At 38.2% G+C, this 144,179-nt stretch overlaps 1 protein-coding gene across 1 annotated transcript; it reads right to left on the bottom strand.

Annotated features, from left to right (window-relative positions):
* Positions 1 to 39,598: 39,598 nt before the first annotated feature.
* Positions 39,599 to 140,304, bottom strand: LOC307051271 (uncharacterized protein; the record flags this gene model as incomplete). The annotated part of the gene is made up of 12 exons (XM_079701592.1): positions 39,599 to 39,698; positions 41,643 to 41,778; positions 49,792 to 49,978; positions 51,735 to 51,777; positions 53,555 to 53,712; positions 92,312 to 92,490; positions 101,358 to 101,468; positions 111,017 to 111,118; positions 119,003 to 119,170; positions 130,304 to 130,495; positions 136,327 to 138,660; positions 140,247 to 140,304. 12 exons carry the CDS (start codon positions 140,302 to 140,304, stop codon positions 39,599 to 39,601), a joined length of 3,768 nt encoding a protein of 1,255 aa, XP_079557718.1.
* Between the last annotated feature and the right edge of the window lie 3,875 nt (positions 140,305 to 144,179).

Here is a 144,179-nt window from a genome sequence, read left to right as displayed (position 1 = left end):
CCACCATAACATGCTCACAGCCACAAAACAAATATATTAACTTACAGTTGGAGATGATCCTCCACTTCTCATGTTTTTCCTGCCCAGATCCCTAACCACCGAATTTAGTATCAGTATGTGAACATATTAAGTATACTTCCCAATCCATCATTATTCATTTCTGACATTTTCTACTCATTCCCCAAATTCTTTTAGATGTTAAAAATGGTTAGTGCTCTCTGTTTGGGTTTGATGAGACCTAATAAACAACACTGCTTCTTCCATCTAAGTCCAAACCGAGAGAGAGAGAGAGGCACAGAGAGGCACAGAGACAGAGACAGACAGAGAGAAATCATACAGACAGACAGACAGACAGAGAGATGAAGATCAAAGAATCAGATTTGTTTGCCGATACCAGATGGACAGCAGCCACATGTGCTTGCTGATGTTGAATTAGAGAGATAAAGAAACAGTCAGTGGTAGAGTGGGACAAATCCATTTTCTTTTAGATAGGGCTTACTCTAGATTATCTGGCTGAAGGAAAGAGGGGCAAAGAAGATCTGAACTGGGCATGCTAGTTCCTTCTCAAAGACTCACCAGTCAAGTGAGTTACTCTAGGAGGACGATCTAGCAGGAGATAGAGAGTTACCGAGGATGCTACTCTAGGAAGTTCTCCACACTTTTACTGGAATGAGGACATGGTTTCTAGTAATGAAATTTTATCAGTTAGCAATTTGTATTTATAAGAAAATGAAAACTGACTCAGTAGCTTAAGCCAATAGAAGGGAGAAATTTAAAGAATGAATTCTGGATAGATGACTCATGGAACTGGAGAGGACAAGCACTCAGGCATTGGGATGTGCAGAAACCAGAGCAACTCAGAGAATGTTGGTAGAGGGAGTACATGTGCCGTCTCTTTAGGTCTGGCATGGCCATCCAAATGATTCAGCTATGACTTCCTTTACCTCTGCATTTCTGTTCAAAGTTCAAATTCTTGAGGGTTTGAGTCTCAATGGCTTAGATAGGTTTATTATAGTTTCTGTGAAGGTGGTCGCATATAGCCATTTTATATCAACCTTCACAAAGGCTTAGAGCCTGGAGTTTAATTATTACTCCACAAAGGCATTCTGAAGTGAAGCTGCTGATAATTTAAAGAAAAATTCTGTTGTTTTTAAGTGGCAATATGTATCATCCCATATAGGTTTATTAATAACAGGGAACTGAAGAGGCATATGGAAAGCCAGAGGCCGACAGAGGCTAATGTCTGGCTGATGGTGGTGGGAGTACCTTAGATGTTGATGTCTTTGGTGGGGTTCCCACATAGCCTGCAGAAGAAGCAATGCACAAAGGATGGGAAGTAACCAGGAAAGAAGAAGGAACAATTTACCACACTTTTGCTATTTTTAGGGACTGTGTAATTGCTTTGTCTTTCATTATTTTGTTAATGGTGGGCCATATGTGATATGATATTTTCTTACATATGTTTTCTGACTGTCCTGTCTTAGATTATTTAGGTTGTCCTGTCTTAAATTATTTAGGCTGTCCTGTCTTAGATTATTTAGGCCCGTGGACATTTTTCTCAGGTTGAGTGTCTCACATTAAATTCATTATGACACATTTCTTTGGGTTTTCATGAAAGTAAAGCCTGAGACAGGGACTTGGGTGCAGGCATTTTATCTGGGGAATGATCCCAGGAAGCAGACGTGAAGGAGTGAACAGAGTGAAAACCAGGATAAGGATGTAGTATTTAGGGCATTGCTGTAGGCAATAGGGGCTTGATTCTGCTGAGACTTGATGAGACATGTACAGAATGCCTCTGAGACTTGTCTGCTTGAAGGGTTAGAGACTGGGACATCCATCCACTGGCCCTTGCACCTCACTGGTAAGGATTTCCCTGAGAGTGTTAACTCCCCTGTGCTTGTGGACCAGACTGTGCCTGTGCGTGGGCTGAATAGGTACCTGCAGTGTCAGAAAAGACCCTGAGCAGAAAGCAGAAAGACATGCAGATTACATTTGAAATGGAGAGCAGTGAGATGGTTTAGTCTGAGCTTTCATGTACTGTCCACTGCAGCTGTCCTAGAATCAGAGGGGACTGTGATACAGGGTACTTAAATAGTCTGCTAAAATGCTCACTCTGGTTCATTCATCAGTCCATTTGTCCATCCATCTATTCATCCATCTGCTCAACCAAATGCACTTAATTGGCACCCATTGTATCCCAGGTCATGTGCTAAACCCTAGAGACACAATGGGAAAGCAAGATATGATCCTCATCTTTAAGGAGCTTATATTTTATTGAGGAAACAAGAGTTCATGAAAGCTAGCAGGAGTCAATAAAAGATTCCATAAGAACAAATAGCATGGACACTTAGTCTTGGAAGGGTCAGAGAAGATTCTTCTTAATGGAAGAAGCAAAATTTAAGGTGGTTTGGAAAGCCTGGAGTGTAGCCAATTATACCTTACTATGATTGGTGTTGTGGTACTCAATAAAAATTAGCTGAATTGGTTGCAATTCTGACATTTTTACCTGTTAAAATTTAGTCTTTAGCAATTTCTACCAAATCTACTTGTTAGAATTAGTTCTCTGCCAAAGTATGAATATTTGGCAGGGAAATTGTTGGTTGATTAAGATAACATTCCCATTCTATGGCCATTTTCTCCCAATTGACATTTTATTTTTGGCTCTACACACACCTTTGCTGAAAAAAAAAATAATGTGAATATGACCTGAGTGTTGCTAATTGTTGAACTTTTAGGCAACTTTGCAGTAAGCAAATGCCAAAGAGAAAACCCTTTATGGAGGCAGGGATTAATTATGGGTTGCAAACTGTTCGCCATTAACAAGGTTCAATATGTTTCTTGCTTTGTGAGTGGATTTCCTAGGGTTGCCAGGGTTGGAGTTTAAACATGAAGCAGTTTTGGCTGCTGATATCATGTTCCAGAATGCCCAGGTGTGCTCTCCCACAGCGTAGTCTCAAATGAAGCCTGTTTAGCATCACTTGCTGCTGAGAGCAGTTTAAGCTTGCAACTGAGGTGTCACTTTCTGCCTACTGTGGGAAATTCTTCCCAAATGGTCCTTGGCTGGCATCTTGCCCCAGCTAAAATCGATGTAGTATAGTCCTTTGAATCTGGGCATGGGGCCACCATAGCAGGAGCATAACTCATGCGGCAGAGAAAGATGGACATGAAGGGGCTGTAAAACATTATCTCTAGAGTTGCTTGCAAATTCTAAAATGGCAGCATTATACGAAAGAATGGATGTTCGTGCTAATGTTCTTCCCTCTTGCCTTCATATGGAGAGAAGATTCCCTGGATATATGTGGAGACATTCATTCATTACTTACTTCATCTTTTCAAAAATATTTATTAAGTTCCCACAATGTGCTAGGCACTGACTGGAGCTAGTTTGTGGTAGTGAAGGTCCCTGTTTCATGCAGATTACATTCTTATGGTGGTTGGGGCAGGGGAGACATAAAAGAAACAAATAAATAAGCAAGAACATGATCAGATGATACGTGCTCTCTAGAGGAGTAAAGTAGGGTGATATGATAGGGAGTTCTTTGGTGGATTTTCTGAAGGCTGGCAGGTGTGGAAAGTTGGATCCAACTAGTGGAGTTACAGAAGAGTGGGGGATGAAAGCCTCAGTGATGATAGATGACCTGCATTGGTGACAGCAATGTGACTATGATGAGGGAATCATCTCCTGGGAGAACATGAGTAATCAACTTAATCTGGATGGGGTGATCAACAGGGTATGAAGGGAAATGAGGATAAGTGAAAGGTATTTTAGGATTGGGAGCACAAGCCTCTGAGTGACGCCGCAGTCCTGTGGTGTTACAAGCTGAGTCTCAATTACTGGTAAGAGGCCAGGGTGAACCTCTTCCCATAAGAGGTGCAGTGTTGTGTGGCTGGGACACAAGGTTAAAATGCTGACTTTCGCTGGGGCAACTGGTTGACAGAACTGAGAGACTTTCCAATTTTCAGGTGTATGAATTCCCTTCACATATTCTGTCATCATCCTGACCCTAAGGGATCTATTCTCATAGCACTTGCTGCATCTATGGCTTTATCCCTGAGGAAGATTCATGAGCCAAGAGATGCATGATTTTTCCACTCTATATATACACCTGCTACAAACTGCAGACTGGGACAGCCAATTTTCTGTCTTTATTCATGGCCGAGGAGAAAGCAAAATGTACATATTGTTATTTTCAAAAAATATGTTATTAATATTTTAAATCTTCCTTTTGCATATTTCTGCCCAAATTTATCACTTTAGAGAGACCATTTCTTACCATCTTGTCTAAAATAAATACCTAATTCCATTGTACCCATTTAATATTTTTTCTCAATTATTTACTTTTGGTTTATTCAAGATTACTCTTTATATTTTACACTGACTTTTTGAGTTGGATGCTTAACTCATTATTTTTTCAGTTTTCCTCTGATACATGAATTTAAGGTTGTGACTTACTCTCAAGTATGATAACAGCTATATCCCACTAGCTCTGATACATAGTTTTTACGTTTTTTGAATTACTGTTCAATTCTAATTTTTTTTCAAATTTTCATGATGATTTAATTTTTGAACTACAGATTATTTAACATTTTTTATTCTTTTCCATTACAGTTTATTACAAGATATTGAATATAGTTCCCTATGCTATACAGTAGGACCTTGTTGTTTATCTATTTATATATAGTAGTTTATATCTGCTAATCTCAAACTCCTAATTTATCCCTCCCATCCCCCTTTCCCCTTTGGTAACCATAAGTTTGTTTTCTATGTCTAAGTCTCTGTTTTGTAAATAAGTTCATTTGTGTCATATTTTAGATTCCACTTGTAAGTAATATCATATGATATTTGTCTTTCTCTGTCTGACTTACTCTACTTATAATCTCTAGGTCCATCCATGTTGCTACAAATGGCATTATTTCATTCTTTTTTATGGCTAATAGTCCATTGTATATATGTACCACATCTTCTTTATCCATTCATCTGTTAATGGATATTTGAGTTGCTTCCATGACTTGGCTATTGTAAATAGTGCTGCTATGAACATTGTGGTGCATTTATCTTTTCAAATTAGAATTTTTTCCAGATATATGCCCAGGAGTGGGGTTGCAGGATCATATGGTAACTCTATTTTTAGTTTTTTAAGGAACCTCCATATTATTCTCCACAGTAGCTGTACCAATTTACATTCCCACCAACAGTGTAGGAGGGTTCTCTTTTCTCCATACTCTCTCCAGCATTTATTATTTGTAGACTTTTTTATCATGGTCATTCTGACCAGTGTGAGGTGATACCTCATTATAGTTTTAACTTGCATTTCTCTAATAATTAGCGACAGAGCATCCTTTCATGTTCCTGTTGGCCATTTGGATGTCTTCTTCAGAGAAAAGCTTACTTACGTCTTCTGTCCATTTTTCGATTGGGTTTTTTTTTTTTTTTTTGCTATTGAGTCATATGAGCTATTTGTATATTTTGGAAATTAAGCCCTTGTTGGCCACATTGTTTGTATAATATTTTTTAAAAAGATTTTCAGATATATGGAATTTTGGGTTTACTTTGTTGCTGATTTCTAGTTTTATTGCCTTATGGTATAGGTAAAAAGAATATATATTCTCAAATAACGTTGGATTTCATGTATATATTTATTAGGTTTCTCTTGTTAATTGTGATATTCAAATCTTCTATATTCTTAATCATTTTTATTCACTTGACTTCTAAGTGCCTGAGAGAAGTGTATCAAATTCTCTCATTATGATTATGTATCCTTTCATATCTCTTGAAAATTTTTCCCTCATATTTTTGTTTATGTATTTTCAAGCTATGTTATTAAGTGCTTACAGTTTTAAGATGATTATATTTCCCGTGAATTTATCATTATAAAATGTTCCCTCTTTTCCCTATAATTTTTTTTAACCTTAAAATCACCTTTTTCTGATGTTAAAAATGAAATCCCACTTTTAGAAATTCTTTTCTTAGAACATCTTTCTTCATAATTTTAGTTTCTGTTTTGGGGGATCATTGAGGTTAGGTGTTTTTCTTGTTACTATATGCATCTTGATTTTTAATAAGCTCATATAATATTTTCAGTTTAAATGAAAAATTTATTGTGGTTACTTGGATTTTTCTGCCATCATGAATTATACTTTTTATTTATCTCACCTTTTTCTTGCTTTGATTTTTGTTCTTTTATACTTTTATTAGATTAATAAAGTTTTCTTAACTCCTCTCTTCTGCATTTGCAATAATGCACTCTATTTGCAATTTTTTAAAGTTTGTCCCCACATTTAAATGTTCATTCTTAAAAAATATAAATCTAATCAAACTCTCTGGCAAACTCTTTGCCTTCATACAATAAATGGACTGTTTAATGTCATAATGTTGATTACACACTCCTATAGTCAATGCTATTGTTGCTTGACTATTTTAGTTCTATTTTTGTTTAAGTTTGGATACTCTAAGAAACAGAAGCCAATGCAGGATTACATATGCAAGAAATTTCTTGAAAGACATTAAAGATAGAGAGGGAAGGAGCAGGAATAGACAGGGAGAGCCTGCAGACCATCATGCATGGCTGACAACTGTGAAAGGAGAGATGGAAAGGAGGATTTGGTAAGTAGAACTTTAGACTGCAGTGTAGTTCTGGAGAGGTTTATGTCAGGGTGATGGGAAGTTTCTGGAAAAAACACCAAAAAAATACCCATCAGAAGAATTTCATGTTGAGCAGGAATGCTTGGCTCTAGGACTCCTGAGACTAGACCTCAAAGTGAACAAAGTGGTGAATCCAAAGTTTCAGTAGCTGGGGCTATTGGTCAACTATGCTCTCTTCAACAGAATATGTTAAAGAGAGATCTAAATGGCATACCTCTATGGCCTCCACAGCCTTGGACAAATGTTCTCAGATTCATTTTCTACTTCGCTAATTCTCTCTTCAGTTCTATTTGACCTGCTGTTTAGCCTAACCACTGAATTTTTACTTTCAACTGATAAAAATTTTCACTTTTAAGGGTTCTATTTGTTTTTTCTCAATCTGTCTAGTTTTCTTTTTTCTTTTTAGTGTCTTACTCTTTCCCTATAGTTTCTATACCTTTTTATCTCTTATATTATTTTACTTATGCTTATTTTGTAATCTATTCTGCCTGCCTCTCACTCATCCTGGTTAGTTCCCTGATATGTGTCCTAACTTATGATTTCATCTTCTGCTGGCTTTGTTCTTTTCTGAGAGAATATAGGGCAGACTGATTTACTGCTGCCTGGTTTTAGAGATATTTTGGGCCCATGTTATACTTACCTTAATTATCAGCTTGGGAATTCTTATTCCACCCAAGTAGAACTCCAAACACATGTGTGGTACAATCTTGGCCATTTGGTTTTTATGGGATACTTCTTTTTCCTACTCATGGCAGAGCCATGGCAGAACAAGCTTCCTTATAATTTTCATTGGCAGATGGGTTGAGTTTTTCCACTCTTTCTTCTACTGAGGATGCAGCTCTTCTCATGTCCCATGTTTATGCAGAGTCTCAGCTCCAATTTGTGTTTCACGTGGGCCTAAATTCTATTTTCCTGCCCCTGTGTGAATTACAACCAAAGATTCTGTATAGTAGTTTGTATCTGTTAATCACATACCCCTAATTTGTCCCTCCCGTCCCTCTCTTTGGTAACCATAAGTTTGTTTTCTATGTCTGTGAGTCTGTTTTTGCTTTGTATATAGATTCATTTGTATTATTTTTTGTATTCCATGTAAAATAGATAAGCAACAAGGATTTACTGTATAGCACAGGGAATTATACCCAGTATCTTATAATAACCTATAATGGAATATAATCAGAAAAAAACCCCACTATTCTGTACACCTGAAACTAACACAATATTGTAAATCAACCGTACTTAAATTAAAAAAAAAAAGCTTCTGGCCATCAAGTCCTATTTCCAGGTCCAGTTACTTCCTGTACCACATTCCATGTCAGCTTGCACTTTTACTATTTTGATTTTCAGTTTAGCCTTTGTTTTTTGCATTTTGGGATATCTCTTACTTTCATATAAACTCATACATAAATTTTTTAAGTTTTTTTTTTTTTGGTATGACTTTTCTGAGTCTTTGTAGCATGATGACTTTTATGCTCATTCCTCTGGGTTGTTATCTCAGATACCATCTTTTTAACCTGCCTTATTTTCTTATTAGTACTTATTATTCTGTCACAGAAGCAGGTGCTGCGATGAGGTTTGGGGTTCAAGTTGTTTATTAGGAATTAACCTGTGAAGAAAGTGAGGAGCAGGACTGGGCACAGGAAGAAGTCAAACTGCAACGTGGGCCTGATAGAGCCTCTGCCAGCCTCATGTAGAGCCTGTCAGAGTGGCCCATGTTGAGCCCAAACGGCTGAACCTCTCTATCCCCACTTCCCCACTTAGTCGCAGATGCAAACTTCCTTGGGAAGAGTATGGCTTTGAGAAAGGTGGCTTTCTACAGCTCAAGTGGATCCTCAAAGAGCTGACAGCTGGGGCTGCCTGCTGACTATACTGCTGCAGCTGGACAGAAAGTCCTTCCTTGAGGGAGATTGGGACAGCACAGCTTTGCATCTACCACACACTCTCTGAATTCATACTGTTCAGTTATTTCTCTACTGACTTTTTTTCTGCTCCAAAAAATAAAAGCTCTGTGGACAAAGCTGAGACTGGCCTGTGGAAATCAAAAGCCAGTGTTTGTGAGCAGGGGGAAATTAGTTGGGCTTAGTCAAGTAGGCCTAGACTTTGATGGGTCTTGGAGTAGAAGGAGAGTTTACATTGATTATCTGACGCAACAGTTTTCTCTTGCTGTCATAATAAATGAACACACACTTTGTGGCTTAAAACAGCACAAATTTACTATCTCATCGTTCTGTAGATCAGAAATCTGGTTCCTCTGTTCTGGGTCTCCCAGAGCTGAAATTAAGGTGTTGGATGGGCTGGGCTGTTAGCCAGAGACCCTGGGGGAGAATCTGTTTCCATCGTCATTCAGGTTGATGGCAGAATTCAGTTTCTTGTGGTCATAGTGCTGAGGACACATCCTTGCTGGCTGTCAGCTGGAATCCTCTCTTAGCTCCTTCAGGCCACTTACATTCCTTGTTATCCTGCCCTTCATCTTTCAACCAGCAATGATGAGTTGAGTCCTCATGTTTTGAATCTCTCTGACTTTCCCTTCTGCTACATATCTTCTGCTTCCAGCCTAAGAAATTTCTGTTTCTAAGGGCTCATGTAATTAAATTGGGCCTACCAGGATAATCTCCTTATTTTAAGACCAGTAGCCTTTATTATGTATGCAAAGTCTCTTTTCTCATATAACATGACATGTCAGGGATATCTGATATGGACGGCTTTGGGAGACACTGTACTGCCTACCACTGCTGGGGAGCAGAGGTTTCAGGAAAGGGTCCTGACATGATAAAGGTGGCATTTTAGGAAAATTTCTCAGCAGTCAGGTAGGGAATGGATAGGGCCAGGGAGACAGTGAAGGAGGATGCTAATCTAACAGAAAATAAAACTACAAGGTTCTAGATGAGGGCAATGATAATAAGAACAGGAAAGATGTGGATGTCAATTAAAGAGTTTAGGGGTATCTGATCAGATTTGCTGGCAGATTTATGGGGTACAGGAGAGGGTAGTGGGTTACATGAGATATTGTGTTTGAAAGGTGATGAGTTCATTGTGAGCAGGTTGGGTTTAGTGTTCTCACTCTAGTGTGAAGCTGCATAATTGGGGCCATCAAAGACTTACCACAGCTTACTGTCTCTGACACAGAGGCAGGATTACATGGAGCAGGACTCTAGAGTATACATCTGTTTTCATTTCTGGTACTAAAAACACTCATTCTAGAAACTCTGTGGGACAAGCAATAAGAAAGGGTTATTACCTACCCAGATATGTTGTAATGTAAGTGCAGATCATCCAAAATAAATTTTTAAGTTCTGAGTTATGTACCTTTGACAAAAGCATACATCTAGAATTCTAGGTGGTATATGTATCTTCTACAGTGTGTTTTACTGAGGCTGATATTAAAATAGGTTTGTATTATCTCAGTATGAGTCAATTGGAGACTGGGGAATTTCCTTCAGAAACATGTTGAAGGGAAATCAGCCTAAATATCAGTTTTGCAGAAGAATAGCATACATGGAGATGATTAAGAAATCACTATATTTTTATTCCTATTGTACAGATGGTAGAAACAAAGATGAGTCATTGATGGGCTTAAGGTGAGTCTGTCTGGGTATTACCTCAGTCGTCACCTGCTTTCACCAATGAATTCCTGGCAAAACTGGAAAAAACACACAGGAGAAGAGATATCCCCAAACCAAAAGCTCATGTTTCTTTGTTTTCAGTATTGAATTCTCCAGAGTATCTGGAGTGGGCTGGTCCAGCAATTCATCTTTTCACACCTGCAGACCTTAACCTTTAGGTCACTCAAGTTCATAGTGGAGAATAGACAGAAAGAAGTATTTTGGAGTAGAGAATGAATACTTGGGGGGTATTTGGGGGGAAATATTTGGGGGGAAATGGGTCAACCAGCGTGTCTAACTGTATAGAAATGGTGTACTTTTCAATATTTGGTGCATTTGCTCTGTTTTCATTCACTGTGCTTCTTTTTCTCATCAACAAATGCTAATTTTAATCCTATGGATAGCTAAAGGCAGCATTAATTTCCATTCGGGCACACAAGACAGGTTTTATGGTTCCTAAAATGGCACCACCAAGCAACCTTGTGTGTATAGACTGAGACTGCAAGAGCTTGGGAAAGTGGGAGGAAAAGGAGAAGGGGCAGTGACACCTGTACCAGTGGAAGTCTCAGAAATGGCAGCGGATAGGGAAGCGTTGATTGGCAAAGGCTGGGGTCTAGGTGGCTATCTAGAGAGCCCCCATCCTTCTGATACACATATGCATAATGTTGGAGTCGTGCATACGTGTGCCTTTCTTGGGAACTTTCATCAAAATTCTAAAGGGTAAGGACCCGTGGGGTCCAGAAAGAGAGTTTAGAGAAGCAAAATAAATGGAAAGCCAGGTAGATACTATCTGAAAACAGTTCCTAAAGCAGTCACTAGTAGGATGAGGCCAAGGGATGAAAAGGAAGAACTTCTTAAAAGCATCTTCCCTTTTCTGAGAGCATCAAAATAAAGAGACAGTAAGGCTTCAGGGCAGTGAAGGGAAGGAATGTTACATATTGAACATCAGGAGAGCAAAAGGCTTTAGAAGATTATGAGCCTTATTTGCATATTTTCTGGAAATGTGTCAAGAAGAGTGAGTGCATCTCTATATGCAAAACTTCAACCAAAATAGATCATCTGAGTGAAGGAAATAATAAGGGAGCTGGCTTGCCTATTGACATTTATTTAACTCTTTTAGAGGAAAGAATATGTTGGCAAGAGCTTTTGGGAAAAAAATGTATCTGCTTTCCAACCACAAGAAAAGGCAACTGATTCAAAGCCAAGGAGTATTCTTGGATTGAACTTTAGTAGTGCCTTAATTTAGACAGCTGGAGAAATGCTTTTTTCAAGTATAAAATTAAACTTTCCAAAGGAAAGTTTTCATTTTGGTTTTAAATCTGGACTTTACTGTAAATTTGTCCTTCTATGAATTTGCCAAAATAACTGCCACTTTTCAGTGATGGTGAATATATCGCATTTATGAGAAGACTTAATGTGAGTAAGGGCTGAGCTTGTCCCTATATACTTAGCAAATAATGCTACTTCCTTAGCAAGTAGTGAGGGGACTTTTGACAAAGCTATAAATGACAGTGCCCTAGATCTATATAAATCATCAGGGATAGAGCTCAAAAGCTTAATGTTGAGTGAAAAAGCAAGTGACAGAAGATATGTACAGTGTGTTATTTCTGGATACATATATAAGCATGAAAAAATTTTTTAAAATTATGTATATTGTGCTACTGGTTGCCTGGTGTGGGAGAGTTGCCTCTGGGGCAGAGAATGAAGAGGAGAAGTGAGAAAGGAGTTCGATGGTTGTCAAAGAGAACTTTAGTCCCTCCTTCCCCTCCCTCCTTTCCTCCATCCTTTCTTTCCATAAAAGAATGCAAGTGTGAATTGCTTGTGCAGTTTTAAAAAAAATTATCTACACAGAAAAAATATTGGAGCAATTCAGTATTGAAAGTTAATAATTTTGTAAATGGATGGTAGGAATATGTGGGTTTTTTTTCTGTGTTGTAGGGGAAAAAAGAGCACTTACTGAAGATATCTATATCATTTCAGTGTATTAAAATGCCAGTATTAACACTGATCTTCTTTTTCCCTATCAGGTATTCCTTAGCAGCAACCAGGAGAAGAAAAGAATGAGAAAAAGAATCCAATTCCTATTTCATATTCCATAATCAGGACAAGAATAAGAAGATGGAAACACTTAAGGCAGAGGATTGAAGGTGAGTGAAAACATATGAGGGACAAATTGTGGAGGAGATGGAGTGGACAAGAATATAAACAGTATTGTGGTACAGCCCAAAAAATATATATATATTACAAAGCAAGTCAATAACATTATAGAGTCAGTCATGCCAGTTGGTCAATATCTTGTGAAACAAATAATGTGAAACATGTGAATTTAAAAATTTTTAATTTGAGCCATAAGTGACATGAAAATCCATTAGGCTAAAGTGTGAAGAAAATGAGTCTGTGACATTGAGTGGACCTGAAGCGTTCTTCTGTATGTCTGTGTTTTCTGTTAAATGAGGGGCCTGAGAAGACACTTGTCCTAAGAGAGTGTGAGTACATGACCCGCCCACAGAGGCTTTGATCTGTGAACATAGACGTCAGCATTGCAGGGACAGATACTCCCTTCTAGTTAAAAGGCAGCTTTTGTCTGGAAAGTTCCCCTCTAGCAATACATAGACCAAAGCAAAAATACTAATAGGATGGTGTGGGCATGAGGACATGGCCTCTGTCTGATTATTGATCTACAGTCTCACAGTGTCCTAGGTCTTATAAGTGAAGATGTGTAAGTGAAGCCACATAAGTGGAAAGTCAGGGTGGCAGGGAATGCATACATGTTGTGTCACATTTTATTCTTTGGATTTGCATTTCCACGCTCTTCCTCTCTGCCAGAATTGTTCCCACCTAATTTCCATGCTTCAAATGAAATAAATGGGTTCGCATTGGTAAATTATCTTGGAGGCCCCTCTTACCCATTTTCCTCTTTCCTTAACTGGCCATTTACTTTCAGTAATTTATGTTGGCTGTAGAAATGGGGGAGTTTGGGATGAGTAAAGACATACTCCAAAGAAAGGGGAAGAACTAACAGGTTCTAGTGAGAAAATTATCTTTGGTGCTTCAGTGCTTCTCGCTGAGTACATCAGCCTCAGGTGGGTTTTGCTCTGGTGACCTTGAGTCCCTCCTTTGCTGTAAAAGCTGAACAGATATTCTGCTGAATAGAGCAGAAATAGAGCTCCTCATGTGGAGTAGTACACCAAGCTGAATAAATCATGCCTTCAGAACCTGACCTGATTTTTTTTTTCAGTGGAATTTTGTGATCCCCTAATGGAAAGGTTTTATAAAATAAGGGTATATATGACTTCCTGAAAACAATTAGAGGCTCTGTAATACAGGCATATCTAATAAAAATTATGAATCCTTTGGCAAAAACAAATATGAGGTTTTATTGATAAGCTGACGGTTACACAGAAACACTAGGCCATATTGACTTTAATAATACATTAAGTGGTTTAATTAAATCATTAATTCCACCCTCAGTTCCATTTTTCAAAAGACAGTCAATGTAAAAATAAAATGGTTTCTTTTTTTAGCTGCTTCTCTTTCCTGTGTAATTCATTAGGATGAGTCTATAGATTGACTTATTGCTACTCTGCCATAAAGCACTTGCCGCCATTTCAAGAATATAGTACTTTAAGCAGGATACAAGGAAGTATTGATCTTAAGGTGACATCTTCCTTCACTTTTCATAAAAGGGTTTTTTTTTAGAAAAATCTATAATATGTGTATGACTACAGAGATTTAAGTCACAATATTATTATACTACTACTAAAATAATTGTTAGCTTGTTTCTCTGGTCTATGGAGAAAACTTATAAAAGGTATGTGAGCAATTTTAAATTCATGAAATGGTAATCATCATACATTTTCTTTCTAAATTAATTTTTATTTATGAAAGTAATATATGGAAATAGTTTTTAAAATCAGTAATATCAGAAAATATATAAAAGAAATTAATAATCTTTCATCTCACCCTCCCGATACTGTGATCATACTCCTCAGAGACAGTATATATCTCTGTATTTAAAAATAATATTACTAAGCCATAAAAAGAAATGAAATTGAGTCATTTGTAGTGAGGTAGATGGACCTAGAGTCTGTCATACAGAGTCAAGTAAGTCAGAAAGAGAAAAAAAAAATACCCTATGCTAACACATACATATGGAATCTAAAAAAAAAAAAAAAAAAAAAGGTTCAGAAGAATCTAGGGGCAGGACAAGAATAAAGATGCAGACGTAGAGAATGGACTTGAGGACACGGGGAGGGGGAAGGGTATGCTGAGACGAAGTGAGAGAGCGGCATGGACATATACACTACCAAATGTAAAATAGATAGCTAGTGGGAAGCAGCCACATAGCACATAGCACAGGGAGATCAGCTCGGTGCTTTGTGACCACCTAGAGGGGTGGGATAGAGAGGGTGGGAGGGAGACGCAAGAGGGAGGAGATATGGGGATATATGTATATGTATAGCTGATTCACTTTGTTATAAAGCAGAAACTAACACACAATTGTAAAGCAATTATACTCCAATAAAGATGTTTAAATAAATAAATAAATAAATAAAAATAATATGCTGTCTTAGCCTAGATTCTCTAAAAACAGATTAACTAAGGGGTTAATGTTTTGATACTTTGGATGGTATAAGCCCAGGTAGATGAAGGTAAGAATAAAGGGAAGTGAGGCAAGGAAAGCTACAAAGCAGTGCCATGTAATACATTACATGATGGGTACTTAGCAGGCATGTCAACTCAGCATATGGATTTGTCCCCATGGATTGTGATGAGTAACCCCATCCCCAAATACTGCGTGGATGGAAATTCATCTGCTTGGCTTGCTCTGATCTCCCTTTTCCCCTTGGTCAGAGTTCACTCCATGGGGAGCTAACTCTTCTGTAGTTCAGGATCATGCCATCTGGCCCTTTGTGGCCTCCTAGAAGCTTCTCCCACGCCCTGTGGTGTTGCATTCCATTGAAGTCCAGGAGTGGAAGGGTGACTTGGCATGGACAGTCTCAGCATGCGGGGTGTATGGGCCATCCAGGTGCTGGACTTCACCTTAACTCCAGCCAGCTGGGAAGCTTGGCAAAGGTGATGGAGAGGGGGTGGTGGCTCAGCCTGGAATACAGACCAGGCTGAGCACCTGGAATGCAGCACTTTCAGAAAGGAGACAGTAGGAGCAATGTGAGTGGTTGTATAATACATATACTATGTTTATTCCTTGATATACCAATTTTAGACATTAAATATTGACTTCTTAATATGGGCTGATGAGTATTTAACTCTGTCTTACACCCCCTTTCTTTCATTCCCACTCTAATATAGTTATATAGTAGTTTTTGTTTCAAGGTAATAGTCAATGTTTGCATTATTGTGTTAAATTATATTATTGCTAAGCCAAGTAGTGAATATAATTATATTTTCTTTCTTATACAACTTTCATTTTCCCTAATTACCACAAGTTTTTATTTCCATTGTTTTCTAAGAACTTTTCTAATATTTTCCATTATAGCTAACTATAATCATTTTTTCTAAATCCACATGTAAGACAGTCCGTCAATTCCATTTTTTTCCCCCTCCTTTCATGACCCCTTTCCCAGAGCCCTGGATTCTCCTGCTTTAATCTGGACTGATTGCTTTCCAAGCCTGATGATGTGGAATCCTTATTTTCTGGATCTCATATTTTCCCTTTTCTTGGATAATTCCTTTGCTTGGGTCTAACACATCCAACAGTGGCCTCTTAAAATAAATTTGGTAGACACTTATAATACTTCTCTATGATAAGTTTTCTCTCTTCCTGGACAAATGGGAGGGTGACACTTCATTGCCTCCTTGCAGCTACATAGGTCATTATCTAGTTCTGGCCAGTGGTCTGTGAGTAGAAGTGACACATACCAGTTCGTGAAAAAGCATACTCTTTACCCATGGGAGAAGATACCATGCCTTGTATAGAGATGGTCATAAGACCAAAACTAAGCCTGGATTGTTAAATTGCCATGGAAGATGGTTGACCTGGAGAATCTCCTGTACTCACATAAGTTCCAAGTATACCAGTAAAGAAACCTTTGCTGTATTAAGCAACTGAGATTTTGGCATTGCTTGTAATCTGGCCTCTCCTGACTGATACAAAAGGGTTCATGGGAAATACATTTTTGAGCCATTCTGATCTGAAAACATTGTTATTCCACCCTCCCATTTGATTGAGTAGCTGGATATAGAATTCTAGATTATAGAAAAATTGTATTATATTCTAATCCTATCTGTTTGTTTGCAACCTAGCTTTTCCCTGGAAGCTTTTAGGGTCTTCTACTTATCCCTGGTGTTTAGAGATTTCATTATGATGTGTCTTGATGTGAGTCTTTTTTAACTTTTATTTCTTGAGGGTCAATCTTGAGGTTTATGCCATTCGTCTCTGATAAATTTTGCATTATATCTTTGATAGTTTTCCCTGTGTTTCTTTCTATAATTCCTATTAGTTGGATGTTATATAGCCTGGAATGATATTCTTTTTCCTCACTTAAAAAAATTTAATTAATTTATTTTTTTTGAACAGCAGGTTCTTATTAGCTATCTATTTTATACATATTAGTGTATATAGGTCAATCCCAATCTCCCAATTCATCCCACCCCCTGCTTTCCCCCCTGGGTGTCCATACGTTTGTTCTCTACATCTGTCTCTATTTCTGCCTTGCAAACCAGTTCATCTGCACCATGTTTCTAGATTCCATATATATGCATTAATATACGATATTTGTTTTTCTCTTTCTGGCTTACTTCACTCTGTATGACAGTCTCTAGGTCCATCCACGTCTCTACAAATGACCCAATTTCATTCCTTTTTATGGCTGAGTAATATTCCATTGTATATATGTACCACGTCTTCTTTATCCATTCGTCTGTCAATGGGCATTTAGGTTGCTTCCATGACCTGGCTATTGTAAATAGCTGCAATGTAAAGTGCTGCAATGAACATTGGGGTGTATGTGTCTTTTTGAATTATGGTTTTCTGTGGGTATATGCCCAGTAGTGGGATTGCTGGGTCATACAGTAATTCTATTTTTAGTTTTTTAAGGAACCTCCATACTGTCCTCCATAGTGGCTGTATCAATTTACATTCCCACCAACAGCGCAAGAGGGTTCCCTTTTCTCCACACCCTCTCCAGCATTTGTTGTTTGTAGCTTTTCTGATGATGCCCATTCTAACTGGTGTGAGGTGATACCTCATGGTAGTTTTGACTTGCGTTTCTCTAATAATTAATGATGTTGAGTAGCTTTTCATGTGCTTCTTGGCCATCTGTATATCTTCTTTGGAGAGATATCTATTTAGGTCTTCTGCCCATTTTCTGATTGGTTTGTTTTTTTAATATTCAGCTGCATGAGCTGTTTATATATTTTGGAGATTAATCCTTTGTCCTTGGATTTGTTTGTAAATATTTTCTCCCATTCTGAGGGTTGTCTTTTCGTCTTGTTTATAGTTTCCTTTGCTGTGCAAAAGGTTTTAAGTTTCATTAGGTCCCATCTGTTTATTTTTGTTTTTATTTCCATTACTCTAGGAGGTGGGTCTTTCCTCACTTTTTCTTTCTAATTTTATATTTCCTTTGTCTTTCTGTTCTACTTTGTGGAAGAAAGCCTCAATTTTAAAGTTCAACTCTTCTACTGAATTTTTATTTATTTAAAATGTTTTCTCCAGCTTTATTGAGGTATAATTGACAAAATTATATATATTTAAAATGTACATGTTGATTTGATATATCTTTACTTTGTGAAATGATTACCACAATCAGGTCAATTAACACATCCATAATTTTGCATAGTTAGCATTTTTTCCTGAGTTAAAAAATTTAATCAATTTTATTTTAATTTCTAAGAGCTCTTTCTTGCTGTCTATTTGTCTTTTATATAATTCTATTTTTCTTTTATCTTTCTAAGGATATGTCTTTTAAAATTTGTTCTGCTATTCCCTGCACTATTTTTTTCTGAGTTCTTTTGTCTTCTTGATTTTTTAAAAGACCTTTCATTTTGGGTTTCCCTGAATAATCAGGTGATACTTTGCTGTCCAATAAATCAAGTGTTATATATGAAGACCCTTATCAGAAACTGTGTACCTAAGTGGAACTTGTTGACTTATAAACAGTGGAATAGCCTGTTTGTTGGGAGAGTGCCTCTAAATACCAGTATCTATATGTCCCCTCTTTAAGGCTACTCACTTTCTCCAGAGAAGATTCCCTTAATCTCCTCTCCGGTTGAGTGCAGGGTTGATTGACAACCTTCTTGGAGAAAGGCAGAAGAAACTACTTTAATCCCCCAGGTGCCTGGTATTCTCCGGTCTGGAGACCCTCTGGTTTAATTTCTCAGAGAACAAATGTCTGGCCTCCTGTGATGGGAAGAGAGAAGATGTTTACTTCGTTGAAAACAATGGGAAAAAGATGTACCCATGGAGGGGCAGATTGGAATGCTTATAAGGGTGTAAGAAAGGGAAGAGGACATATGCACAGAAAGGCAGCCTGGTGTGGGGCCTGCAGAGTTGGAACCTCGAGAGGATGTGGAGAGCATCTGTACAGAGTGTGGCCCAGCATGAATGAGGTCTCCGAGTTTGAGCAGGGTGGGAAGGTCATTCTCTCAGTAGGCCTTTTGCCACAGGATGGAGCCCAGCATGGTGAGGAGGGTGGTGGCCTAATATGGGGTATCAGGGTCTGAGCTGGGTGAGGAAGGCTTCCATGTGGTGATAGATTTTGGATTAATTTCCTATGGCTACTATAACAAATTGCCAAAAACTTGGTTACTTACAACAGAAATTTATTTTCTCACAGTTCTGGAGGCTAGAAATGCAGAATCAGTTTTACTGGGCCGAAAGCAAGGTTTTGGCAGGGCTATATTCCTTCTGGAAGCTATAGGGGAGAACCCATTTTCTTGCTTTTTCTAGCTTCTACAAGCTGCCAGCATTCCTTGGCTTGTGACCTTGTGGCCCTGTGTCACCCTAGCCTTTGCTTCCATCATCGTATCTCTTTGTCTGATTCTGATGCTCCTGCTGTCCTCTTATAAGGACCCATTCGATTACATCGAGCCCAGTTATCCAGGATAACTTCCTCATCTCAAGATTTTTAATATAATTATATCTACAAAGGCTCTCCTTCTTTTATTCCCCCCCAACTGTATAAGGAAACATTCACAGCTTCCAGGATTAGGATGTAGATATCTTTTGGGGGGCCATATTTAAGCCTACCACAGATATATGAATAAATAAATACTCTCGTAAATGTGTTCATGTTCACACACACACAGTACCTCTGCCCACTGAGAGGGCCTGGGGAAAGCAACATCCCAATGTCAATGAATACAACTAGTGACTAGATCTGGGTTGCAGTTGCAGTTGGGTTTTCCAGACTTTCATACCTGCCTCACTTGGCTTCCCAGGGTAGAGTGTGATTTTGGGCATGGTGGCTATCTGTAGCTAAGGCACTCTCTGAAGTGGGTGACAGTTGACAGTACTCTTACTTTCAACCAAAAGGAATCAGGGTCTCCTGTAGAAATGGCTAATTCCAGGCTGAGGCAGGGAAAGTACAGTATAAATCTGTAACATCTTTTTGTGCTAGAAAGTAAGAAAGTGATCTAAGAATGATGTGGACAATATCAACCTGACACAGAGCCAGTTTGAAGGAACTCCCACTGACCAAATCTGAGGCAATTCAAACATCAAAAAAAGTAATGAGAATAATGGATTATAACCTATTGAATAAAATCAGACACCGTGAATCCATACTGATATAAATAGATAAGTGAATACATTAAAAATTTGGTGAGGGAAGGGATATTTACATAGTTTAAAAATGCATCTCCACAACTACTTATTAAGTACAGGGTGTTAAAGAATAAGGTTTCAGTGGAGAAACCTGGCAGAACCACCTTAATCAAGTGATCAAAGTGAAATTAGTAGTGATGGTGGGAATAGATTGCTTGCCACTTGATAGGATGAAATGAGAAGAATATAGCTTCTCATCTGTGTTATTTTTAATCTGATCATGAGAAAATATCGGAGTAACCAAAATTGAGGATAATGCTACAAAATAAATGATCTTTTTTTCATGATTGTGTTGTGGTTGCATAGCAAAATGTCCTGTTTGTAGGAAATGCACATCAGCTACATGAGTGTGATGGTAAATCATGTCAGCAACTTATTCTCAGATGATTCAAGAATAAATCTCTTTGCATAATACTCATAACTTCTTTGTATATTTGAGATTGTTTAAAAACATGAAAGTTGCTCCCCTATTTTTGGCCAAGCAGCTCATAGCATTGCTTCTATATTCATTATTGATCTTATCTTGGGCAAAGGGGATATGGAAGAAGGCTGATGTAGAGTGCAAAGTGAAGGAAAAAAAATTTATGGGGAATATTATGCCACTGACTCCTACCCAGCCTGAGAACTATCTCCCAAGATTGATTACTTTCCATTCAAACTCCATTCCTTTCTCATTTTGGCTGCTATCAACCCTCACCATTTCAACTACTGGCCATGGACTTGCTTTCTGACATTTTATTCCCAGTGTCAGGCACCTGGGAGGCCCAATAAACATTTAAAGAATTAATTAATGATGCCCTCTGGAAATGAAGTCAGCAATAGAGTCTTAGAAATTAAGTCCAACCTTCATTTAGTGTTCTCCATTAGCATGAGAGTTAAGCATTAATAATTTTTTGTTATAATTTTGAATGAGAGGTTTCTATTTATGGCCCCTGTGTCTGTACACATTTTCCTGAACAGTCCCAGGTAATTAACTTCCTGGAATATTGCTGTGTGGCAAGTTCTTGTCGTTCAGATCTCTTATTCTTACCTACTTAAGAGAGTTACTTCTCCAACTTCTCTTCATCTCCAGATTAAGGAACTTATCTTGGTTCTTCATGGGAAGAAAGCTTAATCAGTTTTACCTCTGGCCAAAATCTCACTTGCTATGCAAACCTCCTCCATGATCAGCCCTGAATTCAAATCCTAATAGCAGTGTGTACATGTCAATCCCAAACCCCCTAACTATCCTTTCCCCTCGTCATGGATAACCAACAGGACCTGTGTGTAGCACAGGGAGCTCTGCTCAATATTATGTAACAACCTAAATGGGAAAATAATTTGAAAAGAATAGATGCATGTATATATATAACTGAATCACTTTGCTGTACACCTGAAACAAACACATTGTTAATCAACTATATTCCAATATAAAATAAAAAGTTTAAAAAAAATAAAAATAAGCAAGAAAATGTCAGTGAATTTGTGGCTCCATGCTTCTTATCTAAGGGAGAAAAAAATCAAACTAAAACCTTGAAATTGTATATTATGCTGTTATTGTTTCAGTGGTAATATTTATAGATGATCAACAGCCATAGGTAAACTACAACAGTAATAGTGAAAACTAATGGGTCTCCGAATTAAAAAATTAATTATCCCTATTGCAGTTTTAATAGATACTGACGTTTCTGATTCCCTACTGAACAGAAAAAAAATCCTAATAGCTAATGTTAAAATTCTAATAATAGCTAATAGTTATTAATTGCTTTCTAGGTGCCAATCATTGTGCTAATCCTTTTTATGCATTTGTTCATTACTCCCCACAAAAAGCCTATAAGATAGGTACAATTTTTGTGTACATTTTATAGCTGAAGAGACAGATATTAGACTGTGCTTCTAGGGGTAACTCCCAAATCTTCATGGAAAAACTGGGCTGCCAAGGAGCTGCTCCTGGCCACCATCAGAGAGCTGCCTATCCAACTGAAGCTTCACCCTTCCAGCTATCAGTTTGAGAATCAAGCTTGCAACATCAATGCTCCTGCTCTGCACTTTACCATGTACTCAGTTCCAAACTCTCAAGTCTTGTATTTTGAATTTGATTGATATAACCAAACTGACATCTAGAAGCCAAGCTGTTACGGAGTCTAGGATATGTACTCTTCAGCTTTCTAGCTCTGTAGTATAGGAGGGAATACAAGAAGGGCATCAGGTTAGATGTAGAACAAGCAAATTCTCAGTATGTCACAACAAAAGCCTCACTGTTGGGATTGGTTTATTTGGAAGTATGCCTACAGCAAGATTACATATACATTCTGGAGTATGTCCCACTTTAATTTCTACATCTGAATTCATACAATTCTCACATTGATTATCTTTAGTACATCTGTCTGAGTGAGGTCTATTCCCATGATTCTTTGAGCCCCTTTTCTCTTGTTCTTTTAAATGCCCTTACAGTTTCCAACAGTTTATTTCATAGCTCTCTGGCTTAATTTTTGTAGAATCACAGATTTCCTAGATTCTTAGTCACCTTGGAAAAGTACAGCCTTTCATATCAGCTTCTTAGTGATACAGAGAGTGTGGGGTAGGGCTCAGTTTCCAGTCAAGACTTCCTGGAAGAGGAAACTCCTGTCTCCATTGCTGTTTTTTGTTTTGTTTTGTTTTTTTAATCAGGACCAGATGGCAACTGAAACTCAGCACCGTCTAATAGAAATATATTGTGAGACACATAGGCAATTTAAAATTTTCTAGTAGTTACATTAAAAATTTAAAAGAAACAGATAAAATTATTTTAATAATTTATTTTATTTAACCTAATATCTCTAATAGACTATAATTTTGACATGTAGTAAATGTAAAGATTATTAATATACTATTTTACATTTTTTGGTACTAGGTCTTCTAAATCTAGTTCGTATTTTGTACTAACAACACATCACCAGCCACATTTCAAGTATTCAATAGCCACTTGTAGCTGAGGCTACCTACTGGACAATGCTATTACTAGAGAGAGAACTGCTTACTTTGGTTCAGAATGTGATGGTCTTATGTCTTTTTTTTTGACTGGAGTAAAATTGCTTTAAAATGTTGTGTTAGTTTCTGCTGTACAATGAAGTGAATCAGCTTTATGTATTCCTATATCCCCTCCCTCTTGGACCTTCCTCCAACTCCCCCCATCCCACCCATCTAGGTTGTCACACGGCACTAAGCTGAGCTCCCTGTGCGATACAGCAGGTTCCCACTAGCTATCTATTTTACACATGGTAGTGTATTTATCTCAAACCTAATCTCCCAATTCGTCCCACCCTCCTCTTCCCCCGCTGTGTCCACATGTCCGTTCTCTACATCTACATCTCTATTGCTGCCCTACAATTAGGTTCATCTGTACCATTTTTCTGGATTCCACATATATACGTTAATATATATTTGTTTTTCTCTTTCTGGCTTACTTCACTCTGTATGATAGACTCTAAGTCCATCCACATGTCTACAAATGGCCCAATTTCATTCCTTTTTATGGCTGAGTAATATTCCATTGTATATATGTACCATATCTTCTTTATCCATTCATTTATCGTTGGACATTTAGGTTGTTTCCATGTCCTGGAGATTGTAAATAGTGCTGCAGTGAACACTGGGGTACATGTGTTCTTTTTTTTTTTTTTTTTTTTTTTTTTTTTTGCGGTACGCAGGCCTCTCACTGTTGTGGCCTCTCCCGTCGCGGAGCACGGGCTCCGGACGCGCAGGCCCGGCGGCCACGGCTCACGGGCCCAGCCGCTCCGCGGCATGCGGGATCCTCCCGCACCGGGGCACGAACCCGTGTCCCCTGCATCAGCAGGCGGACTCCCAACCACTGCGCCACCAGGGAAGCCCTACATGTGTTCTTTTGAATTATGGTTTTCTCAGGGTATATGCCCAGTAGTGGGATTGCTGGGTCATATGGTAGTTCTATTTTTAGTTTTTTAAGGAACCTCCATACTGTTCTCCATAGTGGCTGTATCAATTTACATTCCCACCAACAGTGCAAAAGGGTTCCCTTTTCTCCACACACCCTCTCCAGCATCTATCATTTGTAGATTTTTTAATGATGGCCATTCTGACTGGTGTGAGGTGATACCTCATTGTAGTTTTGATTTGCACTTCTCTAATAGTGCTGTTGAGCATCTTTTCATGTGTCTCTTGGCCATCTGTATGTCTTCTTTGGTGAAATGTCTATTTAGGTCTTCTGCCCATTTTTTAGTTGGGTTTTTTTTTTTTTTATATTGAGTTCCATGAGCTGTTTGTATGTTTTAGAGATTAATCCTTTGTCCATTGCTTCAATTACAAATATTTTCTCCCATTCTGAGGGTTGTCTTTTCATCTTGTTTATGGTTTCCATTGCTGTGCAAAAGCTTTTAAGTTTAATTAGGTCCCATTTGTTTATTTTTATTTTTATTTCCATTACTCTAGGAGGTGTGTCAAAAAAGATCTTGCTGTGGTTTATGTCAAAGAGTGTTTTTCCTATGTTTTCCTCTAAGAGTTTGATAGTATCCGGTCTTACATTTAGGTCTTTAATCTATTTAGAGTTTATTTTTGTGTATGGTGTTATGTAGTGTTCTAATTTCATTCTTTTCCATGTAGCGGTCTAGTTTTCCCAGCAACAGTTATTGAAGATGCTGTCTTGTTGCCATTGTATATTCCTGCCTCCTTTGTCATAGATTAGTTGACCATAGGTGCATGGATTTATCTCTGGGCTTTCTGTCCTGTACCATTGATCTATATTTCTGTTTTTGTGTCAGTACCATAGTGTCTTGATTACTGTAGCTTTGTAGTATAGTTTGAAGTCAGGGAGCCTGATTCCCCCAGCTCCGTTTTTCTTTCTCAAGATTGCTTTGGCTATTCAGAGTATTTTGTATTTCCATACAAATTGGAAAATTTTTTGTTATAATTCTGTGAAGAATGCCATTGGTAGTTTGATAGGGATTGCATTGAATCTGTAGATTGTAGTCATTTTCACAATATTGATTCTTCCAATCCAAGAACATGGTATATTTCTCCATCTGTTTACATCATCTTTGATTTCTTTCATCAGTGTTTTATAGTTTTCTGAATACAAGTCTTTCACCTCCGTAGGTAGGTTTATTCCTAGGTATTTTATTCCTTTTGTTACGATGATAAAAGGGATTGTTTCCTTAATTTCTGTTTATGATATTTTGTTGTTAGTGTATAGGAAAGCCAGAGATTTCTGTGCAGTAATTTTGTATCCTGCAACCTTAGCAAATTCATTGATTAGTTCTAGTAGTTTTCTCATGGCATCCTTAGGATTTTCTATGTGTAGTATCATGTCATCTGTAAAGAGTGACAGTTTTCTTCTTCTTTTCCAATTTGTATTCCTTTTATTTCTTTTTCTTCTCTGATTGCCATGGCTAGGACTTCCAAAACTATGTTGAATAAGAGTGGCCAGAGTGGACATCCTTGTCTTTTTCCTGATCTTAGTGGAAATGCTTTCAGTTTTTCACCATTGAGTATGATGTTTGCTTTGGGTTTGTCATATATGGCCTTTATTATGTTGAGGTAGGTTCCCTCTATGCCCATATTCTGGAGAGTTTTTATCATAAATGGGTGTTGGATTTTGTCAAAAGCTTTTTCTGCCTCTATTGAGATGATCATATGGTTTTTATTCTGTAATTTGTTAATACGGTGTATCATATTGATTGTTTTGCATATATTGAAGAATCCTTGCATTCCTGGGATAAATTCCACTAGATCATGGTGTATGAGCCTTTTAATATGTTGTTGGATTCTGTTTGCTAGTATTTTGTTCAGGATTTTTACATCTACGTTCTTCAGTGATATTGGCCTGTAATTTCTTTTTTTGTGATATCTTTGTCTGGTTTTGGTGTCAGGGTGGTGGTGGCTTCATAGAATGAAGTTGGGAGTGTTTCTTGCTCTGCAATTTTTTGGAAGAGTTTGAGAAGGATAGGTTTTAGCTCTTGTCTAAATGTTTGATAGAATTCGCCTGTGAAGCCATCTGGTCCTGGACTTCTGTTTGTTGGAAGATTTTTATACAGTTTCAATTTCATTACTTGTCATAAGTCTGTTTATATTTTCTAATTCTTCCTGGTTCAGGAAAGTTGTACCTTTCTCAGAATTTGCCCATTTCTTTGTGGTTGTCCATTTTTTTGGCATATAGTCGTTTGTAGCAGTCTCTTATAATCCTTTGTATTTCTGTGGTGTCAGTGTGGTTTCTTCTTTTTCATTCCTAATTTTATTGCTTTGAATCCTCTTCCTTTTTCTTCTTGATGAGTCCGGCTAAAAGTTTATCAATTTCGTTTATCTTCTCAAAGAACCAGCTGTTAGTTTTATTGATCTTTGCTATTGTTTTCTTCATTTCTATTTCATTTATTTCTGCTCTGATCTTTATGATTTCTTTCCTTCTACTGACTTTGGGTTTTCTTTGTTCTTATTTCTCTAGTTGCTTTAGGTGTAAGGTTATATTGTTTATTCGAGATTTTTCTTGTTTCTTGAGGGGAGATTGAATTGCTATAAACTTCCATCTTAGAACTGCTTTTACTGCATCCCATGGGTTTTGGGTCATCGTGTTTTCATTGTCATTTGTTTCTATGTATTTTTAAATTTCTTCTTTCATTTCTTCAGTGATCTCTTGGTTATTTAGTAGCACAGTGTTTAGCCTCCATGTATGTGTGTTTTTTACAGTTTTTTCCCTGTAATTGATTTCCAATCGCATAGTGTTGTGGTCAGAAAATGTGCTTGATATGATTTCAGTTTTCTTAAATTTTCTGAGGCTTTATTTGTGACCCAAGATGTGATCTATACTGGAGCATATTCCATGTGCACTTGAAAAGAAAGTGTATTCTGCCACTTTCGGGTAGAACGTCCTATAAATATCAATTAAATCTATCTGGTCTATTGTGTGATTTAATGCTTGTGTTTCCTTATTTATTTTCTGTTTAGATGATCTGTCCATTGGTGTAAGTGGGGTGTTAAAGTCACCTACTATTATCGTGTTACTGTCAATTTCCCCTTTTATGGTTGTTAGCATTTGCTTTATGTATTGAGGTGCTCCTATATTGGGTGCGTAAATATTTATAATTGTTATATCTTCTTCTTGGATTGAGCCCTTGTTCATTATGTAGTATCCTTCCTTATCTCTTGTAACAGTCTTTATTTTAAGGTCTATTTTATCTGATACAAGTATTGCTACTCCAGCTTTATTTTGATTTCCATGTACATGGAATATCTTTTTCCATTCCCTCACTTTCAGTCTGTATGTGTCCCTAGGTCTGAAGTGGGTCTCTTGTAGACAGCATATATATGGGTCTTGGTTTTGTATCCATTCTGGCAGTCTGTGTTTTTTGGGTGGAGCATTTAATCCATTTACATTCAAGGTGATTATCGATATGTATGTTCCTATTACCATTTTCTGAATTGATTTGGGTTTGTTTTTGTAGGTCCTTTTCTTCTCTTGTGTTTCCTGCCTAGAGATGTTTCTTTAGCATTTGTTGTAAAACTGGTTTGGTGGTGCTGAATTCTCTTAGCTTTGGCTTGTCTGAAAAGCTTTTGACTTCTCCACTGAATCTGAATGAGATTCTTGCTGGTAGAGTAATCTTGGTTGTAGGTTTTTCTCTTTCATCACTTTAAGTATATCCTGCCACTCCCTTCAGAGAGTTTCTGCTGAAAAATCAGGCCTGCAGAGTTTCTGCTGAAAAATCAGCTGATAACCTTATGGGTATTTCTTTGTATGTTATTTTTTGCTTTTCCCTTGCTGCTTTTAATATTTTTTCTTTGAGTTTAATTTTTGTTAGTTTGATTAATATGTGTCTTGGTGTGTTTCTCCTAGGGTTTATCCTATATAGGACTCTCTGCATTTCCTGGACTTGATTGACTATTTCCTTTCCCATGTTAGGGAAGTTTTCCAGTATAATCTCTTTGAATATTTTCTCAAACACTTTCTTTTTCTCTTCTTCTTCTGGGACACCTATAATTTGAATGTCGGTACATTCAGTGTTGTCCCAGAGGTCTCTGAGATTGTCTTCAATTCTTTTCATTCTTTTATCTTTATTCTGCCCCTCGTCAGTTATTCCTACCATTCTGTCTTCCAGCTCACTTATTCGTTCTTCTGCCTCAGTTATTTTGTTATTCATTCCTTCTATTGTATTTTTCACTTCAGTTATTGTGTTGTTCATCTCTGTTTGTTTGTTCTTTAGTTCTTCTAGATATTTGTTAAACATTTCTTGTATTTTCTCAATCTGTGCCTCCATTCTATTTCCAAGATTCTGAATCATCTTTACTGTCATTACTCTGAATTCTTTTTCAGGTAGGTTGCCTATTTCCTCTTCATTTATTTGGTCTTGTAGATTTTTACCTTGCTCCTTCATCTGTGACATATTTTTTGTCATCTCATTTTGTTGTTGTTGTTGGGTGGGATTGTGTTCCTGTCACACTGGTTGTTTGGCCTGAGGCTTCCAGCACTGGAGTTTGTAGGCTGTTGGGTAGAGCTGGGTCTTGGTGCCAAGATGAGGACCTCTGGGAGACCTCACTCCAAAGCATATTCCTTGGGGACTGACGTTCTCTGTTAGTCCAGTGTTTCGGACTCAGAGCTCCCACCACAGGAGCTCTGGCTCAACCCCTGGCTCATGAATCAAGATCCTGCAACCTGCACAGGGCGGCAAGAAAAAAAAAAAAAAAAAAAAAGGAAGAAAGAAAAAAGGAGCAGAACAATAACAAAGCGTAAAAAATAAAATAAGATTAGAAAACTAACATGTTAGAATATATATTGATGAAACAACAACCGGAAGGTAAAACAGACCACAGTAGTAAAAAAAAGAGGTGGAAAAAAAAAAAAAAGAGAGAGAAAAGGCCTTGGCTGTGGGGAACAGGGCTTAGGCTCAAGGGAGGAGGGCATCAGGAGTGCCTCTGGCCTTGGAGGTTGGAGGACCAGGTCCAGAGCCCCAACAGGCTCACTGGGCCCAAGTGAGCGGGAGGAATGCTAGGCATGTTCCCCTCATCCTCTGATCCTGGAGGGCCCCTCTCCGTTGGCCTCTCTTCTTCTGCCACCTCTCTCCCTCCTATGCCCCTAGAAGCCACGTGGTGGGAGGGGGCCCCAGAAGGCAGGGGACCAGACCCAGAAGCCCAACAGGCTCCCAGGGCTGAGTGGTTGGGAGAAACGCCCTCCATGCCTCCCCTGATCCTCTGATCCCAGAGTGCCCCTCCCGCCTGCCTCTCCTCTTCCCCCCATCCCCCTCTCTCTTACACCCCTAGGACCAATGCAGCTCGGAGGAGGCCTCAGAGGGCAGAGGACCCAGCCTGGGAGCCCCTCAGGCTTCCTGGGCCTGACTGGGCAGGGGAAACACTAGGCCCACGGCCCCCTGTTCCTCTGAGCCCCCAAGGGTCCCTCCAGTTATGGGAACCCCTCCCCCCTCCCAGCTAGCCCTCAGGGGCACTGTTCCTGTCTGGCCTCCACTTCTCCTCCCCCCTCATTCCCCCACATCCTACCCGGTCGCTAGGGGGTCCCTCCCGTCTCCTTGGGCATTGGTCCCCCACCAGCGTCCAGCAGGCGCCCTGGTTGTGGGGAGATGCAAACTCTGTGACTTCTCACGCTGCCATCTTGACTCCGCCCCCCTTATGTCTTTTGGTACTCATTGTTTTGTATCACTGTAACTCAGAGACACATGAAGGGGAATTAATCTGTTAACATCGCTTCTTTCAGTGATGTGAACATGTAGCAGGAAGCTGGTGGCACCATTATGCCTTCTGACCTAAGTATCTTTAGCCTCTTTAACCATGTATGGCTGAAAAGTTCTAGTTAAAGATAACTTTGTGACGGATAGGGTTTAGTCTAGACTTCTTAGTACCAACCACCCTGGGGACCTTATTTCTTTTGAAGACATCCTTAGTTGGATTGGATTTTGACACGGAAACTGTAACATGGAAAGTACTTCTTTCCTATTACTCTTGTAGTAAAATGGTGAGACTGCATCCTTGATGCAGTCAGCCTGGATTTGCTCTTTCTTCGTAACCAAAATAGTAATTCACAATCTTTTGCTTTTCCTTCATGGACCAGAAGGTCAGTGTTCTCTAGAACTACACATTTACTACTTATCACATTTTTCAGCTCTGCTGCCTGAACGTGTAACATTTCCTGTCAGTCATGTCTTATGCAAGCAAAATGAGCTTGTCATTTGGGGCCAGCAGAGTCTATTCTATACCAAATTCAGAGTGTTTTCTTGCTCTCACTTCTTGGTGTCATTATGGAAAGCTCTCAAAGGTCAGTGGCCTTTGGATTTGGGGGAAGACATTTGGATACCTTGTCATATGAAGTAATATAGCCATTGCTTCTGGTGGCCAAGTCATAATGCCCTTTGGGATATGTGTCATTTAGACACATCAAGAACTCACCATGTTATGACTGTGCTCTCAGTTTGCCAGGGTTCAACCTATGGTTCTATGTCAATGAACTGACTTCAATTCTTTAGGAGAGAAGAAAAGATAACCTAATGTATTTCTCTGGAGGTCACCATTTTAAATATCTTTTCTACATTTTACTGGAGTTCCTTGCTATGTCATTGGGTTCTCTAAGTCAGGGGTCCCCAACCCCCAGGCCGCACAGCAGGAGGTAAGCCAGCAAAGCTTCATCTGCCACTCCCCATCGATCCCCATCGCTCACATTACCTCCTGAACCTTCCCCCACCACCCCAGTCCATGGAAAAATTGTCTTCCACGAAACCTGTCCCTGGTGCCAAAAAGGTTGGAGACCACTGCTCTAAGTAAATCTCTGCCTCTCAGACTATGACTTCTACGTTTATAGGAGCTGGTGTTTCTAATTCCGTTATTCTTAGGTAACCTCCAGACAACCAGATTTTTCAGCTTCTAACAGACTTCTGTTTCTCTGTCTTGACAATGAGGATTAAAAAACCCATTCTTTTCACTCTTACTTTTTAAGGGAGATGGAAACTTCAAATGATTGGTTAACCTGAAACTTTCTCCTCCTGTTCTACCACATTTGCCTGTAAATGGCTAGGCAGTTCTTTCTGGGTCATGTTAGTGATCATATGATAGGGGTTACTTTTAAGGTAATTGGAGTCTCATTATTCTTTCTGTCAAGCCTGGGTATTCACTTCTCTTTTTCACCATAGTTTTTCTTTATGATTTCAGCAAGTCACATACATTTTTTATATCTCTACTTCAGTATGAAGCAAGAATTTTACCATATGACAAAAGAATGTACCGAACATCCTTTAAATATGACAGATTTACCTGTGATTTTAGAAATTGTGCTTTGAGTTATTTTTGTAATGGCAGTTAATTTAACAACGACAACAACAAATACGATCTTCTGTGAAAACTGGTTGTTTTAGTGGTGCAACATGAGGACTTGGAAGAGAGCAAAGCTAACTCAGTTATTAACCATAAGCACTGGCAATAATCAACTGAGCCAACTTTGCAATAACCAGCTTTACATAGTAAAGAAAAAATGATTTAGCACACAATACTTTGTTATCCTAAAACCATCATATGACAGTGTGTTCATCGAGGTAAAAGTTCCAGGAGTGGTAGGGAGTCAAAATCCATTAGTACCTAGTTCTACTCTCACTGAATGTCTGCCTACTAAGAAGTATAGGGATTAGGTAGTGTCAAAAATACGTCATGCAAATTTATCATGTTTTATTTTTAAACTATTATAATTAGGTGAAAATAATGATGAAAAATTTATGTCATCACAAATTTGAGCAGTGGTGCTTTAGCAGCTAGTCAGTTGGTTTAGGATGTCACACCACCTAGCAAAATATTGATATTTGAGACCTCAATGCTGGAATAATGCTTACTTTTTTTTTTTTTTTTTGCGGTACGCGGGCCTCTCACTGTTGTGGCCTCTCCCGTTGCGGAGCACAGGCTCCGGACGCGCAGGCTCAGCGGCCATGGCTCACGGGCCCAGCCGCTTCGCGGCATGTGGGGTCTTCTCGGACCGGGGCACGAACCCGTGTCCCCTGCATTGGCAGGCGGACTCTCAACCACTGCGCCACCAGGGAAGCCCAATGCTTACTTTTAACTAAGAATTTATTACAATTAATTCAATTATGCCTCTCTTCCTGGTTCACCTCAGTGATGATATGAAGTCCAAGCCCCCAGCTATCTATTATTACCTCATCTCCGTACTGGGCTCTGTATATTTGTCTACCTGACTCACTCTTCCTTGGCCACTTTTGTTCCAGATCTTCTGCTCCATGATCAGCAAACTCTCTTAATCAACAACCTCTTTTCTGATTGCTCACTTGTTTTCCTTACTCTAGCAGAATTACAAGAACTACAACTATTTCTCATCTTCTGGGTCTCAGTTTAATAGAGAGACATTTCCTGCCCATCCTATCTGTCTAACATCATCATTTTTATTCTCTCTCAGAATAAGCTGGTTATTTTCCTTCTTGTACTCATCACCTTTTATACTTATTTAATTCCTTGATTTATTTTATTGCTAGTTTACTGCTAGACTCCTGCACTAGAAGGTCAGCTCTTCAATTAGGGCAGAGACTTTGTCCACCAGGCAAATGTTCTTCAGGGTCTGGAAAATATTGAGAATGAATGAATGAATGAATGAATATTATCATTCATTCACAATAAATGAATCATCACAGAGGCTAAAAATTTGAATACACTTAAAAAATTAATTTTATCTTTTGACTAAATATATTGATGCATGATCATAATTTTTTACCTGGTAAATTGAGTATTTATCAATTGGATCATGGCTTATTGCTGCTTTTACAAATGTGCCTGAGAAAATAAACAGATTCCATACAGGTTTGTTAGGTGGCCACATTTAATTTACTTGGTTTCTGAAGCATTTAGATTTTGTAGCAGGACATGATGGAGCAAAGATTTGACATGGTTTGTTTGTACATTCTTAGTAAAAATCTGGAAATTTTACCTCTCTAGTAATGCACGGATGAGCACCTAATATTTCTTTAGCTAAAACTGATGTGCACACAATTCTAAGCTACTACTGCATTTGGAACCAGCTATAAGCTGTTTCTGAAGTAAAAACATCACAGTTATGAACAGAAAAATGGATGCCATAGGAGAAAAGAAAAACCTCCAGTTTTTAATACTTCTCTTTCCATGACTGTAGTGGAAGGAGAACCTCCTTTTTTGCTACTGCATATCAAGGGACATTTTGTTCAATTAAAAACCCTGTCACAAAATTAAAAATTCTGTATCACTTCATGGCTTAGAAATTCCTAAAAACGATTTTTAAAAAAACGATGATAAACACACACAAATTCCTTTCAAAAGATCAGGAAGATGTTCTGATGAGAATAAGGGGGGAAACCCTGAAAACACCATCATCAGTATATTTTTGTGGAAATCTATAATTAAATAATTCATAGTAAATATAATAATTGAAAGAAGTAGGACTATGTATAACTATTCATCTAATTATTAGTATCAGATTTCACATGCAGTTAACACTCCAGAGGACAGCGAGAGAAGCTGCAATGAAAAGTCTGATTTGAAAGTAGAGCAAAATTATTACCCTATGTTGCCACAAAGAATAGATTGAAATTTCCAAAAACAACATTCTAATTTATTTTACAGCATAAAAAAATACAGCATGGATCATTTAAAAATAAAGTCATAATTACAGGGATTACAATTGAACAGATTCACTGAGCAAAACATTTTATTTTTATCTACAAGTTGAGTAACTGATGAAGCATAAAGGACAAATATGTATAATCAGTTGGAAAGTCTGAGGGGTTTTCTATCAAAATAAAGGATTTGGTGTGGTTCAAAGGCATTCACCCAAGAGAGTTCCTGTTTCAAACTCACATTCACAACCTAACACTTCATTGCTTGCTGCTAAATCAACACAGTAGTGGAGCTCTATAAATGGTCAAGTTTGATTCCAGTGTTATTTGAACAGTGTCCTCCAAAAGGAGTCTCTTGTTCTATATTTATAATTTTAATTGCAGATAACTATACCTTCCTCATAATCTCAAGCTATATAGTGATTTACTGTATAACATAGTAACCTTTTAAAAGTATGGGGTAATTGATTCCACTATTCTCTTATGAGCTCAGGAAAAACAATTTCTCAACTGTCGCTTAAGTAAACTAGTTTAAAACCTATTTTAGGGTCTTCACAGCACAAAAATAAAGGTGAGGAGACTAAATATCTGAAAAGCCAAATGACTTATTGTAGTCAGTATGGCCAGTTGGTGATGCAGGAATCGGTGTCATAGGCCACAGCTTAACAGTGGTGGGCAGTGGCTGCTTTTGCCATGAGTAATAAAGTCCTTTGTCTCTGACACAGGAATCTCATGTCTTTTGCAAGCATCCATGGCACTGTGGCCGGCAAACTCATTGTATAGTCATTTTGATGGGAGTTCTTTGGTTTCCAGGACTCGTGCACACCATTAAACCTTTTAAGTTGGATAAAATCCCAACATTTGTCTTCCCCGAGTCTCCATTTTTCTGGAAATGCAATGCTTCCTCTCTCTACTCTATTCCATACAAACACAGAGTTCGGACTGCAGAGCTACCAGAATCTGTTCTCTTATAATGTGACCCCACCTCCTTGGTCATGAGTAATTGGTTTCTTTCAATTTGTTGGAACTGGTTTCGAAAGATAGGAATTATTCTCTCAGAGGAACTGGACTGAGAACATACAGACTTGAAGCTGTCAGCTAAAATCACATTCCTCCATGTGGGTGAGGAAGCAGAGAATACCAGTTTGTACATTATTCATAAGATGACATATCTCACTCTCCCTGAGACATTCCCTGCTTACATCCGTTGCTCAGGATAATTATTGATAGTATCTTCTGTCAAAATGTCCTGATTTGGAAGCTAAATTGTATGGTCACCCTAATCGCTCAAGACTCTGATGGCAAAGATAGACATTTAACTTGAACAGCAAATGCCTAGATATCATTCTGGGTCCCATCATTCAAGGTAAGAGACACAACTTTAAAGCATTCAGAGAGTGAAGGCACAGCATTTACCTCTGCGTGGGAGCAAGTGGCTTTAAACTAGGAAGGCTCCTTCCTATATTTCATCTTAGATAAGAGGGAAGTTCCCTTTTTGAGTTTGGTTCTTCTGTAAGTGTTGCTGTTTAGGCCCTTGCTATTACTGGTGATATGCAGGGTACCTCACCTTAACATGTTGACACTAGCTCTGATTGCTTCAAAGGCTTTTCTACCCCATCCTCTGGCCACAGACTTTATGAATACAAAGGTGAGGTAATCTCCATATGTGGATCCTATTAGGAGGCTAAGACTGTCATTGGGATTTTGACTTAAAATTCACACATTCATTCTCTGTATCAATTAAAGTCAACTTGCAGGGAGAAAGAAGAATGAAGTGGCATACCAAGCAGTAGAGTGGAGAGAGAAGATACCTTGGGTTTCTTCTTATGCTTCAATCCCCATTGAGACTGACTCTGAGGTGCATTTTTGCCTTTAGGTTCTATAAGATGCCATAATTTCTTCATAATTATAATATCGTTATGCTTAAGTTCTCTCCAAAATCTTTCTGTAAAGTCTTAATGCAACTCAAAATCTAAACTCAAAATGTGAGTTTATTTTCATCTGTGATCAGGTCAATAAATGGCAATTCATTTATTTATGCTTCTACTATATGAATATTGAATGTTTAATGTATGTTGGACATTGTGCTAGCTTCAGGGAAGATGGTAAGTAAGACAGACATATTCCTACCTCCCTGAAGTCATCATACCAATAATTACAGATGTGAGATCCTCCCCATTCGGCCTCAGATGATTGATCAAATAATCTAGTAGTATATTCACAACCCTGTTTATGCATTCTAGGTATCCATAGCATGTGAAGAGGCACTGATATGAAAATTCTCTGCTTAAGAATGGGTTCCATTCTAAAAAGACAGATTTGGAAACATGTGAAGGGATATTTTTTAAACCAAAAATATACATAGGTAATATTATAAGATGTAAGGTACTATTAGAATAGAGTGGTTATTTTTTTTAAAGTATGCTTTATAATTTCATTATCTTTTATATCCTGCTATGAATATGCCTTTGAAATGGGTTTTGCATGATTGTTGGGTAGACTAGAACGGAAAGCAGAATTCTACTTTGTTAGCAAAACCTCTATGGAAAAATTATTTTTCTCTCAAAAGTGTATGTGTGTGGGAAGATTATTCCAAACTCAGGAAGAAGCTTGAGAGATTATTAGGAGGCAAGGGATCACGGAGATTATTTTCTTAGGCTGAGTGGGTGAGGCAAATAAAGGAAATAGAATGATTGCTTCTAGTGTTCCCTTCTTAAGGGAATAATCATTGTGTTCTTTGATATTTATTAATTTAACTTCACTAAATGTAATTCCCAAGTACAGAACAGTTCTAGGGGTTTTCCTTATAGTATGCACATTAAGTCAACAGATGAGGCTGAATAAGAATTGGAGTTAGATCAGCCCGACTTAGGCCCTGCAGGGACCTTCTGAGAATAATTTGGGCCTAGCTTAGGACTTCTAGGAATGCTGATGGGAAATCTTCCAAGTTTACTAAGAAGTTGGGCTAAGAGAGTTTTGACAACTGCAGGCCAGTCTTTGGGGTTCTAAATAGGCAATATTATGCTGCTTATAACCCAGAACGCCTGAAACTATATTTGGTCCTCTCTTTTAAAGCCACATAAGAAGGAAACCTTGATGGAACTCTCCTCCATCCTCTCCACCTTCAGCTAGTGAGGGGAAGGGGACAAGATATGTTTCTTCTGGAGCTGTCCACAGAGATGGGAAGTCTGTATATAACTAGCTGACAGTGCTTGCTAATGATATTGATAATCATATTGAGAGTTCACTGAGGCTGCTCACTGTTACAGTGCTTTTCATACATTGTTCATTTAATTCTCAGAGACATGTGACACACACTGTAATTATCTCCATTTTTAGATGAGGAAACTAAAGCAGGGAGAGTTAAAGTAACATGCCCAAGGCCACAGCCAGGAAGTGACAGGGTAAGAATTTGAACTCAGGCCATCTGGCTACAGAGTGCATGCTTTGAACAATGTTTTCTGCCTCTCCTGAATAGTAGCACACTGCTGACAACTAGCGCTTCACCCATAGTAGGTGCTCAATGAACATTTATTGACTAACTGACTATTGGGCTCATGGGGAGCTCTCCTTGATTTGCCAAAAGGTGGGCTAACCCTAAAATGTGCAGTCAGATAGTGTTTATGTAGAAGGCTGGCCCTGTACTTTTCGCTCCCTAGTATTCCTACTGGGGATGGAAATCTTGTGGATCTTGGGAAATGTTTTTAATCTTAGAACTAAAAAGTTCTTTGGGGGTCATATATCCCTTAAAAATCATATAAAAGCTCAGAACCCTCTCCACATTAAAATGCTCACACGAAGGCTTCCCTGGTGGCACAGTGGTTGAGAGTCCACCTGCCGATGCAGGGGACACGGATTCGTGCCCCGTTCCGCGAAGATCCCACATGCCGCGGAGCGGCTGGGCCCGTGAGCCATGGCTGCTGAGCCTGCACGTCCGGAGCCTGTGCTCCGCAACGGGAGAGGCCGCAACAGTGAGAGGCCCGTGTACCGCAAAAAAAAAAAAAAAATGCTCACACAAAATTTTTTATTTAATATGTCTGGGATTGTTTAGATCTCTAGAACCTTCCAGGAATAACTACAGTAGTTTTTGAGGAGTGGCTCTGAACTTGGAATGTTGATACCTTTCACTTTCAAGTGAGTTACATGAGTGCTTAATTCAGGAAAAACTGTATTCACCTTTTACTGACGTAGTCACTTTTGTTTTCCTTCATCAGGGGAAAGCTCCATGCCAGTGTTACAGTTGGCTGTGGTCACTAGCCTGCTGCCTGGTAACAGCACAGTTTGTATATTCTTTGATGGGGCTCCAGAAAGGCGGAGTGCTCTGCTGGGGAGCAGATGTGTGAGCTCCAGGTTTCTGACATGAACATTACTATCAGTAATGCCCCTGCTGAAAGTCCTCATTATTATCATGACAAACACTGGAGAACAAAGGGACCCTTGTCAGAACAGAGGGCTATCTGTTATTGTTAATTGAATATTTTTGATTATGGTATTAAGTTGGTTAGAGTACTACAGCATGCCTTTAAGGGCATGAGTTCATTTAGGCAGCTTCTCTTAATATGGGAACTAAGTTGCACATGCTTACACACTCACAAGCCTCCTTTATCTGAATTGTGGTGAAGGACAGCTGCAAAGTGTAACCTTCTAGATAAAGAGTTCAGTCTTTTGGGTGGGGGATGGAGGTGAAGAGTGTAGGAAAAATGGCATGAGTTTTTATATCTTTTTTATATTTAAGAGTCTCTGGAAAAGGCTATGATTTTAATTAACATGAAGGCCTTCCATGAGACTGTAGAAATATAAACATGATTTATTGCTGGAATCAATGTTTTTCAGTTCTCAGTGAAAGACTAGAAGTATTCAACAAGTTTGGGGAGTGAGTAGCTGCATTATCTCTATTAAACCCCACCACATCCTTGGGCACACTGAGGGGCTGTAGGATGAGTGGAAACAATGCTGGATAGAGGGATGAATATCTGAATTCAGCTCCAGGCTTCAGCTCCAGTTCAACCTTTGTGATCTTCAAGAGGCAATTACCTCTCTGAGCCTCAGCCACAAAGAAGAGAGGTTAAGCTGTAAGGTCCTTGTGAGTTCCGAAATATTTTGACAAATTTTCAAGTTTTTATTATTGTCATAAGTTGCTCCAGAGCACTTGAATCTGTGCTCTGAAAGCTGTGTTCCATGTTCCATTAGTGAGGGCATGGGACTTCTGAGTGCATCACAACGTCTTGGATACACATTGGGATTGTTCCACTGAGAAATGAAGTCAATGCTTGGAATTCACTTTTGAATTTCTCTGAATTTTACTTTCAGGATTAAGAACAGAACATTCTTGATTTATTTTGTTTTCCCTTTTCAGTGTGATAGATATTCAGACAATAATTCAGGTAATAATAAGACCCATGCCTATGAGTTTTCTCCCCTAAATTCAGTCTAATTATTTCCTTATTTTATTTTTATAACAATAATTGTTATTATTTTCTTTCATCTGGGAAATTTTGGGAGGCACTTGGGCCAGTTGATTTTAAGATGACCTTTGTTTAGCTGAATTATTTACTCATCACTTAAGCCACTTAATTTCCATGATCTTAAATTTCCCAAATGTCAGCTTCCCACATCATGACCTAGAGACATTGTAGGAAACCTACAGCCAAAGAACAGAGTGGAACATTTAGTAAAGAATATAAAAGAAAGAATAAAATAAATTAACTTTTCTTGTGTTATATCCTTTCAAAAAGCCAGGGATATGGGGCATACTGTATTTTGATGCTAACATGTACAGCCCATGGGGGGAAAATATAGAGGTCTTAATGATGTTGATATAAGTTATTTGAGTGTCACATGAGATTTTGGTGTTTTGGTTCAGAATCAAAATTATAATCTTATCACAAAATTTTAATATATTGGAGGAACATTCATTTGAAAAGCTATATAGTGATAAATGTTTTTGTTTCTTCCCACAACTAGCTGGTGGTGATTTTGTGGATCCTTTCTCTTAAGATTAGGATTTCCGTCACATTCTTGTCTCCTCTAGAGGTCGATTCATGAAGTCTTCAATAGCCTGATGCAAAGGAAGCCATTTTTTGATAGACATTTTCAGAGCTGTGATCCAGCTGCAGAAATAACAGCACAGGGGCAGGTCATTAAAAAATTGTTGGACTCTAGGGAGATGAAATGTTACAAAATCTTTTAATTTATCTTGTAAATGTTTCTCTTTGTTATTTAGTTCAAAATTAATATAGTAAACCATGATCCTTAGGTTTTGGATTGAACAAAAAGGTAAAACACCAAAAGAGAAATATGCAATGGTAGCTATGATTTAAATCCATGTTAATGTAAATAACAGGGCCAGAAGAGGGTACAATGTTAGTAAATAGTGATTAACGCAGTTATAGGATTTTAAAATTATTACTAGTATTTTTCTGTTTCTATTTAAAGTTTAGTTGATCAAATGTATAGTAATCAAATATTGCCATTAGGGCCAAATACTTCTTTGTCACATTCTTGAAACCACAGCAAACACTCCAGTTAACTCTCCTCTCTCTTCCTCTCTGTTCCTTTCATTTTCTTGGATGATGTTTTATAAAATGTGCCCATATAATGTTTATTCTAAGGGTGGTTAATAGGTGTTATTTTTTTAAAGTAGTTTAAGTCAGATAAGCTTAGGTAGTGGGAGTTAAGGGGAGTTAACCAGGATTCCTTCCAGCAGTGTGTCTCAGAAACACTGAGTTAATATACTTTGTGATTCTCTGAGAGGGGAATATGATTTGTATCATTTCCTAAATTTATTTCATTATTTTGGGGGAGTGGGCCATCTTGTGGAACCAGAGTTCCACAAACCACAATTTGTGAAACTCCTGCTCTTTTAAATATTTCTCTAATGACTTAATATTGTTTCCTCTTGATAGTATCCACTCATGGATTTGGCAGTGAGATCCAACTATTCAACTTCCTCTCTTAGAGAAGCCAGTAAATTTTACAGATAGGAGTTAACTCTCTTTCATTGACCCCTTTTCTACAATAATATGCCAGCTGGAGCCTCACCTTCAAGGGACCATCTTTATCTGCCACCAGATTATACAGCACAGTCTGAGGAAGAAGATCTTGGCAAGTATCTAGCAATTCTATATTCATTATCCTCCCACTCTAGCCCATGCTTAGGAGTGAGTGGAGCAAGGAAGGTTACGTAATGAGGGAAGGCCTAGGAAATCCTTTTCCCTTCTCCAAATGGTCACTTGCTGGAGATTACTGAAATTCTACTTTTGGAGTTTTATTTCTTTGGGTTGAAACAGTGAATTTGATTCTTGAAAATGGCCCTGGAAGTTTTACCATGTCCTTTGTTTTAATAAATCACTGTAAATTTCTTTATTATATCCTTTTTATCTAGATAGTTGGAAGAAAGTGTCTGGATGGTCACCAAGCAGTTGAGGATAGGAATGGGAGATGTAGGACATTGGATTTCCTGGGGATTGGAGTTAGGTCAGGGAGACTTGAGAAATGAAGGAGGATACTCTAGGTATTTCCTCTGTTTCATGGTTTTGTCTCTGTTAACTTTACTGCTGGGTTTTTTTCAGAATCTTTATGAAACCGGTACCCATTTGTACATGCCAAGTTGGATACTAAACATACAATTTAGATGGATAAGTCCTATGTCCTTCGATGGCTTATAACAAAACCAAACAACTGTCCAGATGGACATATCTATAAGAGTTATGTGAAAGGTGGTGAAACAACAAACCTGTGAATTAATAAATTACAGTATTTACGGGTTACAGTGTTAGTGGATTTTTTATGTTGAAACCTGAGTCAGCCACTACCTTGGGAAGAACTATGGACTCCTTTTTCATTTGAAAAAAAAAAACTTCTAGAATAGTCATCTTCTATGCATTGAAAGAAAAAAAAAATCTTGGGGAACATTAACTATAGGGACTATGCAAAGAAAGGGAGATATTTAATTGAAGATGTGGAGTTGAAGTTGGAAAATAAGGATAAGGGTTTGCTTAGAAGGCTCCTGTCAGGACTGATAAAGAAGAAGAAATACGTAGACCTTGACTTACCGTTGGTTTTCAGTCTCATTTTCTGCACAGAAATAGAAAGTCTTGAATTCTTCAGATGGAGGTTTGAGTTCAATTACTGATTGCTTGAAGCTAAGGGTCTGCTCATTCACCGTATATCCTTGTAGATAAAGGCCACCTACAGAGGGTGAAAGGAAAAAAGCAAGTGAGGAGAATAGGGAAAGAGTAAGATGGAGAAAAAGTCTGAAAAGGTGTCAAGAAAATTTTATATCTGAAGGAACCTCTAGTCCAGGTGTCTTGTTTTACAGATGAAGAAATGAGGCTCCAAAAGAATATATATTGATAACTTAGGTCATCCACTAATAATTAATGGCAAGACTGGTAACAAAGTTTGGATTTCCTGTTTTTCATTTCTACAGTGTTCTCATGACATGTTCAGTATTTAGCTTTTTGTTACTGTGGGCCTAAAGTAGTTTCTTTAGGCTACTTCTTTTAGTGTGTCCCTGGAGGACACATTTTGAAATACATTTTTTGGTATCAAATATTGACACCTACAATATTACATTAGAGGAAAAATTAAATAGTATTTGTTTGGGCAGAACCATTAAGACATCCTGAGGAGTTATGAAGATGGCCAGAGGTTTCTACAACCAACATAGATTCTCACCTTCTTTGTGCATATGCAAAGCACATTTAAAATATGAACCCACAGGGTGATATGAGGGCGCCAACTTGAATTAAAATGAGAATAAATGACTGGTTTTAAAAGATAATTTCTTCCCCCATGGTCCTTTGAATCTATGTTAGTGGTTATATATTGCTTGGCCAGAATTCTGTTTACATTGTTTAGGGGTTGGGGTGCAGGGAGAAGACATCAGTCTAGGAGAAGGTGCCGAAAAATCAACACTTGTGTGTTCCTTATGGTGTCTTGATGCTCTGAGGTAACCTCAATCTCATGCAGATACTCTAGGTAACGTCATTAATAGTGATGATTAGATTTTTAGATCTCTTTCTTGTGCTTGCTAACTCTTATTATTCTCGCTCCCCAACCTCCCACTGTCCCCACCCCAGGAGCCACTTTACTGCACTATACTAACATAGAAAATGCCAGAATACGACTGGGATTTTTGCTACTCTATGGGATAAGTATTCTATACTGGTATGGTAATAAGGGACTGTGAAAGGAAAATGTGGCTCATTTTTGTTTTTCTTGGGCTACACTTGATAACAATATACACTGTCAGGAAGTCATAAATTTTTCTTTTTAGACAGAATGAGTGGCTTTTGGACTTTAAAAATTCTTTACTCTATAGAGGGGGTTTAGTTGCACTATTAATTCTTTAAAATTTTTCATTTAAAAAGAGTCCATTTTAGAAACTAACTTCTAGGAAAGCATTCACTTTAGAAATGGTTAGAATTTTTTCTTTTAGTAGGCTCCAGTAAAATGGTGTTTACCAAAATCAGAGAGTGACTTCTTTCTTTGAGCTAGACAGATAAAAAACAACTGTTTTCAGATAATATTTACACAGCATAATATTCTTCCATTTAAAGTGTACAATCACTGATTCTTAGTTTGTTTATAAAGTTGTGCAACCACCACCATAATCTACCTTTGGAACATTTTCATCGTCTCAGAAAGAAACTCCATACCCATTAGCAGTCACTGCCCATCTGCTTCCCCATCCTAAGCCTAGGCAATCTTAACCAACTATCTGTCTCTATAGATTTGTTTTTCCTGGGACACTTAATATAAGTGGAATTATACAATATGTGATCTTTTGTGACTGGCTTATTTCACTTAGCATAAAGTTTTCAGGGTTCATTCATGTTGTATCATGTACTAGTACTTCATTTATTTTTATTGCTGAAATTTCATTGTATGGATATAGCATATTTGATTTATCCATTCGTTAGTTTGGACATTTGAGTTTTCTTCAATTTTTTGGCTATTATGTATAACATCGCGATGTTCGCGTGCAAGTTTTTGCATAGGTGTATGTTTTGGGGGTATATACTAGATGTAGAATAAGCAACATGTTAGATGTTTCAGGACTATAGGATACCTAAGGACTTATCTGAGGGCTATTTTGCTGTCCTAATTCTCTGCTCCAAACAACAGTATACACCATTTATATTATGTACTGGTTTTTGACTTCTTCCTGCTTGCAAATTTCCTTTTCTCATATGTCTGAACAGATAAGAATACCTTCCTCCATTCCTACCCATTTTGAGAATAGATAGAAAGTTATGCCCAAAAGGTGTCTGCTACAAACAGGAAAGTTTCTGACACCTCTCCCAACCAATTATAGGGTAGAAATGATTAGCAGTAAAGTCATCCAATTATAACCCCATTACCTCATTTCAAGTGACCTCATTGAGCTGGTCTCTGTCTGTCATTAGGTGGCAGCAATAAATAGCAAGCTGGCACAGTGTTTGGATAGATATTTCTCACAAGAACTATCCATTTGTTGCAATAATGTAAAATATATCTGAGAAGCACATACAGACCTTGATGTGATTTGTTTAAGAATAATAGTTAACAATCACGATTTGTTACTTCCAGCTCTTGCTGGAGAGAGAGAAAAGGAAAAAAATTATCAAGTATACTGTGAATGACAAGGGGCTTCAGGCCTATGAAGAGGCACTTGACTGACAGGCTTCTGGAATAATCACAGTGGCTTTTTAATATTAGCAGGCATAGGCCAGCCAGTAATACATATTGTTAAAGTACTAGCACCTTCCGTAACGGTGAGAAAAGACTTCAGGGACCTAACTGACTGGGGCTATTTCTCTGACTCCCAAAATATATATTTGAGGCATATTTAGCTGAAAGTAAAATGTGGGACTAGCATCTCATAGGGTTTTTACAGGACATCAGGGCTGTGTTGCTTCTCGTGGCTTTTGCTCTTTCCCCTCCTTTCACTGTTATCTTTCCCTGCCTCCTCTTTGTTGTCCTCACTATTCTCTCAGCATCACAGGTGACTGTCACAAGAACTAAGTCATGCCCCAAATACTACAGATACCTTCAGAAATAAGAAGTATCATATGATGTGTTCCAGGTCTCTAATAAAGAACATAAATCAATGTAGTAAAATGAATAATAAAATAAATGAAAATAAAACAGTAAAGTAACCAAGATGCTGCAGCCAGGGGACCATGTCTCTGAAGTGGTGAACGTAGAAGGCTGAGTCTTAATAACAACGCAAATAATATGACAGGCATATTACAAAGATAATAGAAAGGAAAGAACCTTCTTTAAATATTCTGTTTCTAATATTCTGAAGGAAAACTGACTGTGTGAACCAGGATATATGCAGAGATGGAGTTTTTGTACTTTAGTATTTTTCCACCTTTTTTGGCTGTGATATAAAGATGCAATAAATATAGACCTCTACATGTTTTAATACAATTAAACCAAAAGTTTTGTGAAACATTGTGAGGTATCATGATATTTTTTATGCAATTAAATCCTATGCTATTGTTTTTGTTTGTTTGTTTTGTTTTTTTTTGCAGTACATGGACCTCTCACTGTTGTGGCCTCTCCCATTTCGGAGCACAGGCTCCGGATGCGCAGGCTCAGCGGCCATGGCTCACGGGCCCAGCCGCTCTGCGGCATGTGGGATCTTCCTGGACCGAGGCACGAACATGTGTCCCCTGAATTGGCAGGCGGACTCTCAACCACTGTGCCACCAGGCAGGCCCCCTATGCTATTGTTTTTTAAATACTGGTCACAATTTTACTACATTGATTGTATGACACAGTAACAGGGTCAAAACCTTCAGTTTGATAAATACTGCTATAAATGGTAATCAAGGCCTGCTTCAAGGTTATGACCTTCACAGGGCCAGAGAACTAGGAACCAAACCAGGGTGGGATGTGCAAGAGCCAAGCAGAGCTTGAACAATATAAGTAAAGAACGAACTATAGATCAGACCAGCACAAAGGTCATTTACTTAGTGTCACCTAGAAGAAAATGAGCATTAGAACCCTGTATAATCTTTTTTTTTGTATAATCTTTATTAATATAATAATGATTCATATTCCATGCATATAAAATGATTAAGTTAAACTAAACATATTAGTGCGTGTAGTGTTCATGGTGCAGCATGGTTTCAGCCATTCTCACTAAATTTCTTTGCTGTCCTCACAACTCCTTTGGTTGTTGGACTGAGTGGACCCTGGCTATTGCAGTCAGTGTGCTGATGTCCAGAGTGCAGAGACCAGACACACAACATTACTGACCGAGTACTGCTTTTAGAAGACTAATTTCTGTCAGGGAATGCTACACAGAGCATGGTGGCTAAGAGTTTGGGCATAGGATTTTGATAGCATTTGTTCAGAGTTTGTCTCTGTCACTTAATAGCTGGTTGACCAGTGGTGTGCTAGTTAACTTCTCCAAGCTTTAGTTTCTCACTTATAATGGGACAATAACTGTGGATGTTTTGCAAATATTAGTTTCAGATAAAGAACATGAAGTGCTTATCCAAGTCCTGGACACATAGGAAGCATTCAATAGCACATGCTAACTTTCCCATTCCAATACAGTTGAGCAGTATGATCCAGTCCTCTGGAAAAAAAAAAAAATATGGTTCACCAGGGCAGTGACTTTTTGTGGACAGTGGAGAGGGGCATATTTATTTGGGGAATTTTCCACAGGAAATTTGGATTTGCCTCGATCCTATCTTGAGTTTCATTATGCAGGACCACTGGCTGTGAGCCTCAGGTCATGATCTGAGTTAAGATGTATAAGAAGATTGAAAAGGACTCTTAGAAAAAGGATGTAAACCTCAATTTAAAATTCAAGTCTAGGGAAGGGTAAAGAACTTCAGAAGAATCCCTGCACAGCCACCTTAATGCTGAAGAAGGGTTAGCAGCAGATTAACCCTGGGAGAGCTTCCAGCTGCACCCAGCAGCTGTCAGGGTGGCAGTGGGGAGGCGGTGGCAATAAAGTACACCTTCTGGAACAAGGTGCATGCTCAGGCATCTTTTATTCAAGGAAGAGTAGAGTCATGTAAAAACAGAAATCACAGGCCTCTATTTTAGAACCTGGCCTAGATATAAAAATTCTGTTGGAATTTCAGTAAGGAACATGTTCTTTTAATTCATATTTGAAATAATTTGGGCTAGAAATTAAGGACCTATGAAGATAGGATATTCAAGAAGTAAGGCTGGGAGCTTCCCTGGTGGTGCAGTGGTTAAGAATCCGCAATGCAGGGGACACGGGTTCGAGCACTGGTCTGAGAAGATCCCACATGCCGCGGAGTAATTAAGCCCGTGCACCACAACTGCTGAGCCTGCGCTCTAGAGCCCGCGAGCCACAACTACTGAGCCTGTGTGCCACAACTACTGAAGCCTGCGCTCCTAGAGCCCGTGCTCTGCAACAAGAGAAGCCACTGCAATGAGAAGCCTGCGCACTGCAACGAAGAGTAGCCCCCGCTCACTGCAACTAGAGAAAGCCCGCGCACAGCAACAAAGACCCAATGCAGCCAAAAATAAATAAATAAAATAAAATAAAATAAAATTAAAAAGAAGTAAGGCTGGGAAAGAATGAATGGCTTTGAATTTATTTTTATTAGCCACAAAATAATATATTTTCAAGAGAAAAATTTTAAAATAGATAGAAATTAGATAACTTCTTACAGCTGCAAAGAGTGTAATATAGCCAAAAGCCCAGGTATCTGGTGGCCTGAGTTCTGGTTTTGCCTTTGAATTGGCTTTGTAATCTTCTAATCTTTCTCTACTGTTAAATGAGGGTATAACAAACTACACTACCCACGCTTCATGGGAATAGTGGCCAACTGAGTCAATTTGGTTGTTCACTCATTCATTTATTAAACATACATAATATAAAGTCATCTCTGAGTACATAATCCCTTAGAAGAGATAAATGGCCAACTAGAGATAAAATACAAAGTAGTGGGTGATAAGTGTCGCAAGATGGGTGAGTGTGGAAGTTCGGAAAAGTGAGATGCTTTGTTTACCTAGGACCATCTGGGATTCCTTTCTAGCAGAGATGGCCAGCATTTGAATAAGCATTTGAAGGACAGGTAGAATCTGGACAACTTGTGTTGGGGAATCAGTAGGTAGAGAATGTTTCAGGGGAAGGAATTAACATAAGCAAAGACATGGGGTCAGAGAAAAGTCCAAGAGGTGGGGTGTGCTAAGCAAATAGAATATGACCATGTGTGCATGTAGAGTACAGGGTGCTTTAACACAGGAGTGGAAGAGAAAGCCAGAAAGAAGGGTTTGGGGACAAAGTAGAAGGCCCTAGAGTGCTCTGGATGCAACAAAGGACCATAGAAGTTTCTGGAAAGATGTGTGAAATAATAAGAACTGAATATAAAGAAGGCTTTCACATTTTCCCCCTTGTCTATTTTTCCTTTTGGCTAGTGTAACTTAGGCTGCCTAGGTTCAAATTCTATCTTCACCATTTACTAGCTAAGGGAACTTGGGCAAATGAGTTAACCTTGCTAAGCATCAGTTTCCAAACTTGTAGGTGGGCTAATAACGTATTTATAGGATTGTTGAAGAAATTAAATGAAATAATAAGTAAAAACACTTACTAGAGTGACCAGTACAAAATCTTTACCCACTAAAAGATAACTCTGTTATCTGCTTTTACTGTTATTATTTTTAGGCCATTTATTAGTAGCTGTTTCCCAGCTCTCCAACTAGGACTTTTCTAAATAGGGCCTCCTTGGACCTTTCAGAATAAGGGAAGCCACTTAGTGGCTGTCATTACCATTTTAAACTCTCGGAATCAGTAGCAGTCCCTGGGCCCTACGGGTTTGGAAGCATTTGGTTAATGTTTAAGTTTGGAGTAATCTGAGCATTCAGTCCTAAACATTCACTTTCTACCTATGGAAACATTCTCTTGAAAATGAACTTCACTGATTTGTTAGTTATAATGGTTCAGACTTTCTCAGTGATATTTTATAATAAAAGTCCCAGTCCATGACTACTTTAGAGGTTTGTTTTGTTTATCTTCATTCTCATCCTGGAGTCAGGTGCTTAAAGCTGTGGATTTGGATTGCATAGGAACAGTCTGTTCTGTAAGTGCTTAGAGATGCTGGCTATTTCCTAATAGTTGAATAATATTCTGGGTCATGTTTTAATACTCTCAAAGTGGAAGGGTGAGTAAGTAAAAGAGAATCATTGTATTGCTCATCCTGAGTGATGAGAAAAGGACCATAGTGTGATGCTCAGTTTGTACCTCTTTCATACCCTTCCAGGAAGGTCAAAATGGTCACCAGATACCTCCTTCCCATTTGGCATGGCTATCTAGCTTAATTAAAGAAAGGCATTTATGCTAAAAAAGGAAATTAAATGACTAAGATTCCAGGATCTTCATTACTGAAAATTTTTTAAGGATTATTCGTTTGGGAAAAAGTTCAACTGCAAATAAAACATCTGTAATCTATTTTGTCAAAAATTACAAGAAGGTAAATAATCTTGTAGAAATCATGCACAATTATTTTATTACTATATTATATTGTTTACATACTTATTTTGTATATATAGCTTTTAGCATATTAAAATATATATTATGTATAATATTTATATATAATTTAATAAATATATATACATTTTATAGAGAGAAAGCTTTTTGTGTCGAGTACTTTGTATGTAGAACTTAAGTAACTCTAAATGGCAATCACTTCATTCAGTCTTCACAATAGTCCTGTGCAATAGATAGCTGTTTCCATTTTATAAATGACGAAACTAAGTTTTAGGAAGTTAAGTAACTTGCCTAAGGAAAATTGACAATTAATGTTCTTTTCATTACTCACTTGTCCAAGATTAGGGATACTACCAGAAAAGGGTAGAGTCACTAGCCAAGAAAACTACTGGCGTTGACTCTGAATGTCATCAGTGATAAAAAAATGAAGGGGTTCAGTTTTTGTTTTTCCAGGCAGTAAAATCATGGGGTTAGGGGTGCAGGCTCTGGAGTTAGGTTGGCTGCATTTAGATCTCAGCTTCATTGCTTACTACACGCGATCTTGTCGAGTTGTGTAGACTTTCCAGTCAGTTTTCCTATCTGTAAAATGTGAATAATAATAGTATCCCTTCTCCAGATGATAACTGAACTAATTTACACAGCATAAAGTTTGGTAAAGTCTCTGTAAAGCTAAGATGTCATTACTATTATGACGGTAATTACTATTATTTCAGGTGAAAGTTGAGTCCATACCTGAGGCCTGGGTGGAGCGAATGCTAGCGTAGAAGTACAAGCAGCCATCCTTCAGGATGCAGTAGTACTGGATCCACATGTCTGTGCTTCTGTCAAGTTGGTGCAGAAGGCCCAGGCACTCTGGGCTTTTGATAGCCAGGGGCGGGAGGCTCCTGTTGTGCAGAGTAACGTCTTCCCAGACATGCTTCTGCAGATGTGACACAAAGGGATCAGCTGAGTGGCCATCCTGTGCCAATGGTCATTGACTCCCAGAGCCAATGACATCAGCACCAAGACTGACTTCAGAGAAGCTTCTGTCCTAAGTGATTCTATTGCTAAGGCAATCTGAATACTTGAGCAACAAACCAGACAATCTGAATTTATCCATTGGCCATAGAGGATCTCTCCCTTTTCATGTCCATAGACATCCCTTCTCTTTGGCTTCTTTTCTATTGTGAGGAAATCAAAAGAATTATCAGTGATGTATAGAAACGAAATGGAAATGGGCAGCTCAGCAAAGGCTATTGTTTAAAGGCCCTGTCTATAAGTGCTGGCCCCAATGTGTTATTTTACTCACCATTGGGATTGTCCTTCTAGCCCTGTTCCTGGTATGTCCACTGTGACTAATTGCAGCCCCTGGTTCATGCTTTACTTTATCTAGCACTCCCATTTGTGCAAAGGAACAAGTTAAATGCCCCAGGCCAGATCAGGCTTTAGGCTCATATGGTCCATGTTGTGGAAGGCCCATGATAAATCAAGATCCTCTACCCTGGAGGTCAGCACTCGATCCATAGTCCTGAGGGAGTGGCAGGCTTTTCCTGGGAACTTGACCTGAGGCAGGGGACATGGTGCTTCATCCCTTTATCAGAATGCCTTGCTGGGCACTGGCCAGTTTCTCTTCTTTATTTGGTTTCATTTTTGCTCTTTAGTTTTAACACAGCAGTGCAAAAGATTTCAGAATGCAGAGCTGGCTGAATTCTTTGCTGTGTAGTGGGAGCCTGCTGGGAGTTTGGGTATTCATTTTTCACTCTGCTGCAGACACCCTGAGTGCATGAGCAGAATAGATCCCTCTTAAAAATAGCGAGGCTCATTACGATGATGCACTGGAGAGACGGATGAGTGTGTTGAGCATTGTGTTCCAGGTAAAGTGAAACAGAAGTCCTGCTGTTTATCATATGATAATGCTGGTGATTATTCTGGAAGTACAGTTACAGGGCACCGGGGTAGTACATTTAAGCTCAAGCAACCGAAATTTTCCTGAATGTACAAGAGCCAAAATATGTAGAGAAGATAATTGACAGTAAATACCTTTTTCTTGTATACCATTTTGTGAGGAAATGAGCATATTTAAAGGAACTCTATAACCTTATTAGAAATCATATCTACAGCATAAACATGAAACAATTGAATATTGAAGCAGTTTCTTCCCTCTTGACCAGGTCATAGCTCAGAAAGAAGGGTATCAAATGACTTAGGGGCTGAAGTGATGACTCACCTGTTGATCTTACGAAGTTATCTATCAGTTTATAGGTCAAATCTAAATTAAAAATTATATTACTTCAAGGCTAGGAATCATTTTCTAATAAGCTGCTTGGCCAACAGCACTATCCCAAGATATCCCTAAGCTCTTGTTCTTAGGGAGTGAGAAAAAAACAGCAGCAGTGGTTTAACCTCATGGGGAACCACTGGGCTGTTCTGTGTCAAGGAGAAATTCCACCCCAGTTGGAACTACCCATTGAGCTCACCGAGAGGAATGTCATACAAACCGCTGAAAACGAAAAGAACAGCAGGAATGCAAGCACCTCTATAAAATCTGAGTGGAAAATCCTGTTGACTGCAAATTCCAGCTTTTATCGCAGATATGAGAAGTCCCAGGGTGGACTGCATGACATCTAACTTGATCCTTTCCCTCTCAGAGAAGAAAAGCTGAATGAAGGCACAGGTAAACGTCAAGGGCACCTTACCTGGTGGACAGGATCGGCTGCTTTGTCCATTGCTTCAAGCCACCTGAAAGACAGAAAGATGAGAGGTGCTTTCCTTGGGGAGCTTGATAAGTGTCATTCAGAGGGCCTTGTTCTTCTCCCTGAAACCCATTGTTCAGACAGAAGAGTCCTGAGCCTCAGGTATATTTCATGGCTCTAAATTCATGGTTGAAGAGCAACACATTCTTATAAAATTGGTGTTACTAGGTGGCAAAATCCCACACCTACCAGGGGTATTTAAAATAAATTTATTTTTATTCTTCTCCTTTACTATAGTTTAATTAGTGCCTAAGGGAAAATGTATTCATTATTTTACTGAGGTATGTGAATTTAACATCAGCAGGGCTGATAACTGTAAGGCCCTGGCTATTAATATATGGAAAGACTGGTAAATAGCCACTGTTCTAAGCCACCTCCCCAAATGTTCCTTGGACAAGGTGGCCACCTTTTGTGCACTGTTAATGTCCCTACTTGAGGACTGAACTTTTTTGGTCTTGTCTCCTTAGCCAGGTACCAGCCTATCTACCACACCCCATCTTGCCAATCTTTTCCAAGTTTCTTTTAAACCCCATAACTTCCAATCAAACCATCCTGCATGCTTTTCTCCTCAAAGCTTGATTTAATCCCTCTGCACTTCTGTGTTCCATTTCTTCTTTTGTACGCATATCTGATGCTATACCACACCCTTCATAAACTCCTCCCTCACCCACACGTCCAGAGACCTTCTCTCCCCACCTTCAATTCCTACGCCACATTGTCTTTTCCTATAGCACGTCTCGATTTCTATTTTGCATTAAAAATCCTACCTTCTTGGTTCAGAGCTTTTTTGAAGGCAAGGATTGGTGCCTAATCACACTAATAGTCCTCAGAGATTTTAAAACAGTGTCTTGGACATATTAGCTATCCAATAAATATTTTGTCCCTGAATTGAAATGCAGTTAAGTTGCTATCAGCATGTTTCCCTGTTTGTCCTATAAAGAAACATGCATTTGAATACACAATGTTCTACAAATAGAGACAGTATATTGTTTGCCTAAGAGGTTTCAGACCTAGGGCTCTCTTTAAAATTGGAGTCCAAATTCTCTTAAAGAGATATGGCATTCTTCTAAACACTGTTGACCCATTTTTTTGTCATTGTCTCCCTCTCCCCCATTCTATCCCACCCATCACCCTAAAGTAGCAGTACTTACACAGCAGTTCTGAGTTGACTCACTGGATTGACCAGTGATCTCCATTTCCTCAGGGTGACACACTGAATAATGATCATAAGTTGCTGAATGCTTAGAGTTTGTAGGCTACCCTCTTAGAATGCCTTCACACTTCTACCCTCAGACTGGGTTGTACGCTTATAGACTGTCAACTGCATTAATTCCCCACAAAACTATATTATTATTATTAATTTTGCTCATTTCACTGTAGTGTGTTAAATTGTAACCCAACTACATTATTTTAATTCCTCTGACTGTCCATCCAATTAGCTTAAAATATATGAATCTGGCAACTTTTGGGGAAGCTAGATGTGAACTGTGGCAGTAGTGAACTTTTTTAGAAAATATAGAGATCTAAGGTAAATGAGTTAGGAGAAGATGTTTCTGTTCTTTGGAAATTCTGTTAGGAAAAAACTTGGCAGAAACATGAAAAACCAAACTTCTCATACGTAAGAAAAAGACAGTTTATTGACTCATGCTGGGAATTTGCTGTTCCCTTCCCTACTTCCAGTCCCAAGAATCTGTCAGATTGCTATTGAAGAAGGATTCCCCCACCCAATGTGAAACTAGTAAGATAAAAGAATAATCAGTTACCTTTTCATTTCTTGGTTTGAGGTTGCGCAGAGGTAGAAAGTTCTGTTTCCAGACTGAGGCACACAGTTAAACACAAATGGTTTTCCCAAGCTGCTATCAATGCCAATTTCTGCACCTTCTAATTTTATTACCTCTAGAGGTGGGCATTTTCCTTCATCCTGTAATTGATAAGAAGAGGTTCAGAATGGGCACTGCAACGAAGCAGATAAGGAAGAAAATGAGGGAGGAAAGGAGGACTAAAGTTATTTTTCTGAATTGATTGTTTGTTTTGTTCCAAAATGAAAATAAAACCAAAATGAGTTTTTGTAGATTATGCTCTCTGTGATATATTACATCAAACTCCAAATTTTCCACATCCCTTTTGAATAGCCTCTATTAATATGCATTTATTTATGTCAACTTGGGAGAGTATCATTAATCATTCATGCCCATTTTTCCCATCAGAGAAAAGAACATCAAAAGAAATTGATGTTACAAAATATATGTGTTTGGTAGTGGCATGAGACCTCTAGTTAGTGTCTATAATTAACATGATTCCATACTTATTGTGTGTCAGGCCCTCTTCTAATTTCTTTAAATCTATTAATTGATTTATCTTCACAAATGCTTATGAGGTCGTTACTTTTATTATCTTTGTTTTTTTTTTTTTACAAGTCAGGAAACTGCAGCATAGAGAGAATAAAGAACACTTTTCTATAAATGACAATAGTTTGAAACGTGTATGCAAAACTAAAATCAGTTTATAGGTAAATTTTTGCTATTTGTATTTATTTTACAATTATATGTCAAAATATCCTGTCCATTATTCATGTCTTTTCTAAAAACAGCTGCACTGAGGTAAAATTTACATACCATAAAGTCACTTATTGTACGTGTACAACTTAGTGACTTTTGGTGCATTTACAGAGCTGTGAAACCATTTCTACAATCTAGTTTTAGAACTCTTCCATCAACCTCCAAATTTCCTTTGAGTCTGTTTGCAATCAATTGCCACCCTTGCCCCTCCAATTACAGGCAATCACAGATCTATTTTCTGTCCCTATAAAGTTGCCATTTCTAGACATTTTGTGTAAGTAGAATCATACACTATAGGGTCTTCTTTCATTTAGTGTAATGTTCTCAAGTTTCCTCCATGTTGTAGTTCTTATTAGTATGTAATTTCTTTTTATTGCTGAGCTATATTCTACTATATGCATATGCCTCATTTAATTTATCCATTCACAAGTTGATGGAGAGTTTTCTTTCCAGTTTTGGGCTATTTCAAATAGTGCTGCTATGAAAATTTGTGTACAGGTCTTTGTGTGGACATATGGTTTCATTCTCTTTGGTAGATTACTAAGAGTGAAATTGATGGGCCGTATGGTAAGTTTAACTTTGTAAGAAACTGCCAAACTGTTTTCCAAAGTGGCTGTACCATTTTACATTTCCATCAGCAGTGTGTGAATGTTCCAGATTTTCCACACCCTCACCAGTACTCTCTATTACTTTTTTTTTGATAATAGCCATCCTACTGGGTGTATAGTGGTATCTCCTAGTGGTTTTAAGTTGCATATTTCTAATGACTGTTGATGCAAAACACCAACTAGCCCAGAGGTTCTTAATCAATTTTAGGTGATGACTTCCTTTGAGATGCTGATGAAAACTATGGACGTCCCCACCCCCACCAAAATACATAAATGTGTATGTGTGAATTTATACACATATACAAAAAGTTTCTTGCAACTCACAGGTGGATATATACAAATACATGCTCCACTAAAAGTAATATCTCATAGTTGTATGGCACTTTAGTTTATAAAACATTTTCGTGGACCCTGTCTTTTTTACTCTTCACAACTACTCTATAAAGCAGGAAGCTAATGTTATCCCCATTTTCTAGAAGAAGAAACTGAGTTTCAATAAGATGCCCCAAGGTTACATAGACAGAAACAGAACTTAAGCACTGGTTTTCTGGCTCTATCTTCCACACTACATCTCTCACATGTCTGGCTTCTTGGGCCATGGCTCTTAGAGTCAGCAGTTGAAAGCTGTAGTATTTACGTTTTAGTAGACAGAATATTTCCTGAAGCCATGAGCTTTCCTGGAATATAGACAGAGATCTAAAATTTTGCTCTGTTCTAGTAAATATAAAGAAGGTAGCACATCTTATAATAACTGTATATGGCCAATAATAATGACATTAGAAACCAGAAGAATATATTTTCATTTGCTTTAATAGGGATAAAGAATTTGCATGCCTATAAAGAGTAGCTATTTTTCAGGATCATCTTAAACTGCAAAAAGAAATGGGGAAACATAAATAAAGCCTGGAGATTTTATTCTATTAATAAGTGACAGATGTGCTCATTTGCTAAGAGCAAATACTCAGTGGGTCTGCTATCCTTTGGACCCATTAGGCAGATAAGATGCTATAATATGTTTGTCTCTCTGTATCAGCACTATTAGGTAATTCTCCTTCATCCTTTGCTGTGGGACAGTGCAAAGGAATACACTCCTATGACATATGACACACAACCAAGAATAGTATCTGAAGTCACTTATGAGTCTCTTTGCCTCTGCTCAAGTTTCATCTGTGTGAGGAGAAGCAATGGCAAATGGAGTAGATTAAAAATGAGGGCTACTATTTCTTACATGGTCTCCATCATGGCCCATATTCCATTTTTACTAATCTAAGCTGCTCCCTCATTGCCCGTGATTACGAGCCCACTGTGGCCCTGGGAGCAGCTGCAATAAAACCATGGACACAGAGCCTGTGTCGCAGGTGCAGGTGCTCTTGCAGCTGTGCTTACTCATCTTACTCTTTTTCTCTTGGTTTCACCAGCCCAAGCACCTTTAGGCTCCACCCTCGTGGAGATACAAGGGTTGGAAAAGGTTCTCCATTCAGTCTAATCCTAATGCTGCTTGGACTGTTCTATATTCCCCAATCAAATGTTTTCTAGAGATAAAGGACAACTGAAATCTCTTTTCTATCTTATTGCCATGCCCTGGGGTCTTTAACTCATCCCTTAAGCAAAACTCAATCCTTCAGTTTGGCAATAATTCTTAAATAGGTTCTGTCTGATTCCTTCCCTCTAGCTCTGCCAAAAGTCTCACTTAAGTCAGAACTAGAAACAATGAAGATTTCTTTAAGACTTTGGCTTCCCCGCAACTTTATATTCTTCTTTCCAAGGCATGGGAAGGCTCTAGCTCCATTTTTCTATTCCTGAGACAAATCATGAAGCAGAGATCCAGCTGCTTCATGTGTGCAGGATTGATTAAAATAGCAGGGATGCTGAAGGGATTTACCAAGGAATTGTTTAGTGAGGTCCAGAAGCTATCAACTGAGAATAAAAGAACTTGGGCTGTTTATGCCATATGGCCTTAGATGATGTTGACATTGTCAATCATGGAAATAAGATTTCTAGAGCAATAATCCCAAAGGTCAGAGTGCTCAGAAGAGGGAAATAGTAAATAATAATAATGATAAAAACCCAACCCAGAGTGAATTCACTTCTAAATTCAATTATTTCTATAAAGAAAAATACAGACAAGGGCATTTGTGTCTGTCTGCAACTTGGGCTCTCTGGTAAAATAAAATTACCTACAGATATCTCTGGGTTATTTGTGTTGGTCAGAATTTTGGTTTGAACATGTTAGAAATTTTTTGTTGTTGTTGCTAGGCCTCTTTGTCTAAGAGAAGAGAAAAGGTTGGGACATTATACCAACATGGTTCATTTTATCTGAAGGCACAGCCATGAAAATCCACAAACTAAGGAGGAGGAAAAAGGCATCTTCAGCCATGAAAAAGAGCTGATTCTTGGTCAGGAAAACAGAGCCAAGATAAATTTAGAGGGAAAGAAAGCATGTCCTAAAGCAATGCACCACATGAAAGGGTGCATGAAATATACATATCTCAAGTGCTGTATTTAAAGCTATCAGATTGAAGCAAAATTGAAGATGGAGAGTCTCTGGGAGTCTTATTAATGATTCTGAGAACCCTTTATCTCTAGGCAGCAGTTTGGAGGCATGCCCTGCCCACTGGTGACTGAAAACTATCACTCCTTGGTAGCTATGAGATGATGGCTTCTGTTCACGTGCTACCTGATAGGACCCAGAGAGCAGCAAACCGTGCAAAGGCAAGAAGGAAAGATGTAAGAGTGCTTTCACTGTAGCGATCTTTGCTATCTTTGTCCTGGGATTAAATAGAAGTCTTGACTCTATTTAAAGGCTCAAGCCCCTCACTACACAACTCAAGATTATTATATACGTACATATATGCATGTGTGTGTTTGTTTATTTATTTATGCTTTCCTCTTTCCCTCCGGGCAGGCAAGGAAGGATGGATGAAGAACAGAGTAGAAAGTAAAGCAAGCATGTAGGTCAGGCCCTTGTTTGTAAGTGGTACTGGGTGCCTTGTCAAAGCTTTGTGAATTTGCTATTTCTCTTTTTGCTTTTATCAAGAACTTGAGATGATGACAATTTCATTGCACCCCACAGTTGCAGCAACTCTCTAGTCTGAATAAAAGTATGGTTACTGTTCTTTCCCTGCTTTTATAATGCAGCCTAGCTTATTTGTGACATCAGCAGAGGTAACTGGCTCCAAACTCAGAATTTTGTGCTTTTCTTTTCAGTTTGCCTGGAGTGGTGAACATTTTTTCGGAGTGATAAATACATGCTGGCAACACCATGTTGTTTCCTGGCACTAGGGAGACTGGGCTCCAGGAAACATGGGTGGCTTTGGGGGCTGAAGGAGTTCATCTCCACCAACACATTATGCTGCACTCAGACAGACAGGCTTCCTGCTGGAAAGCTAGCCAAGTGGAGGGATGCTAATGATGTTGGGGTCCTGGCTACCTGGGCTTGACAGATTTGAATACACTTCTGGCCTCAATCACATGTCTCATTTGTCAACATTTTACTTGGCTCCTAAACTATCCCTTAGAATATAACAACTACAGCTCCATAGTTTTATTACAACAGAAAAACTATGAAGTAGTGAATCTGAGTAGTCATGACCCTGTTCAAAATTGTCAAAAAGTTACCAGATTAACTGTAAAATCAAGACATTCTACATCTTATGCTCTGCAATTGATTGTTTGTCCTACGAGGTTTCTCTCTGAACTCGGTGTGCTGTTTGGTGGATGGATTCTAGAGCCAGACCAGCTGGGTTTGAATCCTCACTGTACCACTTATTAGGCCACTTATGTGACCTTGGTCAAGTTACTTAACCTCTCTGTGCCTCAGTTTCCTCATCTGTAAAATAGGGTTGTTATAAGGATTGTGTTAATATATATGTAGTGTTCAGAGCACTGCCAGGCACTTTGTTAAGTGAGCCGTACATGTTAGCTTTCATTATTATGTAGAATTTGATGAAAGTGAAGAGTAAGAACATAAAAACTTAGTCAGCTGGGCTTCCCTGGTGGTGCAGTGGGTGAGAGTCTGCCTGCCGATGCAGGGGACGCGGGTTTGTGCCCCGGTCCGGGAGGATCCCACATGCCGCGGAGTGGCTGGGCCTGTGAGCCATGGCCGCTGAGCCTGCGCGTCCAGAGCCTGTGCTCCGCAACGGGAGCGGCCACAACAGTGAGAGGCCCGCGTACCGTAAAATAAATAAATAAATAAATAAAATGAATGAATGAATGAATGAATGAGTCAGTCAGTCAGTCAGTCAGTCAAGAAGCTTTAATACGGATGACAGGGTAACTTTATTTAAAGTAAGTTCCTATATATGTCTTTTCTTTCCTCCAAGAATGACATACTACATGAACAAGGGGAAAGACTGACTCTCTCAGAATCTGTGAGAATCTGTGTCCTCATCTGTAAAATGGGGGTAAGAGTACCTTTCTCTGTGAGGTGCATAACAGCTGTTCAATGAAGGTTCATTCTTTCCCACATCTGGGATCCACTTTCAGTTTAAGTACAAATGAAGCATCACTGTTATATCCCTAGGACTCAAAAGCCTAGGGATATAGGAAAAGCCCCCGCTCCAGAACCACTGGTGGTATTACTGGGAGGAGGGAGAGAGCCTGGGCGACTTCACTGTCATATCTTGGGAGAGAGTTGTGATGATCTGAGTGGTTGGCTCCTGTGCCTGGATTCTTGTCATTTAGGTGACAAAGTTCATTAAATGTTCTCTGCCCCTTACACAGGGGTTTGGAGGACTCAGTCCCTGCTTCTGGTTACACTTGGACTGGGGATCTCCCATAGCCCACAGGTAGAGGCTGACTGCTGCCAAGAGCCAGGCCCTTACCCCTGGCCCTCCCTCCCTCTGGGATCACATCCTGAGAGGCTGCTTTGGGGACCTTTGCCAAACCCTGCCCCTCCTGGATTAAGATTCTACCTTTTAAAGGATTTCTCTCTCTCTACCACCCACGCTCCCTCCCTCCGTTCCACCAATGTTTACTGAGTGTGTCTGTACCTTCTGCCGGACGTTGTGCTAGGCACTAAGGACCTACATGGGCTTTAACCTTAGGTGGATTTCCTAGTCTTCAGCCTCTCTCATTCTTGACAATTCCTTAGCCCCTTTCTGGCCATGTTCTTAGACTCTGGAATTTTCCAAACCCAGCTTGTCCATTATTACTCATGATCCTTTGCCTTCCAAGTATCTTACCCAACCCCTCTATTTCCTTCCTACTGACATCACTTTGGTCCAAGGCCTTGGTATCTCATGCCTATGTCACTACAGCGGCCTCCTGGCTGAGCTTCTCTGTCGCCAGCACAATCTTGACAATGTAATCCAAACTGCCTGATATCACCCCCGAAGGTCTGCTTCCATTGCACTGCCCATGGTGACAGTTGCCAATTTATTACCTCTTAGCTCCTAACGTATCCTTCACTGCCTGATTGCTGAAGATGGATCTTGAACCTTTAAATATTTTCCTCTGCCAGCTGGCATGAAGTTCAACTCCGCCAGTACAGAGCACTGGAGAGATATCCCAGGAAGAAGGGTTCTTCTTCCTGGTTCTGTGGATAGTTCCAAAGGAACTAGAGAGTGCTTTATTTTTCTCCACTACTCAGCCCTCGAAGTTTCTGCCGGTGCTAAGAGCTTGCAGGATGCAACTTCCCCAGGGGTCCTCCGCGCCCAGTTTGGACAGCAGTAGCATAGTGGGGAGCCCCAGACAATGAAACCTGTGCTTTAGCCCAAGTTTCTGCCTGCACACCTTCTCCTCAGCCCTATGGGGCTGGACATGTAGGGAACTCTGGACCCCTTGGCCTGAGGTACCCAAAAGTACCTTAGGTTCTTACACAGGAAGGCCTCTCCAGGCCCCAGTTCCAGCAGCACACACGGTAGCACCCCAGCACTATCTATGTACCCAGGTCCCTCTGTGTGCCCAAGCATCAGCTTCCGCTCACCAACAGTATGGACATTTGTTTCTGTGGATATTCCAGTGCAGACACCAGGGAGCAGTACCCTGACTGTGTGATTTCTACCTCCTGAATGGACCCAGATTGAACCCTGATTGGACATTTTGATGTCAAAATATAAATATCAAAATATCCAATCAGGATTCTCCTGCTGATTCCCAATCCCCTCTATAAACAGGCCCCACCAATTCTATCTAATTTTGTTAGTAGTCCTCAGTGTCCCAGGAACATACCACTCATTCTTTCTCTGTCTGCACTCAACTTTTCCTCACCATTCATGCCCTCCCATCTCTTCCCCTCATTCATATTCTAGCCATCCTTCAAGGTCCAGCTCAAATTCCTCTTCCTTTTGAAGTCATGTTTTTCTTCTTACAGCCATCACCATTCTTTCTCTTCTTACAAAGCATGCCTGTGCCATATAATTGAGTGATGAATTATATAGTGCCTCTTGTGGTTCTTTTGTTTTGGGCGAATATTTATTGAGATTGAGTTCTTATCACACACCAGGAACTGTGCTGTGCACTTTTAGTCATTTGATCATCTCATCTTGAAGATTCTCCATCAGATACTCTATGTATGGGCCGATGTGCTCCCCTAAGAGTCATGATATAATTTAAAATTTTTCTTCTTTCTCTGGGGAGCCAAAGGAAATTAGCAAATTAGGACTATGGTCTATTGTTCTTAAGTAAGATGTCATAAGGTCAGAATAGGGTCCCCCTTTTCAGAAGATAAACAACAAGTTTATAAACGGGGAGAGAACATGTAACATGTGCCACATTACTGTGAGAATTCTCTCTGTGCATCTGGAAATTATGGTGGCCTGCTGGTTTAGTATATCTAGTAAATAATAGACAGGAGCCTTCCCATTGAACCTACCTCCAGTGAGATAACCTATCCTATGATCCACTGTGAAACCCCAGGGAGGTAATAAAAAGGGTCAGAATACCACCTGCTCTTTGCAGTAGTTGCTTTGTTATGTCCACAGAGTTGACTGAGAGTTTCTAGCAAACCCCTTTCTGTTCAACCTCAAGAAATCTTCTGGATGGCTTAGACCTTTGAGAAAGGGAAAAAAAATTCGAGCATATTGCTGAAAAAATAAGTGTATGTGATTTCTGAATGCCACTTGGTCTTGCCTGGAGTGAAAATTAAATGGTGGCAAACTGACCCTGACTCTTCACATCTAGAAAGATTTGTTTTAATACTCTTTGTTGAGTTGGGCAAGGTTGTAAAACCATCATACTATGATGGCTATATTATCTGCATTCTACAAACAAGGAAATGGGGGCAAGTGAGGTTAAGTAATTTGATGAAGGAAATGCAGCTAATAGATGGTAAAGCCAGGATGTGAACCATGGTTTACATAACCACAACATGGGACTGTCTCCATGAAACGAGATGTATTTCGTAAAGGCCAGATTTCCTACCTGCCGTGTTCACGTTCACCTTGGGAGAACGGGGATGTTATTATCCCCATTTTATAGTTCAGGACTAAGGCTTGGAAAAGCTCTCCGAATTGCCCAGTTCCACTCAGGCAGAAAGCTAGCAGCATTGAGGCCTGAATCCAAAGCTGGTGCTCTTCATCTGTCGTGAGATGAACTATTTCACTTGGGTGTTATGGACCAAGGTAGATACCAGCTCCATGTGAGCAGACAGTGTGTGTTTTTCACAGATAGTGGGTAAGACGGTGCTGCATCCAGAGAAGGATCTCAACTAAACACCAAATGATCCGGTGGACAACTGTTAAGGAGCCTGTGGTCCTGGTATCCAGCACTATAGTTTCTTCTGCAATAAGTTTCTGGTGTTCTGTTGTTTCTTCACAGCTATGACATAACCTCTCCAGAGACAAGTCTCCCTACTTCTGTTTTCAGAAAAATTTCCCTTTCCCTGGAATGTGTGCACTTGTCAGGCAGCTTTGGCCTTCTTTCAGCTCTTGAGGCCCCACCACAGTATAAGCCTGGCTCTGGAGGACAGCTATTCAGGACAGATGACGATGATGACAATGGCCAGATCCAAAGGGAAGCTTGTCTTTAGACTGTATGAAGACGGTGCTGGGTGCTCTGAACCCTGGTGCCCTGGTCCTGCTCTGCTGCTTAAACGTCCTTCATTCATGAGCTATTACCCAGGAATGGAAGAACATGATAGGCTACTTATGTCCATTCAGGGAATGACCATGCAGAGTGCTTCTACAGTGTTTGCTTTTAATTCAGAAATCTCACTGATTACTAGTCCTTCCCCCATGATGTGAGCAAAGAAAAATAAGAGAAGAGGTATTCTAATCGCTGACTAGAACAAAGCTTTGGGATGGTGTGTAGTTTTAATTTGCTACTCTGTTCCACATTTGCACAGAAGCAGTAGAATTGACTGGGTATTAATTTTCCCTTCATTGGAAAAACACTTAGAACTTCAGTGCTAAATGGTATTTTCGTAGAAACTGTTTTAACTCTATGAGCTCTACTTTTATTCTGTTCACACTGACTTTTCTTTTTTTTAGAAAAATGGAATTCTCCCAGCTGTGTAGTTTGGAGATTCTTTTCTTTGGGATCAAAGACTGTGATCTGTTGGAAATATTACTGAATATAATAGCAATAAGAATGCCTACCTTTAATTTTCTGCCTGTTTTGTTCCAAGGATTATGCTAGATGGTTTATATATGTTAGTTTATTTACTTCCAGCAATATCCCTTTAAAATCTGTGTAGATCTTTTTATGCCAATCTGAACTGTGCAAATTTGGAATAGTATTATGTAAACATCAGACACAAAGTCAGAAATAAGGTGAATACTCTCAAATTATATAAAAAATGGAGACTTTCAACACACATGGGCCAAGAAAACTCTCTTCACTCTATTGCCATGAGGTAGTACTGCTTTAGCTGGCAACTAGAAGTTCTTTGTCAAGATTAGTCTTGGATTCCATCAACTCTTGGGAATGCATTCCTTGCATAAAATGCACTTGTATTGTAATCTCAGAGAGCATAGGGCAGTGTAGTGCATTCCTTGTATATAGGGAGCAATCAGAAAATGATCGTTTAGTGGATTTGAACAGGGGAGTGTGGTCAGAAACAAGCAGATCAGTCCTTCACCTTTGGAATGTGAGCCTGACCACTCTCCTTTTGCATTTCCAGCTGAGGTTGCAAGATAACTTGTGACGTCCAGCTGAATACCACTAAGTGACTTTAATTTCATCCTCCCAACCTTGCTCTTGGTTTCCTTCCTGGCACCCCCCACCCCTTCCTTTCTTCAGAAAAATAGTATATGCGTGAGGGTTTTTGGTATATAACTTTTTATTTTCAAATAATTGTAGATTCATAGGAAGTTGAAGAAAATAATAAAGACAGGCCCTATGTACCCTTCCCTCAGTTCCCCCCAATGGTAACGTCTTATAAAACAGTAGTAGCACATGTGGTTTTGAAGGACAGTAGCTCACTGAGTTTAAGTTCCGAGGAAAAACTCTATATTGAGCCCTTCTCCTCAGGTCTCAGCCAGAGCAGGTTTCCTGGGTGTCCCACCTGTGCCTTTGCACAAAGCCCCACAGCAGAAGGATGCAATCAGCATCTTGAAATCCTTAATGATTTTATCTTTGAATTTATGTTTTGTAAGTGAAGTTGAAGAAACAACGGAGCATGCGCCAGGGGCTTGGAGCCTTGGCTCATGTGTGAGGCTACCTCCCTGTCTCTGTAGGATGGGGTTTTGGCCTCCTCCTCTCCTGTTCCCACCCAGAGACCACTGCTGCCTTCCCCACTGCAGGGTGCTGGGCGTGGGTGCCGGGGTGTTGGGTCGGGGGAAGACTTCTGGTACCTGTGAGGGTCTGTACTAGTCTGGCAAGTATCCTTGTGCTTTAGGAGTTATTTTGTACTAAATAACAAATACAAAGCACCATGACAAGTCACGACAGAGACAGCTGAAGAAAGGAAAAAGCATTTAAACTTCATTTTGAACAAAGGGCCTGACATTTTCATTTTGCACCGGGCCCCACAAATTATATTGCTAGCCCTACTTAAAACTATTTTATAGCCCAGCCTCTTACAAAAAACCAAGGCATGAATATGTATCAGGACATAGGAAACTTTGACTAAAGCACAGAGGACTATTTGCTTGTCAAAGGCAAAAATGGTTCCCGCTAATGCCAGAGAAATCTTCCTAAAGCACATTCTTATCAAGTCAGAGACTGCTCTAAAACCTGCAGTGCTCCGTGCTCATAGGATACAATCCACAGCCATAGCCCGGTCCTGGGCTCTCCGTAAATAATCTACCTCATCTTATCTTTTGAATTTCAGGTTTTACTAGACCTTGACTCAAATTCATGCTTGCTTCCAACTCAATGCAGTTCATGCTTTCCCAGTTCAGTGCCTTTTCTTATGCCATTTTATTTTTTCAGAAATGTCATTTTCCTCAGTCTTTGAAGTTGAACTATCACTTGTCTCCTAAAGCTCCCATCCTGTGTCTACCTCACAGCCTTTGCACTTGTTTCCTCTGCCCATATTGTTCTTTCTCTAGGTCTTGTACAGTTACAGCCATCTCATCATTCAGAGAAGTCACCTCTCTAGAGGGGTCTACCTGAATACCTGCTCTAAGTTAACCTTCGCCCCATCCTATTCCTGTTCTGTTAATTGCATTGACCACTTTTAAAATTAACTTTGTATATTTAATTTTTTACTAGTGTAATGATCACCTCTCCCCACAAGAGTGGGAACCTCTTTTGCCTTTTTCACTCTGTATCTTCATGCCTTAAACCTTGCTTAGTGTATATTTGTTGAATAAAGGAAGGGTTCTTCTCCCTCTTCCAAACACTGGAACATATTGTACATTGTTTTTTGCTTACATGTTTTCTCTCCTCTTCTACGCTGTTAGCTTCTTGAGGGTAGGGAATGATTCATTCTTATCCCTCACAATGCCTAGGAGAGACCTAGGCTTCAGTAAATCTTCACAGAATGCATATATAAAAATAAATGTGCAGAGGCAGAGCGCTTCTTTTCTCTTACGGAACAACTGGACACAGCATTAAGCCAGAGTGATCAAAACTAATTGCTGGAACGAGGAGTACATGCCATTTAGCATTCACTGCATATGTACCAAAGACAGCCTTGGGAAAGTGTGTAATCAACTAACAGCACACAGTATCCAGAGTGACCTCTATGTTCATCATAATGCCATTCTCTTCAGGCAATTGATTGCCTCTGTGGCCTTTGGGATGAAAAGCTTCCCAAAATAGAGACCAGGGGTGAGGTCTAGCTGTGATGGGAGGGACTCAGAGCTAGAGGGCACCTCCTTTACTAGCATCAGGACTCTGTGCTATTCGTTTACCAAAGGACTTTGTTTTCCATTGTCAATAAAAATGGAGGTGCTCACCCACAAATTATTTGGGGGATCTAGGGGGTGTGAAGAAGGTAAGATGCAGCATTAATCTAGAGAGTGACAGGTTTGGGGCAGAAATGGGACCATTAAATCAAAATGGTGTACATAAAAAAGCAGAAGAGTGATCTGTTCTGATTATTCTGGGCAAGGAGAACATGAGGCCTGCTGACCAGCTCAGCTAGGTTGAGATGAGGCTTCTTAAGCTCTGTGAGAAAAGTCTGGAGCTGCAAAAGACCACCGGGCACTGGAGAACAGAGCAATTATGCACAAGGCCAAGGGATTTGGAGGCCAGGCAGAAAGAGAGGATGTGCAATGTTCTAAAACTCATTTATACAACTTCCTCTTCCCTTACCCCTCAGAAGAGGTTTTCGCTGGTAAATGCTGAGCCTCAGAGCTCCCCATGGGCACTCCCACTGCTAATGGTGAAAATGAGGATGGCCTCCCTCAACTGTGCAGAACCCCTGTGATGGGGAGCCTCTGTGATGAGAGGACACGTGGTTTCATTCCTGGGGAGAATTAGGAATTCACAGAGGGTTTCTTAGAGGGGAGGGGTAGTGTGTGGCACACAAAGGAAAACATAACTATGCAAACTGTGGGATAAATGGGAATCATACTATAGCCCCAAGACCTGTGTGCTGGGGTCAGATCCTTCCTGAGGAAGCTGAGATTGGCTCTTGGTACTGAGGGAGAAAGGTGTAACTATGTGGGGTGGTGGAGCTGGGGTTGGGGAGGTGATTTTAGGGAAATCCTGCAGGCAAGGTCCTGGAGGGCTTGGTGGAGCGAAGGCTTATTTTAGTCTTCTCCCTGGGAAGGAAATACCTCTTGTGTGACAGGGCAGCATTGTTGGTCTCCTGTGGGATTTTCCCCTTCTCTGGGTCTTCAGTCCCCAAGTTGGCATTTTAGACAACTCTGCAGTGAGAGGGCTGTGGGCAGAGGCCACAGCCTGAAGTCTTGTCTACTGTATAGTAATGCCTCACTGTAACCAGCCAAGTGGGACCCTGGCCTGCAGGCTGTATGAAGGAGTGGAGGACGGTACTCAGACAGGTCTGACAAATGGTGCTGGGGTGAAAAAGCTATTTCTTTCCTTCTCTTTTCCACTATGGAGAAAATCATACTTCTTGGAAGGAGGAAATTCTGTGGAGCCTGAAATTAGATCACAGGTATGCTCATCCCCTCAAAGGCATCCACTTTGGTGCCTGCTCCTATCTTTGACCTTGCTTTTCCATTCTTTATGACAGTATAGAACCAGAGTGTGCTTTTTGACTTGTTCGGTCTGGGCTCTGAGTTGTTTCTTCTTCCATTGGCTAGATGTTTCTGGTTAGTAAGTAAATTATTTATTTGTCAAATCAGTCACCCAGGAGAGCAGCACTTGCTTTCTAAGACTGATGACTCTAGTGTGCCAGTAGTACCCAGTGGTTCCAGCTCCTGCCAAAACAAAGAATGGTTTAGGAGCTAAGGGCATTTGGCAAGTCCTATCAGCCCTACCTTCAAAATTTACCTCTAGTATGTTTCCTTATCTCAGGTCTATGCAGCCTCCATTACTTTTGTACAGATCTACTTTGTCTGGATTGCTGTAGTAGCACCTCAACTGGCTTCCCAGTCCTACCCTTGATCCCCTCCAAACCATTTTCCATGCAGAAGCTGTATAGGCATTGCATTAGTATCTCATATCATTGTTATAAGAGTAAATGAAATAAGGTATGCCAAGTATCTAGCACCAATACCTATAAGGAAAGTAAATGCTTAACACATGGGAGATCTAAAATAGTATTATTAGAAATCTTTGACTCTAAATTCTTCTTAGATGCAGTTTTGCTTCTTTGTTTCCCTCTAGTTTAAAAGAAGCTTGAGTAAGAAACCTGAAAGAAATGCTCCTGGTCAATAGCTATATTTTCATTATCACTTCTTCCTCTCATAAATATCCTCAAGCTCAAATTCACCGAAACAGGTTTCCCCATCAATAATGAATATTTTATAACTCACTCAAAATCTTCAGGAAAGAGTAAAAATTTATCAGTGGTGAAATGCTGTTCTTTGGGGCAATAGCTCATTTAGGACATTGGAAGCTGAAGAATGAAACAATCTTCCAAGTGGTTAGAGAAAATGTCCTGAGACCCAGCAGCTTTCCTTCCTCCTAAGGTTGCCTCCCTAGTGGAATATTTTTGGAAAGCTACACTTTTCCTATCCCACCAGGAGGGTTAATAAAATATATAACTTAAGCTCTCCTGCTAACAATTTCTTTTCCAGGTAGTGCTTCATGTTGCCATGTTTAAAAGACAAATCTGTGTAAAAAAAATGTTAATGAGTTTGTCATACCCTTGCTTAAAGCCTCCAATGAGTCCTTTCAGAATGAAGCCCAGACATCTTTCACTGTTCAATAAGTCTCTCTACCACCTCATCCCAACCTACCTTTGAAAACTCCATTTCTTGGCACTATTCCCCATTCCATTTACTACTGCCTCAATACACCCTCCACTTCATGGAGAAGGTGCTGTTAGTCACCCTTCACTCTCATACTGGGAGTTAAGTGCAAGGACATAGGCATGTTTTTGTTCATAAGAGCACCATAAATGAAATCTGCATACTTTACAGATCAGAAGATAGTTCCTAACGTGGTTTAGATCTCATCAGCCCAAGATTTAGATTTACCAAATCTATGGGTAGTAAATATCTTTACAGGCAGCTAGGATTGTGTAGAGAGTGCCAGCAAAAACAAAGAGCTTCAAAACCTGTATTTTAAGTGTCAAGTTACTGATTGATTACCAAATAGCTAGTCTGTCTCCATTTTTCAACAAGAGTCAGCAGTGATATCTCAGCTTTCCTGTTTAGAAGATGTCCTGAGAGATATGCCTAAGTCCCAGATATTTATTACTCTTTCCTTTCATTTCAGTTAACTAACATTTGTAGGGCACCTACAATGTGTAGGCAATTTCTTAAAGACAAGGACATATAGGAGTATGGAGATGGAATAAATTAATTATTACCTGGAGATACTGAGAGGGTCTTATGAAGGAAACTATATTTTGACATCTGTAGACACTGGAGGGTAAGAGAAGCAAGCAGAAGAAATGGTGTGAGAAGTAGTCTAGGAGTTGGAGGGAAAGGGTGTTCTGGGGTAGCAGCAAGTGGAAGGGGCTGAATGGTGCCGAGTAAGCATTGAGGAATACTATGGTCTATGGGGGGTAAGTCTGGAAGTTGGACTTCTATTGTAGAGACTCTTAATACCAGGCTGAGGAGTTTGACCTTGCTCTATGGATAATAAGGAATTGCTGAAACTTTTTGAATAGAGAAGTGACAAAATCTCCCATTACTTATAATACAATATAAAGAAGAGTTAGCTGCATGTTTAAGCTGCAACAAGTGTTTATATACCATCTGTGTTTCTGGAAGAACACATTTCCTAATTTCTTTTTGAGAAATTACTGTAAACTCAAAAGAGTGTGTTCCTGCACAAATATAAGAAAAAAGGACTGTGTTATCTGAAGGGCCACATGTTGTTCTTTTATATTCCAGAGTTTACAAGAATGTCAACAGAATATTTGTGCATGGTTAAGGTTAATAATTTAGATGAAAAGTTTACAAGAACCCGAACAAAGGAAAAACTGTTGGAAAAATGCAGCTGAGTTCTGGCCAAAAAAGTGACATTATGGTAAATTTATCAATCTATTTCAAAATTAGTGACCAGGATTAAATTTAGGAAGGTCATATTTCATGGAGTTGCAGGAGCGCTCTGATCTTTTCAGTGTACACTGAGTTCTAGCTTAGCCAATTAGCAGCTGAATGAGCTTGGAAAATATGATTTCTCTTCTAAACCTCAGTTTTCTCATCTTTAAATGGGCATAATAATATAAACCACCTCAGTGGGTTATTGAAATTAAAACCCTGCTAAGTGCTTAACAAAATCCCATTCTGTTCATAATAAATTCTTAATAAATATCTGCCATTTTTACTGTAATACTTTCTTCCCATTTTTAATGAAACTTGACAACAAAAAAAGAATCATCTTTCACATTTCACTTTCCTGTTCTCTTAATTTAGTATTTTAAGTTTTACAAGCAATAGCTGATTCTCATTGTTCATAAATTCCATATGTGAAAATTCACCTACTTGCTAAAATTGATTCATAAAACCCAAATCAATACTCATAGCACTTTCACAATCATTCATGGATGTGCTTAAAGTTGCAAAAAATTTGAGTTGTCTAGGCCATGTCCCCAGCTGAGGCTGAACAAAACAATGCTGTATCTTCTTGTTTCAGCTCTTATTCTGTAAACAAGTATCCTTTTCATGGTCTATTTAGTGCCATGTTTTTCCATTTTTATGGGTTTTTTTTGTTGGTGATTTTGTTCTTTAAATGGCCTCCAATGGCAGTGTTGAATTTCTGGCTAGTGTTCTTAAATGCAGGAAGGCATTTAAGATATGCCCCATGGAGGTGATGGGGGTGATGTGCCCCATGGAGAAAATATTTGCATATCTCATTTTATTGCATTTCACTTTATTGTGTCTTGCAGATACTGCATTTCTTACAAGTTGAAGGTTTGTGGCAACCCTGCATTGAGTTGCCAAGTCTATCAGCGCCATTTTCCAACAGCATTTGCTCACTTCCTGTCTCTGTGTCACATTTTGTTAATTCTCATGATATTTCAAACTTTTTCATTATTACTATGTTTGTTGTAGTGATCTGTGATCAGGGATCTTTGCTATTACTACTGTAATTATTTTGGGACTCCGTGAACTGTGTCCATGTAAGACGGCAAACTTAATGGATAAATACTGTGTGTGTTCTGACTGCTTCACCATCAGCTGTTCTCCCCATTCCGCCATCTCTCTCCCTCTCCTTGGGCCTCCCTATTCCCTGAGACACAATAATATTGAAATTAGGCCAATTAACAATCCTACAGTGGCTTCTAAGTATTCAAGTGAAAGGAAGAGTCACACATCTCTCGCTTTCAGTCAAAAGCTAGAAATGATTAAGCTTAATGAGGAAGGCATGTTGAAAGCCAAGATAGGCCAAAAAGTTAGCCAAGTTGTGAATGCAAAGGAAAAGTTCTTGAAGGAAATCAAAAGTGCTACTGCAGTGAATACATAAATGAAAAGAAAGTGAAACAGCCTTATGCTGATAGGGAGAAAGTTTTAGTGGTCTGAATAGAAGATCAAACCAGACACAATATTCCCTTAAGCCAAAGCCTAATCCAGAGCAAGGCCCTACCTTTCTTTAATTCTGTGAAGGCTGAGAGAAGTGAAGAAGCTACAGAAGAAAAGTCTGGAGCTAGCAGAGGTCAGTTCATGAGGTTGGGTTCATGAGGTTGAAGGAAAGAAGCCATCTCCATAACATAAAAGTGCAAGGTGAAGTAGCAAGTGCTGTTGTAGGAGGTGCAACAAGTTATCCAGAAGATGTACCTAATATCATTAATGATGGTGGCTACATTAAACAATAGATTTTCAATATAGATGAAACAGCCATCTTTTGGAAGAAGATGTCATCTAGGGCTTTCATAGCTAGAGAGGAGAACTCAATGTCTGGCTTCCAGCTTCAAAGGACAAGCTGACTTTCTTGTTAGGGGCTAGTAAAGCTGGTGACTTGAATTCAGTGCTCATTTACCATTCTGAAAATTCTAGGGCCCTTAAGAATTATGCTAAATCTACTCAGCCTGTGCTCTATAAATGGAATAACAAGGCCTGGATGACAGCGTATCTGTTGACAACATGGTTTACTGAATATTTTAAGCCCACTGTTGAGACCTACTGCTTAGAAAGAAAGATTCCTTTCAAAATATTTACTGTTCATTGACAATGCACCTGGTTACCCAAGAGTGCTGATGGAGATGTACAGTGAGACTGATGTTGTTTTCATGCCTGCTAACACAACATCCATTCTGCAGCCCATGAATCAAAGAGTAATTTAGACTTTCAAGTCTTATAATTTAAGAAATACATTTCATAAGGCTATAACTAGCATAGATAGTAATTTCTCTGATGAATCTGGGCAAAGTACATTGAAAACCTTCTGGAAAGGATTCTCCATTCTAAATACCATTAAGAACTTTTGTGATTCACGGGAAAAGGTCAAAATATCAACATTAACAGGAGTTTGGCAAAAAGTTGATTCCAACCCTCACAGATGACCTGAGGGGTTCAAGACTTTAGTAGAGGAAGTAACTGCAGATGTGGTGGAAACAGGAAGAACACTAGAATTAGAAGTGGAGCTTGAAGATGTGACTGAATTGCTGCAATATCATGATAAAACTTAAACTGATGAGGACTTGCTTCTTAGGAATGAGCTAAGAAAGTGGTTTCTTGAAGTGGAGTCTACTCCTGGTGAAGATGCTGTGAAGATTGTTAACATAACAAAGGATTTAGAATATTACATAAACTTAGTTGATAAAGTAGTGGTGGAGTTTGAGATGATTGATTCCAATTTTGAAAGAAGTTCTCCTGTGGGTAGAATGCTATCAAACAGCACTGCATGCTACAGAGAAATCGTTCATTAAAGAAACAGTCAATTGATGCAGCAAACTTCATTGTTGTCTTATTTTAGGAAACTGCGCACGCACAGCCCCTCATCCTCAGCAACCACCACCCTGATCAGTCAGCAGCCGTCAACATATAGGCAAAACCCTTCACCAGCAAACAGATTATGACTCACTAAAGGCTCAGATGATGTTTAGCAATTTTTAGCAGTAAAGTATTTTTTAATTAAAGTATATACATATTTTTAGACATAATGCTATTGTGCACTTAATGGACTCCAGGATAGTGTAAACATAACTTTTATAGGCCCTGGGAAACCAAAAAATTCATGGGACTCTCTTCATTGGAATATTCACTTTATTGCAGTAGTTTGGAACTGAATCCGCAGTATCTGTGAGGCATGCCTGTATCTGTGTCAGTTAAGTTTCTTTCAAGCATAAGTTATAGGGCTGTAGGCCGTGAATTCAATGTTAATGAATCACCTATATATATGTTAAATGAGATATATTTAAACAGAAACCCACATAAAACAAGGTTATGTACTGAATGACTGATGAAGATGTTGTGACCAGAGGCCTGCAGGAACCTAGCCCTGTGTTTCCCTAGGAGCAGTGGTTCAGTATTCTCTAATTCAATGTTTGCAGTGAATTCATAGAACATAACTACTGAGACTAATAAGAATTGACTGTATTTTTGAAATTTGTCCTTATAACAATGAATATAATAGGTGATGTGTTAGTTGTTTAATCAGTAAGCACAAACTATAAGAATATGTATCCTTGCAAATATATAAATATTGTTTAAAATTTCTGGCAACTTGTTTCTTGGTAGTTTCATATGGCCCAATTGTAGTAATTTCATTTGCTTTTGCTTTTATAGCCCTTTGTTATAGTCTTCTAATTTTATATATCAATTTTGTGAAAAATCAACTAAAACAAAATGTCAAAAACTAGTGTTTTCAGTATTTTACTTCTTGGATGCTCGTTTCAGACTATTTATAAGTCTCAGTTACATTTTTGTTTGTATTTAATTTCAATTGGTTGAGCTTTTTGAGTAATGATCACAAGATAACGTGATCATTGTGGTATTAATAGAAATCAAATGCATCTTTTAATTGCAGGGAGAGTGACATTCTTAGTGAACCAGGAAAGGCTGTGCCTAGGTTCTTCTTGTGAAAACTCAGACATGAAAGTCCAAGGGCTCTGTGTTCATAGATCAGCAGGAAGTCTGGCTCCAATACCATGTTGTAATATAGATTGCCTTTCATCTCAGGTAGTTTAATATTATAGAAAAGATCTGTAGAGAAGTTTTTTTTGTTTTCAGAATTTGTTTTTATTTTAACAATGTTCCTTGAAAATAAATTTTTTTTTTTTTTTTTTTTTTTGCGGCACGCGGGCCTCTCACTGTTGTGGCCTCTCCCGCTGCGGAGCACAGGCTCCGGACGCGCAGGCTCAGTGGCCATGGCTCACGGGCCCAGCCTCTCCGCAGCATGTGGGATCTTCCCGGACCGGGGCACGAACCGGTGTCCCCTGCGTCGGCAGGCATACTCTCAACCACTGCACCAGGGAAGCCCGAAAATAAATTTTTTAATTTTAATTTATCCTTAGTTATTTTCTAGGCTTTATGTTCTTTTACTTTTAATTGTTCTTGGAAAATTTAAAGAATTTGTGGACACCACGCTCTATATAATAGCCCACTATGTTCATAAAGACAATCGAAATGTTAAGTAATAAACTTTGCCATTTAAACTATTGGCCTTTCACAGTCAATTAGAAAAATAAAAAACACATTATTCAAATCGATTAAGACCTTAGTATCCATGGTATGTACAGCTCAGAGACTGAGATGCAAGAAGAAAATACTAGAACTTCTATTTTTAGACTTTTAGCTAAAAATATAATAAATAAAGCTTTATGAATATTGAATACATAGCTTGTCCCTGACATCGTCACATAGACTGTATTTCAGGTGGTTACAGGTTAGGAACCTCTACCCAAGGCTCCACCTCCCCAGGGCGAGAGTGTGAGTTCCACACTCAGAGGAACTGGCTGTACACTGCAGCTGTGTGTTCACTTTCAGCATGCTGCAGTGTTAAGTTAGTATGTGAGTAAGGGGATTCAGAAATTATATTACCTTCTATTTTAAAAGTTCTTACAGTACTTTCTAATGATGTGGAGCAGTGAACTTGAAAATCTTTTGCACAACACAGAGGTTTGCTGGTTATGTTACAGAAAGTTAACATGTCAAATTTAAGATTAATTATACATTGTTTTCTTTATTAAAAGAAAAAACCCCAAAACCCCTCACTTGCCAGGTTTGCTGACCTTTTTTTGCGATGACAAGTAGCTACCAGTAGTGTGTTATCTAGCAGATATTTGAAAAAATAAGCAAACTTGATTTGCTCCTTCAAGGTAAAGGTCACTTTTTAATAATGGATGAGAAAGGAAATGCTTTGGAAAGAAACTCATGTTATGAAAAAAGCATTTCGAGAATGTTTATCTCATTAATGATTTAGTTGCCATAAAGTGTGTTTCACCTATAAAAACTCATATCTCCACATTTAAGGAACTTGGAATTTTAAAATCTTCCAAATAAGATCTTCTGAGTCCACTTGTTAAAAATAGTAAACAGCAACACTACCCAGTTAGTTTGCATGGATGAGTCACTGATATCAGGGAAGATGGAAATTTACTGGCCAAATTTAAAGGAAAAATTTTTTGCATAATTGGTGGGTGGGATTGAAAAATGAGCCCCATGATTTAGGAAGTACAGCCAATAAGGCACTTCTTCCATTTAGATCTCTTCTATCTTTGTAAAGTGTACATTTAAGTTATGACAGTCACTAAAACTATGAATGAAAATAAACAGAATTCTGAGCTAGGCCTTTGAATTCCTGTCTCACAAAATGTTAAACCAAGATTTTAAAAAAATGAGGTATATGAAATAAGGTGGTCTCAATAATATTTTTAAGATGAGAGAAAACATAATGGGTCATTTGAATCTTTAACAAGTAAAATAAATTATAATGTTTATTTTTCATCTCATCCTTTTAAATTTATATTTTGTGTAAGTTTAATAATATCAATATATTATCAGAGCAGCATATGATTGTGATTTATAAAATAATCCCATACACTAAGGATGTGTGTTAAAATTTTTCTGAAAGATTTATGTAATAAACAAGTTCAGGATCACTGGTCTGAACTGACTATTCAAAGAGTAGAAAATGAAAATAAATTAGAGAGATTGGATATACTTTTCACTTCTTTTTTAAAAAAATTTTTCCCAAAGAGAAGTGTTTAAGAAAAATCTAACATCTATTATTTGTATTTAAAAAAAGAAGACAATTTGATACTAGAAAATTAGGAGGTATGTACTTGCAGAAGAAAGGATAAACCATTAAATTGGAAAAAAATTTACTTATGAACAACTTAATACATTGTCCTTTAAGGGAGTTCCCTGGTGGCCTAGTGGTTAGGATTCTGGGCTCTCACTGCCATGGCCTGGATTCAGTCCTGGCTGGGGAACTAAGATCCCACAAGCGGCCTGATGCAACCAAAAAAAAAAAAAATTTTTTTTTTCCTGTGGGCTCTGAATACCACCATGGAGCAGTACTGGTCTGCACACCCAAACACACTAATTCTCACAATTTTCTTTTTTCCAAATGTAATACGTCATGTCCCTTGTACTTTTTCTAAATTCTTTTTTTTTCATACTCTATGAATTTTGACCTTTCCTGGGACAGTTATCCTCCTTCTTCATGTCTTCCTGTCACCCCTTGTGCTGTCCTTACTAAAACAATGACTTCACAGTGTCCAGGGAGTGAGCATTTTTGCATTTTCCATTCTAGTTTTGATTTCTGGATGATTATAGCCCACTCTAACCCTGTGATATTTTTAGTTTCACAGAAACATACATTTGGCTCCTCTTCCCTCAGTATATATTTGTCCCTACCCACCAACTACTTCTTCAAATTATAAAAGTCATTTGAATTCTAAGCTTACATTTTGTGATACTAGACATCCTTGTATCTGTGGCTCCAATTTTATTGATCAAACTTTCTATTCCTGTTTTCTTGATTTTTATTGAAAATGTCAAATTACAGATTTTCAGAAACAACCCCTGAAACCTCATTATTTACTTCCAATACTGGGAGAGAATATTAAATGAAAATTCTGTGTATAATTTTCCAACTAATTATTTTTTTCATTAGTCATTTGATGTGTATGTTAAAAGAAGAAAAGACCCAACAAAACAAAATCATACTAAAATATCCACAAAATTTTACAAAACACATAGTATCTTCTATCACCAGTGCCATCTCTTAGTCATAGGAAATGAGGTAAATTGAAAGTTTCATGAAAACAAAATCTGTTAAAAGTATTCTAGATTAGTCACAATGTCAACAAAGAAAATATTTATCATGCTTTCATTTTTAGTGTGTGGCCTAAGCGTGTGCCCTTTGAGATGTTACATAACAGAGGTTATCAACTTACTCACATGTGCCAAGACTCTCAACACACAAGGTCATTCAGTGGGAGCAGTCAGGGTCAACCCTGGATGAAATTCATGTTTGGTGCACTCCCTGTCCCTTAAAAATACCCTCTCTCCATTTGTTAGTCAACAGTTCCCTTCCTGTCCTCTCTCCCCACATCACTGTATGGTCCACAGGCTTGCTGAGGTGCCTCACACACACAGCATTAATTTCCCAGCAGGAAATTCGTCTCTCACCTCCTGCTCTCTCTTATAAGGAAGTGAATCAATGGAGACTTGGCATTCACCTTTAAAAGTTGTTGGCTTCTGGTATGCAGCAACAACAAACTGACTAGATCCAGCAGAGAACAGCATTTTTATTTAGTATAGAAAGAATTCTCCAGGAGAAAAAAGGACAAAATGGAGATTGAAATTACGCTTGGTTACAAAAGCACTGGCATTCTGAAGGTGTACAAAGAAGGCTCATAAAATAGAAGAAAAAGTGGAAACAAAATGGGGGGGGGGAAGAGGTGAAACCAGCAATGAGGTGACAAGTGAGGGGACATCTTTCCTTCCCTTGTCTATAGGTGATGAGCAGAGGCAAGGCTGCCTTTAAAAAGAGTGAGAGATGGAATATTTCCTCTCAAGGGTATAGAGCTAGACCTTGGAGATGGTCAGAAAATTGTGTCAGGCCACAACCTCAAATGATGACCCAGATCTCTACAAAGCTTCTTGATGTTTGGCAGTCCGGAGAAGCTTGTGTATCTTTTTTTAGAATAACATTTTTACATGCATAAATCAAAATACTTAGGATTACAAAGAAAACCAAGTATACTGAAATACCATTATCAAAATATTAAAGAAAAATGTGTAATATGGTAGCACCTGCTTTTTAAATAACATGTTAAACAGTAGAATCTGGTAATGGGACTAATTGCTACCTTAATTTTGAAATAGTGATGAATACAAACTATATTTTAATATATGAACAATAACTATAATATGACACATGATACCTGTAACTTCTGTCATTAAAAAAATTGACAGAACAGTCAGTTTTATGGTGGTTTGTTCCCTATTTTATAATTGAGGAAAATTTTAAGTTTCAGTTAGAGTTTAGTGAAAATAAAGATGTAACTATTTTCCCATCCAAGTCCAAGAACCTTTTATTCCTGGGAGTCCTTGAACTCCATGTTAAGAACTTCCATAGCTAGGGGCTGGAGAGGTTGGTCAAGGAACAGTAAAGGAGGGTGTATAGTGGGATAGAGGATATAAGACTGGTGAAAACAGTGTAGGGTAACAGGAAAAATTTGGAATAGCAGTCGAATATCTAAGATATTTTTGAAATCCATTTCCTTTCCCTGATTCTTAGCACCATCAACCAAATTCAGCCTCCTATCTCTTGCCTTAATTAATGCAAGGCTTCCTAGCTCACCCTACAACCCAACCTCCCAGCACCTCCCCACAGTCCTAAGGAATAGCTTCATTTATCTTTCAGTTATGCTTCTGGGGTTCAGAATCACTCAGTGGTTCTTCATTGCCACCAGCATAGGGGACAGCTCTTTACTGTGAATTTAAGGTTTGTTAGTATTTGGCTTTGGTCTATCTTTACAGTCTAAGTCTCCATTAGTCTTGTCCATATACCCCATGATGCAATCAAATTGATCCACTATGGTTCCTTAGCTGGATCTCAACATATTCCTATACAGACTTTCCTCAGGCTGTTTCTTCCACCTCGAATTTTCTTTCCCACATTATATGTGCAGAAATATTACCCATGCTAAAAGCTTAAGTTCAATCACCAACCATTATAAGAGTAGGAACTTTGTCTTATTCAACTTGGTTTCTAGACTAATGATTAGCTATATCCCTTGCATACAAAAAGATGATTAATAAGAGCATTTAAAATTAAAGGACAGGAGACTGAACATGGGATATTGGGGAAGTCCAAGATTATAGATTTTAAAATTTTGGATGGGATTCAAGGTAGAGTGATTCAGGAGCCAGTCTAAAAGAGTGGGAGAAAAAATTCTAATATCTGAGTGTAAGAAATAGGGAATTGATCAGTTATCAATTGAAGGTTTTATCTCACGTTATTTGGATTAATCTGTTTTCATTTTATTTGGCTTTAGTACTTCATCTTGTTTCTCTTATCATCTCCCCACCAATGAAAAAGAGGAGAGGATGGTGCTATGAGATGAGGTCCTGCTTATTGACTGGCAACTATGGTAGAATGAATATCAGCATCGGGGTGGGAGGTCTAGACACTATCCTTCACAGGCTAATTTTTTAAAGATTCCTTCTTACATAGTTTTGACCGCAGCTTTCCATTTCTTAAATTTCACCTGCCTTTAACCTGTGTGAGATTCTGGATAGGAATTCTCATGCTAACCAACTCCAGCTTTCCAGCTCCCCTAGCACCCATTACAGAACAAGGCAATCTCATGGCTGCTGATATCAGATCTGATGAATTCTCTGTCCCCTATAAATTATTCAAAAGCAATTTCAGCTTACCAGAAATGAATTTCTCATTCTATAAAAAAGGCAAGTTTTGGTCATTTTCACCTTAAAATAACATAATGATACTCAAAACTAAATAGATGGATACAGAATATTTCTCAAGAAATTTGTCCTTTGAAGGCTAAACTGACCTAAATTCATATCTCTTTACCAGATTCAAATGCAACTTGATATCTGTTAGATGAAAGAGCTTGGAGAGTATTAATATTAAACTGACCTTGAGTTCTCTCAATTTCTGATGAAAAGTTTCAAGTTGCAAATGTTCCTTCTGTGCTTTCAGAACACATTTTTCATAGCTAGAGCAGGCATTCATTTGCAAGCTTTTTATTTTAGAATTCCTTGGGTAGAATTTTGTGCAACTCATTCACTGTTACAATTCCTTGCAATGTAACCAATACTTCTGACCACCACTCAAAATGGCAGTGAGTACAAAGAGATTTGGGGACCATAGTCTAGTTTGCTTTGTCATCGTGTTTGGCCCAAGGAAACAGGAGATGGCAGGTCTGTGCCACTATGCAATATTTAGGACAAGGATGACTCAGTTTAAATGGAAAAATTACCTTAGTTCTGAGGTGAAAGGGCAGATCTGTAAGCAAATACCTTCCATATAAATGATGATGACAAATGTATCCCAAAGGGAAAAATGCAAATGGCATATGTACTTCATGAATAATTTGTCTTAATTGTCTATTCTTATACCCCCCAAATTCCTTGTGAAGAACAAAAACACCAACTTTGACTGATTCTCCTTTTGCCAATTTAGCACATTTTACTGGAATAAGGAGATAAGTGTATGTCAAGGAAAAATAATGTATTATGGAGCCATCAAATAATTTCCACCCTGATGAAGCCTCTGACATTTTGGTTAAAACATTTGAAGAGTATGAATAGTGGTTGAACTGTCTTTAAGCAAGGGTTGTTGGGCTTCTGAAAGATCTTCCCAAAGGCCCCGCTACTACAACTACTGCTGCTGCTGCTACTGTTAGGCATTATGGCCTGCTAGAAAAATCTGTGGAAGAGAGAAGTCATGTGCTTTCTCTTCAAATTTTTGATGATGAAAAATAAAAAAGAAATCAAGCATTAAATGTATTGGGCTGAATCAGGCAACCAGATAATCCTGCTTTTTGCTGGTTTATTGGGGTTAGGTCAGTGGAAGGATTAGTAAAAACAAACGAACAAACAAAAAACCTCAATACCTAATGGCAGATGGGAGGTGGGTGGGTAAGAAGTCCAAATTTACTCTTGCTTTTTTGGCCATAGTTTTGTAAATTGAATACAAAGATACCAGTGGACGTGAGGAACATATCCATTTCTTCACCATTCCAAATGCACTTGCTGTGTCCTCATTGTTGTGTGCTGCAGGAGTTGAAATCACATCCTTCCAGCCCACAGTTTGACTAAAGGAACTGTCTTCCCACCGTGTCCCTGAGAACAGGATGAGGTGAGAGTTCAATGCTCTTGAGATTTACAGAGAGTACATTATTGCCCACAAAATTACACCATCCACAGGAAAACTAATACTAAACCCTTGAAGAAAGCTTTTGTTTACTCAAATCCATAAAGAAAAGTGCTCCTTTATATATTATAGATTTAAAAAATCACGAATTATCAAAGACCCATGTCTTGTTAATAAAGGGAACTATTAAAGATCTCTTTAAAACTCCCTAATGTTTCACAGGGTTCTGGGCCATCCATTAATCTTCCCTTTTTCTCTCAGATGTGTTTTAGTCTCTTCCTACTTTGAAGAACTGAGCCTGTGCTAGGAGAAAGTTGAAGGCCATACTATTTGAAGAGCTGAAGCACTGGGAAAATGCAAATTCTCTAGAGCATCAGTTCTCAACTTTAGTGTATATAACATTTACTGTGTGTGTGTGTGTGTACTTATTATTAGCCATATTCCTGAGCCCTATCCCATAAATTCAGATTTGGAAGACCAGATATGATGCCCAGGGGTATCTGATAAGTGCGTGGGTGATTCTAACTTGTGGTTCCCAGACCACGTTTCGGGAAACACTGAGGTGGAGATAAGCAGGGTGTTTTAAAATCTCTTTTAAGTACTTGCAGTTTGGATTTGGTGCCCTCCGTTTATCCCTTTAGTGAGTCTCTTCTCCTTGTGATGCCCGCCTCCTGTCCTGGCACTTCCCCACAGACCAGGGCCACACTGCTGGACTCAACTGTCCCCACGACCTCCACACTGGGGAAAGGAGACACGCCTGACATGTTCCAGGATGATCCCTCTCCTTTCCCTCATTTAAACCTCAGTGCCTTCATGCCTTCAGTATTTTTCTTTATACCAGGTAGCAAGCACTTAAGAACCAACGGGATAAACTACCTAATGCTTATTGAGATTATAATGATTGAAAACAGCTTGATACTCCCCCCTCAGGTCCTTTGTACTAGCTGTTTCCTCTACTGAAATCATTCCCCCAGATCTTTGTTTTATCTTAAATGTCATCTTCCCAGACAAGCATCCTTGATGATTACTTAAAAATAGCCCCCCAACCCTACCCCTCCTCCCAGCCACTCTCAAATCCAGATACTTATTAGTATCTGAAATTATCTTGTTTATTTTCTGTCTCTTCCCACAGTAAAGCGAAACTCCATGAGAGCTGTTGGCCTGGCTTATTATTTTTACAGCTCTGTCTCTGACATACTGTAAGTTTTCAATAACTATTTTGCCAATAACAGAATGGATATGAAATTCCCCCAGGAATATCTTTTAGAAGTGGACGTGGCATGATGGCCTTGTCTTTGTCCCTGGGAATTCCAGATACTGGGGCAGCCTGGGAAGGAAGCCGCTTTGGAAAGCTGGCTTTCTTCTAATTTATAATCTGAACATATACCTGGCAAGTGGGATTTTGCTGTAGGAGAAAGAGCAGAAGGTGGTAGGAGAAGATCAGGAAGGTGAAAGGGAAGGGGTGGATTTCTTCCCATTTTAAATGTCCTTTTGTATTGAGATTTCTTCTTTTTTTTTTTTTTTTTTTTTTTTTTTTGCATTACGTGGGCTTCTCACTGCTGTGGCCTCTCCCGTTGCAGAGCACAGGCTCTGGACGCGCAGGCCCAGTAGCCATGGCTCACGGGCCCAGCCGCTCCGCGGCATGTGGGATCCTCCCAGACCGGGGCACGAACCCGCGTCCCCTGCATCGGCAGGCGGACTCTCAACCACTGCGCCACCAGGGAAGCCCGAGATTTCTTAATACTGGATAAATAGGCCCAACAGGTTATCATCCTAAGACTGTGGTCATATCATGGCAGACAACTTTCTCTATGTAGCCTTACACTTTCCTAACCCAGAGCTAGCTGCTTACTGCCATTGCATGGCCTTCCTAGGGGACGTTACCCAAAGTTTGAGACTGGTAACTAGTATAAATAGGAGGATTCCAGGTGAATATCAACGACCTGGTTTAAAATGTTGGGTCTTCTCTTATAAATTATATAATCTTTAATCCTTGTTTTCATATTTTGGAAAAGGAGGAAGTTGGTCTAAATTATTTGTCTCTTCCTGCATTAACAAGAATTTTATGATTCAAATTGCTCTCCCAGGTGGGCACTGAGAAACCATTTGTGAGTAAGCTACGCCACCTACTGGGAATCACTTAAATTACAAAGTAAGGTTCCAATGAGGTATTGAAATTTGGAGCTGAACTTACTTAAGATTTTATAGGAAACTTGGAAATCCTCTGTTATATTGACCACATATATTGACTTATTCCCTGCTTTCTGAATGCCACAAGCATTCTTCCATTGATGAGGTATTTATTTGTTTCATTCCTGTGAAATCAGCAAACGACGCTCATGAATCTTACTTAATAGTTCTTATGTTCACCTCTCTTTTAGGTTAGCTGGATGAGGTTTGAGGTGTGAACCTGGGAAATGCATCAGGGACTGTGGTTCCCAGGGGGCAGGTAGTTTGTAATTAAGCACAAAACTGGGGACTGAAGCTCTGGGAAGGAAGTTTGGAGTAGTGGAAAGATAGAAATATGCTTTTTAGCCAAGAAGACACAAGTTTGAATCTGTACTCACGTATGAGCTACATGACCACAGGCAAATTACTTAGATTAAGGTAAAATGGGTTAAGGGGATGGAATCTAGTAGTTGAAACTATGTGCCAGGTCCTGTAATTATTGATTTATATATGATACTTAATTTAATCCACATAAGAGCTTTATCAGGTAAACATTATCATGTCCCATTAAATGTTGGTGGCCCACTGCTTTTCTCATCCTATACTCTCTTCCTGGATAATCTAAATATGATCATAATTTCAGTGTCCACATGTATAGCAGAAACAGACACCTGATTGCAGTGGGTTAGGAAAGAAAATGAAGGAAGGTAGGGTTAGACAACTCTTCCCAAGAATTTGCCTTCGAAAAGGAGATGAGAGATAGAAAGTTAGTCACAATAAATGTGTCTTCAAGAGGGTTTTCTCTCCCCTCCCTCAGGATATAACAGACAAATATGCCTTTAGATTGGAAAGAAGTGAATTCAAAGAGGCAAGGCAAGGCCAGAGAAGGCCAGTCATAGCAAAGGAGGTCCACTCTCCCACTTAGAGGCTTGTATCTGACAGGCAATGACTTCACAGCAGCATTTAACTCCACTGACTGCTCCTACCCTTTTGAAACACATTCATGTCTGGGCTCTGGAAACATAAAACTCCTTCTGGTTTTCTTTTTGCCTCGTTGGCTGTTCCTATTCAGCCTCTAATGCTGGATCCTCCTCCCCATGCCAGACTTCTGACTGGCTCTGTCCTCATCCCAATGTCTTTGACCTCAGCTCTCTTCTCTTGTAATCTACATTCTTCCTATGCGACCTCATGACATATAGTGCCAACTCCATATGCAAATGATTTTATAACATAGCTGAATCTCTTGACAGATCTGTCCTCAGAGCTCCACCATTCCATCTCTTCCATAAGGTCTCCTGGATAGCTGCAGGCAAAGAACCATTTTGGTAATAAGCAAGACCGTAAGGTGCCATCAGGAATCAACTGTATTGTTTCCTTCTACTATCTGTTCAAGCCCATTCTGTGGGCCTGGTTTTCCTCTGCTTCTTAGGTCAATTCTAGGGCAAATCCCTTTTCCGATAACTCTTACTTTACGAAAAGTCATAGTATAAAATTATTCTGAGATTGTGGGCTGTAGAGCTAGACTGACCTTCAAGGCCCGTACTCTATTCTACTTCACCCCGCCTCTAGTTTTAGAGCTTAACTGCCTTTAAAAGTGCATTGTTAACATCGTGGCAATTTTGGAAGGGAATATCATTCACTTTCCTTCGTAAAAGGAAATCAAAGATTAACAGGTCTCATTTACAAAAGAAATTCAAGACATGTGACAAAAATATTTAATCTTATTTCATGCCCCAAATTTTACTCTTTGTTCAAAATGAAGTCTCTCACACTATTGTGTGCTACTCAGTCCCTTGGACTCCTCCTCCAACATAGCGAAGTAAATACGCTGTGACAATCACAATTCCTGAAATAGAGACAAGTATTTAAAGCATAACACTGCTTTCTTCTTTGAGGTCTGTAAAGCCCAGTGTGTGAAGTGTCTCCCAGTCCTTTTTCCCCCACGTACACCCACGTTTGGGTTCTTGCATACATAGATCCCCAGAACAGAACAAAAACTGGCTTGTTCTGCTACAATGTACAGAGAATGCTTCCTTTTTCTGAAAAACCTGGTTGAACATTCAGTCTTATCCTTCATAAAGTTCAGTTTCTCTTTTGGTACCTATGAGCTAGATATACCCAATTTTAGGATAGGTGGATTGTAAGGTAAATGTATCCACCAGTAATTCCTCTTTTTCTGTATCTTCAGCTTTTTTCTCCTTTTTTCTCCTGACTCTACTCTCAGCAGCATTGACACTTAAACTGGTATCTTACACCTTAAAAATAATAACAAAAACAACTCTGCCCTCATATATCCTTCCTTTTCAGCTGTCAAGGAAGCTTGACAACTTGGAATTGTCCTTTTGGTAATGGCAGACTAGTTCATTAGCATCAACTCTATTACTGAGAAAACTAGAAGAGCTGAAGGATATATAAATGCCTCTGAATACATCAGAGAACCTATAAGACAGTGAAGAATAATGGGACTAAAATCCAGCAGAAGATGAGCCCAACATTGGGGTCACTTCCTCCTGAAGGGGCTAAGAAGTTGAGCAGAGATTTCAACATACTCATGGAGCTCAGATCCCATCAAGGAGTAGGTCCTTATAAATCATGCTCTGAGTTAGAATCTTGAAGAATAACCTTGGGAATTAGAATGAATGACAAAAAGACCAACCTTCACAGTGACTGAAGGTTGTCTTACAATTATTTTAGCACTGAATAGATTAAGATGGCCTAGGATTAGTGCCCTTATCTTTCTAACACAGAGAAAATTGCAGAAATGGCAGATGAAAAAAACAGGCACCTATAGAGGATCCTGATAAAGGATGGACTTTAGCAGGACTACGATTAATATGATCAAAAGATAAAAGACATTTTAAAAAGCATTTCAGCATAAACAGGAGAATATAAACAAATAATCAAATGGACTCTGGAACTGAAAATACAATTGCTGAAATTAAGAACTTACTGGAGTTTATTTGCTATTAAACTAGACAGAAGAATTTCAGAAGAATATATGCAGAATAAAGCACAAAGAAACAACTTATACTGAGAAGTTATCTAATAGTCTTACTGTTACAGTGAAAGCCAAAAGAAAGTGAAAAGACATATTCAATGATCTGAAAGAAAACAACTACCCAATCTAGAATTCTATATCCACTAAAAGTATTCTTAAAGTATTAAGGGGGGAATAAAGATATTTGCCCAAGATAGCTGAAAAATTCACCCCCAGCAGACCTCCAACTAAATACCATTCTTTTGGAAGATGGAAAATGTTGCAGGTTAACTGTTTAAAGATGCAGGAACAGATGAATACCAATGCAAAAGGTAGATATGGGTAAATACAAAAGAATATTGATTGTATAAAATAATAATATCGGGCTTCCCTGGTGGCGCAGTGGTTGAGAGTCCGCCTGCCGATGCAGGGGACACGGGTTCGTGCCCCGGTCCGGGAAGATCCCACATGCTGCGGAGCTGCTGGGCCCGTGAGCCGTGGCCGCTGAGCCTGTGCGTCCAGAGCCTGTGCTCCGCAACGGGAGAGGCCACAGCAGTGAGAGGCCCACGTACCACAAAAAATAATAATAATAATAACAATAATATATCAGAGGATTTGCAATCTGTATAGAATTTAAATATATGACAACACAAACATATTACTTAAGGCATGGCTAAATTAGATGCTGTGATGTCCATAAAATAGTATAAGTACTAATTTATGTTTGACTCCAGTAATCTAAATGCATGGTGTAATATTTTTGGTAATCACTGAAAGAACAGTAAAAGACCTAACAACTACAAGTTAAATGGGATCATAAAACTATTAACTTAATTGAAAGGAGGCAAGAAAGGTGAGGAATAGAAACAGAATGGAGAGACAAATTGAAAGCAAAAATAACAATAGTAGATGTAAACCCAATTATATCAGTAATTAAATTAACTGTAAATGGACTAAATACTCTTCAGTTCTCACATTATTTCTCTAGTCTCTTTCATAGGCAAGATTTTCAAAAGGCTGCTCTGCAAATGCTGTTTATACTTTTCCAATTCATATAATAAATTGTTTCTTTCTCAACTCACTCTATATAACCCAGACTTTTCTTGCCAGAGTTTCCAAGGACTTTGCATAATGCCAAACCCAGCAGATGCTTCCTAATACTCACCACAGTATGACCCTTCAGCAATGCCAGGAAACACTATCACCTTCCTTCTTGAAACTTTTTTTTTTTTTTAATCTTGGCTCCATGGCACGTGTTTTCCTGGGTTTTGTTTCTATCTCTCTGGCCACCCCTCTCAGTCACCTTTCCTATTTCCTCCTACTTTGTCCACTCTCAGTGTTTGAGAGTTCTCTTTTCATCTCACTTTATATTCTCTCCCTTAGCAATCTCATCAATTTCCATGGCTTTAAATACTACGTATATATATTTGCTATACTATAACTATACAGTATATATAATACTCTAAATGTAGTTCAAATTGAACTATTGATCTCACCTTACCCTATACCCTTGTAACCTGCTCCTTTTTCAGTAAAAGATATCTTATCCTTACTTTGATCAGAAACTTCAAAGTCATCCTTGGCTGTCCTTTATTTCCCCTTTCTCTACCACATTTAATCCACCACCAAATCCTTTTGATTTTGGCTTTTAAATGTTTCTAGAGATCTGTCCACTTAGCTTCCTTATTCCCACTCTGGTCAAGACTACTTACCTAGGCTCTCCTCTTGCCTAGACTACGGTACTAGCATTCTAACTGTTATTTCCATTCCAGTCTTATCCCCCTCCAATTTATTCTCCACATAACAGTCAAAATGATCTTTTGAAATTGCCTTGCCCAAGAGAATTTTGGTGGCCTTCTATTGTAGTTAGAAGAACATCCAAAAATCCTTGTCATTGACTCAGGACCCTGAGTTGACAGCCTCCTGCCTACCTCTTTAGCCTGACCTCCTGCCTTCCCTGCCCTCTTCCTTGCACGGTGGTGTAGCTGCACTGGGCTTTCTCAGAGTTCCTCAAACTTGCCAAGCTTTTTTCCAGCTCAGGGACTTCATACATGTTGTTTTTCCTGCCTAGAGAACCCTCATCTCAACCATCTGTCCGGCTAGCTTTATTTCAGTCCTCAGGCCTAAGCTAAAATATTACATCCTCAAGAAGGAATTCGTTACATACTCCCATGTCTTCTAATCTATACTAAACCCTCCATTTCACTCTTGGCCAGTTACAAACTTATTGCTTCTCATCTCCAAATTCACTCCTCAATCTATGCTCTGCAATAATGGATGGAATTCCTTTCCATAGTTTTTTTTTTTTTTTTTTTTAAGCGCATTGTCTTCTCAGTAGAGGGCGCTAGAGGAACATTGCAAGAGGAAGGGGCCCTCCCGCTCTTTTCAGCGGCTTAGGGTGGGTCTGCAGTGTGAGTGTGTGGACATCTGGGGGTGCTCTATCTTAGCTATTCACCCAGAACACCCTGTCCCTGGAAACCTTGCAGCCCTAGTGTGACCTGGTGATAATCTTCCTGTGACCCTCTCCATATGGACATCTCCTGCCTACCCTGGTACGCTGACTCCCTCTGCTCACTTCCCCTCTCCTATAGGTTTGTCTCCTGCAGTCCTCCCTGCACTATCTCACTCCAGACATTCTTCGCAACAGGGATATCTCATGCTCCAGGCTTCCTGCCACAGTGGCATCCCCAACTCCTCTTATGTTCCCATGCACCAGCTACCAGCTTCAGTTTACCTGCCCCATCTGTGCTCCAAAGTGTTGCTTCCTGTTTGCCCTCTGACTGCAGAATAACTAACTCTGTCTCAGTGAACTAGTGAGCGGCTCTGATATCCAGTGGATTCAACTACATTTCCCAAGGAGATCTGAATCCCCAACCTTGGAGAGGGGTACCCTTTCTAAGTTTGTCCTTCCTTGGGTACTTTCCCTTGGTAGCGTATAGATTTTTCTTATAGCCTATAGTGATTCTTTTATCATAGTTTAATAATTATTTCTATTAAAGTTGTTTAAATCACTGTGTGATTGTATCTCTTGTTTGGATTCAGACTGCTACAATTCTCTTCTCCCATCCCATAATTTTTCTTACTGTACCAATCACAATTGTATATTTATTTGTAAGTCTATTTCTTAATATCAGTCTCTTCTATGGAACTATAAGTACAAACAGGGCAGGCACCATGTCTGTTTTTTTGTTTTTTTGTTTTTGTTTTTTTTATATTCCCAGTGCTTAGTATAATGCCTGGCTCTTAAAAAGCACTCAAGAAATATTTGTTGCATGAATGAATACTGTATAGCTGAGTTCATTTTCTGCTAATTTAATCTGTTGTGTTCTTATTATGCCCCCTTAACTCTTCTCAGTCATTGCTATCTACTCTAAAGATTAGACATAATGTATTCTGGAATTTGTAGCATTACAAGGGATCTGATTTTGGCTCTTTATAAACAAAATAAAGCTGTATTTTTATATTCTACCATCTCCATGTTAGCCCTATTTTGGTGGTGATGCTCACAACAGCAGTCACTCAAGATGTTTTTTTCTTAGCTGTGTCCAAACTTACTATAAGATGTACATGTCTTTTCCAAAGAGGACTAGAAGCAGTTTTTTTAAAAAATCTATTTTAATTCTAACCTCTCTACCACCACACTTTTAATTTTTCACATAAATTCTACCTCAGGACTCATACACTCAAATCCCTGCAGGGCCTAGTGAGTAATTTAAATGGCTGGGCTCAGTGTAAGGAAATGAGGAGCAGTAGGGATTATGGCAAATTGGATAGTAGCTGCTTCACCTGAATGCATTGCATTAAAAAAATTATGAAAACTTTGTGCAAGCCAAATATAACATCTGCAGGCACCACTAGCCCCATGATTGCCCCCTGGCAGGCCCAGACACTGCTCCAGGAATCATTCTTAATCTCAAGAAGCAGGAATCTTAAACTATGGGGTGCTCGGCATAGGGTTGCTTTATGTATTTGTTTTGCTGAAGAAGCCATTAAAGAAAAGCTGGGGCTTCCCTGGTGGCGCAGTGGTTGAGAGTCCGCCTGCCGATGCAGGGGACACGGGTTCGTGCCCCGGTCTGGGAGGATCCCACATGCCGCGGAGCGGCTTGGCCCATGAGCCATGGCCATTGAGCCTGCGTGTCCGGAGCCTGTGCTCCGCAACGGGAGGGGCCACAACAGTGAGAGGCCCACATACCGCAAAAAAAAAAAAAAAAAAAAAAAGAAAAGCTGGCATCTACTACTGTCACTGTTTCACAAGAGGAAACAAAAATTATCACCACCGAGAGGTAGGAGAAGGACACAATCTCAGGATAAAGAACCATCTATTCCATGAAGGAAAAATTGGCAAGCTTGCATTATTGTTTTATTTTTGTCTTCTGACTATAGATGGGAATAAACTTTGCTGTGGGACTTATCCAGGCTACAAATCAGTTCCTTCAGAATGGCCTTGAAAGCTTACAAAAGAATATACAGTTTCCAGGGCGCCACTCAGGAGGGAAGCGGGAAGGAGGTAGTTTGCATGTGTACTTTGGAAAACTCTTCAGGGGCTTCTGAAGCATACCCAGGTTGGAACCTTCTGGTCTGTTCCACTTTAATACTCAGAATACAGAAAACAAGGCTAGACCATCATTTCTCATCCTGCTTACAGAGAATCCTATTTTCCTGCACTGGAGGGAGACAAAGTTTTTGCAAAGTAGCTGTACGGCTCGCATTGCCATGAAAGGCAGGCACCTCCTGGTCTATGTCACAAATAAATGATTCACAGTCTAGGAATGAGGAGTCTTCACAATGATTCCATATGCAAAGTTACTACTCATTTTTTTTAAATGTACTGATTTCTTTATAGATAGATAGATACATAGATAGATAGATAGACAGATAGATAGACAGATAGATACTCCTTGTTCCAGAAGGGAATTAAGGTCATTTAAAAAATATATAAAATACCAAAAAAGCTTAAAATTAAGAAACTAGGGCAATATAAAATAAAGGCAGAAAAATAAAATTGTGTCATGGATAAGGTAAATAACCCAAGCTCCTGTTTTTCACGCTTATTAGCAGCGGGTCACACAGGTGGTGCAGAGTGAAGCCAGCCGGGCAGAGGACATAGGAAGCAGTGGGCCCTCGGTTGAACTGGGCCCCTCTCACCCTCCCTAGAGGAGGGAGTCACTACACAGTTCCCACCAACTGTGACTAGAGAATTTTTCAAGAGAAATTGGAAATTGGAATTTCTGTGTGAAATCTCTAAAATTTATGATGCTTGCTTTTGATTAAAAAAATTAAACATTGTATTGCATAGGGCAAAGAAAACAATTCTGCTGATAAGACCTGACCTGCCGGTTGGTTGTTTGAACTGCAGGCCAGCATCACCTGAAGGGCCTTCCCCACACCCACAAGCCCAGGCCTCATCCCAGACTTGCTGAATGAGAAACAACTGGGTTGAGGACTGGATCTCATATTTTGAGAACATTCCCTAGAAGATTTCACCCCTCACCTATGGTTAGAAATCACTGCTCTAAGGAAATCTGGGAAATGAAACAAAGTATTTCAGGTGGCTTAGGAGGTGCTCTGCTTCAGAAGCCTTACTAACATCAGTCCCTGTAACCTAAGGAACAGAGCCCAGGCACAGCGGTCTAGTGAGATGTTAGCTGTGCTTTGCCTTAGCCCACCTTGATTTCTCTAGGGTACTAGGTATATAGTTTGGTTCTTATTTTATTGGCTTTGATAAGAAAGTTTTCACAGAGGATCTGAAAGTAGGAATAAATCAGATAGAAATGTATGCCAGCCTTGATTTATGCAGCAGCAGAGAAAATGAGTTACAGTTCTCTGAACTTCTGAAGAAGGAAAAGTTCTTTAAAAGTCACTGGAGAGAACACTGTTTCTAGAATCCTACCACATGCATGGTACCTTATAAGACAATACTTTGGTAATGGACTTCCTGTACTGCCCAGGGTTTCTTGTTCTCACCCACTCCAACCCTTTCCCTTCCCCTTAGTTTACCTTCTTATGTCTGTAGTAGTGGACGCAGCCATCATGCTTCAGCACGAACCACCGTTTCCTCCAACCCTTCATGAACCCGGAGTGAGTCCTCTTATATAGGTAGCCGCGGCAGGTGGGCCAAGGTGTATTGGGACAGCAGCTGATGTCAGATCCCACCACCAGAGTCAAGATGTCTGGACCTAGAGGGATGAATTTGAGATAGTTCAGTGGCTGAAACTCTTACAATCAACTGGAAGGATTGTTGCTTTTCAGAAGGAATGGATGAAAAAGAGGTATAGTTACCATAAATGGAATCAGTGAAATAGAATTCTACAACTGGAATGAATCAGAGAGTTCTTTAGTAATTCAACCCCTCATGTCGAAGAGGAAAATGAAAACTGGGGAGGTAAAGGGACTTCTTTGAGGACCCATAGCTCATAAGGGGTTGAATCAAATGTGAGACCCAGGTTTCCTGATTCTAAGACAGAACTCTTTCTATTCAACCACATGGCCTAGTTGGGTCTGATTATGGAGGACTCAGGTCTGCTCATTCTGTCTATAGTAACAGCAAGCTAAATATTTAACATATTTTGATTTACATCCAAAGAAGGAAGATAGGTGATGTTTGGCTTTTCTATCTCACTTTTATTCAAGATAATTAGCTTCCTTGACCTGTGTTAACTAAAGGGAGGATCTAAACCACTGCTAGTATATGTTGCCAATATTGTCTCTGATCAAAATCAATTACTAACCTTTGAACTTGAAGTAGACAGAAATTTTAGGAGACTTGGAGGTACAAATGTTTTTTATCCTTTTTTCTTGCCTACCCAACTCATTGCTGAGGATTTGACCCTGAGCTTCCAAGTGCCTATCTTCTCCTTCTGGAGTGCCTGGACTTCAGTGGTGTCCCCTTTCCTGTAGAATCAGTATGGTGAAGAGCTTGAGAAAAATTGTCCCTGTCCCTGATAATATGAGGTCACTGTTTACCAATTGTGCTTTGATGCTGCCAGCATGAACATAGACTTTCATCATATACCTACCTCTTGATGCCTCAAGAAAATTCTCTGAAAGTCACTCAGACAGACAGCAACCCTGACATGCCTTGAAAACTGCAAATGGGGTGTGACTTCATTTACAATTCCTCTGAGATGGAGGCCACATCCCTGAAGGGGGACATTTGGCCTTGGCAGCACTGACTTCATCATGATGTCTGACATTGAGATTACCAATCTGTTTAGAGCTGTCCATGGAAATGGGGGTCAGTGAGGAGACTCCTCTTATATAAGTGACAAGTTCCAACCCAGGGGATCATTTCTGGCTGAGCCACATGGCCCTGAAAATAAAGATTCGTCCCAGAAAGGCTGACACAGTCTTAACTTTAGCAGCACACAAAGCACCTTGGTAATTAAATAACTCTGCACGTTGAGATGATTCTTCATTGCCATGTAAATACATTTTAATTTATTGAACTGCCCTTAAGCTCCTGTCAAAAACACATCCAGAATAATTAGAAGAAATGCTCCAGATTGACCAGCAACCCACAAATGTCTTTGTCTTTGGACTTCAGTCCCCAAAGAACTGCACTCCTGGACTAATATGCGTAGTTGACACATCTGCCAACTTATTTATGTACTGCTGCAGTGGGCTGCCCCTGGAGGTCATTTTTCTCTTGCTTACAAAGACTGCATATGGGTTTCTCTGATACTGATCAAGCTAAACTTGAGTTTCAGCCGGCCGTAAGCATAACTTGGTACATCAAAAAATTCTCTCTGGGACAGGGATACAGATGGTCCTATATTCATATTGAAAGGAAAGTTGGTGCATTCATATGGAAAGGAAAGTTCTTCATGTTCACAGTTAGGACATGATCCTGATGCATGGGGAGTTGCTGAGTTCCAAACAGCTGTTGGGTGGTGGTGGTTTTATATTCTTTGAAGGTCCTATCCGGGGCCGGGAGGACCTGGGCCTGACATTTACAGAGACTTTAGACTTTTGATGTTATCTCCACATTAGATTATTTATATAGTCATTGTAGTATGTGTGTGTGTGTTTTAAAAGAACTAAATGTTAAGTACAAACAATTAAACCCTTCTGGTTCTGTTATTATTTATCTCTTAATTTACTGGGAGCCTAAAAATATGCCAATGTCCTAGCTCAGTGCTTCTCAAACTAAATGTAGATGCAAATCACCCAGTGGGTTTGTTAAATGCAAATCCTCATTCCGTAGGTCTGGGATGAGGCCTGAGATTCCTTATTTGTAAGGAGCTTTCAGGTAATGTTGGACCACAATTTAAGTGGCAAGTCCCCAGGCAACTGTCAGTTGCTGAGAGGCTCTGCTCATGAGCACAGTCTTTGTCACCAACCACCAGGCTTCTTTCTTTCCTTGGCTCTGATTTAGTCTCCCCTGTATGCTTTTATTTTCATCCCCAATATTTTGCAACAACAAAATCATTAGTTCCATGACCTATCCCAGTGCCACCATTACTTCTTTCTCTAGATATCTCCCCACCCTGGAGAAATGGGACACATCATCATTGCCTTCCTGTACTGGTCACCCCAGAAATCTTTCCTGCTTTTTGGGTGTGAGTGGGAGGAAGGATGTGGTAGGACGAATGGCCTGATGTGAAAGAGTTAAGAGAACTGTTTGTTTCATGAGATGAAAGAGTTTGAAAATCCATGTCTTTAGCAAATACAGCTCTTTGGTGACGACGTCCTTAAAAAGAAAAGCTCTCCAGCAAACTCTTCTTCCCTAGCGCTTTGGCCTATAGTTTTGGAAGTAAGGAGTTGTGGGTGAGGTTATTTACAGCTACAGGAGAGAGAAAAATGATTTCTTCTTCTAATTCACACTTTCTCCTTGGATCACTGTCTTTTATTATGCCACCAATCTTAAACTGTGTCAGAGTCGCACCTCTGCTGTCAGACAAACTCCACCACCCTCGTAGGCGTGGATGAGCAACGTGCAAGATGAGTGCTGTCCCCGAGGGCTGGCGCAGTGGGCTGGTACTGCGTTCAGCTGCGAGGTCCTAGGCTCCAGAGGCACTTCTGGGCTTGTTTTTAGTACAGCCTGCTGTTAGGGAAACAAAGGAGCCCTAATGAATCCAAAGGACTTCCAGGTTGATTAAGCTTCATTGTTTCCCTTTCCTCTCTTTCTTTTCAGCAATTTTCGTTAATGATTAAATCTTCTATTTGACTCTGCAAGTAACCAAGCCCTATAAAAGCTCAAACCAGAAAGTATGAGGGACCTAATTAAATAAAAGTTCACATGGAGCTATTGTCATTCCCAGTGTGATACTGAACGCTTTCTTAAATCTGTTTTGGTATTTCCATCACCAAAATTGAGGTAATTTGTCTAGGTGTGTGTGATTAGTATTTTTGAACAGAATTGTTATTTGATTATGTTTTATTTTATATTATTTCCTATTACATAATATATAACATATACTAACATGTTATTCTATTATTATTGAATGGAATTATTATTTCAATAATAATTCCCCTTTCTAATGCTGGTCTAGGAAGATATGATAACACCTGCACTGGAAGCTAACAAAATTGATTTTTAATCTTATGCCTGTAACCTTTTGGCCATGCCTCCGAGATGCTGGTCTGTGTACTGATGCTGGGCAGGCTGTTAAAGAACCACCAGGGAGACTTGATTAAAATTACAAATGTGCAGGCCACCACCCACCATGAATTCTGTATTTAAGAGTTTCTCAGGTGATTCTGGCATACAGTTAGATTTAAGATTTAATGTTTTGAGAAAAGTTACTTGATGTTTCTATATCTAAATCAGCAGCGTAGAGATCAGTAATATAATAGGATTTTACCAGAGTTTCACATGCATGGGAGTGAAATTGTGCAGAGATATATAGCAGTCAAAAAGATATCAGATGGACTTTTAAAAAACTTATGCAAACAGACACAAGAGTCAGGTGGAAACATTCAGATTTCTAAACACGCTCTTAATAGGTACCTGTTAAATATATATTTCAAGACCTCTGTGTTTCATATGAATTTAACAAAAAGCTCTATCATTTGTTTCACAATTTTTACTTTCTTCAGACAAGTTGGTGACTTCCTCTCCCAAAGAGAACCTCCAAAAGCTTGTTTCAAATTCTATATACTCCAGAAATACCTTGACCAATGTATAGGCTTGCTAACAAAATCGAACATGTAAAGCATTACATAAAAATCAAATTATTCCTGTTATTTCTTCCCCTTTCTCCTCTTCTTTTTTTAGTATCATGGTCATGTATATTCTTCTCATAGACCCACTGCCTCTCAGTAATGCTGTACTTTTTGTTTGTTTGTTTGTTTTGCCTTCCTTCATGACTACCACCTATACATTTTAGAACTTGGATGGAGCTAAAATTGTGTATGGGTGGGTCCCCATCCAGGAGGCATTTGTCTGTTGCTCTTGAACTCAACTATAGACAACTGAGCCCATCATAACACTCAGGTCATTGCATGCAATTGTGTTTAGAGTCCAGCCCCCTTTTGTTTTTTGTTTTACTTTATTTCTTCCTTCTATTCCTGATTCTCCTCAAACATTCTGCTCCCCACAATAGGCACTCACAAAACATGTTTGATATAGGACTGTGAATACACTCTTTTGTGCATGTCTTTTTATTTTACATAACTGGTATTTTGCTAACATCTCATTCTATTTCTGTCTTTTTCTTAACTCAAAACCATGTTTTTAAGGATCTATCCATGGTGCTGGCTAAATGTGCATTTTGTATATTATTTCAAAGAAGACATAGAAGTCCAGAGTATGCATCCATTATTGGTCTGCTTATCCATTTCTCTAGTGACAGTCACCCAGACTGCCTCTAACTACTGCCCACCACACAGAACACTGCAATGAAGGTCCTTGTATATGTCTTCTCAGCAGCTCCTTTGGGCTTAAATGCCCAGAAGTGCAACTGGTAGGACAGAGGATCTATAGGGACTTCACTAGATGTTGCCAGTGCTCTCTGAGATGCCTAGAGCCCAGCAAGACTGCATGAAGATTCTCACTTCCTCATATCCTTACCAAAGCTGGCTATAATCTAATTTCCACTTTTTCCCCCTAACCTGGTGGATCTAAAATGTTACCTTATTAATTTGCATTTCTCAGATCACTAACAAAGTTATTCTACTATAATTTCTTTTATTGACATTATGCTTTTAACTTAAAAATTGAGGTCATTAATACATCTGAGGTCAACCTTGGTATATGGTATAAAGAATAAGGCATAATACATGAAGGTATGAATCCATCCAAATTATAAGTCTCCATAAAAATAATGTACTAAAATGTTTGCCCTTTTCCCATTGTTTTGTGGGGCGTTTATCCTATGTCAAGCTTTAATAATTTTTTCAGTCCATTTATGAACATTCTAACCCATTCCATTCCACTGGTGTATTTCTGTGACAGTACTACATTTTTTATTTATTATTATTATGGTTTCATAATATATATTAATATCTGATATGAAAAGTTCCTCTGCCATTGTTTGCCCTATTCCTAAATGATGTAGCTATTTGTAGACATTTATTCTTTACATATATTTGAGGATAAGTTTGACAAGCTACTCAAACATTTAAAATACAATTTTATTGAAAATTTATTGAATTTTTAGATTAATTTTAGGAGAATTAAGATCTTTACAAAGCTTTTCCACCCATAAAGATTCTATGTATCTCCAGTTATATTTAGGTATCCTTTTATGTACTTTGGTCAAGTTGTAAACATTTTTTCATGAAGTCCTTGTGCATCCTTTGTTAGATTAATTCTTTTCTACCTTGTAGTTTTGTTGCTATTGTTAATCATATATTAGTTTCCTTTTATTCTCTTTTTTGGTTATTCAGGTGTAGGAGAACACTCCTGATTTTTATAAGGAGATCTTAGTTTGGTCAATCTTTCTCTAACTACTTCTAAGCATCAGTCTATTGATTTTTGTAATAATCATATAATCTACAAATAATAATGGTTTTGTCTCTTTTCTTACAGACCGTATACCTTTATTTGTCTTTCTTGTGTATTGGACAAGTCAGGACCTTTGATGTTATATAAACAGAGGTTGTTAAAATTGGCATTATTCTTCTCAATCTCAAAAGACTGCATCTTAAAGTTTCTCTATTAAATGTTTTATTGTTGTTGTGTATACACTCTTATTTATTTTTCTCTTTTCATGGTTAGAATTTTGGTAGATAGACTTTATCAAGTTATGAAAAGAAACTTCTATTCCTACTATTTAGAGAATTATATGTATATATATTATACATATGTGTGTGTATATATATATATAACTTGATACATGATTTTTTCTTTATATAGTCATGTGATTTTTTTCTTTAATTCATTAATGTGATGAATTGTGTTATAATATTTTCTTATAAGCTGTCTTTATTTAGGAATAAACCCTACTTGATTATGATGTATTATGTGTAATTTTAATAAACAGTTTGCTTTAGGTATTTACTATTTTTTCTTAGAATTTGTGCATCTATACACTCATAAGTAAAATTAACATATGATTTAGTTTTTCATACTATACTAACCTGGTTCTGAAATCAAAGTTAAAATAGATTTATAAAATGAGCTGAGAAGTATTCACTCTTTGTTATTTTCTGAAAAAACTCTATGGAATAGGGATTATTTGTTCTATGAAAGTTGGATACATTTTATCTATAAAAGTGACTGGTATCCTGGGCTTCTGAGTGAGGAATGGGGGGGGGATGGAAATGGAGGAGAGGCAAGGTGGTCTCTTTGTTTATTCTATAAATATTTTATTATAGTCTATACAAATTTTCTAACTGTTCTTGCACTAATTTTGGCTCTTTAAATGCTTGTGGAAAATGTTCTTATTTATCTAATTTTTAAATTTATTGTTATGCAGTGTTCAAATAATATTTTATTATTTTTAAAACTTTGTTTTTCCTTTTTTATTATTTCCTTTTTTTACTCTCCATTTTATTTGCATCTTTTAAATTTTTATTATTTCTCAGTTAAAAGCTGGTAGCCTTAGAAATGTGCAGCAGATTAAACCTGAGGAAGGAATGATCAACTCCCTAATCCAGCTGTGTTTCAAGGGCTACTCTGATGTTTCTCACTGACTGTCCATAACAGGTGGTGCCATCTGTCCAGCTTTCAGTGGAGTGTGGTGGGGAATTGGCCAGCAGGGCTATAATGGGGAGAAAAACACTGAGAAACAGTCCCTCAGCCATTCCCTATATGAGATGTTCAGTTCTCTTTAGCTATTGGCTGTAGTTCCCACCCCTCCAAACACACACAGGTACCAAATGGCCTTGTTTCCCTAAAAGTCTCTTACTGTCCTTACTTTAACATCTCAGATCTATAATTCACCTTTCTGCTTCTGAGGCTTTCTGCTTCTGCTTCTTCTCTACTGTTGGGTTTGAGAAGGATTGACAAAGACACGGGGAGGTTCCCTGAGGGTCAGGGTCTTGGGATAGGATGTCCATGCTGGCAAAGAAGGAGTGGTGGAACTCAGATAATAACAGCATATAAAACCATCCTACAGATAACTGCCAGGGACAGCACAAGCTAGGGTGCTGAATTTAGCTCTTCTCCCATTATCAGTGTCAGTTCATCACCTTTTAGAAATCCAAAAACCCTCCGTTCAAGTTTTAGAACTGTTTTCTATCTTCCATTAACGGAGGCTGAATGCTTCAATGCTATAAAGAACATTCAGCTTCTTGGGGAAAAATAAAAGAAGTACTAAGAGTGGAAATATTACTAAAATTAGATTTTATTTAACTCAACAATTGGAAAATTAATTTGTGAGAAAGAACCTAGGAACAGCTAGATCCAGTAGCAAGGGGTAGTATTCCCTCATTGAATGGGATACTACCAATTCATTGGTATAATCATTACCATATTATCTGGATTTTTAATCTGTACTGCATAAGGATAAATATTTATGTAGGACTTATAAGTAGTTGCTGCACCTGCTGACAGTGTCCTTGGATTCCTGGTGCACCAAGTACATGACAAGCAGCCAAATACTAAGCTAAATTCTACCTCAGAAGCTCCAGAATGCTTATCAGGACACAACATTTGTTAGTGATTTTCTTGTGCTGGTCTGCACTAGAGATCTCTCTTGCTGTTGCTAACCCACAAGCATGATGGCATCCTGAGAAATAGTGAGCAATACATACTGTTCAGCAGGTTATACTTATGGCACATGTGGCCTATCCCAAATGCACACATTTTAATCCCTCATTGCCTGATAATATATTTCAGGGCCACAGAGGTATGCATGCAGCCTTTGGGAAGCCAGGAATAGGACACCTCACCAAATAATCCCATGATGGAACACAGCAATTACGAGCTGTTTATTTTTTAGGTCTCTGGGGAGATGAGGATTTGTAACATGATGCCAAAGAAAGTAACTTTGTTTTGCAGAGAGGAAGGTGGTATTAACCTTTCCAGTATTTTAATGTGAGTGGATACAAGGGTACAGGGCATGTGTTATCGTTGTTCTCTTGGTGGTCCCATCTGTGTCAGATTGCTATAAGGGCAGGCCTCAAGTGGCCCTAGGAGAAGCTGTAGAAGCTTTAGGTTTGTGATTTCTTTATATCCTTCTCTCTGTTTTATAACATTAAAACCCTGAGTCTCTTAATTCTAAAAACTGATGGAAAGAAAGAAAAGAATAAAGGAAGGAAGAAAGGAAGGGAGGAAGGAAGGAGGATGCTAGAATGAGAGGGAGAGGCAAAGGAAGGGAGGAAGGGGAAAAGAGACATACTAAATGAATTCTTGTAATGATACTTTCATGGCAAGGAGTTTAAGGAAATATATTGGTAATAAATAGAGCACATTTTGCTTACTGTCACTTTCTGGTTTCACTTTTGTGGCTGGCCATCAATACAGAAGGAACAAGGGGCAGAAATGTGATTTAATTCCTATGAGAAATCATGTTGATGACAAGGCATTAATGGTAGCCTCAGGAGAGAAGTGAAGTTATACCCATTCTGTGGTTGCCTCCTCCTCATGTTCGCATTCCCTGCTGTATTTCAGCTCTCCGCTTCTTCACATCAACCCTGGACTCTGTAGACCACCTACCTTTCCTTGCAAGGTGCACAGCTTCTGCATGCTCCACACTGGTGACCTCAGTGCCATTGACAGCCAGCACCACATCTCCAATCTGGAGCCCAGCTTCCTCAGCAGCACTGTCTGTAAGTAGACAGACAACAAGGGTCTCATTGAGGAGGGGTCCCAAATTGATTGCCCTGTTGTCTGTCCCCTTTTTAAAAGGCTCTTTCTGTAAAGGGCCTTTCTTTCAAACTTTAGACAATTGCCGATGTCATTAATAAGAAGGAAAATACTGTCCTTGGAGCCTCCTTTCATTTCCAGGACATGGTTTCTTTGCACATTCATCCAGGCATCTGCATGGCCCCTTTGCACTATAATAGCAAGGCTGCTCAGAAACTCAATCTATTCATCTACCAGAAGGTTGAACTGCTAGTTCTCATTCCTTCATTGCTGCTAGGTCTCTTTGTAACCCTGAGAAAATCACTTAACCTCAATATCTTCATCTATAAAAAGGGAGGTGGGGGGCAGAACTTCTCAGCAGTATTGTTGAGGGAACAAGTAATTGAAATACTTAAGAAGTTTTGGCAAAAACAGATTTTGGAGTAGTCAGAGAAAAGAAATAAAGAGCTGCTTTTACTTTTCATTGTATAGGCTCCTTTCTAAGCCATCTCAGAAAGGAAACCAAAAATAGCCTTAGGCCTTAAGATTTAAGTTTTGGAAGGTGGGGAGGACCTCTCCAGAGGCTATTTATTTTATCCCTCGGTTTTTGGGCATCTGCATTTACTGTAACATACCTAATATTCTCTAGGGGTAAAAAAGGATATAATAAATCATTTCAAGGTTAATTCATTTTAAATAAGGTCTCCCATATATTTGAACAAGATTCTTTCTGCAACAGTTTAAATCTGTTTTTTCTTTTTCATTTCAGTTTAAACCCATTTCCTCTTTCTTAGATCTTAGTGCTGGGTGAGTGTTTATGGACTTGCAGAGTAATTACGCAGCAATATTAGGCTGTCATTATCTAGAATATCATAAACCTCCTCAAATACTTTTAATCTTAAAGCATGACTCATTTGGTGAGGTAACATGACTGAATATTTTTAGTAATGACTATAGTTTGTCTAAGTCTGTTTATAATAGTAGGGAAGATCTCTGCTTGGATAGGAAATGGTCAATCAATGTAGGAAGGTTAAGTGAAGAGTAATATTTGATATATCCATTCATTTGCATAATATTAGCCTTGTGGTGAATTAAAGTCTCATGGTATGGCTGATCATTTGAAAAAATTTCCTCCATTGCTTTAAAGACCTTGATTATGGCAATGCTTTCTGAATCAAATTCCAAAATGATGATATAGATCCAGAAACAACTTACCAATTTTTGTATTCCATATGCTACTAAATATTATGTCTTTATACAGTAGTCTTCCAATGAATATATGTTGAATGAATGAATGACCTAAAAATTATACCTTCAAGGAGATTAGAATTCTATTGGAGAAGAAAAGACATGCATAATCAGAAAGAAATAGTGCAATACTCTGAGCAGCAAGTGTAAAAACACAAAGATAATAGGTATTGTGAAACTTCAGAAAAGGGAATTCTCACTCCCATTTGGAGTGGCTAAGAAATGCTTTCCAGAGAGGTGGAATTTGGTTGGACCTTGATGAATAAGTAGATTCTCTATAGTGGAGAGTAATGAGGAAGGCAGGGTGAGAAAGACTGCTGGGTGTTCACAAACCAAATTTCTCCTCTATCTGGACTCACACTTGGACAGCTTTTCTCCGACTCTCTTGCTGTTTGGCAATATGATTGAGTTCTAGCCGTTGAAATGGGATAGAAGTGATGTATACCACATTCAGGCCTGGCGCATGAAAATATCCCATGGACCACTCTTCCTATTCTTTACCCATCTGCCTGCCAGATGCAGATGACTTCAAGATCCTATGGCAATACAGTGGTTTTCAGAAGATTAATTTAGAATAGGGAGAGATTAAGTTAAGCATCTCAGCAAAGATATTAATCAGAATCAATACAGGCCTGCAATACAGGCTCTGGAAGCAGGAACTGGAAATGAATAGAAGGTATAAAATGCTGTCATAGGACCTAAAATACCTCATTGCACTCATCTGCATGAGTAGGGGCCGATGCCTTTCTACCCCTAATAGACTATAAGCATCTCATGAGCAAGTAAAATTTCTTATTTATTTGTTTAGGTATTTCCCGTGGCTAGTATAATCTCTGGCACATGGTAGGGGTATTAAAAAGGTTGGCTAAATATACTGAGATAACCATGGAAGAGAAAAACTGAAAATGTTCATTGGGCCAGGTATAAAAATATCTTTGAAACCTAGGATATGAAGTTGGCCTGAGAAATGGATTCAGAATTTATAGCCAAAGGGATAAATGTAAGGAGAGAAATACAGAGCACTGAGGACAAAATCTTGAAGAATAATCATGATTCCCTTTAAGGACAGAGAGGAAATGGGTAGCCAAAGAGGAACATAAAGGAGCAGATAGGTCCTAGAGAGCATGGAAGCAAGAGTATAAGATCAGTGAAGGCAAAGGAAGAATTTCAAGATGGAGAAAATGGTCAACAGTTATACAGTGATACCACAGAAGTAACCATAATAATGGTATTCTAAATCCTTTTCTATTCACAAAGTCAAGAAGAACAAAGATGGAGGAAAAGTGATTAAATCTGGAGTAAGAAAAGTAAATGGTAACTAAAGAATTTTAAGGAGTATGATGGAAGTGAAAGACAAACTTCTGAGCTATTTGTGCTGATCAATATATGCTAAATGATTGAATAGATGAAGTCATAAACTACTATATAATCAAAGGTACGAGTTTGATAACAGATCTCCTCTCCCAAGTAAACTTTGCTTTAAACATCAATTTATGACTTAAAGAATCCAGCAGTATGGAAATAATTTGTTTTTTTAATACCTTTATTGAGTCAAAACTAACATACCGTATAATTTCACCCATTTAAAGTGTATAATTAAATGTTTTTTAGTATATTCACAGAGTTCTGCAACCATCATCACAATATAATTTTAGAATATTTTTGTTACCCCAGAAAAAAACTAAGTAACCAAGAGTAGTCACTCTCTCTTTCCCCCAGTGTCTCAGCTCTAGGTAACCACTAATCTATTTTATGTCTCTATGGACTTGCCTATTGTGGACATTTTGTATAAGTGAAATAATATAATATGTGGTCTTTTGTGTTCAGTGTCATTCACTCAGCAAAATATTTTCGAGTCATCCACATTGTAGTATGCACTGCATTCTTTTCAATTGCTGAATGAATATTTTATTGTAAAGATATAGCACATTTTGTTTATCCATTCATCAGTGGATGATAATTTGTGTTGTTTTCCATTTTTTTGATGAATAATACTGCTATGAGAATTTGTGTACAAATTTTTTTGTGGACTTATGTTTTCATTTGTCTTAGGTGTATATACCTAGGAGTGAAATTGTTGGATCAAATGGTAACTCTATGTTTATTTAACGTTTTGAGGAATGGTCAGACTGTTTTCCAAAGTGGCTATACCATTTTACATTCTCATCACCATTGTATAAGTGTTCTGAATTTCTCCACTTTCTTGCCAATATTTGTTATTTTTGACTTTTTGATTATAGCCATCCTAGTGGGTATGGAGTGGTTTTCATTTGCTTTCCTTGATGACTACTGATGTGGAATTTTTTTTGTGCTTATTGGCTATTTGTTTATCTTCTTTGGAGAAATATCTATTCAAATCCTTTGCTCATTTAAAAACTGTGTTATTTATCTTTGTATTATTGAGTTATGAGTGAAAATTATTCTTGTTTGTCGAGGAATTACTTCTGTGGTGTAATGCTTCTTGATAGTTTATTTGATTGCTTTTGGCTTTAATTATAGAGGGTATTGACTGTGTTCCTCTAATCTGAATGCAACTTACAAATTTTCCCTTTATCTACTAATTATGGTGACAGTTTGTGGCATTAGGATTTCTTAGGGGAGGGAGGTATTTCAAGGTGACTCTGTAATATGCCACATAGACAGTTGCCCTACTTAAGGCTGCTTTTGGGAGCAGATGGAAGTATACATCCTACATTGCAAAGGAATGATCAAGGTGGTAAGAAAACAAAACCATGCTTTTCTAAGTTTGTTTCCCCAATAGGATACCTGACTACATATTTCTGTATTTATTATAAAGAGTTAAATGCTGAGCTACTTCATCCTTTCATGCATATTTACATATAGTGCAGAATCTGAAAACCTTAAAATTAAAAAACAGGCTTGTCCTTTTCATTTTAAAAAATTTTACTATAACAGTAGCATTTTTAATTCTAGAGCTTCCAGAAAGATGGCCCTGTCCATAATTTCCTCTATGGGTCTGCCCATCCCTAAATGTATAGGTTTCTTTTCAAGTTTGCTTTGTATCAAAGTTGGAACATCTGTTTCTTTTGTTTATGCCAACGGATCTCACAAGCATTTAGGCTTTCATAGAAAATGTTCATGCAAATGACAGCTGGGTGTGGGCAATTAGTTATGTAAGCTACGAGCAAGCTCCCTCTCTGTATACTTAAGGATAATAATTCTATCGCACCTACAGGTCTTCCTGCTTTATCTTTTTATCGTCAGTGTGTAATTAAGCCTCTCTGGTGCATCCAGAACAATGTTTTGTGGTGTGAACGAGATTCTCAGAAATGCTAAAGTGCATGTAATTTTAAAGTCCCTCAACCCTTCATTTAGTAGATTTGACTAGACAGTGGATTTCAGGGGTTGCTTTTCAGCATTGAGGAATACATTTTAAAAAAAGAGAAGTAGACTCAGCATACATGAATCCCTGCCAAGGCAGCACTTTCTGATGTTGAATAAAATCCTAGGTTAACTGTGTATTGTACCATTTTTGCTACAGTAGAGATGCTTCAGCTTTTCCTATTACAAAACCTCAGGGCCTCCTAAATACAACATCATTTACAATGCAAATATTTTGATTTGTTTCACATCTGAATGAATGAGATACAGTTAACTGTCTCAGTTGGACAGGTATCAGACATTAAAGAAATCATAACATTTTATTAAACTGCATTTAGTTATTTTATCTAGAAGGCAGGCATGAAAAGTATGTCAAGGTTTTTGATATTTTGCAAAAATGTGCTAAACTTATGTTTGAATTTGAAAGGGTAGTCATTTTATTTTTCTTACGAATTATTTTATTTCTTTGTTTAAGGCTAATCTTGCAAAGTCAGAGGTATAAAGAGGAGAGTAGGGAGAAGGGAAAGAGGACAGAAGAGAGAAAATGGAGCGAGGAGGAAGGGGGAGAGGAGTTAAGTGGAGTGGAAAGATGAGGAACATCGTGAACACATTCCGCATGAATGAACATTTATTTTCTTAAAGCCAGATGTCCTTTAAAACATTGTAAGAAATCAGAAGCCACTTGATGATAAAAAGTTGACTGTTTTTGTCTATATAGAAATAATTAAAGCCATAATTGGTTTTTGTTCTTGTTAATTTGAAGGACACTAAGAGACAGAGTAAGGTTGACCGTGGACAAAATTTGTAATGTTTATGTTTTTTCGCCTGAGTTCTATCACCATGTTCCTCTTCTACTCTCTCCTCATTCGTCTGGGGTTCACCCTTAGCACCCCCAAGTCCCACCAACATTTGGGTAAACCACCCCCCTTCCCCAATCATTAAGAGAATTATCTGCTTAATAGTCACTTGTATATTTGATTAGCTGATTAAACTTTAATTGAAATTCATTCACGTCAAAGTTAATAACTTGGCCCTTTACTTTCCTATAAATATTTTAGAATCTAATTGAAAATTTTTTACCAAGAAAAACAAAAGCGAAAACAAAAACAGCCACTCTACTAGAATTTTAATTGGGATTATATCTATAGGTCAATTTAAGGAAGAACTGACATCTTTAAACATTAAGATTTACAAACCATACACACTTTTCCTGCCGTTAATTTAAGTGTTTTTTAATTTCTTTCTGTATTTTCAAAGTAATATTTGGCACATCTTTATGAGAATTATTTCTTTCAATTTGCCTTTTTTTTTTTTTTCCTTCCTGGAGGCTTTATGTCCCATACTCTACATAGAGTTCTTAGGTCTACACTGCCTAGATATACCTTCAAGAGAAACTACTGTGAGGATTATGATTGAGTGAAAGCCTTCAACTGCTACACTTTCTGGTCATCCTGCCTCACACTAAGGCTACATTCCTCCCACTAAGTCACTACTTCCAGCCAGTGACTGAATTTGGAGGGGGTACTGGAGCAAGGCCGTTTCTGGCCAATGTGGGACTTGTCTAATGGGCACTTTTTACTCTGGGGCTGTCTCAGAATTTCTTAGAGCTACAGTGCAGTTTGAGGTTCTTCCTACACAATCCTGCTTCCTTCTCCCTCTCCTTTCACAGGGGCCAGACCTTCATTGTTGTCTAAAGGCTCTTCTGCCTACTTATGCTCTCTTTTGTCTGTCATAGTGATTTCCTCCAATCTTTTGCACACCTGCTTTTGCATTGGTGTCTGTTTCTCAGACTACAGAAATGGAGAAAAAGGAATTTCTTTTATTACCTTAAAGAAATTTACATCTGTTCCTAATTTACTAATATTTTTGTAAGTCACGAGAAGGTAGAAGTATTGGCTTTCAATTGGAGAAGGAGAAAAGGAGAAAAAGGTAAAAATTCAAGTGCATTTGAAGGTATAGAGGTGGGATTTCTAATGAACAGAAAATAGAGGTGAGAACTAGTAAAGAAGATAATCCATTCTTGCAAGCCTGAGGCTCAAGCTGGGAGAGGAAACTCAAGATTAGAAAAGAATTCAGAAATTTTGATTATTACATTAGACTTACCTGTAGTTCTATGATTATTAGACTACCCTGAACTTTTAATTACAAAACAATTATGCTCTTATTGTCTGAGACTACAAGAAATTAGAATCCATCCCAGAACTCACCCAGAGCAGGAAAGAATAGGTTTGCAAGGTAAGCTTAATGGAAAGTATTAAGAAAAAGTTATTTTATGTAGTGCACTGAGTGAATCCTGCTCATAGATGGTCAGATATTTGGGGCAATGTCAGTTCAACTGTATAGCTAAGAAGAGTTAGTGTGATTTTTAATGTATTGAATATTTTTCTTAACAGCTGAGAATAAAGTAGGTTAACTCAAGTCATGAAAAATTCAAAGGCAATTCTTTGATAAGAATAATAGGATTTTTAAAAAACAGGATAAGGTGGAAATAATATTACATCAAGAAGAGACAGAACACCACCTTTGTGTACACTAGGTGATGTTTCGTTTGTTTGTGTGACTGTTGTTTATCACTCATTGGGTGCAGAGTGTCAGTCACTGTGTCAGTATGATTTGAGGCTGAGAGGTGGTAGAGTTCCTTGAGGCCTTCTCATATCTTCTCCATCTCTTTTCCATTATTATTGGTACTTTTGGAAATGTAAAGAAGCATTATTCCACCTGTAGATCCAGGGTGGACCCTGGTTTGCTAGAAGCTCAACCAGGACAACGACATTCCCCTTGCATTTGGCTTAAGTGAAACAGCTCACAGTGGTCCCCAGGGACATGGAAATAAGAGGAAATTTGAGGATTGAAGCCAGCCCCCTCTCTCTCTATCTCTTTTTTTAAAAAATTGGGGTATAGTTGCTTTACAGTGTTGTGTTAGTTTCTGTTGTACAATGAAATGAATCAGCTATATGTATACATATATCTCCTTCCCTTGGACCTCCCTTACCCCCTCCATCTCATCCATCTAGGTCACCACAGAGCACCAAGCTGAGTCTTCTCTCTCTTTATGACTCTTATGTGCGATGGGAAAACTAGAACTGCTGAGATTGTTTTGAATCCAGATGAGAGGCTTGTATCACTAAGGAAGTCTGGATCAAGGGGCTGAAAGAAGTTATGCCTTTGATTAAATAACTGAGCCATGAAACAAATCTAACACCTGTGCTATCTCAGAACCTTCAAGTTTTTTGAGTCAACCAATCCCCTTCTATTTTGAGTCAAATTTCTTACTAGTTGAGACAGAGAGTCCTAACTGATATAAGTCATAGGGCAAAAACTCTGGTTCTAGGGGGTAGAAATTCTGAGATATGAATCCTGGAGTTGCCATGATAAAGCTATATAACCTGAGGTGAGTTGTTCAACCAGTTTGAACCTTAATATATTTGTCTGTTAAATGGAAGTAATAATACCAAGTTTCAAGTTCTGTTGTATAGATTATGTGGAAGCACATATATAAAATGCCCTGCTTATACTAGGTGTCCAGTGAATGTGAGTGTCTTTCCTCTCTGCAACATCACATGGCTTTTATATTTAAAGTAAATTTAATTTCTACTTTGATATTATATATAAGTAAGTAAATTTCTTTCCTTACAAACATCAGTGAGTGTGACATAGATATCTAGGTTACTAAGTACTTAGGCATTCCCCCATGCTTCATTTAAAGGAGACTAAGCCTCTACATTATACAGAATCTGTACCACTGATCACCTGGCATAAGTGATAACCTGTGAGAAGTTGTTTCCATATGATGGGTCCTAAAACTGTAAAACTTAACTTCCATGCTGCACCAGGAATATCTCACATTCTATCTAGATACTCCATTCATATAAAAAATAGGTGGTTGTCTGTACACACTGTTTCCTACCCACAGATGTCACCTATGACTGTGAAAGGCTGGGCTTGAAGGCAACAATTTCATCTGCTGCAGCTGTCACCTCTCTGGCCTTTCCCAGAGTTGAGTAGTCACCTACTTCTTTACAGATAGGAGAACATATTCCCAAAGGAATCACAGAGAGTACACAGAGGAAACATCCGAATGCTGATAAGCAAAGAAAAACAAAATGTGACGCTGGGTGACAACGGCACCTGGGTACCAGGGCAAGCCAGAGTGTTGTAATCTTCCTGGATAGTATGCCTCCCTTCCGCTCTATCCACACTGCCCCAGCCTTCAGGTACCTAGGGCTCTCGTAGTCACTCCACAAACATTTTTGGGGGCATCTGCTTTGTTGCCTTTGGGACACTGCACAAAGTATTGAGGATTAAAATAATGGATAGGATACAGTTTCTGACCTTGGAAAATTCACAGTCCAGATGGGGACTGTGAAACCCCTAGTGGCCTTGGGCATCCCTCTGTGATAACATCATTAGGCTTCCCCTAATGCACCATGCTGGGTATGGGTATATTTATCTTATCTTTATATCTAACAGATCAGGGAGCAAAGGATCTGTCTTTCATTAGGCATCTACTAATTCCTAATTTGCTTGTTAGGAAATAAACCTGAGAAGCCATAAAGGAAATAATTTAGGGGGAATGGAACTGCTCCTGGAAACTATTAAATACTAATAAATAGGCAGCTGCCTACTCATAAGACCCTTCTATCTCCAGAGCTTGAGCCCTGTTTCCGTAGGTACAGGTAGGGCTCTACTTTAGTGGGGTGGCCCTGTGTATACCAGAGGTGTCCATTCCATCAGGAAAACATGGTCTTTTAAAAAATAATTGATCATGATGTGGGCACTTGCCAATCATCATGAGTTTTTATAGACTGAGATTTAGAAATTGCTTCTGTTGCATATATGTGTTTTACAAGACTATAATATTGGAGGCTATTTAGTATAATATATTGCGCGAGGCTTGAGATAGTTGTCTGAATTAAAGTTGCTATAGTGAGATAACTTACTAGCATCCACTTCAGTTACCACAATTGGTTTGGAGTATTGAATTCGGAATCCCCAGGGATAATCGCCAGTTCCTTTGACTAGTTTCACGGTTCGCTCACGAACTAAAGAGGAAACAAAAAGGGCATTCTTTTGAGTTATTCTTCAGATCCTACAGATATGATTATAAATGCAGCTAGTATTTATTGCTTATTTATTACATGCCGGGGTAATAAAAACATTCTAAGTACTTTACAAGTATCGTCTAATTTAATCTTAACATCCGCCTGTAATTAATATTCCTTTTTTGGAGAGGAGGAAACTGAGGCACAAAGATGTTAACAACCCATCTGAGTCACATAATGAGTAAGGGGCTGTGCTTGCTACTCCGAGGCAGCACAACTCCCAAAAGGCAGCCGAGCCTTACAGGTCTGAGGCACTCAGATCCATAAACAGTGGAACATTTATTACAAGGCTATAATACACATGGAAACAAGAAAACAGAATACTCAGCCATACATTTAGCTCTTACAGGAACCCAGGAAATCCTGAACAACTGAGCTTCTCAGAAACAATGGGAACAGCTTGGGCCTTGCCGAAACTGTAACTGTAAGGTTATGCTGCATTGAAAGTGGAGAGTTCCAGAGACTTCACAGTAAAAATTCAAGAATTTTTACGTTAGTCTAATAATCTTTAATTAATGTGGCCCAGCTGTTTCTCAGTCTGCTTTTCCATGTGTCTTCTCCCTTTTCCTTCTGCTACCTTTATACCATCTTTTCTGTATGTGTGTGTGTGTGTGTGTGTGTGTATTTCTTCCTCAAAGCTTCTGCTTGCTGACAAGTTCATAACTTCGACTAACTCCTGGGCCCTCTTGACTTTTCTCTACCTCAAGACTTTCCAAGAGCATTTTCCCAGGCTGAATTCCTGAAAGAGAGAATCTCACAGGATGAAACTCATAACTCTTTGAGCTATTGCTCTTCAGAGATGAGGAAAGAGCAGGGTTCCAAGGCAGAAAACATGTCTCTGCAAGACTGTTCCTTTTGTGCAAGGGCAATTTTCATAAAGGGAGATGTGGCCATGGTAGGTGTTTTGTCTTTTACAGTATATTTACACCTTGTTTTTTATTTAGAAAAGAAAATCATGCCTGAATCATGCTAGAGTACAAAACTGAAATAAAACATTTGAAGGGCTTAAGTGATCTTAGAAGAATCCTATTTTAAATGATGACAGTGTTATCCAATGAAGAATTACAACAAAAGTCTTCAAAATATTGAGTATTTGGTTGTATTTAAGGAAAACTTCATCAGAGAGAAGTATTAATGCAATACTGGGAGAATTAATCTGCCCCCAACGATTAGATTGGCATACTTTATTAGCCAAGTTTTTCCTATTTGTTAATGAATATCTTAAAATGATAAAGAATAAATCATAATAAAGTATAATGATAAACTTCCTGAGCTGCAGAAGTGAATTATTAGTAATAGGCCTCTGGGAAAAAGGTATTATTAAGTCTCTGGGAAAAAGGTAATTAATTATAAAATAAGAATGCTCATCTATTAATAGGGCAAGGCAAATTCACACCTTAAAATTGTAATTTAATAGAATTCCCTCCCATTAAAAAATGGCAGTACAGGGCTTCCCTGGTGGCGCAGTGGTTGAGAGTCCGCCTGCCGATGCAGGGTACCACGGGTTTGTGCCCCAGTCCGGGAAGATCCCACATGCCGCGGAGCAGCTAGGCCCGTGTGTCATGGCCGCTGAGCCTGCACGTCCGGAGCCTGTGCTCCGCAACGGGAGAGGCCACAACAGTGAGAGGCCCGCGTACCGCCCAAAAAAAAAAAAAAAAAAAAAAAAAAGGAATACATTAAAATTTATGGGTAATATATTTTGTAGCTTCTTTTCAATCATTCTTTTGTATTTTTATATTTCCGTATTTCACTTCTCATTTCTCAGAAATATTTAGATATTCCTCCAGGTTGGAGATCAAGGACATTTCTTCTTTGAAGGGTTGCATCCTCTAGATTCATATTCAAAGGTTCATACTAAAAAAAATGTCCAGTGCAGGCAAAATTTGGATAAAATTAGAAACAATCAAGAGTTCAAAGGAACTCTTAACAACTGCATTTTGAGTGGGAAAGGACCTTGGTCCACTTCCCCTTTGATGAGGAATCTCTTTCTTTGCCATCGCTGACAGATGGTCTGGGGGGTGAGTCCCTGATCTTTGGAGAGATATTATTATTATAAATGTACCTTATATTTTGCAGAGTTTGTAAAAAGATTTGCCATTATTTTATTAAATTTCCTTCCAGATATTCTGATGTAAATCTATTTTAAAAAATCAAGTTTCTTAGTAAAAAGTGACAAAGATAGTAAAAGGTTAGGTAATCTCTCCAAATGCTCTTGGATGTGATCATCTCCTTGGTCAGCTAGGGAACAAAAACGTCTGATAAAAACAAGGAAACAAGCATCTTTGTCTCTAATAATCCACTGTAGCCTAATATCAGAAGTAATTCATTCACAAACATTTACTAAGTATCTACTTTGTGCCCAGTTGTTTTCCTATGTATTAGGACTGTAGTGGTCCTAATACAGAGAAGAGACTTTTTTCTCACGGAGTTTACATCCTAGACACTGGCTACCAAAATTGGCAAACATTCAAAGAGAGAAAGAATAAATTCTCTTCATATGGATTGCTGAAGGAAGGTTTGTTATTACAAGATGTCTGAACAAAATACACTGTTTTTCTACTGGAAAAGGAAACGAAAGCTGCTGTGCAGGTATTAGTGTATTCCAGCCCTAAAATGCTGTGCTCTGCTTTATTCTACGCTCCTGGGAAGATCTCTTATCATTTGTTAATATGATTCCCTTTTGGCAATTATTTTACATGACTGTTTGGACTGCCACTTACTGGATCTCAGCATAATTTAAGGGACAGAACTGGGAAATTCAAGGACACAGAAATGAATATTTTAGCAGTCTGCAACAAGCTGGTAGCTAATCAAGGCAAAAAGAAAATCAGAAATCCTATTTCTGACCTAGGTAGAAATCATTTCTAACAACCCTGCTTGTCAAAACTTCTTGCTCCCTATAGGTTACCGTCTTGATACTATCTTCTGCTTTTGACAGATTGATTAGCCAATAGATATTTGTTTAATGGAGTATTTTTACTGTGTTGATTCAAATCAAATCATGTTTTCTTGTTTGTTTTCGTATTACATGAGACTGTAAGATAGCTATTGCTTTCAAGGCTGTAGTGGTGGTGGTGGTTTTTTTCAATCAGGCAAATCGAATGTCAACAATGTGTGACAGTATAAACAATTCAATAAAGTCTTTAAATGGTAAGCTCAACTGTAGTGCTCTCCTGTGGGAGAAGATACAATCAAGATGTTTTGCAACATGTTCCCCTCCCATTCTGAAGACAGTTTTCTCATATTTTAAGATTTATAGTCCTGGATTCCCTTGCTACTGTCTGGTGAATAGTCTATGATGAATGTCATTGTCTTTTCAGAGACTGTGTGGGCACATCGTCAAGTAATTTATCCCCCCAAATAACACTTCCTTGGAATCATCTTGTTAGATGTAAAAGTTCAAATGAAGGGTACATAGTTCCATAAATATGACTCATATATTGAAAATACCCTAAATTTTCTTTTAGCTCCAGCAATATACTTTTGTAATGATGCAAACCTTTGTTTATCTATTTCTCCAAATTATAGAAGGACACTTTCTAGAAGATTCAGGATTGAATTTTTTTAAGTGTAAAATTTATTTTCACAAAATACATACTGGTAGATATAAATTAGTATTACAATATTTTAAAAATGCCATTAGGCTAATAAAGATATCTTTCAGTCTTAAAGCTATTCATTTGCCTCCAACTCATGTTTCCTCCCAATCTCCGTCTTCTTCTATTGATGTCTCAAAATCGCATAGTTAAAAACATGTATCGGGTATATGTCTTAGTAACAGTAAGAAAGAAAAACTAGCACATTCTTGAACTGAGGTTCAGTCCAATAAATAGTATAAAACTCACCACATTTAAACATTTTCTTTAGTTGCATGTATGTGTGTGTGTGCCTATGCACACACATGAATTTTTTGGCAAAATTAAACAAATTTTCTTTTGTTTTTTAGCTAAAGCAAATAACAGTGAATCAACCAAATGCTTGTTCATTGATGACCACAAACAGTTGTAGAAATGGTGATAATTGTACTTTCTTACATCAGGTGTTAGCCAAGATACTGTGAGGGAGGAATTGTATTTTACCCAACTTAGTTTTTCAGCTCCCTGCCACAAACAGTCAATACATATTGGTCAATTTAGTTAGTATATTATGAAATAGCAATTGTTTACAATTTATATAAAATATTTATAAATGTACACAGATGTGAATATGTATTTAATATTTAGTTAAAGCTCTCATAAAAATTAAGAAAAATAAGGATAGCAGATAGAAATAGTCAAGATAGATAAAAATAGTGCATTATAATTTTCACATATATAGTCTCACTTTATATTTTTATAACACTGTATGATAGGCAGAGAGATAATAACAGTAAATAAGTGACTTTTCTAAGGTCACATAGCTGGTAAATTACTTTTTATTCATTCATTCAACAAATATAAATTGGCTTCCTATAATGAAGCAGGCACAGTCCTTGGTGCTTAGAATACATCAATGAACAAATAGAGATCCTAACCCTGAAAATCCTATTTTTGGCCTGGTGTTTTTTTCCTATGCCATCCAATACTCAAATAAAAGTTAACTATAGAAAATTTTGTTTCTTTTTTAAAAAGTTTATGCCTAATTCTCAGTATCTATTTTTTTAATAGTTGATTTACAATGTTGTGTTAGTTTCTAGCATACAGCAAAGTGATTCAGTTACACACACACACCACACACACACAGAGAGATATATATATACATACATATGTATAAATACATACCTATATATACAATATATATTCTTTTTCAGATTCTTTTCCATTATAGTTCATTACAAGATATTGAATATAATTCCCAGTAGGATCTTGTTGTTCATCTATTTTATATATAGTAATTTGTGTCTGATAATCCCAAACTCCTAATTTATCTCTCCCACCACTTTCCCTTTGTTAACCATAAGTTTGTTTTCTATGTCTGTGAGTCTGTTTCTGGTTTGTAAATAAGTTCATTTGTATTATTTTTTTAGACTCCACATATAAGCGATATCACATGATACTTGTCTTTCTCTGTCTGGCTAACTTCACTTAGTATAATAATCTCTAGGTCCATCCATGTTGCTGCAAATGGCATTATTTGATTCTTTTTTATGGCTGAGTAATAGTCCATTGTATTCATGTACCACATCTCCTTTATCCATTCATCTGTCAGTGGACATTTATGTTGCATCCATGTCTTGGCTATTGTAAACAGTGCTGCAATGAACATTGGGGTGCATGTATTTTTTCAAATTAGAGTTTTCTCTGGGTATATGCCTAGGAGTGGGATTGCTGGATCATATGACAACTCTATTTTTAGTTTTTTAAGGAACCTCCATACTGTTCTCCATAGTGGCTGCACCAATTTACATTCCCACCAACAGTTCCCTTTTCTCCATACCCTCTGCAGCATTCATTATTTGTAGTCTTTTTGATGATGGCCATTCTGACTGGTATGATATAATGCCTCATTGTAGTTTTGGTTTGCATATCTCTAATAATTAGTGATGTTGAGCATCTTTTCATGTGGCTGTTGGCCATTTGCATGTCTTCTTTGGAGAAATGTCTATTTAAGTCTTCTGCATATATTTTGATTGGCTTGGTTTTTTTTGTTGTTGTTATTGAGCTGTATAAGCTGTTTGTATATTTTGGAAATTAATCCCTTGCCAGTTGCATCGGTCGCAAATATTGTCTCCAAGTCTATAAGTTGTCTTTTCATTTTATTTATGGTTTCCTTTGTTGTGCAAAAGCTTATAAGTTTGATTAGGTCCCATTTATTTGTTTTTGCTTTTATTTTTTTTGCCTTTGGAGACTGACTGACCTAAGAAAACATGGCTACAATTTATGTCAGAGAATGTTTTGTCGATGTTCTCTTCTCGGAGTTTTATGGTGTCATGTCTTATAGTCAAGTCTTTAGCCATTTTGAGTAGCCTTTTGTGTATGATATGAGGAAGTGTTCTAACTTCATTGATTTGCATGCAGTTCATCAGCTTCTAATTTAATTTTCAAAAATTCTACTCTAAATTCCTTAAGTTTTAGAATCAAAGTCTCATGCTTGCTTTTCAATGAATGGTTAATCTCAATTAATTCATATTATGAAATGAGTATAAATAAATATTCTAAATGTGCAATATACAAATCTTGTCTTATGTATGTGCATAGGAACTCAGAGTTACAACTTTTCCTCATTAAAATCCTCCAATGCTGAATTGCATATTTATAAGAAAAAATTAAGAAAGGCTCTATTTTACTCTACACGTAAAACAAATGATGATCTTATATGTAACAACAATTAATCTTGTCTGCATAAATGGGATTAAGATAAAACTAAGCACATTTTGATGCCTGTACTGAAAATTTAAGTACCTCTTTATGCAATAGAATCTATCATACTCATACCTGTCACTTTTGTGTATCTTTAGCAACTTCCCCCAGTTCCTGGGCCATAGTAGGCAAGGTATTTGTTGAATGCCAATGATTGTATAATTAATTTAAAACATTATTTTTAATCTGAATCTTTGCTTGCTTGAGTTAAATTGTTTACTATTTATCAAAGTCATTTATTTATACCAATAAAACAGAAGTTTATAAAAGCTCTACAGCTTAAATTTTGCAGCAAAGATTGGACTGAAGTAATAATTTCACATGCTGAAAGTTGTTATTCAGGTATAAGTTTTTAAAAAAATCATTATGCTGTTATTGCATTAGGGAAATATCAATAGTTTTAGTAAACTAAATTTTAATCTCTTAAAAAGCATCATGAAACTATTAGAATATAATGACATCTGCAAAAACACATGAACATATTTTATTAAATGAAAGTATAATTATTATATAATTATATTATTAAATATAAATCAGGCTATATAATTTAATAATTGTAGGGTCCTTACCAGCTACTGGTAGGGGTTCTTTCTTATATATCAAACTATATACATGATAATATGAAATGCATATTTCATATGCATTTAAAAACAGGACTAGACCTATGTATAATAAAAAGAATGCAGAAACAATAAAATGGTCATATTCCAGTGCTGGAACAATAAATGATTTGTTACTTGTTTATACTTTCCAGTACATTTTTAAAAAATAGTAAGCATTTTTTTAATGGTTCTGAAGAACGTAGGGACAGGACAGGAATAAAGACGCAGATGTAGAGAATGGACTTGAGGACACGGGGAGGGTAAGGGTAAGCTGGAACGAAGTGAGAGAGTGGCATGGACATGTATACACTACCAAATGTAAAATAGACAGCTAGTGGGAAGCAGCTGCATAGCACGGGGAGATCAGCTTGGTGCTTTGTGACCACCTAGAGGGGTGGGATAGGGAGGGTTGGGAGGGAGATACAAGAGGGAGGGGATATGAGGATATACGTCTATGTATAGCTGATTCACTTTGTTATGCAGCAGAAACTAACACACCATTGTAAAGCAATTATACTCTAATAAAGATGTTAAAAAAATATAAATTTTAAATCATGGTTAAAAAAATAGTAAGCATTTTTTAGTCATAGAATGAAAAAGACTCTTGACTCTTCTTACATTAATCTTTAACTCCAACTTTGGAATTATTATTCTATTTTTGAGTGAATGCTTAAGACAGTTTGTATTTTAATAGCTTCAGATTCTTTCACAATATTAAGAAGTTCTATATATATACACACACACACATACACATATACATACACACATACCCATACTTCTCTCCAAATGCTCCACCCAGTGTGCAAGTTTGCCGACTTTAGAGACTTGCCTGGTTACAGGTTCTCTAGGATATATTCATTTTACCATAATTGTAGGGTCCTTACCAGCTACTGGTCGAGGTTTTTTACTAAGACATCTGGGGCTGTCATCAGGATTCCCATCATCCCCTCGGAAAATCCATGCTGCTGAATGGAAATTCTCTGTGTAGAATCCCTGTGCTTCAATACCAACTCGAAAGCCAAGATCCACAGAACAGCCGTCTTCTGAGGTGACTGAGGAGCAGAAAAGGTGATAACATGAATTATGGTCTGGGAAGAAAGATGTGCACATGCTGATGGCCGAGGTAAGAAAGCTCCCGAATGTGTGCAGGGGCGAAGTCTATACTAAAGGCAGTGTCATCCTGGAAAACAAGTAGCTCAGTTTTTAAACAATTCTCTTGGGAAGAACTTGTATAGCCTAAAATATCATAAATAAAGTAGGCATTGCTTGAGGGCCTATTCTGTGGGAGTCAGTGTACTAAAGACAGCACTACAAATCCTTTTGCTGAGGAGATGTTTTTGAGACTTATGTATTAGTATCTAGGGGTCAAGAGGAAGCCACATAAGACTGAGAATTAGCTTTAGAATCCCTTTCAAAATTCCAGGCACAGGGGAAGAAAAATCACTATTGCTTCTCTGTGCTAAAAAGAAGGTGCTGCAAAAACATACATTCCTAGAAAACTCTCTGTGCTCTTACATGTAGAATGAAGCATATAGGGAGGCAAGTAAAGTTTCATCTGACAGTTTCAGTCATAGCAATTTACAGTTTTCCGTGTATTTGGGAGTTTCTTGGATTGTATAGAAGGCTATGCCAGTTAAGGAAATGAGAGTGCATTTCTATTTTATCTTCCAAGTATTTCTTTGTGGTCCTGTTTGAAACCTGAATAAAGTCATGCCCCAAGCCTTTGAGTCTTTCAAGGATACAAAATTGAGAAGCACTGTTTTATAACCAAAACATACTTTCAAGAAAAACACAGGTCCTTTACTTACATTTCTTAATGATCATGAAGGGAGTAGGGTTTGAAGATCACAGAATGATTCTTAAACAACAGCACACTTCTCTTTTAATGTCTTCTCACATACTATAGTTGCTCCCATGTGTTTATCTTAAAAATTGTAGGTAAAACCTTTTACTTACTCCCCTCATCATGTCCAGCAGTAATCAGCTGGACTTTTGCTGAAGGTCAGTTATATAAACCCCAGAAAGAAAGGTTCTTTTGCTGTCACTGATTTTCTCTGGAGACTCATTCCTAATGGTTCTTGCCCTCGGCCCTACATTTCCACCTCTGCTCTCCTAGTACTGGACTGAAGGGTGTAAATGTTAGTTGTCCTGATACATAGATAAATGCAACAGTAAGTTTCTAGCTCAAATATTTGTTTAACTTGTGTGGAAATGGTCAGGGGTGACAAAGAATGCTACAGCATGGTCTCTTGCAGACAGTCAAGAACAAACCACAGGACTTCCCTGGTGGCGCAGTGGTTAAGAATCCACCTGCCAATGCAGGGGACATGGGTTCGATCCCTGGCCTGGGAAGATCCCACGTGCCGTGGAGCAACTAAGCCCATGAGCCACAACTACTGAGCCTGCGCTCTAGAGCCTACAAGCCATAACTCTTGAACCCACGAGCCACAACTACTGAAGCCCGTGCTCCTAGAGCCCGTGCTCTGCAACAAGAGAAGCCACCGTAATGAGAAGCCTGTGCACCGCAACGAAGAGTAGGCCCACTCGCCGCAACTAGAGAAAGCCCGCGTGCAGCAACAAAGACCCAACACAGCCAAAAACAAAACAAAACAAAAAAACAAAACCCAAGTGTTTTTAATGCTTGTTCTTATAGTTTTTATTTTATATACCAAATACAAGTTCATTAATCACTTGATATTAATTCACAATGGTTTAAATGGTTTTAGATATATTTATTCATTTATTACTCATGTATTGAGTTGAGTTAATTTAAAATAATTGTTACTCTGTCATGAGCAAGGTACAATTTTAGGCATAATGGGGATAGAAAGATGAGTAAGATATAGGACTCAGGATGCAGTAAGAGAGTTCAGAGGAAGGAGAGTAATTGTGGCTGTAGGGAAGGGAAGGATTAAAGGAAGGAGGAGTGGGCAAAATTTCTACAGGATGATGAGGTTATGGATTGGTAGATAAACAGGATATGGACAGGTGGCCCACAGTAGGGAAGTAGGTACTGGAAAGATAGACCATGTTGATTGAATAAATATAATTTTGGTGTGTGAAAATAAAGGGGATGTTATATAGTAATATTATGTAATGATAAAGTTGAAATGTAAATGATATGAGAATGTTATGGGGCATCTTGTTTATTGAAATAAAAGTGATAACTTTCAAATAGAATACTTTAACTCAAGATATAGAACACCTTCCACATATCATATTTCAAAATTCCTTAAGTATGTTTGCACTCATTTTTTGAATAAATCTGAGTGTGACATTTGACTTTAAACGGTAGGAAGAGTAAACCAAAAAATTATAATAATTCATTGACCTGTCTCGCTGAGCTTTAAGCCTAAATCAAAGCTGCTTCCTACATACTTGCTAAAGTTACAGAAGCCCTGAAGGCTTTTAAAGTGTCATCCATTATTTGATTTATTTCCTATATCCTTGGCCTTAAATATTCAGTTATATTTTAATATTTATGAATATAACATATGTAGATTTCCTGGGCAAGGATTTATCTTTATTTTTTTTTTTTCTGAGCGGGAGCTGTCCATGTTGGACAGGTAATCATCCCCCCTATCATGTAAAGGTCTGAGGGTGGGCCTTTAAATTATAATCATCTTTGTTTTTGTCAGCCTGCATGAGACTGTTAAAACAGCTCACTTACTTATAAACAGATTTGATTATGTGGATGAGCAGTTCTCTGTTCATTCAGTTACCAGGACAGAGCTAATCAACATATTCTTACATAAACTGAAACATAAAATTTGTGTTAAAATCCAGTGAAGCAGCACACCACACACCTGCTGCAGCTTTGAGCTGCTAGATTTCTCAACTGCCCTTTTGGAACTTTGAGCTAAAGAGAAAACAAATCCAAATGTTTCTGTCACCAAAATTTGGTCATCTAAATTTGGCTTGCTAGATGAGCCTTTTAATAAATGAAACTTTAAAACAGAATGAGCTCTTTTTAAAAATTTTTTTTACAGTAGGTCCTTGTTGGTTATCTCTTTTAAATATAGCAGTGTGTACATGACATGTACACAGAGTGAGCTCTTAAATATGCTCAGTATGACAGAAATTGCATGTGCACTTCTTTGCTCTTGAAAAATTTAAATACTTCCTTTTTGGGACTTGAGAATCAAAAAGATAAAATACTCAGCTCACTTCCAGGTGTCTTTAGACATTCTCATATCTCTTTCATTCTACTGTATTACTTGACGGTAAGAAAAAAGTGGTATCTAATGAAGTGAGACTCTCTGTTTGGACATTTCCAGAGAGAGACCGGGTCAAGATATGAATAATCCAACCAGAGGCAGTGAGTTGTATTGTTCAAGAGAGTGGATTCCTGGTCAGAAGGTCTGGTTTGAAACCCAGCTCCACCACTATTTATAGCAAAGTGACATTCGGCAAGTCACTTATTCTCTCCATGACGCAGATTCCCCACTTGGTAAAGTCAGGATGAAAATACAGCACTTAACTAATTTATATTGTAAGGACTGGCATAGCAAGCACAATGTAATTGTTAGCTCTTATTATTAGAAATGGAAGTTCTTTTATTGTGTAAATACAGTTCCATAAAAATTCTTATTGCTGAATGAAATAAGGGAAATGCTATCAAGTATCCTCACACAATTAGACCCAAATTCTTGCCACATCTGTTTGTAATACAGGAACCATTCGAGATTATAAATATCAGAGCTCCATTTTGCGGACCCTTCTGACTTCCGTTTACAGCCTTCAAGTTATTTACCTGGTGTGCCTTAGTCAGCATTCCCCACAGCCTAGATGGATTGATCAACTGTGTCCACAGACATAAATATGTCATTCCTAATGTCTTTTCCAGTTATTATGTAGGAAGTCAGAGATGAGTGAGATTAACAGACTGAGAAACACCAGCTGTAATGATGCTCGATAAAGCTGTCAGATTTGAATTCATGGATTAGTAGCATATCCTGACTCTATAAATGAGATAAAATTTAAACCATACACTAAACAATACTAGTTCCAGCAGCTCTTAGTGAATTGCAGTCTCTACTGAAAAGTTTCTGAGGAAATACAATATGCCTTCTGAGTGTCTTTGCCTTGGATAAACTGAAAAATAAAATGGCAGTTCAATTCCCTCATGTCTAATCTGAAACAAATTGTTAGTATAAGTTTTCATTCAAAACAGAATTCACCCCAAAGGAAACAATCATTGTTTTAATTAAAATGACTATGTTATTTTGGCTTGAATTTGAATTTATATAAGTTATACAGCCCATTCCTGTGTTGTTTCAAGTGGATACTGGTAAATGTTTAACAAGTGACTCTCCAAAAGGGATAAAAAACAAGCCCTGATTTGTAGTGTTTACCAGTTTCCATTGAATAGATACTCCCATCATGGCCAATTTCAAGCTACCAAACTGATGTTACTGAATTGCAGTATTAAGGGGAAAAAAGTGCACAGTTGGCTATCGTGAACCACTGTGAGTTGATTCCAACACACCTGTAGTTCCTTTTTCTGCAGAGCAGACATGAACATGAAAGAGCATTGGTAGTAGAGAATTTGTCCATAAAACAAAGGATTTCAAATTGTTTGCTGTGGAGTATGTAATAGAAGCCCTTTTATGTAAGGGACTTGAGCATCCAGAGATTTGTTATCCACAGGGGTGGGGTCCTGGAAACAATCCCTTGTGGATTCAGAGGGCCAATTATATTGCTTTTGTGTGGGTATATTCTTTGGTGGACCTGGAAGAGTAGGGCCAATGGCAATTGTATCTGATTTACATGCATAACACAAGATTTATATTCTTAGGTGAAAAGGAAGAAAATTTTCAAAGACTGCAAATTAATCAAACAAAAGGCCAAGGAAAACATGAATGATAGTTCAAGAATATTGCTGTCTTGGAAATCCAGTTTGGGGGAATCCACCTTAGTGAAATTTTGTCTGTTTATTTACCTTAAGGCTAGGGAAGATTCGAGTACACTGAGAACAAAACCTTTATTCTTTTTTACAGCTTGGACACTGAGGACCAAAACCACCTACGCCCACACATCTTACTGTCTGAATTACATGACCTTATTTCACATTATCAACACATTTTACACTCCAGAAGACTCTTGACCAGGCAAATACCTTTATCGTTCATTACAGGAACTTCTGTCGCACCATCAACTCTTCAACAGAATGCACCAATAGATAGTTTATTTCCTTAGTCTCTTTGAAACACTCAAAATCCTCACCTTGCCATTTCCCTAAGTCCTGATCTTTTAAATCACGATCCTTACCCATTTCCAATCAAGCTCTCACATTGAAAGACCTGCCTTAAATCAAATTTCTAATTCTCTGTAAAATCGGACTTTGCCTTTCCCCCTCTGAGGCACTACCAAACCTCTGTCAAGGGGGCATATCCTCCCTTATCTCTGTAAGCAACAGACAGCTCTCTCTTATCAATATGTAATGTAGGTGATATTTGATCATTGCTATAATGTGAGAACAGAGCACTGGTATGTCATAAGGTTGTGGCATGAAATAGGTGACACACTCAAATGAGTAATTTGAGGAAAGTTTAATAAAAAACACTATTTACAAACTGTGGACAGAACTTAAGGAAATCAGGTGTGATAGACCAGTCCATCTAAGACTAAAACAGTAAGGGGGGGAAGCAGGTACCAGTTACCAGACCCCAGAGCCATAGAAGGCAGTGTGGAGAGGACTGTTTTATAGGAGTGTGACTTTAAGGACACAAGCAGCCTTTGGTACACCACAATGAGAGATCTGGGGCAATAATACCAGAATCTCACTCTCCCTCCAGGCTTCTGCTGCTCTTCCCTACTGGCCAAACCCATAGGAAGCCAGGGGGCAAATACACTCCTTGATATAGTCCATAGTGGTGAGACTCCTGGGGCAGACAGTAAGGTGGAGAAGGGTGCAGAAGGAAGCTAGAGGGGCAAATGGAAGCTATTCGCAGACATGGATTCAAGGTAGTGGAGTAAGCACAGACCCTGTATCCCATTTTGATAGGAATGCTAGAAAACATGTTTTTGGATAGGTCCTAATTCCCGCAAGGTCTTTTATTTTATGAACACTGTGATAAATTCAATTGCACTTATGTAGAAACAGGGGTTGCAGCTGAAGTTTTCTGCATAATGAAGGAGAGGTATTTCAAAGTCCACAGGAAAATTAGGAAGGAAATAGAGAATGTGTGTGTGCCTATAGTATAGTAACTGTTTTAAGATCTATAGATATGTTTGGAAGAAAGAAGGGAATTCTCAGTACTACCTAATAACTGGGAAAAACCTGAAATCCGGAATCAAACCATAAGCCATGGAATGAAATCACAGCGGAGGATATATGTGAGAGGTGTTTTTTGTGTGTTTTTTTTGTTTTCCTGTTGAAATATATTTGACATATAACACTGTAAATTTCAGGTGTACACATATTAATTTGATACATTTATACATTATGATTGCCATTGTAGTGACAATTAGCACCTCTAGCACATTAACATAATTATCCTTTCTTTTTAGTGGTTGGAATAATTAAGTTCTAGTCTCCGAGCAAATTTGATGATTATAATGCAATATTATTATCTATATTCACTATACTGTGCATTTTACCTCTAAGATTTATTTACTACTCTTTGCAAGTTTGTACCCTTAAACAACATCTATCCTATCCCCCCACCCCCATCCCCTGGTAACCACCATTTTACTCTCTGTTTTTACGAGTTTGGCTTTTTTAGATTCCACATATAAGTGATATCATACAGTACTTGTCTTTCTCTGTCTGACTTATCTGTGAGGAAGTTTTGATGCAGAATGGTGGGAGTAGGACAAGAGTGAGAACCGAGGAGCTAGAGAGGCCCCAGGTACAAACAACAGGGCAATCAACTGGAGCACCATGACAGAAACAGCAGGTAGTTTGATGTCTGTGCCTCCCTCACTTAGAAATTCCACCATGAGTCAAGTAGCAGCAGTGATTATATCTGCCTCTAGCCAAGAAAAAATGAATGTTTAAAAAAGTTACAGATTGAGGACAGAGGACACCCAGATGGGATACAGAATATCCTGTGCGGGGGTAAGTCATTTATTGTAACCTGAAGCATTCTTACTTACACAGAGTACAGCAAAAATCATAGTGGAGCATTTGCTACCTGCCCAGGTATTCAGTAGGAGGCATTACGTAAATAGGAAATTTGAAGCAAAAAATAAGCATCCAGTCAAAAATCACAAAGCCATTTGGGAAAAACCAGCACTATGAAATAAAGATAACTCAGCAAATGTGAAATATGTACTGAGGAAATAGTTGACAGAGCAATTAGATTAAAACTTTATATAATTCATTTAATGTTCTCAGAGGTAAAAATGTATTAAAAATAAAAATATATCAATAAAAGGCAGCATCTAAAGATCCTTTAAAATTAAGAAAGAGTTGTTGAAATAAAAACATTAAAAAAAAAGGCTAAAGAGAAGGAAGGATTTGGATGCAAGGTGAATTGTTAAGCTGAAAGATAGGGCTAAGGAGATGCAAAGTACAAAAGGAAGGTTAAGCTATCTGGAGGATAGATCTATAAATTTAAATGTCTCTCTGAAAGGGGTGACAGCAGGAGAAAATAGAGAGAACTCGTATCTGTGAATTTATGAGACTTGAAGAAAGATATGAATCATCAGCATGTAATAGCTTATGGGATGCCAAACATGAAAATATATTTAAAATACACATACTGAGATACATACTAGAAAAATTTTAGAATAGCAAGAATAAAGAGAAAACCCTAAGAGGTAAAAGAGACAAAAATTGGATTAATGACCGAAGCTGTGAGAATGAGATTGGATTCAGACTTCTCATCAGCCCTGCTGGTTACTGGAAGATAGTGAACCAGTTTCTTAAATAATCTGAACCTAGAATTGTCTACCAAACTATGCCAAACTGTCATTCAGAATTAAGAAGGAAGTGAGTACATTTTCAGATATATAAGGTCTGAGTTTACCTCCCAAAGAATCTCTCTGAAAAAATTATTAGAGGATAACTATAGTAAGAAGAAAAAGAAAGCAAATCCTGTTGGAAGTAATTGGTACAAAAAGCAGTGATGAAGAAACATTAATGAACTCTATTAAGTATTGATTATTAAAAGTAACACTTTAAAAAAATCTAAATCAAATTCTAGAATATATCAATCCAGAAATTGATAAGGGGAAGGGGAAGTGAGAGTGGAATAAAATGAACATTACAACAAAATGTGTAGCTGTGGAAATATATTATTGGAAGTCTGATATAAGAAAAGTATTCTCCAGGGAGGTATTTCAAGAGTCTGTGAATAACAGAGTGATAATAAAACAACCCTATACAGTAGTATATGTAAGAATAAAAATTTAAGAAATAGGTGAAGGGGATTAAGAAGTATAAAACTTTAGTTATAAAATACAAAAGCCAGAGAGCTGCAATATACAGCATAAGGAATATGGTCAATAATATTGTAATAACTTTATATGGGGACAGATGGTTACTAAACTTATGGAGATCCTTTCATAATGTAGGCAAATGTCAGATAATTATGTAGTACACATGAAACTAACATAATATAGTATGTCAACTACATTTCAATAAAAAAACAAACAAAAATACCATTGGGGGAAACTGGGCTCTCTCTATTTTTTCTAACAACTGCATGTGAATCTAGAATTACCACAATAAAATTTCAATTAAAAAAAAAAAGATTCCAGATCTTGAGTCCTTGCTGCCAAATAGGAAGAAGAAACTAGAGGGATTAGACAGTGATCAAGAGACAAGAACAAAACTCTGAGGACAAAGTGGAACATTTACATTGTATTCTTCACTGTTCACATGCATGTAAGAACACTGTGGTGGGATAATACAGTACAGTGTTTAATTATTTAAATTACTTATAATTTTGCCACACATTTATAGCTACATTCAATCTCTAACCTGTGCCAGCTCTCTAACTCACTCTGGATAAGTTATACCACTGTCTTCCTGAACTGTACTTGGGTCATTCCAGGAGCTTGTCCATAGGACATAACCTAGGACACTCACACGCTCACTATTGTCTCTATCATAGAGACACTGTTCTCTGCATCACAACTCTTTTGGGTTCCTGGACCTAATTCCAACGTATGTGTGTGTGTGTGCGGGCGGTGGTTTCCCCACATCAACAAGAAGCAATTCTTAGAAACCGCATGAGTGTACTACAGTTCAACTCAATTCTGACACTACCTACCAAATACAAAGGTTAAGCGTTCAGTCTTAAAAGACTGCCTCCCCCACCCCTCCACCTCCCCACTTTAGCTGCCAATCGCAAGTCCAGCTTGTTACCTGTACTTCTGACCCACCAGCTAGGTTCCAATGACCTCCATGTGAGTTAATATTTTAGAGCAGCTCACATAACTCCGAGAAGCATTTTACTTACTAGATCACCAGTTTATTATTAAAGGATACTACAACTCAGGAAGAGCCAGATGGATGACATGCATAGGGCAAGGTATGGTATGGAAAGGAAATGGTATGGAGTTCCATGCCCTCTCTGGCTGTGCCACTCCCCCAAATCTCCACATGTTTACCAACCCAGAAGCTCTCTGAACCCCATCCTTTCAAGATTTTTATGGAGGCTTCATTACATAGGCATGATTGATTAAATCTTTAGCCATTGGCAATTGTTTCAACCTCCAGCCCCTCTCCCTCTCCAGATTGGGGCTGGGAAGATGGGGGTGAGGCTAAAAATTCCAACCCTCTAATCATGTGGTTGGTTCCCTTGGCAATCAGCCCCACCCTGGATTACCTAGAGGCTGGATCCCTGGTCGGGGAACTGCGATCCCGCATGCCATGCAGTGCGGCCAAAAATAAAAAGAAAAAAATTTTAATGTGGTATTCATTAGTGGCCCCCCTCCATTTTTTAAACCCGTATTTCCTTCAGTTAAATTTCCTCATTGATGACTTATTTACTTTCCTTTCTCAGTTTGCCATTGATTGTGGGACTGAGATGTAGGGATTCAGAAGAGGCCTCCCCAAGATGCGCCAGTTTGGCATGTGGATTTCTTTCAGCTAAAGGCAGTGGAACCCTCTGAGCTCAAGAGAATACTGCCCCTCCCTTAACTACCTAGAAGAACTTAAATTGGGGATTTTTCCCAGAGAAAAAGCTATTGCCAGAGATAAGTTTTATCTAAGTGGCCCCCTCTTTATGGCAGGGCAAACATCTAATTACCAAACCTCTGCTCTTCTTATCATCCCATGAATGACCCTCTTGTCCTTGAAAGCCCCAGGCACCTATCCCATTTCTTAGCTCAGGATGGCATATATACCTCATTTTATATTTCCACCTTTTTTTTAAAAAGTTTTTTGGCCGCACTGAGAGGCATGTGGTTCTTAGTTCCCTGACCAGGGATCAAACCCACACCCCCTACAGTGGAAGGGTGGAGTCTTAACCACTGGACCACCAGGGAAGTCCCTTACATTTCTGTCTTTGAATCTCTCAAAGAGATTCAAAGACATCTCTGACCCCCAGGTATGTGTGGTCTCTGACCCTCTCATGTATGTGGGGTTCCCACACCTATGAAATTAAGTTTGATTTTCTCCTGTTAATTTGTCTCATGTCAATTTAATTCTTACGCCAGCCAAAAGAACGTAGAAGGGTTGAGGAAGGTCTTTTTCCTCCTTGACAGAAGTATGATGCTGATTTAATAACATCTTTTCAATAGCAAGAGAAAAAGTGCTATCTCACTAAAGTACGCCTCTACTTAAAGACACTTTCTCATTTCAGAAATGTTAAAACAAGAAAAAAAATTGTTTCTTATAATCAAACATATTAATCTTATCTTTTTGCACTACAGGTATTTTTGTAAGCCAACTCAAATTCTTTGAAATAGGACACACATTTCATTGAGTAAAGAACCCTATATTTAGTTATTTCAGTTTCTGAAGAGAACAGTAGTCTTAGTAGGCAGTTGTGTGTTTTTGAAGAAGGTAATTTACCAAGTTTGGATTCCTTAGTGTGTAATAAAGGGTTGATTATTCTAAAAATATCTTTCATATGAAAGCACATAATTACCACATTGCCATGGTGGTATAAACCCTGGTCAAGCAACAGGGTTTATATTCTGAAGATAAGAGGGAGGGGATCTGGTTAAGCTTCAGTAGGTTGTTGCCTTTGCTCTGGTTTTGGAAAAGAAGGCATTAGTCTACTCACTGGATCCTTCAGTGATGTTGCTGGCAAACGAACTTCTTCCAGCTGAGCTGCATCTTTTACCATCTCTGAATTGCTCCCTCCTCCTGGCCCACTGGTCTACTGCTTCTTCCAGTGAACCATCACTGGCCCTTGTACCTTTTGGTGCCATTTCCTGGGATAACTTCCGGTGGCTGTTTATTTCCAAATTCCAATCTAGATTAAACCACATTAAGTATGAAAGTGAGACAGCATTTCAAGATAGAATTTCAAATATTCCAGTCTTTGAAACAGAATCACAGAAGACTAGAACTAGAATGATTTCATTCAACTCCTTCATGATTCACTTTCTAAATTTGTATTACTCAAAAAGAAGAAGAAGAAGGAGGAGGAGGAGGAGGGGGAGGGGGAGAAGAAGAAGAAAGAGCTGTATAGATTGAAAATAGACATATAGGAAAGGGGGGAATCACCATGCATTTCCTCAGTTGGATTCAATTCAGTAGATATTCCTTGGGCACCAGCAGTATGCCTGATACATTGTATTAGTCTATTAGTTGTTTTGGAGGATCACAGTGCAAATAAATTGTTAGTTATGTCCACTGAAAGTTCAATAAGACAAGATATGATTACCTGAATTAGTTAAATTATAGTCTTTGAAAACAAGTTTACTATTGAACTCAAGTCCTTTATGGTTTGACCTCTAATCATCACAAGACTACAAATTTCATGATACTTTTCTTGGTTCAAAATGAAGAAAAGGAAAAAAAAAACCAAATTACATGAAGGCTTTGATAATTTTATATTTGAATAAATAACAACTTGAAATACTTTATATACTTCCAAACTGCTATTTTCGGTCATCACAAGCTATGAGGCTGTATATTAGAAGTAAGAAAATTTCAGATAAACTAATTGCAATACAAGCGAACTTTAAGAAAATAATTGTCAAAATGAAAAAAATAAAACCTCAAATAGCAGAGTACGTAATATGTAGAAAATAATTTGATAGGCTAGAATTGGTTAGGAGTTTTCTTGCTTTCACTTTTTGATACTATACAAAAGGCAAGCAACATCAATTAAAAAGAATTTTAACCTTTATTTTTATTCTATTCCCAGGAGCAAATGAATTTTTAAAATTTGGTCTTTGTAAATTAAAAACGAATTTATCAGTGTCAAAATTTGTTCTCAGAGCTATTTAAATAATAAATGGGGTATATCCATGAATAAATTATCTTCTTTATTTTTATAGATAGTTATTACTAATCCATTTACCTAACAATTTAAACTTCACTTGGCAGGGCCAAAGACATGGGAAGGGAGGAATCATTATTCAATTCCTCTTATTTTCCATAATTTTGATGTTGACTCCTACCTCCTCCCTAGGGCTTAAGAGGGTGACAGAAAAATGACATTCATTCTATAATATTTACTGTTCCTTTCTATACTAATATATAGGTATGTATGTGTGTGTATATATATATATATATATATGTACATATATATATATATAAATATATATATAAACTAATTTCTACTGTGCCAGTTACTAGGACTACAGCTATGAACAAGATGGCTTTTTTACCCTCTGGAATTTTACAGAGTGGTGAAACTTTTAAAAATGCTACAGAGCTGGCCTCTAACCATTTTCTTCAGTGCTCACTCTAGTTCCACTATTTGTTGAGATTGGGAGTCCAGGCTGACTCTGAAGGCATCCACGAGAAGGAAAATTTTCTAATGTCAAATATTTTACATTTAAAGCAATTCTTTTCTGAAATTGCTGGGAAAAAAAAGAAGTCTTATGAATCTAGGAAAGTGTGTGTAATGGAAATATGACTCTGTGACATTGTGAGAAAAGTTTTCCTTTAGAATATTAAATACTGAAATGAGGAGAATATGTGCCCTACAGTATGTTTTGAAGTGTGATTTGAAAACCACTGTAATGTGCCCTGAGAGCAAAGCATCACTCGCATTGTCCTGCTTGGTATTTGTAGAATCTCAGGTTTGCAAAAATATACAAGGTAATTTTGTCCAACCACCCTCTGTATGCTTAAAACAATTCTGCAGGATTTCTACCAAGGGCTCATTCAATCTAAGCTCGAACACTTCCCAGACTCAAATTTACTACCTGAATCAGCACAATCCTTGAATACTTCAAGCTGATAGAGAGTTTTTACATGGTGAATTTAACCTATGTCTTGGTAACCTTTGTTCACATGTAAGCCTCTCCCTCATTCCATGACTACCCAATAGAGGTTTATTGAGCCTTTCTAGGAATCAGACAGTTTGCTTGGTGCTGAAATGAAGACACTCAAGGATTTGAAGGACTCTATTAAAATACATACTGTCCCTTTGTAGGGACAGTATGTTAATACATCAAAAAACACACTAATGTTTTATCAAACGTGAGTATGAAAGTAGAAAGCTATCACCATGAAAGCCAGAAGGAGGCCTGGGAAATTAGTTATAGACCAAGGAGAGGAAGATGCAGATCTGGGTGGAGCCCTGCTGGAAGAAAGCTGGGGTATTGCAGCTGGACCCTGGACCCTGGACTTGCTCATCTACTGAGAAACACTGAAATGGCTTTAAGTGTGGAAAGTTCCCAATTTCGTAAGAAGTCAGCTTGTTGGAAATTATCCCAAGAGTTGTATTCTATAAGAAAAAAAATAACTGTTTTATGTATCTTTTTATCCCTAGTGCTTGGTGTAGATTTTAGGACTACAAACTTTGTCAGAGCTACAATCCTGTACACCTTTTGCCTTGGTGCGGGCTTTCAGAATCACTCCTTCCTTAGGGGCACAGGGAAATAAAATATCTCACACATTACGTGTAAGTTTTGTATCATGTTACATATATAGGGCTGTTTAATTATAAATATTTCTATGCCATGTAAAGTATCATTTAATCCTTCTCGTTATCTGTCATTCTCTCAGAGTAGCCTAGGTTTGATTTCCTCATTAAAATGTTTTACAACAGAGAATTTCTGGTCCTTTGGCAGAGATCTTAAGGATACATTTCAGGCAATTTACAGTGGAAGAACTGAGGCCCTGATAAACCTCTTTGCCTAAGAATGTGCAGACCAGGGCTTCCCTGGTGGCGCAGTGGTTGGGAGTCCGCCTGCCGATGCAGGGGACACGGGTTCGTGCCCCGGTCTGGGAGGATCCCACATGCTGCGGAGCGGCTGGGCCCGTGAGCCATGGCTGCTGGGCCTGCGCATCCGGAGCCTGTGCTCCGCAGCGGGAGAGGCCACAACAATGAGAGGCCTGCGTACCGCAAAAAAAAAAAAAAAAAAAAAAGAATGTGCAGACCAGAACCCAGAATTTAGTCTTAAGAGGTTCAGACTGGTATGCTTTCCTTTATACCACTGTCTCTTTAACTCTTGTCACATGCCAATCCCTACCACCTCTGGTTTATCTAGTTCAGAGGTGGTAGATTGTTTAGCCTGTACTGTGTCTTAAATGTCATATAATCTAGAGATTCTTACAGATAAAACCGCCACATCTCCCAGTGCTTGAAAAACTAGAAGGCCTGTCTATACAGGCAGGGCCTGAATTCTCATTCCCTCAGGACAGCGTTCCCTCTAGTCCACCAACACTCCATTATTTCTCATATGCAGCCTGCTTTACTCATTTATACTACCTGCCTGGCCCCTCTAGATTGTGACCTCTAATCTAGTTAATTCCTAAGTGGAAGGAGCTACATAAGTACAGCAGTCATGTCAGGGATTCTTAATCTGAGGTACGTGGACAGACTTTGAGAATTTGGAGGATCCCTCTGCAAATAGAGGCATACTTTTGTGCCTATATTAAGTATAAAATTTCTGGAGAAACCGTACAAAGATGCCCAAGCTCTTCAAAGCAATCTGTACCCTGAAAGATGACAAAATCCTGGCCTGAGGTATCAATAGTATAATAACAATGGTATTGAATAAAGTATAAAAAAACTCGTAGCTCTACAAGAGTAAAATCCATGCAAACATTTATAGATTCAAATATCTTCTAATATAAACATTTTGGTTTCTGAACTGTTTTCCTGTTTTTTTGTTTTTGTTTGTGAACATAGAGTTTTCCACAAAGAAACCTGATATAACTTCCCTGAACTCATTCTTTCATTCAACAAGTATTCATTGAGTGCCTACTCTACAGGCAGGGACTGTTCAGGTGCTCTGAATACAGCAGTGATTAAAACAGAAAAACTACATGCCCTCACGACTACATTCTAGTGGGAGAAGACAGAATAAATAAACTAGTAAAATAGACAGCACATTAGCAGGTGAAGATGTTATGTGTAAAAGTAATTCATGGAAAAGGAATATAGTATGCCTAGGCTGGAATGGACAGAGCTCAGTTTGCAATTTTAGATTGAGTGGCCTGAAAGGCCTCACTGAGATGGCACCACATGAGCAAAAATCTGAAGGAGGAGTGTGAACCATGTGGGCATTTGTGGGAAGAGCGGTCCAGGTAGTGGGAGTAGCCCAAGCAAAGGACTGATGTGGGCTCTTGCTTGGCAGGTTCCAGCAACTCAAGGAAGTCAGTGTGGTAGGAACAGAGTGATCTGGGGGAAGAGGACTAAAGGGGCAAGGGAGAGAGTTGTAGGAACAGCCTTTTGATGAAACACAGTAACACAGGGAATCGGTCACTGGAATTGTTCACCAAACGAGACAGTTTCAAAGTCTAATGAAGTACAATATCAGCTTTGGGAAGATTCTGACTTGAATTATTGATTTTCTTAAGGATATGCCTTGTTGGGAGAGGCAGTCCAGGGGGGAGCATGTCCATGGGGGAAGAGTCAGCCTGGGAGGGATATTCATCCAGGTGAGCACACATCTGCTCTGGAAGACACAGTGCTCTTATCGCAGGTCTGCCTCTTGCAGACTTAAATAATTATAGACTGAAGCAAATGTAAGGATTAATGCCATTGATCCTGGTATCTAGGGGTATGTTGGAACTGGGAAGAAGTCACTATGACTGATGGATCTTTGCCGTAGGGTGTTCATATTAAGCAGGTGACTGCATAGCTTTTGTGTTGTTTTAGGGCATTTAATTCTCTGTGAAGTAAATTTCATCTTTCATGCCAATACTTCTGTGCTTCTGTGTTTTATTTCTACTTCTAAATTTTATTCTATTAAAAAATTAGGGATAGAATAACAACAAAGAAAAGGTAGCTTCTTGACTAAATTTCATCGTTCCAAATATCTGTGGACCTGTTAGGAATGTTACTGGCAGTTTGGAAGGAAGTTTTTACTTGTTCAAGGTGTATTTTAATATACAATGTAGAATAATGCTAACCTTAAATATAAAATATTTGGGGCTTATTGAAGAAAAACAAGAAGGGCCTTCTATGAAATGCCCCAGATGATATAATGTGGATCCTAGATTGAAAGCAGACAGGCAGTATTATGTACTTAGGAAGGAGCTTCTATCCTAGCCCTCTCCAGGTCTGGAGAGCTTCTGGATTCTATCAATGGTTTGAGAAGGGCCAACAAATCCACAAGGGAGGTCAGAGGTCTGCTTGAGGTCAGAGTCCCCATGGACGGATCAATCAGGATTAGCCATGGCTGTTTCTGTTTTTTGTCCTTTGCTTTAATTACTATTCCACATGGCCTCCTGAAACATGTAGGCCATGCTTCTGCAACAACACAGCAAGGTTTAAAAACACATTTTATCACAGACATATTCCTATTCTTCTGAACATGCTTAGCTTGCAAGAAGGAAAGAAATGGCAGATTATTTAAGAGTGGCAAAAGGCTAACGTTTCCTACAAAATTGATTTGGCAATACATCAACCTTTTAAAGAGAAATTGATTTTTTTTTTTTACTTTATATTACACTGCAGCCTTGGTGATTTTATTATGCACTATTTATGGGTGGGTGGGGTAGGTGATAATGGAAAGAAGCAGGCTGATATATGCTGGCCCGTATTCATCTAACTCTAAAATACTCAATATATCTTCAGCAATAAAGAAAAAACCCCAAGCAATAAAAAGGACTTCCCAAAGCTCAAACATGTAAAAATAATGAAAGTTAAAGACTCTATATAGTCCATTGTACCTTTCAAAGCTTTCTGCTTCTGAGGGGACAACAACATGTCTATTTGGTGATAGTAAGTTTCCTTTGGGTCATTTTTATTTTCTTCAGAATTTGGCTTTGTCGATGTAATCCCTTGGAACTCTGCTGGCTCCTGTTTAAAACTGGTTAGTCCAAGGCTTTTTTCATCTTGGTTACCATATTGGTCTGCATCACTGGTCAGTTTTTTCTCAATAAGAAACAGATTATCTGTACCACACACTGCACAGTTGAACTCAGCACTGTCTGGAAAATTCTTTTGAAAACAAACTTCATCATGAGTCTTGTTTGATAGGTCTTCAAAATCTCTGTAGCATGCATTCTTTACCACAGGCATAATTATCTGGAATTTGTCTTTTTCAGTGTTTCCCAGAGAGCTGGGTGACTCTTTAGGCTTTTTCATTCCCATGGGATAATTAGAATAAACCGTGCCTTCTTTATCACTTTGAATAGTTAATCTCTGGTCTAACTCATCAGTTATTAAGGTCATAACTGGTGCTTTTGTTTTGCTGAGGACTTCTGTGTCTGGATGACTTGCCTGGGACTCTGTCTGACCCCATTCTGCGGTGCTGTGGCTACTACTGTTGAGTGGGCTGCCCGCAGAGAGGCTGCCAGAGAATGCAGGGCTGAGAGTTGCACACTGTGTACTCTTCATTTCCAGTAGTTGCTGTACTTTTGTATGAGAGTCACTATGTAAAGTGGTTTTGTTAAAGTCTCTGTCAGTTATATCAGTAAGCCCTTCCTCATAGTCTTTCAAAAATTCAGCACAGTGATTAAAGGAAAATGTATCCCCAGGGGTTTCTTTAGGTTCTGAGGATCCGGTGGCCCAGTGTGATGGCCTGAAAGAAGTGGAAGACTTCAGAGCATTTTGAATAGAAGGGAAAGATAAAGAATTTGGGTTCTCATAGCAATCTGCAGGTGGAGTTTTGCTGCCTTTGCAATAAATGTTGGATGCCTTTTCTCCTACAAGCTGCACACTCAGAGAAGATGAAGAACAAAAGTCAGAGTCTTTGCCATCTTGAACTGGAAAGATGTCAGTAATCGTACTTGGCAAATAATTTATTCCTTCTGTACTGTCCTGTATATATGAATCTGATGTGATATTTTCTAGTTTATCAAAGATGATTTTTCTCTCTCTATTCACGTCTTTGGGGTCCTCAAAAGGCATTTTACTTAAGCCTGTATTACTTGTGGTCTTTAGGGTATCACATGAAGTAGGAAGAATGTTTTTGAGAAGCGTCTCAGCCTCGGAAAAATGTTTCTTTCTGGGGGTATTCTTACTAATTATAAAGTTCTTCTGCTGAAAGATGGCAGACTCAACCTCACAGTCATCTAAGACCGAAGACAGTGTGTCAGGCTTATTCTTCTTCTTCTCAGGGCTTGAGCACAGAGAAACCACAGTTGTACCAAAATTCTCCTTCTGGACAGCAAACACAACAGGAGGAGAGACATGAAAACAATCTGAACTCTGATGCTTGTTTTCAAGCTGCCACTTTTCAGGGTGCCTAATATTGGACTGTGCAGGAGACTTGGAACATTCTTTAGTTGTGTGATTGGAGGAAATGTTTCTGTATTTAGCTATTTTTCTACTTCTTTTAGGATGAGTTATATTTATTAATATATTCTGTTTCTTACTCATGTATTTAACTTTAATTCCTTTTCCTACAATGCTTACTTTCAGTGAGGGGCTCTCAGTTCTGGCAATTTTTCCTTCAGATTTAGATGGTGCCTCAGGTTTTAGTTCTATTGATATAGTCTTGAATTTAGAACGGCAGCTTCTAGAAGTGTAGCATCTCTGAAAGTATCTGACAGAATAATGCTGGTGACATTTCAAACATCTCTTTTTTGTTGGAAACCGTATTCCTGTTTTACAGAAAAATCTATTCTTGATTTCTACTTGTACATTGATAGCCCCACATTTCACTTCTGTAATAATTTTGCCTTTTGCTGGTTTAAAGGCTACTAATGTGTTTGGGAAATTCTGCAGTGTAATTTTTCCTGATAATGATTCTTCACAGTCATTAAACATGATCACTGGTAAGACTTTCTCTAGTTGATAAGAAATGGATGAAGGAGGATCATCATTTCCCTTCTCTCTAATTATTCTGCTGTCAGATGGAGGTTGTTTCTTATCTTTAGGGAGAAAAGGGGACTTCTGCTTTCTATTCATAGAAGCGGATATATGCACATCTCCATTTTCCTTAGATTTCCCTAATGTCCCAGTCTGATGAAGCAAAGCTTCCGAGGTGTCTCCTTTGACTTCCTTTTCAAGATCTTTTATATTTTTTTGGCATGCTTGATTAGCAGGCTGAGGTTCACCTAAAGAAGAAGCAAAAAAAAAAAAAGTTTTATGTGTCCATTTAGAAAGCAGATGTTCCAAATTCTAGAATGAAATTCAATGCATATACTTTGTAAGTTTTTTGAGTAACATTTTTCATTCATTTCTAGTATGTCAAGGTATTTTCTGCAAAAATTCATTTCTAATACCTCATTTTAAATCAATAATCTTAGAATGCAGGATATCACCTAGTTGTTTTAGGAAGTAAGAATCTAATTAAGTTTTACTCTAAAACGGAGACTTCCAAAACAGGTGAAGTAAAAATTTCAGAGCAAATTTATGCAAATAAATTTTAAGAGACTTCTTGATAAAGAGCAAGTTGCCATGGTCATGTATTTGGCCCAAGAACTGCCACCTTGTGACCCTTACTCCTCTGCTTTATAATGTTAGAATATTTTGCTTGAAAAATTTGTGAACCTGAGCATGAGGTACTAGATCTTGTGTAAAAGACAGTAGACAAAATACGAAGATCTCAAATTATGTTTTAAACAACGTCTGAAAGAGAGTATTTTGAAAGGAAAAGAAAGAAGAATGAGCAACAAATAAATAATGATGTCATGGAAATCTGTCAACCAGGGGTCCACAAGGATACTTTTAATAAGTTGATTAAACTAAAAATTGGGAAAGTATTACTTACAATTACTTTAAATATCCTTAATTTAAATATGATTTTTATATAACATATTTTAATAAAAATACTTACATAAATACTTATATAAAGAGTAAATAAATAAATTCTCTTCAGTCAGAAAAAGGGAAACATCTTATCAAAATTTAGCTAGAGGTGACATGGAAGTAAGGGATGCAGAAAAATAACTGCTGTTTCAGAACCAAATAAAGAATCATATGTTTAGGAATTATTACTTTCCAACTTGAGAGATATGCAGACTTCTGATTTGACCTATAGGTTCTCAAGCATACTGAAGTGCCTTGGAGAGTCTAACCATTCCCATTTGTCTCTCTTCTAGTCTGAGGAAATGGCTTTTCTTACAACAAGTCCTGAAACGGTTTCCAGTGGGCCTGGTTACAGTCTGAGAACTGTCATGTGGAAGTTGTGGGAGAAGTGACATGGAGACATGGCTCTCTAAAGCCCATTTACAGTGGTTTATAGACTGATAGCCTGCCTTCCAGAATTGTAGATTACAATTTATGCTTAAGCTAACACCCTTCTGCCAAGAACAGTTCAGTTTACAGCCACTTTCAATTTTATAATTTTACAGCTTATAGCATCCTTCAATGGACTATACTACAATTTCTACAAGTAGGAAGATAGATTTGAGACAGTTACATAATAATACACTGATAACAGATTCTAAGAATAGGGGTTTTAATAGCCTTTGTTTGAATATGTAGATATTTATATTTAAGTTTTTATCACTTGTAATTCATATAACGATTAATGCAGAAGTATATACATAATGACAATTGACCAGATTCTAAATCATTTTATAATATCTATATGCATTTATCTTCCTACTTTTATAGATATTCCTGTGACAAAGAACAAAATACATAAGCCAGGTAGTTCATTTTATATGTACTTATAAAACCAATGAATTGGACTTACATACTGTGGGATTCAAGATTTTCCATTTCTTATAGGCTTTTCTTCTTTTCTTCCTCATGTTGGGGAGCTGGGGGTCTTCAGCTTTCACTGTCCTTTGAAAGCATCAGATTTGAAATTATTTTCCACTCAGAATATAGGTTTAGTAAAATTACTAACTCAACTCATTTGCCAACTTGATAGCATAATATCATTCTTTGAATCATTTTATTATCATAATTATATTCTCCTTTCCTGTTTAATTCCACCCCAACTATTTAGTGCATTATTAATATACTATGTGAACACTCTAACATATAGTCTTTTCATATGTGTAGACATTTAGGATGCAAGTTATAAAGTCATATTCTGTTTAATTGATTCTTTTATATTCCAATTTTCTTAGCCTAATAGAAATATCTAATTTTTTTTGTGAAGTTGGCCTTAATTCAATATCATCAAATTTCTAGCCCTGCTAAATTAAGTGGGGTAGAGAGTTGGTTTGCCTTCATTACATTATCATCATATACACTATATGTAAATATTATAAGGTTTAGTATATACTATATATTCTTTGTAGAAGGATCAACTGTTCGTAGAAGATCAAATTAATTCTTTATCTTTATTGTGAAATAAAGGATTATTTTCCCTGTTGATGTCTTAAATAATAGAATGTATTGGGGAGATATCTAGGGGAAGGCAGCCTGCTAACTAACCAGGTAAGTACCTGCCTGTGCTTAGAGCTAAACCCATTTCAATTGCTTTACTTTTAGAGGATAAACTGTCTGCAAAGATGCAAAGAGAAATAGCTATTTCTCACTGAAGCAGTTTGTTATGAGTGTATCTGGGTGGGCTGTGCCTTTGGACATCTCAGCTGAGAAGCTTATCTTTTATTTGTTTTACCTGTAACTCAAATTAAATGGGGCTGTTTTGTGGCCAGTTTTGGCAAAATTTTATTTAAATTCTTCTTAACGAATTTCTCTCCTCAAAATCCCTTACATCATAGTATGTGTTGATTTCAAATCCTTTTTCTTCCATAAAATCTCAGTTTCATAACTTTATGAAAATTCTTTTTCCTTAGGCTGCCTTTCTTATATAGAGCAATGAACACTCATTTGGTGTCTTCCAATTATCCTTTCTATTCTCTCCCCAATAGACACAATTAAGTTCCTATGGCTGACTAAGCAAGCAATAATCCTTTCTTCTTAGAAGGCCAGTATGGGGTGGGGTTGGGGAGAGGATTACAAACACACAATTAAAATCTTTTTTTAACCCCTGTCTTACACGTATTGGATTTTCTAATTTAAAAAGATGCTTCAAAAGCATTGACTAGGTTATTGATTATTTCTCTTGGATCCCATTAGTTTGAATAGCAAAATGTAGTCTGCTGCACTTTGTTTAGTGGAAGGTCTGGGCTGTGGTCTGACTCTGCTCCTTACTCAGCAGGTCATGTAATCTCTGTGAGGCCAAGTTTCCTTCACCCCTAAATTGAAAATGATAACAAATTTCACCTTGCACAGTTGTTTTGAAGAAACACAACTGAAAATATGTTATAAATGTTTCCAGTAAATGGCATCTATTATTCTTAACCTTGTATTAGAATATAAATACACGACTATTAGAATACACACATAATTAGAGTTGAACAGTGCCTGACATTGGGAGAAGATCCATCACACCAGAGCTGTAAGTGAGTGCTTAGACAAAGCTGATCAAACCATAAACTCTTTTAGAGCTAGAAGATCTAGAAGTTTTCAAGATTATCTTCCTAAGTTCTAATTTTATAGGAGAAAACATACCCAGAGAGTCCTTGCTTCCTGCATTGCAATAATAGTGGCAAATTCAGGACTAGAACCCAGGCTGTTAGGAATTTGGCAACTCCCTGAGCAACACACAGTATAGATGCCCTGAAATTATTTCTGATCTATAGAGCATATTTTATTTATTTTTTTTAAAAACATCTTTATTGGAGTATAATTGCTTTACAATGGTGTGTTAGTTTCTGCTTTGTAACAAAGTGAATCAGCTACATATACATATATCCCCATATCTCCTCCCTCTTGCATCTCCCTCCCTATCCCACCCCTCTAGGTGGTCACACAGCACCGAGCTGATCTCCCTGTGTTATGCGGCTGCTTCCCACTAGCTATCTATTTTACATTTGGTAGTACGTATAAGTCCATGCCACTCTCTCACTTTGTCCCAGCTTACCCTTCCCTTTCCCTGTGTCCTCAAGTCCATTCTCTACGTCTGCGTCTTTATTCCTGTCCTACCCCTAGGTTCTTCAGAACCTTTTTTTTTTAGATTCCATACATATGTGTTAGCAGAAGGTATTTGTTTTTCTCTTTCTGACTTACTTCACTCTGTATGACAGACTCTAGGTCCATCCACCTCACTACAAATAACTCAATTTCATTTCTTTTTATGGCTGAGTAATATTCCATTGTATGTATATGTAGAGCACATTTTATAATCAGTTTGCATTTTAGCTCCGAAATAATACAACTTTGTTTAAGGAAAGTGAAAAAACTGTTGGATATGTGCCTGCTGTCTAGCGCAGTGCCTGACACATAATGGGTACCTAATAAATATGCAAGAAGAAATGAATTAGATGGACATCCCCAATCTGTACCTAATTATGTTTTTTTTTTTTTTTTTTTTTTTTTTTTTTTTTTTTTGCGGTACGCGGGCCTCTCACTGTTGTGGCCTCTCCCGTTGCGGAGCACAGGCTCCGGACGCGCAGGCTCAGCGGCCGTGGCTCACGGGCCCAGCCGCTCCGTGGCATGTGGGATCTTCCCAGACCAGGGCACGAACCCGTGTCCCCTGCATCGGCAGGCGGACTCTCAACCACTGCGCCACCAGGGAAGCCCTAATTATGTTTTTAATAATGTGCCCTCCTTTATTTCTAAATGTATTCTTTCCTTTTACTCTGTATTCATTTGTTGATAGTTAATAAGGTTTCTATTACCTATATATTCTATTATATATATGTGTGTGTGTGTATATATATAGTCCAGATTTAAGGTGTATATAATATATATTATGAGTATATATAAAATATATATTTTAAAAATCTGGACAACTGCAATAGCTTTCTAACTGATTTTCTTACTTCTGTATTTATGTTCTTTGAATTTACATAGTAGCCAGATTTTAAAATATATGAATTAAATCATGTCATCTCCCCTGTTTAATACACTCTAATGGCCTCTTATTGGACTTTGAAAAAATTCTAAGCACTTTAGTTTTTTTTACACATATGCATGAAATATGTGAAAAAATTCTAAGCACTTTAGTTTTTTTTACACATATGCATGAAGTATAATTTTATCCACAAGTAAAATATATCAGCACTAGACCTTGATATTTACTTTAAGGTATCCACTCCACTACAGATTTCCTGGATTTATATTTTTCATAAATGTTTATTTCTTCTGTGCAAAATTGGCAATAAAGCTCAGGAAAGTTACCAAGATTGCTTTTATATATCAGCCAAACCTTATCATATTTGAGACCTTTATATTGGGTTTTATAGATTTTTTTTTTAACTGGGCTTTGACTCATTACTATAATTCACAGAAGAATGAGGAAAAATGTAAACAGGAAATACAAACAATATCTTTCTACTGCAGAATTACAAAGTAACACCATTATTCTCAGAATATTGCTAGATGGTAAAGTTTTTTTTAAAGGTATTGTTAGAAAATTTTACTGGTGCCACTTTTTTGACAAATTAAAAATTCTCTATTGTGTTGCTAAAGCTGAAACATTTTCCTTGTAACATTCAAAAGGAATGTTCTATTGCCAATAATAAGAGAACGATTCATAAAAAGCTATATAATGATAGCTATTAAAACTCTAGAAGGAGACTATGAAATAAATTCAGAAGGTTAAATGCTTAACTTTCAGTGTAGCATATTATCAAGTACTCTTTTTAATGCCCATTGGCTCCCGTTT

The sequence above is a fragment of the Hyperoodon ampullatus genome (genome assembly GCF_949752795.1).
Source record: "Hyperoodon ampullatus genome assembly, chromosome: 4".
NCBI classification, from domain to species: Eukaryota; Metazoa; Chordata; class Mammalia; order Artiodactyla; family Ziphiidae; genus Hyperoodon; species Hyperoodon ampullatus.
The sequence above is the reverse complement of the archived record's forward strand: the minus strand, read 5'-3'. Positions and strand labels throughout refer to the sequence as shown.